At 40.9% G+C, this 120,861-nt stretch overlaps 1 protein-coding gene across 1 annotated transcript; it reads right to left on the bottom strand.

The window, feature by feature from the left end:
- Positions 1-43,313: 43,313 nt before the first annotated feature.
- On the bottom strand, positions 43,314-117,653 carry LOC136875533 (dipeptidase 1). The gene is made up of 11 exons (XM_067149080.2): positions 117,571-117,653; positions 95,588-95,704; positions 90,630-90,783; positions 89,340-89,472; positions 82,620-82,770; positions 80,502-80,568; positions 59,462-59,638; positions 56,323-56,410; positions 54,339-54,414; positions 52,013-52,163; positions 43,314-43,510 (listed from the first exon to the last, which is right to left on the bottom strand). The coding sequence occupies exons 2-11, from the start codon at positions 95,695-95,697 to the stop codon at positions 43,409-43,411; spliced, it is 1,209 nt and encodes a 402-aa protein (XP_067005181.2). The 5' UTR covers positions 95,698-95,704; positions 117,571-117,653; the 3' UTR covers positions 43,314-43,408.
- Between the last annotated feature and the right edge of the window lie 3,208 nt (positions 117,654-120,861).

Genomic DNA, 120,861 nt, shown 5'->3' with positions numbered 1-120,861 from the left:
AAATTCCACGTGCTTTACAAACCTATGCGCTTTTCTGACAGCCGTCATCCGCCATCTTTGAGAACAGTGCTGCCCTCTATGTAGCGGTAGCAAATTCCAAGTGCTTTACAAACCTATGCGCTTTTCTGACAGCTGTCATCCGCCATCTTTGAGAACAGTGCTGCCCTCTATGTAGCGGTGGCAAATTCCACGTGCTCTTGTTTGGTACACATAGCCATGTGCAGCTGTCATCCGCCATCTTTGAGCACCGTGCTACCCTCTTTAGATGTAAATTCGTCACCTGTCATCCGCAGTGCTGCCATCTTTAGCTAGATACCTTTGAAATGTGCTGGCGGATAATTTAAAAAGAAAAATTCTACAGCAGCCCTCTCTCGACGCTAATTGCATAAGATGGCGGCTATACATGACTCCTTAAGGGTGCTTACGCAAGATGGCTGCTATACACAGGTTCTTATGAGACGCCCTTGGGATGCTTGCTCAAGATGGTAGTTATACATGGCTCCTTATGAGATGCCCTAGGGATGCTTGCTCAAGATAGCGACAGCTCTTATGGGACGGCTTAAGTGTCCTTGCACAAGATGGCTTGAGACGCCCTAAGGATGCTTGCGCAAGATGGCGGACACAAGATGGCGGCTATACATAACTCCTTATGAGACGCTTTAAGGGTGCTTGCGCAAGATGGTTGCTACTCTTAGCTTAGAGGCTAACGTGTCGTGATAGTTCGATTCATTAAATTTAGGGCTTAAATGCAAAATGTTAAATATATCGAAAACGGTGCACCGTAGAGCAAAACGGACAACATTTTTCTGCCTAATACCTAGGTTCGCAGTATGAGGAACAAGAAAATCATAGTCTAATGATGGGATCAACGGTTCGGTTCCTACTTAGGCCCTTTGGCATTTGCTCTGTTTTAGATTGTATTGAAGCGAGTCTTCGTAACATGATCAGGTCTAGCTATGGTAGAGAGTATAACGTACCGTGCAGGTTCGATTCATTAAATTTGGAGGCTTAAATGCAAAATGTTAAATATCTCGAAAACGATGCATCGTAGAGCAAAACGGACACAATTTTTCCGCCTAATACGTAGCTTCGTAGTTTGCATCAGGAAGGGCAACTCAACAAATTCTTGCGATATTTCATGTAGCTATTTCTAGCTAAGTGTAGTCTAAAAAATAAATCCTAGTCTTGTTACATCAGGAATGTAACAGGCTCTAGAACGAGGAAAAATATTCTGGGATAGCATGCCCACACACACACGCGCACGCAAGCTGCATCCGGCTCGCTAGCTCCTCGCTGGAATGCGTTTACCTCAGCAGGGTACAGAGTCCACTACACGTGTACAGTTCGCATTAAAATTATTAGCAGCTTCTCGAGTTGAGCTCAAACCTCCCCCAGTTCAATCATAGTACAAGTACGTCAGCTTGTAGAATTTGTATATTTCGGTACCTCAGCGTTTCGTGTTATTGCTAGCAGGTAGGGGGTACGGTAGATGTAGACTTAGCTTAGTAAAACTCACGACAATGTCCGACCTCAGTAGGCTGAAACTTGGTTTCTTCCGAACATTACAACATAGCCTACTCCTACCGGAGAAGCCAGCTTAACGCCTCCATCTGACAAATGAATCACCCTCAACACTCTTCAATCATTCTCGCTACTTCGGAAGATAGCGGGTTCGAACTGGAAGCCGCAAATGCTAGGTGAGGGACCTGCGTGATCGTCATTGCATGATCTAGCCGGATGCCCTTCCCGACGGTATAAGTTGCCAGGATTTGAATCGCGTACCCCGACTAGAAGAAGCCTGCACATAGCTTAACGCCTCCATCCGACAAATGAATCACCCTGAACATTCTTCAATCATTCTCGCTACTTCGGTAGATAGCGGGTTCGAACTAGAAGCCGTAAATGCTAGGCGAGGGGGCCTGCGCGATCGTCATTACATGATCTAGCTTTAGCTCGATACCTACAGGTAAGGAATACCGCGTATGTACCCTCGAGAAGTCGAGGATCACATGCTAACTTTCCAAGGCTCGAACTCTTAAATTCTGACACCTCGGCATCAACAGGAGGTTCGAATATGTCAGCTTGCAGGAGTACAGGGAGGGCTCTTGTTGCATTCGTTCTGACTGTACCCGCAGTTTGTCAGCGATTTTTTCACATCCGCTCGGTGACAAGCAGAATATTTAGCCGCTGCAGTCTGCGCGAAGTGCTCACAGTTCTCTGTATGCGTTTATTACGTACGTACACACATCTCCCGTCTGCTGTGAATATTATTCTTCAGCCTTTATCTTAAGGTAAGGTAGAACTGTTAGTTACTTTTTGCAAAGCAACTTCTACGCTAGACATCTACATTCATATATGTTTATTCTTTTTTTTAGGTACCGTTCGAAAGTACGCAATTTTATTCATCCCAGTAACAGCCTGCAGCACGTGCATTTTTTTTAAAGGTATGTTTTCGAACTTTGTGTTGTAAAGATAATTAGGTTAGATGATGCACCCTACAATACATTCATATATGTTTCTTCTTTTTTTTTAGGTACGACCAGAATATTATCATTCGAGTTTCAGGCTTGAACGCACGCATTTTATACATCCGAGTAACAGTTTGCAGCGCGAAGATTTTAAGGTATGTCTGACCTCTATTCGTTGAAACTTGGTTTCTTCTAAAACATCATAACTTTAAGCAATTGATAAATAGTTGTTCTCTTTAATCCTCACGCGAGGTACGTACATAGCTATGTCCGCCCTCAACAGGCTAAAACTTGGTTTCTTCTAAAACATCGTAATTTTAAGCTATTCATAAACAGTTGTTCTCTTCAACCCGCATACTATAGACGTGGTGAGCACATAGCTATGTCTGCCCTCAACAGGCTGAAAATTGGTTTCTTCTAAAACATCGTTACTTTAGTCTATTGATAAATAGTTGTTCTCTTTAATCCTCACGCTATAGACGAGGTGTGCACATAGCTATGTCTATCCTCAACAGGCTGAAAGTTGGTTTCTTCTAAAACATCGTAACTTTAAGCTAATCATAAATAGTTGTTCTCTTTAATCCTCGCGCTATAGATGAGGTATAATTTCAAACACGCACACATAGCTATGTCTGCCCTCAACAGGTTGAAACTTGGTTTCTTCTAAAACATCATAACTTTAAGCAATTGATAAATAGTTGTTCTCTTCAACCCGCATACTATAGACGGGGGTATAATTTCAAACACGCACACATGGCTATGTCTGACCTCAACGGGCTGAAACTTGGTTTCTTCTAAAACATTATAACTTTAAGCTAATCATAAATAGTTGTTCTCTTCAACCCGCATACTATACACGTGGTATAATTTCAAACACGCGCACATAGCTATGTCTATCCTCAACGGGCTGAAACTTGGTTTCTTCCGAACATCGTAACTTTAGTCTATTGATAAATAGTTGTTCTTGCATACTATAGACGAGGTATAGCTATGTCTGCCCTCAACAGGCTGAAACTTGGTTTCTTCTGTAACTTTAGAGTATTGATAAATAGTTGTTCTCTTTAATCCTCACGCTATAGACGTGGTATAATTTCAAACACGTACACATAGCTATGTCTATCCTCAACGGGTTGAAACTTGGTTTCTTCTAAAACATGATAACTTTAGTCTATTGATAAATAGTTGTTCTCTTCAATCCTCATACTATAGACGTGGTATAACTTCAAACACGTACACATAGCTATGTCTGCCCTCAACAGGCTGAAAATTGGTTTCTTCTAAAACATTGTAACTTTAGAGTATTGATAAATAGTTGTTCTCTTTAATCCTCACGCTATAGACGGGGTATAATTTCAAACACATGCACATAGCTATGTCTGCCCTCAACGGGTTGAAACTTGGTTTCTTCTAAAACATCGTAACTTTAAGCAATTGATAAATAGTTGTTCTCTTCAATCCTCGCGCTATAGACGTGGTATAATTTCAAACACGTACACATAGCTATGTCTGTCCTCAACGGGCTGAAACTTGGTTTCTTCCGAACATCGTAACTTTAGTCGTTCTCTTCAATCCTCATGCTATAGGCCTAACTCACAGCCATGTCCAACCTCTATACGCTGAAACTTGGTTTCTTCCGTAACTTTCACCTAATCTCTATCGGTCGTTCTCTTTACAGATGTTCCCCTGCTGCGAGGAATGTAATGTAACGTTTGCAAGGCGTGATAACTTCATACGCCATATGAAATCAAAACACCCTAGCATAACATCTGATTTATGTAAAGTTTGTAGTGTGTATTTCGCTAACGTATAGCGATATGAGGATCACTTAGCAGAGGTACATCAAATATCTACTCGCCCTCAGGTAGTAGTAGGGAAAAAGCGTGCAGCTACTGATGTGGCTGTAGAAAGTACTAGTAGTAAAAAACCTAGAAAAAATCATGAACAGATGTCCCCCTGCTGCGAGGAATGTAATGTAACGTTTGCAAGGCGTGATAACTTCACGCGCCATATGAAATCAAAACACCCTAGCATAACATCTGCTTTATGTAAAGTTTGTAGTGTGTATTTCGCTAACGTAGAGCGATATGAGGATCACTTAGCAGAGGTACATCAAATATCTACTTGCCCTCAGGTAGTAGTAGGGGAAAAGCGTGCAGCTACTGATGTAGCTGTAGAAAGTACTAGTAGTAAAAAACCTAGAAAAAATCATGAACTTCAAACTATTCACTGCGAGCACTGTAACACTGATGTACCATCTTCGCATTTTCAGGGGCACTTACGGAGTAATGCGCATAAAAATAATGCGTGTAGAAGTGGTAGTAACGCAAACATCGAGGAAATTAATACAGCATTTAAAAGTAGGATTGCTAGTTACCGAATTCGCACCAGTCAAAAGTTTCAGAGCACTTCAAACTTTTTAAATTGCGTTCAACCGGATGTACAACAGCTTCTTGCTAAATCTTTGTCCAATCATAGTTTATTTAAAGTTAATTTTGAACTTTTCGCCTTGTACATTAAAAGCACGGATGAATCCGAAATAACGGACATTAAATCATTTAATACGAAGAATTTTGTCATAAGTCAGTCGACTAATTTTGGTGATGTACTTAGGGATGTCTCTAACATTATTTCAACTAAGAGCGAGGAATTTCAGGAAAAGGAATCAGGGTGGGCTTTAGTTGAGATAATGTATCTAGAAGTTAACATCAATAAGTACAATCCCATGCGAGGTTCATCGTACATCGAGCTGCCGACATGGATTCAGCGAAAAGAAGCTGTTGTAAACATCCAAAACAATGACGAAGCATGTTTTGCATGGGCGGTGATGTCAGCTTTAAATCCTGCGAAATCAGACGTAGCTAAGAGAACATCATCGTATCCACACTATTCAACGCAGCTAAATTTCGATAGTATAGAATTTCCCGTGCAGATAAAGGATATTAAGCACTTTGAGGAACTAAATAACATTAGTATTAATGTGTATGGTGTAGAGAAAAAGTCTGTAGTAGGTCCTCTGTATTATACATGTCATAAGAAGAGTACTCATGTTAATTTGCTCTATATTGAAAACAGTGAGAATAGCCACTTTTGCTGGATTAAAAATCTGAGTAGACTTGTTGGCAGTCAGTTGTCAAAAGATAAGTGTAAAAAGTGGCTATGTGATGGATGCTTGCAGTATTTTAGAACTGAAGATCAGTTAACGAAGCATTCCAAGAATGACTGCAATCATGTACGTACAGAGATACCTACTACAGGCAATAATGTTTTAAAATTTACAAATTTTCACAAGCAGATGTGGGTACCGTTCGTGATTTATGCAGACTTTGAAGCCATCCTCACGCCATGCAACACATGCTCACCTAATCCTGACAACTCTTTCACTAATACTACGCACATGCATGTCCCGTATAGCTTCGCGTATTACATCAAGTGTAGTTACGATAGTACGCTTAACAAGTTAGAGCTGTATCGAGGACATGATGCTGCTAAAGTATTTTTAGAAAGACTTGAAAGTGATGCAGTTCGTCTCGGTCGTATTCTGAATAGTAATATTCCTATGAAGCCACTCACCGACATTCAGTTAAATGATCATGAACGTGCTACAAAGTGTAGCATTTGTGATGGGGAATTTTCCGAAAATGACCCTAAAGTTTTTGATCATGATCATTTAACTGGTTTCTACAGATGTGCCGCTCATTATAGCTGTAATCTTAAGTATAGAGTTCCTAAATTCATCCCTGTAATTTTTCATAACTTATCTGGTTACGACTCTCATTTCATCATTTCACAATTTGGAGCTTCAGATGAAAAAGTAGATATAATCCCTCAGAATAAAGAGCGGTACATTGCGTTTGCAAAGTCTGTAAAAGTAGATGCTGAGCATTCTATAAAACTGAGATTCCTTGACTCGTTTCGCTTTATGGCGAGTAGCCTCGATAAACTTTCTAGTCATTTACAGCCTGAACAATTTACGGAAATTCGACGCGTTTTCCCCGAAGAAGCGCAGTTTAATTTACTTCGGCGTAAGGGTGTTTTTTGTTATGAATATCTCGACTGCTTAGACCGCCTCGAAGAACGTGCCTTACCATCGAAACAATCCTTTTACAGCTCGCTGAATTCAGCAGATATTAGTGATGATGACTATTTACATGCACAACATATCTGGGAGCAGTTCCACATTCAAACGCTGGGTGAATACTCCGATTTATATTTAAAGACAGATGTACTTTTGTTAGCTGATGTTTTTGAAAATTTTCGCTGTGTTTGCATGAACACCTACAGCCTTGACCCATGTCAATATTTTACTGCACCTGGGTTAAGTTGGGACGCGATGTTAAAATACACGCGTGTGAATTTAGAACTGCTAACCGATATCGATATAGTACACTTCGTAAAATCGTCAATTCGAGGCGGTCTGAGTCAGTGCAGCGGCCGACATTCGAGGGCTAATAATAAGTACATGCCGAGTTTCGATTCAAGTCAGGAATCTCGGTATATCGTTTACCTCGATGCTAATAATCAGTATGGGTGGGCGATGAGTCAGCATCTACCGGTGAGTGGTTTCCGCTGGCTGACGCAGTGCGAAATTGATGCTTTACAGCTACACGCCCTAGGTGATGAAGCTGATAAAGGCTATTTCCTCGAAGTTGACTTACAGTATCCTAAAGAGTTACACACTTCTCATAATGACCTACCGTTCTGCCCTGAAAATATGAAGCCCCCGTACATTGCATCAACGACGAAAATGCTCATTGCTAATTTGTGCGATAAATCTAAGTATATCATTCATTACCGAAATTTAAAACAGTGTTTGCAGCATGGTTTGAAGTTATCCAAAATTCATCGCGTACTAGAATTTAATCAGTCACCGTGGCTAAAGCCATATATCGATCTGAACAATAATTTAAGAACGAATGCGGTTAACGAGTTTGAAAAAGATTTCTACAAGCTCATGAATAACAGTGTGTTTGGTAAGACTATGGAGAATGTTGACAAACGCGTTGATGTAAAATTGATTACAAACTGGGATAATATTAAGAAAAGGTATGGTGCTAACTATTTAATAAGTAAACCAAATTTCCACAGCTGCACCATCATACATGAGAATTTAGTTATTATACAGATGAATCGTGTCAAGGTTAAGTATGACAAACCTACCTACGTCGGCTTTGCAGTACTTGAATTGGCTAAAACACTCATGTATGAATTCCATTACGATTATATGATGAAGAAGTACGCGCATAATGCGCAATTGCTCTACACAGATACCGATTCGTTTATTTATCAAATCAAAACTGATGACTATTACAATGATATAAAGCCAGACTTGGGTAGGTTTGATACAAGTAACTATCCTGCAGATAAGCAATATCATCTACCGCTAGTGAACAAAAAGGTTCTAGGTAAAATGAAAGATGAATGTGCTGGGAATATTATCGATTCATTTGTAGGTACTAAATCCAAGTCATATTGCATAAAACTCTTAAATGAATTACAAATAAAGAGATTGAAGGGGGTTAAAAAGAATGTCGTTCAGAATCAGCTAAGTTTTGAAAACTATAACAATTGCATTAAAAGTAATCCATCTGTTTTGCATAAGCAAATGTCTGTCATTAGAAGCAAGAAGCACCAGTTGTACACACATTTAATTAGTAAGGTAGCCCTTAATAGCGATGATTGTAAACGGTTTGTCATTCCAAATTCTACCAACACGCTAGCCTGGGGGCATAGTAGTATTGATAGGTACTACTTTACATAAACATTATGCTAGAGGTGTGTGTACTTACGTTACGCTGTCTTACATCACAATTCGGGAGAGGAACGCTGAGAGTGTAGTACGGCAAGTCTAAACTTGTACATTCAAGAATTGCATCGAGAAGTACGCAAAACATCACTAGGGTAAAATGATTCGAGATAAAACTTGTACATACAAGATGTAAATAAATAATGTAGAATTGGCATATTCTTTTATTTTAGGTTAGGTATTACCTTCCTCCCACTCCTTATTTGCAAGATAGAGTTTTTGTTTATTACTCATAGAAGAAGAAAGAAGGTGATGAGCAGTTTCGTAAGTATAGTATCGTCTTGTTCGGTAAGTATCTCGAGAGCAGAATTTTTTTTTGTCAAAAAAGCACATAGCTTTGTAAAGCACGTGGAATTTGCCGCCACCGGGGCAGCACTGTTCTCTCTGGATTAAAAGCTTTGTTTCCAAACAAGAGCACGTAGAATTTACCGCCGCCACATAGAGTGCAGCACTGTTCTCAAAGATGGCGGATGATGGCTGTCAGAAAAGCGCATAGGTTTGTAAAGCACTTGGAATTTGCTACCGCTACATAGAGGGCAGCACTGTTCTCAAAGATGGCGGATGACGGCTGTCAGAAAAGCGCATAGGTTTGTAAAGCACGTGGAATTTGCCACCGCTACATAGAGGGCAGCACTGTTCTCAAAGATGGCGGATGACAGCTGTCAGAAAAGCGCATAGGTTTGTAAAGCACGTGGAATTTACCACCACCACATAGAGTGCAGCACTGTTCTCTCTGGATTAAAGATGGCGGATGACAGCTGACGAAATTGCCCGCAGCACAGTGCTCAAAGATGGCGAATGACAGCTGTCAAAAAAGCACGTGGCTTTGTTTCCCAACAAGAGCACATAGATTTTTTCAAATTGCCGCCACCACATAGAGTGCAGCACTGTGCTCTGTTGATTAAAGATGGTGGATGACGGCTGTCAAAAAGGCGGGTGATAGGTGATGAAATTGCCCGCAGCACGGTGCTCAAAGATGGCGGATGACAGCTGTCAAAGAAGCACGTGGCTTTGTTTACCAAACAAGAGCACGTGGAATTTACCGCCACCACATAGAGGGCAGCACTATACTCTGTTGATTAAAGATGGCGGGTAGTAGCTGTCAAAAAAGCACGTGAGTTTGTTTCCAAACAAGAGCACGTGGAATTTGCCGCCACCACATAGAGGGCAGCACGGTGCTCTCTTGATTAAAGATGGCTGCTGTCACGTGGAATTGTCTGCCACCACAGGTATCTAGCTAAAGAGGGCAGCACTGAGGTTTGCGATGCAAGATGGCTGCTGTCAAAAAAGCATTTTTCAAATTATCCGCCACCACATTTCAAAGGTAAGTAGCTAAAGAGGGCAGCACTGTGCTCAAAGATGGCGGATGACAGCTGCACGTGGCTTTGTTTACCTCGCGCTAGTTAGGTTAAGTTGGTAGCACTAAGGTTTAGACCCGTCAAGATGGCAGCACTGCCGATGACAGGTGACGAATTTTGCAGCTACTGCGATATAGAGGGCAGCACAGTGCTTTGTAGTTTAAAGATGGCGGATGACAGCTGTCAAAGGTAAGTAGCTAAAGAGGGCAGCACTATGCTCTCTGGATTAAAGATGGCGGATGACAGCTGTCAAAAAAAAAAGCACGTGGCTTTGTTTACCTCATGCTAGTTAGGTTAAGTTGGCACTACTGAGGTTTAGGCCCGTCAAGATGGTAGTACTGAGGTTTGCGATGCGTTGTTGTCTGTCAAAAAGCACGTGGCTTTGTTTACAAATCTGTCAAAAAGCACGTGGCTGTCAAAAAGCACGTGGCTTTGTTTACCTCGCGCTAGTGAGGTTAAGTTGGCACTACTGAGGTTTAGGCCCGTCAAGATGGCAGTACTGAGGTTAGCGATGCGTTGTTGTCTGTCAAAAAGCACGTGGCTGTCAAAAAACACGTGGCTTTGTTTACCTCATGCTAGTTAGGTTAAGTTGGCACTAGTGAGGTTTAGGCCCGTCAAGATGGCAGCAGTGAGGTTAGCGTTGCGTTGTTGTCGATGACAGCTGTCAAAAAGCACGTGGCTTTGTTTACAAATTCAAATCTCCCGCCAAAATTCAAATTGCCCACCAAAATTCAAATTTCCCGCCAAAATTCAAATTTCCCGTGGGCGGCGGCGGCGGAGGCGGAGGAGGCGGCGGAGGAGGAGGCGTGCGGCGGCGGCGGCCGCCGAACCCGCTTATTATACTACTCCGGTGAGCTGAAGTTCACTCTGCGTGGGTGATCGGTCGGAATGCAGAGTTGAAGAGCTACGGTCCAGCCGAAATCAACTCTGCATCCGCCGACTCCTGACAAGGACATATAATAACTCGGGCTGACAGATTCACGAAACAGAGCCTTTGAATAAGATCCTGAAGGAAGTACGTGATTTTCAGGAAAGAATCATTAAAGAAGAAAAGTACCCCTAGGTGGGAGGAAAGAAAGGATCTATACCAGGAAAAGAATGTGGCAATACCGGACAAAAGTCAAAGCCCAATAGTTGAATGAGTGTGGCCTTAAGTAGGCCCATTTGAACGAAGAAGGAGAAGAAGGAAAAAGTAAAAGAAGAAGAAATAACTCTAGTTTACAACTTCGGCTTCGCCTACTTGGCCATTGGTTTCAACAATACCGTATTTTCTCGCGTGATTAACGCACATTTTTTGAGGAAAAGTACAGGCGAAAACTTCTGATGCGTAAATTATTCAACGAATTCAGATATTTAAAAATTATCTACAATTCATTTACATTCAAAAGATACATCCGATAATATATAAACACAATTGGTTCAAATTATTAGCGGTTATCGTCATTTGGCGTAAAATTCCGGCGTGAGATTTTTTCTGAAAAGCCAAATAAGGTACCGGTACATCAGGTAAGTTGGACGTGGGTTTGAAGTACCGGCACTGGAAAATATTCTTCCCGTTACGAGCTGACAATACGACCTAAAGTGAAATGAACTTGAACTAATAAAAGTACAATTCCTGCAAGTACCCAATAATGACATACCGAAAATAAACCTGTCCAACACGAGAAGGGCCGGGCATCGAAGGAGGGACCCTGCTAGATTTCTCCAAAGCGTTCGTATCCAATTTTCTACGAGTGGCGTGTCTAACCACCCTTTTCATTGGATACGAACGCGGAAATTTTACTTTAGGCATTGTTTTTCGTTTTAGAACAATGTAAGGTGGACGCTTTCTGCCATCAGCTGTTACAGAAAGCACTGCAGTACATCGTTATTTTTCGCTTCCATTAGTTCGTACGATATCTCTCGATGCCACTTTCTTATCAATTGTTCGATTACTTCTTGGATGAAATCATTCGGCATTTTTTGGTATATTGTTCTTCCTCGAAGAGAAACTCCATCTCTCCTCATAAAATTAATCATCCAGCCGTGGCTAACCTTCAAATCCGAGACACTGATTCCATGTGCAGCAGCTATTTCTCGTACTTTAAAATACAACATTTCGTGAGAAACGGCATATCCAACATTGCGTAACGAAATCATATATTTCAGCAGATCCTTCTCTACTTTCGGAAACTTACCGCCTTTTTGTCGATGAAATGCTTTGCGAGACTTGCTGGTCGCTTGAAGTGCACTTCTCTGTTACCACGGTAGCGCGCAAATTGCATTTGGACTCTGGATACTTGCGGCCCGCTGCCTTATGCCCGTATGTTTCGGCGCAACTGATCATTGCGAACTTATGTGACGCAGCATTACTGGAATTCTTGCTCATTGTGGGCTAACAAACAATTCTGAGATCACAGAAAACGCATGTCCCATACCCGAAACACTCGTAAAACATATTTGTACCATACTGGAATAGAACGTCACTATAGTCACTTCTGCGCTGGTTCTCTCACTGAATTAGTGCAGTGGTATTTCCTATCGACTGATAACAACACGTTGCCCAGTATTAGGAATGCCCGATTTCGCAATAGGAGGGCTGCTTCTTGAGTAATTGACATATTTATTTCGAAACGCATCCGAAGCTGCCTGTTGGATGTTCGAAGAAGTGGGTGCGTCAAATACGTGAACATTCCTTTTCCTCCACTTTGGGCCCAAAAATATTGGGACGCGTAAATTATGCAAGGGCGTTAATTATGCGAGAAAACCTGCTGGATGGAAGGGCGGACATTCAAATCCTTACTGACGTGTTAACATAATTTAAAACATGCAGCCCTAGGCACTCCAAATCTACTCTACTCTAGCAGCGTTACGAAAGCAAGGTTAATTTCAAATGCTTATATTGTAGCTCCTTTTATTTACAATCGATCCCAACAAAAGAAACGGTGCTTTAAACAGCAATAGTGTTGCAATTTTATAAAATTAACATCTTTTTGCATGTAAGTGTGACATAATCACGAATTTATGCTACGAAATGTGTTACTCTGAAACTTTGAAACTTATAAAGTTGAAAACATAGATAAACGAGTGAGGAATGAAATTAAAGGTTTTGGAATATTATTCTAATAAGATACAGTTTGAAAAAAAGTGTTTGACTCCTTGGGTGAATGGTCAGTGTTAAGGTTTTCAGTTCAGAGCGTCCCGGGTTCGATTCCTAACCGAGTCGGGGATTTTAATCGCGTGTGATTAATTCTTGTGGTTCAGGGACTGATTGCTTGAGTTTGTTTCCCCACTCTTCTCTTCATATTCACATAACACAGCACATTACCGACAACCACAGAAACACGCAATAGTGATTACATCCCTCCACATGGGGGTGAGTGTCAGCAAGGGCATCCGGCCTTAAAACAGCGTCAAATTCACATCTGTTACACAGTTCACACCCGCGGCCCCACAAGGTTTGGGAAAAGTGGAGAAGAAAATAGATTGAAAAAAGTAACGATTTCGAATTTTTTGAAAAAATAATTATAAAAATTTTCTGTTTCAGCGGAAGAAGACCACCCCTTTAAAATACCACTTTTGTGGGGTTTTTCATCTGGTCGGCTTTAAAGGGTTTCACTGTATTCTTATGCTCTAGAATTCAGGAAATGAACATTCATCAGTCATACACAGAGATGTGTCTCCCAATTCACCGCGCCTTCGAAAAAATACGATCCAAGGAGATGATCTTCTGTTACTCCCACCTAAATAACAACATGAGGTGGATTATCTTCAATTCCTTGAAATTTCTTCTCCTTGGACCAAAACTAAACCTTCGTATCTTTAGAACTTCGATAAATAGGACATCAGTCGGTAAAAATAACCTTCCTCTTGTCTTCTCTTGTTGGAAACTGGTGAAGACACAACTGGCATGCTTTTTGATGCCGTGTTAACGGTCAAATCCATCCCTGATAGTTCATTCGCTGGCAAAGGCAATTAAGGTTTGACTTTCAAATTCGTTTGACTGTGCTCGTCCTTGGTTGAAGGTGGAATATCCAATTCAGAAGCGCCGGGCTGAGGGGCTCAGACGGCTAAGGCGCTGACTTTCTGAGCCCAAGTTGGTAGGTTCGACACTGGCTCAATCCGGTAGTATTTGAAGGCGCTGAAATACGTCAGTCCCGTGTCGGTCGGTTTACTGGCACGTGAAAGAATTCCTCCGGGACAACATTCCGGCAACTAGGCGTTTCCGAAAACGGTAAAAGTAGTTAGAGGGACGTAAAAATTATTATTATTATTGTTGTTGTTGTTGTTACCGTGTTTTGGTGGATCAGCAGAGGTGAAAGAAGGTGCGGGCTGGAATGGGTCTAACTACAAGGCCGAAAGATGAATAAAATTTCAATAAAGGTTATATTTTCAAAACTTAACAATTTTTACATAGAATTCAAAAAAAAAAAAATTAAACAAGAATGATCAACAGCTATCCAATAATCAGGTACAAGGTATAATTGTACAAACGAAAACCCGAGTTTCGGGTATTAACAAGGTCTGGGCTCCGAGCCCCAAGTTTTGCAAGGTCTGAGCTCTCAGCTCACAAACGCATATTTTAGAAAAGGGCAGAAATTCCCTCAATACAATGGAGCAGTTGCTCCCAGCTATCAAATGCCACGCCTCCCAGAGGCACCTTTCAAAATACCAGAAAGAGCTGACCCGCTCTCAATCTTTCAAGCCTATTCAAGGCCATACCATACGTTACGATCGCTTGCCATCAAGGCACAACTTACAAGAATTAAACAGGGGTATCTTGTACCCAGCCTACTGGGCCTTCGTGGAAAAGGAACATATTAATAAAATGGCCCAAAATATCAAGATGAATGGAGGCGTGTACTAGCACTCCTACATGAAAGCTTGTTAAAATCTACGTGGCGCTAAGCCGATACACAGGGGCTATTCCCACACTATAGAGGTGACTCGTATAAGAAAAATTTTAACACATTAGGTAAGAGTAGAAAATAAGTTACGAAAACATAGTCACCTCAACTCAAAAATGAAGGGGAGCTCGAGAGGGTAAAGCACTCTCTATCCCCGATTTACATTTAAAGATGTATGAAGTTTTACAAGGATGGAAAAAGATTTACATGTTTTAACTTATAGGTAACATATTAAAGGTTTCGGACCTGCCCTGCGGGTTAAACTGCTGAGCTAGCAAGGAAAAAAGAAAGATTTTAAACGGCCATTACCTTGTTGAAGAGCTGCTGCCCGAAGGAAGAGGCGTTACCCGCCCCCTGCTATACTTCCATACACTAAGCTAGATGTTGTTGAAGTGGCCGGGAGACAAGAAAATCAGCAGTTTTTATACCCTCGTGGAAGATTCGAGACCTTTCATGAATAATTAAGACACACCCACAGACGTTTATTGGTCGTCTAAAAGTTACAGATCAAAAATTGAGGAAGAAGGACACGATTGGTCCAAAATTAATTAAAGAAATTCGGGATTGGCTAAGTTCAAAACTGGCGGAAAGAAAAATTAATATTGCCAACCCATAGATGAAAGAACAAAATTTAGGAAAGACCAAAACATCTGAATACAAAATTTCTTCAAAAAAAGTTCCTTCACTTCGCACCAGGGTTCAGAGTCTCTCCAGTAGAGGAGTACTTTAAGGCGGAAAATTCAAATGTGCGGCGTATAGGTGTACCAACCGGTACAATTATTATTATTATTATTATTATTATTATTATTATGCGTGAATGGTCCATTTCGGAACACACGAAGCTTTATTTATGATTTCGTTTGCGGAGGATCCAGGATGCTTTCATCTGTTGACTAAAGATCCTTTTCCTTTCTTCCGTCCACTTGGTACCTGCTCTTTTTGGTACTTCATTCTCTGGAGTAACTTCCCAATTGTCAATTTTCTTTCTATATATATTTCGATTCAAAATGTCTTCACTGAGAATTTGTGCGTTCTTCATGTCCGCTTTTGTTTGTTGTATCCAAGGAAAATTCTTTCTATATATATTTCGATTCAAAATGTCTTCACTGAGAATTTGTGCGTTCTTCATGTCCGCTTTTGTTTGTTGTATCCAAGGAAAATTCTTCAGTTTGTCAACTCTTTCAAGAACTTGGTGGGTTAGTCTAGTTTCTGGAAGCCTCTTATCATGTCCATAAAATTTTAGCCTTTTTTTCCTGAGGTCTGCCGCAATATTAGATAATTTTTCTGTGGATTTCCGGGTTTGGAAGCGGTACCCTTCTCCCGTGTGTCTTGGTCCTAAAATTTTACTCATGATTTTTCGCTCTTCGTTTAGGATATTTTCCAGTTCGCCCTTTCTATGAAGCGTTAGGGTTTCCCCTGCATATAAAGCCTCCGGTTTGATTACAGTATTGTAATGTTTAATCTTAACGTGGAGAGACATACATTTTTTGTTGTAGATTTCTCTTGTTCTCCCATAAGCTCTTCTGATTTTTTGGACACGGTTGTTTTGGGCTATTTTCTCTTGTCAGGTTGGTTCGAGGATTTCGCCCAGGTATTTGAAGTGAGGGACTCTGTTGATTTGTCCGTATTTTGTATTGAGACTATGGATGTCTAGATTTGCACAGAAAAATTCAGTTTTCTGGAAGGAGATATGAAGTCCGACCTTTCTGGCACATTCTTGGAGAATTTCAACTTGCTTTATTGCTGTGACTTCATCGCTGGACAAAAGGGCCAGGTCATCCGCGAAGGCTAAGCATGGAATTTCAAGCTTGTTTTTTCGTGTCCCGATGTTAACTGGGTTCCAGCTATTTTGTGCTTTCAGTTTGTTTTCCCATTCCCTCATCACCTTATCTAATACGAGGTTGAAGAGGAGGGGTGATAGTCCATCTCCTTGCCGGACACCAGTTTTTATCAGGAATTCGTTTGAGATTATTATTATTATTATTATTATTATTATTATTATTATTATTATTATTATTATTATTATTATTATTCCATTTCAGACGCAGGCTCATGGGTTGACTTAATTGGAGATCTATTTATTGAATCTTCAACAGCGAAACAAGTTTTCAAACACGTCGACGGTCTCTCATTTCGAGGTGCATCCTTTATGGATCCTTTCGTTTAAGTCTTCCGTTCCCATGCCAATAATGTTCTCTTCAATAGTAGCGTCTTCCGAAAATGCATCTGAAAGTTGGTAAATCCACACTGCATTCACTAACCGTTCTTCAATCGAGAAAATGCTTAAATCCGTTATATTTTAATTCACTATCGTTTGTTTTCTTATCACTTCCATGGTTAGATTGATATGCATAGAGGACTTTGATATCCACAGAAGACATTTATATTCAGTGGTAATTATTTTAAATTTAGACTACATTGAAAACAGAATTATACGGACTTTTCGCCCACCCTGTGTGTCATCATTAGTCGTTTCGGTTATTACTGAGCGTAGAGACCTCATAGCTCTATCATTTCTGCGTGTCAGCCTTGACAAGTTGCCCTCAAGCAGTGTGGTTTTCAGCTTTCCTTAACATGATCTGAAGAGATAGGTCGGTGATCTTCTTCGCCTGATCTAACATTCACTTGCTGTTCTTCCTCGTGGTCTAATACCTTCAACTTTACCTTGAAAAATGGTCTTTTCCAAGCTCTCTCCTTCTTTTCTGAAAATGTGGCCAAGGAACAGTAGGTTACACTCACTTACAGGGAAAGATAGACATTTGTTAATACTCATTTCGTTCAGAACGGCAACATTAGTTCTTTTTTCCGTTCAAGGTACATGTAGCACTCTCCGAAAAATAATTATTGCGCAGTTATTATTATATTTCAAATACAGCAATGGCCAACACCACACCTCAAAAGCCTCAATTCAATTTTTGTCTCTAGCATTCACGGTCCAGGACTCATAGCCGTACAAAAGAATGAGAACGCTAGTGATTCCACAAACGCATATTCACAGCTTTTGATATTGCCCCATTCTGGCAGATCTTAGTGAGTTTAACCATTGCAGTACGAGCCTAAAACAATACGTCTTTTGATCTCTTTTTCATTGCTTCCCGTTTCATTGATGACTGACCCAAGGTATACACATTCCTTTAATATCTGTGTGTACCTCAATGCAAATGTAAAGAAGATTGCCTTTGAGAACTGATCATTGTATTACGCAGATCTGAATATCTCCGCCGGTAGAACTCTAGCCTTCTTAGCTCAAGTCCACGGGTCCCGATGTACTGGAAGGTAGCTTCGTGTCCATAGATTTAATTATATGTAAAATAAGTCATGAAGGACAAAGTTGCGGCACCTCGTCGACGACTTCATAAACCGTAACAGTAGTTAATGGGGCGTAAAATACTATCATTTTATTAATTTTTCTCCACAAATTTGTTTTTAAGACCATCATGTATCACTGATCACTACAGATGGGAATTATAGGCACGAATAATTGGAATGCAAACGTATTTAACCAAAACGCATGTGTCATATACCCGCACAGCGGTTCTGCAGTGAGATTTGCATAAATATTAGCGATCTAAACTGTCAGAACCCCTAAAATATATGAAACTCACAGACATAACTGTAGAGCGGCTTGTATAAATATTAGCGATCTAAACTGTAGGAATCCCTAAAACGTATGCAACTCACAGACATAACTGTAGAGCGGCTTGCATAAATAGTAGCGATCTGAACTATAAGAACCCCTAAAGTAAATGCAACTCACACACATAACTGTAGAATGGCTTGCATAAATATTAGCGATCTGAACTATAAGAACCCTTAAAATGTATGCAAACTCACAGACATAGCTGTAGAGCGGCTTGCATAAATATTAGCGATCTGAACTATGAAAGCTCCTAAAACGCATGCAACTCACAGGCATTACTGTAGAGAGGCTAGATTACACTTGTGCCTTGTTGAAATTCGTTTACATTCTAACCTATTCGAGCCTATAATTCCCATCTCTACTGATCACTTAACATGTTATGTTCTCTATGTTTTCAGTGAAAATTGTTGTGAGCACATCTGAAGATATCATGTAAAACGGTTACGATATTACTGCTAATATATATTTTGTAACGAAGGCATTAAAATATTACTATCTGTTGTGACAGTCACAGCTGCGCGGACTACTTATCTTTATTGCTCATAAAGTCTACAGCAATGCAAACAGGAAATTGCTTTCGTGCACATCTCAGCTCAAAATTAGTATAGTACTAAAAAAAAGGTAGTCGTAAAGGAAATGTAAGCCCTTCAGAAGTTGTGTGTCTAATATCTCTACTCGTAAACCACCAAGAAGGAAATTATAATTGAAAGTGAGAATCCATCACTTTTATGAGTAAATATGAATTCATTACAGTACAAAATGTGTTGTTGTGTGACTGAAATGTCTACAGACTGGCTTGATGTGATTTTCCATGCCAATCCTATATTTTAATTTCAACATAACTATTGGGACCCTTTCATTATTTGTTATATTTACTTATACTTCGAAGTTTCCTCTCGAAGTTAAGGGCGTGAGTGCCGGGCTGAGTGTCTCAGACGATAGAAGCGCTGACCTTCTGATCCCAACTTGTCAGGTTCGATCCTGGCTCACTCCGGTGGTATTTGAAAGAGGTTTAATACGTCAGCCTCGTGTCGGCAGATTTACTGGCACGTAAAAAATCCTGCGGGGCAAAGTTCCGGCACCTCAGCGTCAGATGTAGTTAGCGGGACGTAAAGAAACAATAACGTTATTAAGGGCGTGAGTCATGGACGTCTCAAGGCGTGTTTTAACACCTATTTCTTTCTTGTCAATTTCCTCTAAATAGTCCTTTTCAGTATCTCTTCATCCGTGAATCAGTTTACTCAACTTTAGTTCAGTGTGTCCTACTCTGTAGCGTCTTGGCCTTCAGTCCTCGAAGTCGATTGATTTTAGTCTTAAACGGTTATTTCCTTGATTTGGCGACTGAGCATTTGTACTATCCCCAACATTCCTGCAAATCACACACCACATACAACACTATCCTCCACTACAATAACTCGCAGTATCCTATACACGACAGATACCGTCCACCCTCTTCGGAGGATCTGCCTCACAACGGCTGCACCAGGCTAGGAATAGCCATACTTTTTATTACGTCAAAGCTATATTTGCAAGGGATCTACGTACTTCCTTCTTTCTGGATCAGTTATTGACTGTTTCATTCCATTCCACAGTCTTGGACACTGCAAAATATGTAACCAAAGAAACATTTTAATATACAATACATGCTTGAAGAGAACAATCTTCTCTTTACCGTAAACTTACCATGAATACTTTCGTAGGTTGGGATAGCGTAAATTTATATTATTAAGAGCTTATTTAACGATTTAAGAAGAACTTCTCAACTTCTGTACTTCATTCAATTTCATTTAATCGAGCAAGTTGGCCATGTGGTTAGGGGCGCGCAGCTGTGAGCTTGCATTCGGGAGATTGTGGGTTAGAACCCCTGAAGATGGTTCTCCATGGTTTCCCATTTTCACACCAGGCAAATGCTACGACTGTACCTTAATGAAGGCAACGGTCGCCTCCTTCTCACTCTTCCATTTCCTATCCCATCGTCGCCATAAGACCTATCTGTGTCAGTGTGACGTAAAGGAGATTGCAAAGAAAAAGTAATTAAAAAGTAAAAGAATAATTTAATTTCCTAACATGGTATTCCTTGCACTCACATGAACTTCCTTACATTTTACTGCAAAACCAAGAGAGTGAGGCATTGGTGTCTTAATATAGGTTCTATGTTCTATCAGCCTTTCTCTATTTCTCACTTATCTTTACTGATCTTTTCAACGACTCTTTATTTATGAATCAATTACCTAATTCTTTTATTCAATATTTTGCCCTAAAACTAGGCTTTTGTATGCAAAGTTTTTCTTCCTTCTTTTCTTTCTTTCTTTCTTTCTTTCTTTCTTTCTTTCTTTCTTTTTTTCTTTCTTGGTTTCTTTCTTTGTGGACCACTTGTTACCCATTTTTAATTTCATAATAGTGTCACGCTCTATAAAATACCCAATCAGAGAAACTTTTCTAACAATTGGGTGTATGTATGGAGGAAGACATTTTTTTGTCATAAAGAAATCAATTACGGTAGTCGATTTCTTCACCAGGGGAGCAAGAGTGAATGGTACCCGTTTCTGTAACACACTGGAGCGTTTGTGGGTAGCATCCGCAGATTACGACCTGGACTTCTTTCAATAGGCTTCGTCTCGCTGCATGACAACGCCAGGCCACACGCAGCCAACAGCACGCGCGAGTTGTTACGGCGCTTCCGTTGAGAGGCACCGGACCATCCTCCCTACTGCCCTGACATGGCACCCAGTGCTTTCTATCTCTACGGACCGTAGAAGAAGCACCAACGACGGTACGGCCGTTCAGAATGTTGTCATGACGTGGCTTCAGGGACTGTACGCAGATATTTTCAAGCTGGCATCAAGACCTTGGTTACCGTTGGAACAAATGCTTTGACAAGAATGGTGACTATGATACGTATCAATGCCTTTCTGGTGTGTATTCTTATATCTGCCTGTAAAATAGCAATTATCCGTGCGGGCTTTTGTTGCTTTATTTTTTGAAGCTATCTTGAATTTTGGGTGATAAAATATACCTCAAAAACGTATTATTGTGATTTCAAATTTTAGAAATTTGCGTGAAAACCCCCGCTCTCGACTTTCCGCAGATTGCCTGGAACAGCACTCCACTGCAAATAATTCTACGGTCGTCCCATGATCAAAGAGGAATACTTCTGCAGAGTTTAATAATTCTTTTCAGTGCGATGTGCGTTTAAACACACGCAGGCAGATTCAATCGAAAACGTTTGGAAGTTTTAAGTTCCCAGCCAAATAATTATTATTGAATCTGATACTTACTCAATAGTGTTCTTAATCTCAGCACGTTTACTTCATCAGAGGCAATACAGAACTAGTGAGTTTTAGCACTGCTAACACCTTTGTTTCCTTGAAATCTCGGTCAAACATTAACAGCAACTTGTAATCCTTCTGAACGACGCACCATTGGTGCGCATAGAAGATAACGCAGATCACATAACCGTTTGAAGTAATTTGATTTTATGCTCGTCTAGAAATGTATCCCAATATACAGTACATATTCTTGAATTGTTAAATGGTTCGAGAGAAAGTATTGTTTCGATTTGGAAGGGATAGAACGTTTGTTTCTATGTTCGTAGTAAACGTTATTGCTTATGATCGGATATAAAGGAAGATTTGATATCTAAACAGCTCATCAAGTGTAAGATATTTTCCGATGTTATTGTTCTATTTCTCGTTTTAACTTATTCTTAGTCTTTAAATGGCGAGCAAGACCTATTTAAATGCTTATTCATGTTAAATCATCTCATCCGTAACTATAAACTGCACCTTGAACTGCCATAATCTAATTATAAATTAAGAACATTTTCATTCCAAGAAAGGAAGGATCTTTAAAATATATATTTCTAGCATTGTGGAGTGAGTTGATCAATGTAAATATTAAGCATTAATTTACTGAATAATAATAATAATAATAATAATAATAATAATAATAATAATAATAATAATAATAATAATAATAATAATAATAATAATAATAATAATAAGAATAAGAATAAGAATAAGAATAGAGCCTCCGTGTCTCAGGTGGCAGAGCGTCGGCCTCTCACCGCTGGATACCTTGGCTCATATCCCGGTCACTCAATGTGAGATTTGTGCTGGACAAAGCGGAGGTGGGACAGGTTTTTCTTCGGGTACTCCGGTTTTCCCTGTCATCTTTCATTCCAGCAACACTCTCCATTATCATTTCGTAGCATTTATCAGTCATTACTAAATATCTTTGGGAGTGGCGATCCCATTGTAATAATAGCCTATATAATATATATGGTTCATTCATTACATCCCTGCCACGGTCAAAGACTGGAAACAGGTTGTAGGTTTTCATTTTCAATAATAATAATAATAATAATAATAATAATAATAATAATAATAATAATAATAATAATAATAATAATACCGAGCTCGATAGCTGCAGTCGCTTAAGTGCGGCCAGTATCCAGTAGTCGGGAGATAGTGGGTTCGAGCCCCACTGTCGGCAGCCCTGAAGATGGTTTTCTGTGGTTTCCCATTTTTACACCAGGCAAATGCTGGGGCTGTACCTTAATTAAGGCCACGGCCGCTTCCTTCCACTTCCTAGGCCTCTCCTATCCCATCGTCGCCATAAGACCTATCTGTGTTAGTGCGACGTAAAGCAAATTAAAATAATAATAATAATAATAATAATAATAATAATAATAATAATACCGTTAATATAAAAGCCCCATAAGAACTATTTCTTTTTCTTATTTACCTCACAATGAAATTAATTATAACCATTATTATAACACTGTTGATAATTTTAACGAATGTGAAACATTATTTCTTACAAGTGTAGGATATAGAAACTTACGAGATGTGGTGCCGTGTGGGTTCCGGAGAGGCCCGGTGCAGATCTTTCTAGTTGACTCCCAAGGACGACCTGCGCATCTCAGTGTTTGATGGTGATCACGATGATGGTGATGATGATGAGGATGAGGATGAGGTCGGCATGGCGAGTAACAGCAAGGTGTCTGTTTAACGCTTCACGTCCCCATCCGATGGACGAATCACCATCAAAAGCGTCATAACACTTAAAATGCACACTGCGAAGAGATTTGGAAATGATCCCAGTGTTTTTCACGCAATCTAAAGATTAGAAATTGTATACCACCACTTCTCCTGCCGGCAGATTTTTTTTTCCATCAAACGGATGTGAACCGGCTACCCACGGTGTCAAAACATACATAGTTGACGCCTTATCGATCACGGCCAGCAGGGGATCTCTGTCAACTTCTGAATTCCAAGTACTTACAGTGCTTTGTCCAGCACAAATCTCACATGGAGTGACCGGGGTTTGAACCATTACTATTAAGGTCGCTGAATATTAGACTCGGAGCAGAGTGCTGTAGCCCTACTTGACGAGTTCTATCCCGGATCAGTTCGGTGGTATTTGAAGGTACTCAGATACGATAGCTTCGTGTTTCCAGATTTACCACCATGTAAATGAATTCTGATGGGACAAAATTCTGGCACCTCAGCGTCTCCGAAATCCATAAATTAAATCGAATGGTGCTGTGTCGTGGTCGTGCAGCAAGTTTAGACCACGTGATAGGTATTGTCAAAATGAAGTATCTAGTTGGGTTTGAGATTTTATTGTTGATATTTTGTTTCGTAATTCTAAACAAATGTATACATCTTCAAAGCCATGCGTTTCAAATCCTCTTGCACCAATGGGACTTCAGGAGCGTAGAACTCACCTCTCGACGCTCGATCGCCTTAACTTTCATACTCTCCCTAAACGCATTTTGACGCTCATTCATCAGTGTTCTGTTTCTCTTCCATCCGGTAGAGTAAAACGGGACGTTGTAAATGCCACGCAGGCGGCCTGACTGGCATCACATTAAACGGTCTACAACAGGCTAGCTGAGGCAAAACGATAATGATTATTATTATTATTATTATTATTATTATTATTATTATTAATTGGTTAATTTAGATGTCCATTTTTAGGTTTCCATAGGGCTCTGAACAACAGGTTATTAAATATTTCAATTATTTATTCAATGGTTAATATTTAATTTGAATTCCTTTCTCTCTATTTGGAAGGAGGAGCTCATATGTTCACATAATTTTGTACTTGTCATAAATATTTCTTCGAACCATGCTATAGTTTTATTCAGATTGGCTTGTTAATGTCTCTAACATAAAATAATAATCAGGGCAGTTTGCTAGCACCAAATTTTATGAGGCTACTGCCACTTCACGACAGCGCATTTTGATAGACTGAAGCGGATAACATGGTGGAAGCTTTTATGGTATTTACGTTAAGCTTACGGTTACGTGTGTTGTATTAAAGACTCTGTGGTAATTTTAGTACGGAATAGAATATCTGCTCTGTCATTTGAGCGCAGCGAGACAAGTAGGACTTACGTGAGAGGAGTAGATTATCAAGTCGAAGTGGCTCTTCCCAAAGCAATGCAATTTTCAGTGGCTATATCGATAGCGGTTTCTTCCGAATTAGCCTGAACCTGCACCCAGAGAATGCTAAATATTTTCAAGTTTATTCCTTATAAACTGCAGAAATGTTCAGTACTGTACATCAAAAAATTAATAATAATAATAATAATAATAATAATAATAATAATAATAATAATAATATCCAGATACATGGCTAAATGGTTAGCATGCTGGTCTTTCACCCAAAGGGTTCTTGGTTCTATTCCCTGCCAGGTCGGGTATTTTGACATTAATGGGTTAATTATTCGTCTGGCTCGAAAACTGAGTGTTTTTGATGTCTTTATCATTAGAAATCATCTTAGGTAGGGCCCCTTTCTCGCAGACATGCAGGTCGCCTATAGGCTGTTTACTCGAAGAAAAAACATGCACCAGGCCTCTCCGGAGGCAATACGCAATTATGATGATTTATTGAAATCATCAACCCATCTCGCCCAATAGAGGATGGTTGCCCAGTTGTACTTCCTCTTAAAACAATAATCACCACCACGACCACCACCATTATCATGCCCACGATTGTAAGACGCATATAGCGTATATTGATACTAGTGTTCTGTTAATTATAATTCGTCCATAGGAGCAAAATATTATTCCAATCTTTGTAAATACTTACGAGCCATATTTCTTACGGTTGAATCACTAAGAGAAGATACCACAACTGGGTTGTCTGAGTGTCATTCGTGGCACAGAAGAACCAGATCTCAGTTAAAAGATGAACTGTACCGATTTATGCTCTATACTGGTATCAATTATGTTTGAAAGCTGTAACATTCGTCACGTACGATACAGTTAGGTACTCATTAAATGAAAATGAATATTGTAACTTGATTTTTTAATAGAGTTCCGTTTGACTAATTGCAAACTAAACAGTTTCAATGGTTAGACTAATACAATGGTACCTTGGCATTTGAGGAGTAAACTGCGCATCCCCAGCCTGTTGGAAGAGGTGACTGAAAGAGACCTTTGAGACTCTCAACTTGGAAACGTGGGTTGGCGACTACGCGATCCCTAGCTGAGTATGGCATTGCTTCCACTTGTACTAGTCTAATTTAAAATTCAAGAGGACAGATTGGGGCAAATATTCATTTATAGGACGAGGAGTGAGGGACTGGAATAAATTGTGAAGGGAAATGTTCAATAAATTTCGAAGTTCGTTGAAAATATATAAGAAACAGCTTAGTAAACAATTATAAATAAATGTAAAAATAGGGTGAACAACTGATAGGGAATTAGCCACAAGGGCAACTGCCCTAAATGCAGATCATTGATTGACATTGTTTTAATCTTTATTACCAGAACTACCTTATCAACTCTTGTTCATTTCCATACCCTTCTTGGCCTTCCCGCTCTTTTGCTTCGACGCGTCCGACATTTCCCATTTTCCCTCTAATTACTAGTCTATTAAAAGAGAATGGTTGCAGTTGTATTTGTCCTTAAAATCAATCAATCAATCAATCAATCAATCAATCAATCAATCAATCAATCAATCAATCAATCAATCAATCAATCAATCAATCAATCAATCAATCAATCAATCAATCAATCAATCAATCAATCAATCAATCAATCAATCAATCAATCAATCAATCAATCAATCAATCAATCAATCAATCAATCAATCAATCAATCAATCAATCAATCAATCAATCAATCAATCAATCAATCAATCAATCAATCAATCAATCAATCAATCAATCAATCAATCAATCAATCAATCAATCAATCAATCAATCAATCAATCCTCATTGATCTGTATTTAGGACTCTGCCCTATCAGTTGTTCACCTAGCCTTTTCTTAAATGACTTCACAGCACTTGGAAATTTATCGAACTTTCGATTTGATGAACTGATCCAATCCCTAATTCAAATAAATGAATATTTGTCCCTTTTGAACTCTTGAATTCCAAATTTATCTTCATACTGTATTATTATCTTTCTTAACTTTAAAATCTCATTCCACGTCATCTCTCCACTTATTATTATTATTATTATTATTATTATTATTATTATTATTATTATTATTATTATTGTATCAGAAATATAATTTACATACTTCAGTTATACATACTGAACTGCATAACAAACTATAACACATACAAATCAAGGCACTTCACACCAATCTCGACCAGAACCTAGCAACATCACGCGCATTCCGTGTTGGATGAAAAATATCATCTTCAGTGCAGAAAGATAGAGACAATGAACACTGAAGCATATGTATGCTGCATAGTTTGTTCTTCGCCACAGTCACATTTCATGTTGCTAGCATCGATATAGCCCCATCTCTGCCCACTCCTGTCCTCAGCCTGTCCCAAGGACTTCCAGACAGACCACTCGTCATGACATCCAGGTGACAAACGTTCTCCAACTTTCATCTGTCCTGGAATGACGGGGACAGCTCGGAACATCCTGCTTAGTTGAGCAGCTCGTTTTACTCCCAAGTCTTTCTAGCCCAAAGTTTCCAATATTCCACTACTCTTTTGTCGGGAAACACCCAGAACAAATCGTACTACTTTCCTTTGGATCTTCGCCAGTTCTCGTATCAAGGGGTTTGCGTCCCATGCACTAGAACCATACTCGTCTTTTTTTTTTGTTTTTTGCTAGTGGCTTTACGTCGCACCGACACAGACAGTTCTTATGGCGATGATGGGATAGGAAAGGGTTAGGAGTGAGAAGGAAGTGGCCGTGGCCTTAATTAAGGTGTAGCCGTAGCATTTGCCTCGTGTGAAAATGAAAAACCATATTCAGGGCTGCCGACAGTGGGATTCGAACTCACTGTCTCCCGGATGCAAGCTCATAGCTGCGCGCCCCTAACCGCACGGCCAAGTCACCCGGTGAACCATACTCCAATGGAGGTCTTACCAAAGACTTATATTTTTTACAAGTTGCTTTACGTCGCACAGATAGGTCTTATGGCGACGATGGGACAGGAAAGGGCTAAGATTGGGAAGTGGTCCTGGCCTTAATTAAGGTCGAAGTTGTCCGGACATTTAACATTCCTCGGTTTTCCTGGTATGAGAATGGGAACTACGGAAAACCATCTTCAGTGCTGCCGACAGTGGGGTTCGAACCAACTGTCTCCCGGGTGCAAGCTCACAGCTGCGCGCCCCTAACCGCACGGCCAACTCGCTCGGTCCAAAGACTTATATGCCCTTTCCTTTCCATCTTTTCTCTAACCCCTAGATACCCTCACAACCATAAGAAGAGATCTGTAACCTTTATGTACAGCGCCGTTAAAGTGTTTAACTGAACGAAGATCATTCCTTATACTAACACCTAAGTACCTACAACAGTTATGCGAAAGGTAATAAGTTGGTGGCACCGCCGTACCGTGACGTCTTGAGAGTGTCCAGACCTGCATCTGGTGTGATCTGACATCTTGAGGATGAGGGTAAACACCGTATGTGCTGGTCGTGGCAAGGGAACCTGAATTATAGCCCTTGGCATGATACTGGGGGCCAGATGGTTGGAACATTCAACTGTCGAAGTTGTTCGGACATCTAACATTCCTCGGTCAACAATATCACGTGGGTATCGGCGATACGTCACGGAAGGCATTAGCACTCACAGTGAACAGTGCAGTGGCCGACTACGGATCTTAATGATCGCGATTAGCGGCGTCTGGCTAGAATTGTCCGTTGTTTTTTTTTTTTTTTTTGCTAGGGGCTTTACGTCGCACCGACACAGATAGGTCTTATGGCGACGATGGGATAGGAAAGGCCTAGGAGTTGGAAGGAAGCGGCCGTGGCCTTAATTAAGGTACAGCCCCAGCATTTGCCTGGTGTGAAAATGGGAAACCACGGAAAACCATTTTCAGGGCTGCCGATAGTGGGATTCGAACCTACTATCTCCCGGATGCAAGCTCACAGCCGCGCGCCTCTACGCGCACGGCCAACTCGCCCGGTGTTGTCCGTTGTAACAGACAAGCCGCACTGGCTCAGATCACATCCACATTCCATCCAGCAGGTCAGTGCAGCGTTCTTTAACCTCAGTGGGACATGAAAGCAGACATACTAGAGTGCTCTTCTTAACAGTAGGACACCAGGCACCGAGTCTCACCTGGGTGTGTGAAGTTGCTAATTACACCTTGGAGGACTGGCGACATATAGCTTGGTCCGTTGAGTCACTGTTGCAGTTCTTCTGAACTGATGGTATGGTTCGAATATGGCGCAGGCTCCATAAAGCCATGGAACCCAGTTGTCAACAATGCACCATACAAGCTGATGGTAGCTCCATAATGGTGGGGGTTTGTTCGCGTGGCATGGGATGGATCCATTGATCTACCTAAACAGGTCATGGACCAGTGAGTGCTACGCTGAACTGCTTGGTGACCACTTGCAGCCCTTCATGGAATTCATGTTCCCGTACAACGATGAGATATTTCAGCAGGAAAACTCACCTTGTCATCGCCCTAAGTTGTACAGAATTGCTTTTTTCTCAATTTGCTTTACAGTATGTCGCATCGACACAGATAGGTCTTATGGCGACGATAGTATAGGAAAAGGCTGGGAGTGAGAAGGAAGCGACCGTGACCTTAATTAAGGTGCTTCTCCAGCACTTGCCTAGTGTGAAAATGGGAAACCACGGAAAACCACCTTGAAGGCTGCCAATAATGGGAGTTTGAACCTACTATCTCCCGAATGCAAGCCGATAGCTACGTGACCCAAGCCGCATGGCCACTTGCTCGATAGAATTGGTTCTAGAAGCATTCTGGAGAGTTTCAATTACTGCTGTAGCCACCTCGTTTGCCTGATATGAACCCTGTGGAGCACTTACAGGACGTGGTAGCGAAGTCCATTCACATCCAAGACCTTGCATCTAAAAACAGCTGGAAGCTGTAGGTAACTGTATAAATGGTAGAATCTCTCCACAGGTGTTTCTTCCACTTAAGGATTCGGTACTATGACTAGTTGTTAGACTTGGCAGTGGTAGAGGAGGGCCTACAAGATATCAGACTTCTATCCCATGACTTTTGGCATGTCAGTGTGTAGTGATATTCGTTAGATACTTTCACCTCATCAACACAGTAATTAAAACTGAGAGGATTTATCATCTTGGTGAAACGTACAACCTAACTTTTTATCATGTAGGCATACAATGTATAACAAAATTTCAGGTATACAGGGTGTATCCGTGATGATGTTACGAACTTTCAAGGATGATGGAGGACGGCAAATGGGTCAATTTGAGATAAGGAATCGTAGTCCGGAAACGATTGAGTCAAAATTTATTAATAGTCCAAGTTGTTCAACGTCCCTCCGTTCTTAACAGACGCTGGGGTGTCGGTATTTCGTCGCACAGTAGTTCTTTAACGTTCCGGAAGCCAACGAAGTGGGGTTGTTACTTTTAAACACCCTTAAAAGCCACCGACCTCAGTCGGGTTTGAACCCGCTAACTTGGGATTAGTAGTAGGGTTGTCACCTAACCCGACATCCCGTATTTGAAGTGAAAATTTTGCGTCCCATATTATGAACTGTTGTCCCGTAAAAACGAGCGTTTGTCTTCTTTTTGTCTTTAGACATTTTAAAATCCGTATTTGATTTGAGTGCCATTGAAGTTCAAAGTAGCTCAATTATTTTTTCTCTTTGGAGCCTCAGAAGACGGATGATATCTCGCCATTTGCTGGTAAAGCTGAGCATGCAGGGTTATGTACATCGTCTTGTGTCGCGTACTTCCGTCGGTCTTCCATTCCAATTTCTAACTTGATTGTTCATGCTGTTTGAGACTAAAACTACGTAAATTGTGAAGTTATCAAAGCTCATCGAATCATCGCCCTCTACTATGGTTGCGCTAATACGCCTTCCCAATACAGCGATATGGGCCTAATTCCCATTTTAACCGCAGAGCGCTGTTTCACTGGCATACAAACACGATTGTTCATTACAGCACATGTAAAGTAATTTATATATTTTTTAAATATTTAGCCAATCACTCAGTGAACATATTTAAATCACATCTTAATAAATAATTCAGTGAAGAGCCTGTCTCTCCGCAGCAGAAAAAGCCGTAAAAAAAATAACGTCAACGGTACCACAGGAAAGATACAGACACCTGTCTGTTTGAGAGCTACATACGCAGAACCTTTCTGTTTAAGGGTTTTGAGTTCAAGTATTTCGGTCTTTCAAAGATCTCTGTTGTTAATGTGGCTATGTTATTAAAAAATACAGGAATAGCACACTCGCAAATAACTTCACTAATTAACTGTGAATGTGCGATTTCAGGACAACTGAAGTGAGGAGAATCCCGCAAAACAGGCACTAAATAGTCGCACATAGACGCACCAGGATTTTTATGCATAAACGGTTGTGCTTTTAATACAAAATCATGAATAATTTTCAAAATCCACAGCAGCAAATCAGATGGGTACTGCAGCCTGCTGTTTTCATCTCTTTTATAAATCAAGTCCATTAGCACTGATGAACACCTCGGTCTTGTCAAAAGAATCAAACAGAAGTCACACTTGATTTTTAGGAGTGCTTTTAGAACAACAAAACCTCCTTATACGACAGGCATGCTGACTTCATAGATGGGTAGCCCAGATCTGAAAGAGAAAATTTTCGGGTTTTAAATCGTGCCTCAGACGAACAATAAAGAAATAGTTATTGTACAATATAATTAAACATCAGCTACCGTAAGTATAGAAGTAACTTACCAGGGGACTTGTGCATATCCTCAAGGATACGCGTAACTTGATCTGGTAAATGCACTACATTGCGTTGACCTTGGGGCGTGTTTGGAACTCTCTCTTCCGCATTTCCGATCACAGAAGTGCCAGATTCCATCTCCACGTTACTGCTTGCAGGAATAGCTAAGATTCCCGTTTTCAAAATTCGGTTGAGACTGAAAATGACAGCTCTAGCATCCAGCATGTCATTGCTGCCTGACATTTGCCGCAGAGCGCTAAAAACCATCTCTATAGAGTCACTGTTAAATGCTCGGGTCAGTACGAAATGAAATCCTGACCGAAGAAGGTACTTGACACAATCCACTGTTGATGCTGTCGTTAACAGAATGGCCTCATACGTCTCCTTGCTGAGAAATTGCTTTCCGGCTTTCTCACTGGCGGTCTTAAGTTCCTAGAGGTACTGGGGGAAATCATTTTCCAGCCACTCCAATCTTTCGTCATCCAAGCTGAAGAAATGCATCTTGTCCGGCTGTAATGTTGCTACATGTGGACTACTGGCATCATGTATATCAAACCATTTCTTTATTGATATCATGTATTTGATAGTGGCACCTGCATTAACAAAATCGCGCGCATATTTATGATATGAATGGTCTTTTAAGTATTCTAGGGCTGTTATTACTTCAGTCGAGAAAATATCTTTTGCGCGCCGCACATTCATTTTTTCAAAGTTAGACGGCTCAATGTGCTTGCGAGTAAGGAAAGGAACTGGTTTCACAGTTTCTTTTGATTGAATCTCATGCAGTTTCTTTATAAAATCACCACTTATGTCTTGGAAACCATCAAACATAGATTTTTCAAGTAAAGAATTTCTTACGTTTTTTAGAATGTGGCATTGATCGAAGGCAAGAAAAAGAGGCCTTTCACTATTAACAGGATGACAGATCTTCGGTTTGATTTCTTTTGAAGAAGACATTCTTCTCATCATGCTGACATTCGTCTTATGATTATCACTCACAATGCGCAAAACGAAAAAGCCACAAGCTTCAACTCCCTTTATTGTTGTGAGTGTTAAAGTATGTAGCTCTGTACCTGAAAGCCTATTAGAGAAGAAGAATGCTGCTGGTAGTCTGTATTTAGTAGTCACACCAGAAATCAAAAAACAGAGAAGGTTATTGGCCAGGGTAACTGGATTTCTCTTTTCACATGCACGACAGTCATCTTGAGTGGTTTTTATTTGCTCAACATAGAATGAAGTGTCTTTCTGCCCAAAGAAGGTGTCGAGTTTCTTGTCGTATAACATCTGCTGCTTGATGGACATTTCATCGACTACCAATGAACACAATCTCTCCGCTTCATTTAGGCGCTGGCTCTCAGCTAAGAGGCGCTCCTTTATTAAGGGTGTTATTCCAGTCTCACAGTTTATATCTCCTACATAGCGCGAAAGTGTAGATTTACTCGGTATGGCAAGCATATAGTTTCTCGCAAATCTATAGCCTTCAGGAGAGACAGATTGAAAAATCACGCATTGCTTTATCATATTCTTGGACCATCTTGGTAGTTTTTTGCGAAAATTCTCCAGCATGTCTAGCAAAATGCATGCTTTGAGATCATATTTATTGGCGTCATTTTGCTGTGCTTCAATTACGGAGGTTAAAGAATCGTAATACTTATTCTGATATTGTTCTAGCTTATTATGTGCTAACTTTAGTCTGTCCTCTAACACTTTTATCTTCATGTTAGCCCGCCACAATTTCATTCGAAGGTTTGCTTTCTCTTTACCCGCCTTATACAACTTGCTCTCAAGGTCAGAATTTGTCCGTGTCCCTACTGAACAATAACTGACAGTCAGATGAATTTCATTTTCACGTAAATCCTCGCCCAGTCCGCCAGTGGATTCAGAGCCTTCATCACACTTCCTTTTCTTGCTTCTGTGAGTAATTGGTGACATGAATAATACGCCTAATCTGCTTTTCAGCAGGAAGCTTGTGTGGTGGATAGGCGGGAAAAAACGCTAGGAACAACATTGGCCGGGCTGAGTGGCTCAGACGGTTAAGGCGCTGGCCTTCTAACCCCAACTTGGCAGGTTCGATCCTGGCTCAGTCCGGTGGTATTTGAAGGTGCTCAAATACGACAGCCCCGTGTCAGTAGATTTACTGGCACGTAAAAGAACTCCTGCGGGACTAAATTCCGGCACCTCGGCGTCTCCGAAGACCTTAAAAAGTAGTTAGTGGGACGTAAAGCAAATATCATCATCGAACAACATTGGGTCTCAAACGCCTTACTTTTAAACCGGGACAAAAGTCACTTTCCAGAAAGTGTACACTACAAACTACCGATGATCTTGAAGTGAAATTCGGCGAGAAATCCTTCCTTGAAATAATATTTAACCATTCTTGACGTTGCTCCTTGAGAGGAAATTCATAAATTGAAATCCCATTTCCCGATCTGCTTTTGCTTTTACATAAAGGCACACAACTAAACCATATTATGAACATAAGCATAAGACGGTCCACGAACAAAGAAAACCACAAAGTAACATAAACACAGGCTCAAATTACTCCGGCACTCTCAGCAATGATCGCTGAAATAGTCTCGTAAAGCAGACTAATGTCAGCTTCTGAGCGCCCCAAGCGCCTGAACTGGTAACTACGCCGTGTTCGCTCGTTTACATGTATAACTGGATGAATGAGAAGGCGTATTAGTGCAGTCATAGTAGAGGGCGATGATCGAATACATCAGCGTTAAGATGTCAGGTGTTAAAAAGGTGGAAGTTAGTTTCTTTTATGAATTTCAATAATTATCTTATTCCGTTAATGAAACTAATTATAGTCCAGTCGAAATTGGTACCTAACGTTTGATTTTCTAGTATTTATGAATTGTCCCTTATATTTGTAAAAAATCCCGTATTTTTAGGTAAATGTCCCTTATTTATTATATCAGAAAGTGGCAACCCTAATTAGTAGACCAACGTCGTATCACTACACCACTCCGGCCGGTAATCAAAAGTTAAAGCAAAAATCGGTCTGATACTTCCGACTGTACCGTACACTACATGTGCTAGGAGTACGATAGCTGAGACAATTCCGACGAACAGAAGAGGCTAGGATAATACCTCAACGACTCCAATGAAGATGGTGACACCGGGAATATTCGAGCGGGTACGACAGAAATATGTGCAACGATTCCATGCCTGCATTGACGCGGGGGGACGCCATTTCGAACATTTATTTTAAATGGAGCAGCTTTGAAACTTGTCCTGATAAACGGATTTAAATGAGTAAAATTTTGCTTAACTTTTGACTCGATTGTTTCCGGAATATGGTTCCTGATCTCAAATTGATCCATTTGCTGTCCTCCATCATCGTTGAAAGTTTGTAACATCATCATGGATACATTCCGCATATGTTGGAAAAGTAGATCATAAAACTGACTGTGCCTCTTATAAGGGCTTTTGATATGTTCACCTGCATACAGCCCAGCGTCAGTGTGTAGAGTCTGACACATGCCACTCTGATGAGTCTAGTGTCAGACCTAAGACGAAACGCTGGTTAATAGAGCAAACGTCTGAAAAGCCTTACATCTGATATGTTTTTGACAATTTTGACATGCTCTATTGGTGAAAAATATCTAATTCCCTCCATGGAAATTTAGAATTTTCCATTTAAAATTGCTAGGCGGGCAATAATTCCATTGTGGGGACGTACCTCCCGTATGCAGTTATCAGACTGTGCCTCTTATAAGGGCTTCTGATATGTTCACCTGCATACAGCCCAGCGTCTGTGTGTAGGGTCTGACACATGCCACTCTGATGAGTCTAGTGTCAGACCTAAGACGAAACGCTGGTTAATAGAGCAAACGCCTGAAAAGCCTTACATCTGATATGTTTTTTGACATGCTCTATTGGTGAAAAAAATCTAATTCCCTCCATGGGAATTTAGAATTTTCCAAAGTAGATCATATCAATAACATTTTATTCAGCTTATCTCAGTTATTTCCGGGGTTGCTGGAGCCTTTGGATTTGGCCGGGGTTTTAATACCGGATGGCCTTCCTGACGTCACGTGATTCTTGAAGATATCGAGTCAGGATCGAGTGGGATTCGAATCTTAGCCATCCGGGAGTGAAGCCAGCAGATAAGCCACTGACCTAATAACGCCACTCCAAAAATGGGTCGTAACAATATGGGCCAGGAAATTGTTAATTTCTGAGTTAACAGACTGTCTAGTATGATCTTGGTGTCTGCTCTACGGTCATTGGCTGGAACTGAATCCGAGACACCGATATGTCATCCTGCTTATCTCTCTTGGCAGAACTTTTTTTTTTTTTGCTAGGGGCTTTACGTCGCACCGACATAGATAGGTCTTATGGCGACGATGGGATAGGAAAGGCCTAGGAGTTGGAAGGAAGCGGCCGTGGCCTTAATTAAGGTACAGCCCCAGCATTTGCCTGGTGTGAAAATGGGAAACCACGGAAAACCATCTTCAGGGCTGCCGATAGTGGGATTCGAACCTACTATCTCCCGGATGCAAGCTCACAGCCACGCGCCTCTACGCTTGGCAGAACTGAACGAAGCTACACGAACCCTCTAGAAGTGAATTGCGAGCCAATCAAACAATGTGAACTACTTGAGAAATGTCGGAGCTTGTTCCGAACCCGTTAAGAAACGAACAAATTCTTGTATTCAGACAGAGGGTTGACATTAGTTTTGTGAGGCCTAAAGAGTCTCATTTTCACACCCTTCCCTTTCTTGTGTCTATTTCTTCGAAATATCGGATCCCTTCCCTCTGATTAATATTAATAGAGGATGGTTACCCAGCTGTACTTCCTCTTAAAACAATAATCATCATTATCACCATTCAGATGCTCAGAGGGTGAAGAAACTAAAGCATTAATGTCGTACGTGAATTTATTAAAGAGGGGAGTATGCGACTTTTAAAGTTCACGCGTAGATAACGTTCTTTTGTTACGGCAAATGCTGTCAGTAACAGCGAGTATGTCCAGCGATTAATTATTTAATGGCACTGAAGAACAATGTGTGTGTACTAGTAGGTATTGTTAACTTGCAAATAGTTAACAGAAGGTATACATGCACTCTCAACTAGAAGAAAAATGTGCAGATCTTTGAACAATGTTATCATTATCGAGCTACTTTACTTAATTCGTATCCCCGCAAGAATAGCAGCACAACTGAAAGAAAATGTCACTTTTTAGTTATGAAATACACCATATGCAAAAATCACTCTTTCTTGTCATAAGTGTATCGCCTTTTTTTCTTTTTGAAAATATCTCAAATGCCTTTGTACCACTGCAGCATATTGCAAAATATTGACACTTCATAGTTGTGATTTATTTTATTGAAACTCTGTGAAAATGTGATGTAATAAATGCCAACATTTCTTTCTTTCTTAATCCGTTTACCCTCCAGGGTTGGCTTTTCCCTCTGACTCAGCGAGGGATCCTACCTCTACCGCCTCAAGGACAGTGTCCTGGAGCGTGAGACCTTGGGTCGGGGATACAACTGGGAAGGAGGACCAGTACCTTGCCCAGACGGCCTCACCTGCTATGCTATACAGGGACCTTGCGAGGGGATGGGAAAATTGGAAAGGGTAGGCAAGGAAGAGGGAAGTGGCCTTGGCTTTAAGTTAGGGACCATCCCGGCATTTGCCTAGAGGAGAAGTGGGAAACTACGGAAAACCACTTCGAGGATGCCTGAGGTGGGAATAGACCCCCCCCCCACAACTCAGTTGACCTCCCGAAGCTAAGTGGACCCCGTTCGAGACCTCATACCACATTTCACATTACGTGGCAGAGCCGGGAATTGAACCCGGGCCTCTGTGGTTGGTAGCTAATCACAGTAACCACTCCACCACAGAGGTTGGACTGTGCCAAATTTTATCACGAAGAAATAATCTGATGAAATATTATTCTTGATTTGATATGTTGTTTTCTTCTTCTTTATCTATTTAACCTCCAGGGTCGGTTTTTCCTTCTGACTCAGCGAGGGATCCCACCTCTACCGCCTCAAGGGCAGTGTCCTGGAGCTTCAGACTACGGGTCGGTGATACAACTGGGGAGGATGACCAGTACCTCACCCAGGCGGCCTCACCTGCTATGTGGAACAGGGGCCTTGCGCGGGTAATGGAAGATTGGAAGGGATAGACAAGGAAGAGGGAAGGAAGTGGTCGTGGACTTAGGTTCCATCCCGGCATTTGCCAGGAGGAGAAGTGGAAAACCCCGGAAAACCACTGTGAGGATGGATGAGGCGGGAATCGAACCCACCTCTACTCAGTTGACCTCCCGAGGCTGAGTGGACCCTGTTAGAGCCCTCGTACCACTTTTCAAATTTCGTGGCAGAGCGAGGAATCGAACACGGGCCTCTGTGGATGGTAGCTAAACACATTTAAACTCTGTTTTCTCGAAAACGTTTATTTTTGAGTCGTGTCACTATTTTTGCGGAGGAGCTATTTATCCATTGCTGTGATACTTCTTCCTCTTGGTCCTCTGCCACTTCATGACAAACTTAACGTTTCCAATTTCCTCAGGTGATGTTAATCAAGGTTTCGTGAAGATGATTCCATTTAGATAGGGTGGCCAAAAGAAAAGTGTCCCGGCATATATTTATAAGACTGAGGCGTAATTGACCCTTGTTAACGAACAGGAGAACTGCCCATCACAGGAAATGCTGGAAACCATGATTTGGATGCACCAATCGGTTGCTGTCACATGTCAGCGCGTGCGCATCTCCCGAGTACATCGCTGTGTCATTACGTGTGAGTGAGTGAGAAGAGCAGACGCGTTTGGTGACCAGTTGAATGCAACACGAAATGGTGTCAACGATAAAATAGCGCCTCTTAATTGTCGAGTGTTAAGCGAAGCAGGATCCGTGGAAAACCTCTGTGAGATTGTCTGCGCAAGAGTTTAAGACTGGAAGTGTTTTGGCAAAACCTCCGCAAAGTTTGCAATGCAAAACTTAGTGACGAAATGGCGTGTAACGAGCTCTGTAGCGAATAAAAATCGCAACTATCCGAATAAAAAAAATAAAAAAAACCGAAACCAGAAAACATTACTAGTGAAGGAATTCCTGGAACGTACTCCGACCAAATCTCAACGCCGCCTATCTGTGCAAATGGGAATTAAGAGACCGTCGTGTCGATTATCAAACGGACCTGCATCTGTATCCTTACAATTTTAGTGTTATGCATGCATTAAAGCCGGCCCCACGGTGTAGGGGTAGCATGCCTGTCTCTTTCCCGGAGGCCCCGGGCTCGATTCCTGGCCAGTTCAGGAATATTTACCTTGATCTGATGGCTGACTCGAGGTACACTCAGCCTACGTGATTACAATCGAGGAACAACCTGACGATGGGATGGCCGCCCCTGTCTAGGAAGCCAAAAATAACGGTCGAGAGGCTTCGTCGTGCTGATCGCATGACACCTCATAAACTGTAGGTATTCGGGCTGAGCAGCGGTCGCTTGGAAGGCCATGGACCTTCGGGGCTGTAGCGCCATGGTTGGTTGGTTGGTTGGTTGGTTGGTTGGTTGGTTGGTTGGTTGGTTGGTTGGTTGGTTGGTTGGTTGGTTGGTTGGTTGGTTGGTTGGTTGGTTGGTTGGTTGGTTGGTTGGTTGGTTGGTTGGTTGGTTGGTTGGTTGGTTGGTTGGTTGGTTGGTTGGTTGGTTGGTTGGTTGGTTGGTTGGTTGGTTGGTTGGTTGGTTGGTTGGTTGGTTGGTTGGTTGGTTGGTTGGTTGGTTGGTTGGTTGGTTGGTTGGTTGGTTGGTTGGTTGGTTGGTTGGTTGGTTGGTTGGTTGGTTGGTTGGTTGGTTGGTTGGTTGGTTGGTTGGTTGGTTGGTTGGTTGGTTGGTTGGTTGGTTGGTTGGTTGGTTGGTTGGTTGGTTGGTTGGTTGGTTGGTTGGTTGGTTGGTTGGTTGGTTGGTTGGTTGGTTGGTTGGTTGGTTGGTTGGTTGGTTGGTTGGTTGGTTGGTTGGTTGGTTGGTTGGTTGGTTGGTTGGTTGGTTGGTTGGTTGGTTGGTTGGTTGGTTGGTTGGTTGGTTGGTTGGTTGGTTGGTTGGTTGGTTGGTTGGTTGGTTGGTTGGTTGGTTGGTTGGTTGGTTGGTTGGTTGGTTGGTTGGTTGGTTGGTTGGTTGGTTGGTTGGTTGGTTGGTTGGTTGGTTGGTTGGTTGGTTGGTTGGTTGGTTGGTTGGTTGGTTGGTTGGTTGGTTGGTTGGTTGGTTGGTTGGTTGGTTGGTTGGTTGGTTGGTTGGTTGGTTGGTTGGTTGGTTGGTTGGTTGGTTGGTTGGTTGGTTGGTTGGTTGGTTGGTTGGTTGGTTGGTTGGTTGGTTGGTTGGTTGGTTGGTTGGTTGGTTGGTTGGTTGGTTGGTTGGTTGGTTGGTTGGTTGGTTGGTTGGTTGGTTGGTTGGTTGGTTGGTTGGTTGGTTGGTTGGTTGGTTGGTTGGTTGGTTGGTTGGTTGGTTGGTTGGTTGGTTGGTTGGTTGGTTGGTTGGTTGGTTGGTTGGTTGGTTGGTTGGTTGGTTGGTTGGTTGGTTGGTTGGTTGGTTGGTTGGTTGGTTGGTTGGTTGGTTGGTTGGTTGGTTGGTTGGTTGGTTGGTTGGTTGGTTGGTTGGTTGGTTGGTTGGTTGGTTGGTTGGTTGGTTGGTTGGTTGGTTGGTTGGTTGGTTGGTTGGTTGGTTGGTTGGTTGGTTGGTTGGTTGGTTGGTTGGTTGGTTGGTTGGTTGGTTGGTTGGTTGGTTGGTTGGTATGCGCTACAGTGTCCAAACGAACCTTCGCGTGTTGAGTTCTGCCGGTAGTCTGAGTGAAGTGAAGTAAGGACTTTTGGATCCTCAGTTACCCATTTCTTCCGACGAGGCCATTTCCAGCATCTTCTGTGTAGTTCATTATCAAGGGTCAATTCCGCATCAGTCCTATTGTAAATAATTTCCGGGCCGGTTTTATTTTGTGCACCCCGTATCATGCAGTATTTTCCTTGTTAAGGGAGGGCTTAATTCCTATTATATCACTTCATTCCTGTAAGGTTGTTTTCAGATAAATTAGTTTTCATCTTGAAAGTTTTTTTTTTTTTTTTTTGTGAAAGTAGTGTCTTCTGGGACAAAGTCCACTCAGCCAGTGAATTATATAAGGGATGTATTAAAAACAAGTTTGTGGTTGTAGGAATGCATAACGCCCGTTATGGCTTCATTGGTACACATGAGTAGGTCAAGAAGCAAAATGAGGTTTTAGTGGAATAGTTGTGGTAGAGTAAGGTCGATACCAGTTGAAAGTTAAAGCCCACATACACTATCAGAGAGAAATGCATACAATTTGAGGTAGGCAGACGGGTCACGTTTATGGAAAACTGACGTGAGAATCGGCGGTGATTGGTATATCGATGCCAATGATTTGTAGTAGGCAAGCAGTGCGAGCAACGTGGTGTGGACATCCAAAGAATATTTGATTAAATCTGTAATTGCATCAGCGGAAGAGAACGGATGCAGTAATAGTTGGATTTTGCTAAGGGAAACAGTCGTAATAAAATTTTATTCTTGCGGTTGTTCTGATAAATTAGCGCAAATAGCAACGCATAAGATGCAAAAGTACTTTCTATCCAGATGGATACTGGCATAGTGTTTTCCACGTTGTTGGGAGGTGCTGTACCACTCGTTGTTCCTCGAAGTAAACCGGTGTTACCCGATGCTGGAATTGTAGTGTAAGTCTGCTGGCCTTCGGAAGCAGCTTGGAACGTTCCGTCACTGAGGAGTTCATACGTATCGTTCTCATCAAAGGACTCATTTTGCAGCTTTCCTCCACCTAACCTATTCAGTTCTAGGGAGAAATAAGATACAGTTTTACTAAAATATAAATTACATATCGTAGGCATGTCAATCAGTGCCCGCAGTAAGACATCACACGTGAGGAAAACTACGAGTGGTAAGAGAAACAGTTTCGGTAGAATTGACCCGGAATGGTCGCATGAGTTTTGAGTTGTGAACATGAAGGAGAAGCTTAGTGTGTAAAAAGCATGTCGTCTGCAAAAGTTTAATGTTAGGCGTCATTACGAACTGTATCATGCACATCAGAACAGTGGTATTGCTGGTGTTGAGAGACTGAAATTAATAGCGAAGTACTTAAATGAGTGTTTTTAAAATAAGTTTGTTATGAGAACACGAAAGAGTAATGTCCAAACAACGGTAATTCCAAATGTCGGCTTTTTTAAATCTTCGGAAGTACTTACAGATGTGAACAGTTTTTTTTCAGGATGAAGATCAACAAATCTCGATTCGGATCTCGGCTAACAAACATATATCTCGATGCAGTAATACCATCGTCATCAAGCGAATTATTGTCAGCAAACCTCAACAGAGGATTGAAAATCAGTGAACACAAATGGGTCGCTTTTAGGCAACTTACTTTTTATTTTTCAGTGGAAGCGAAACCACGATGACCAGTGTGTAGACAAGTGCGGGATGTTTAAAAGTTATTAAATCACACCTGTGTTTTGTCAAGTAGAATACTCTTAATTTATTACTTTATGTATCTTGATTCTTCGTTTAATATTTGATTAATGTGTAGTATTTATGTAGTCCACAATCCTATTATTTCTGAATATATTGTATCAATAAATATACACAAGAATCAGGTGTGAGTCAGCTGTGGTAGGTGACACGGGATTTGATACAACTGCACGTGCTCTTTTGATTCAAACACAATTGGTTCATTTCGTCCGAATTAAGAAATTTCCCCTTTCTACTCACAGCAAGCGACCTGCTGAACGTTCTTTTCCTGAATAATTGTATATAGTTATAATAGTTGAGACTCCAACACGCATAGTTCTTTTAAGTCTTTTCCATGATTAGGACAATATGTTCTTAACAATGCGTTATTAATTGTGTCTATGAAACCTGTACTTTGTGTGCATTTTAATCTTGAACTTTGAAAACGGCTAAAGATGTTTTCATAAAAACAAAACATGTACCATGTTATTTTAATGTAAGAATAATCAAAGATTATTGAAATGGTGGAAAAGTGATTTTTTTTAACCTGTTGAGTTCTCTACATTCTAAAATTCCACCATCGGCCAATATGAAGTTTATAACACGTAATTAACGGATATGTCCGCCTCTGTGGTGTAGTGGTTTGTGTGATTAGCTGCCACACCCAGAGGTCCGGGTTCGATTCCCGGCTCTCCCACGAAATTTGAAAAAAGAGTGGTACGAGGGCTGGAACGGGGTCCATTCAGGCTCGGGTGGTCAACTGAGTGGAGGGGGTTCGATTCCCTCCTCTGCCATCCTGGAAGTGGTTTTCCGTGGTTTCCCACTTCTCCTCCAGGCAAATGCCGGGACGGTACCTAACTTAAGGTCACGGCCGTCTCCTTCCCTCTTCCTTGTCTATCCCGTCCAATCTTCCCATCCCCCCACAAGGCCCCTGTTCAGCATAGCAGGTGAGGCCGCCTGGGCGAGGTACTGGTCATCCTCCCCAGCTGTATCCCCCGACCCAGAGTCTGAAGCTCCAGGACACTGCCCTTGAGGCGGTAGAGGTATGATCCCTCGCTGAGTCCGTGGGAAAAACCGACCCTGGAAAAACCAAACCAAACCCCATGGCACTACAGCCCTTGAAGGGCCTTGGCCTACCAAGCGACCGCTGCTCAGCCTGAAGGCCTGCAGATTACGAGGTGTCGTGTGGTCGGCACGACGAATCCTCTCGGCCGTTATTCTTGGCTTCCTAGACCGGGGCCGCTACATCACCGTCAGCTAGCGCCTCAATTCTAATCACGTAGGCTGAGTAGACCTCAAACCAGCCCTCAGGTCCAGGTAGAAATCCCTGACCTGGCCGGGAATCGAACCCGGTGCCTCCGGGTAAGAGGCAGGCATGCTACCCCTACACCACGGGGCCGGCAACCGACCCTGGAGGGTAAACAGATTACGAACGAACGAATTAACTGATAATATCAATCGGGGGAAGTAAATTAATGTCTCCTAATGGGAATTTAATATTTCATTATGACGAAATTGCTTGGGATTGTGCTTGATCATAGGTTTCAAGGAATAAGACAGAAGTTATAAGCATGAGTTTATTTTGTCATGGAGGTAAGGTATGTTATTGATTTTGCGAAAGTGGATGATGATGTGAAGAGCTATGTCATGTTGGAGCATCACAATTCTGTTAGACACTCCTCCTCCCCTGGCTGAATGTCTTCCTTGGGCAGCCAATCTTCGACGGGTGTTGCGCCGGCAGCTGCTAGATCATCTCTTACCTGAAGAGAACAGAGAAATTACATTAGTATTTTTCTATCGAAGGAGAGAATTCTATTACAGTTCATTTTTTATTACATCAATATACCAGGGTGGATCGAAGAGCACCGCACAATTTCTTTTTATTACATAGTTAATGAGTATGAAAGACAAACTATTATATTCAGCGTGATTCAGCTGCCCCTTCCAATATCGTTTGCTGCAGCCCAACTAACGTGCACATGGTTATATGGGTGCTATTCCCGTGCAGTCGTACTGTATGGTACGAATGTTCATTGAGCACATTCTGTACACGATTCTGAAACCTCTCGAAATGTTATATCATCCGTTCGCAAAATTCGACGCCTTGAAATAACGTAGCAACGTCCTTTTACCATGTACCTATGTTAATGTGTCGTGCCTCGTGATCGGGTGTAACGAAGAGGGAAGTCAGTGCATAAAACTAGATAACAGTGCAGTATTTAATATCTTAAACACCGAACCGGATAGCGAATGAACTCTGCTGTCATCCTACCAACATGTTTCCAGCAGTGTACCGTAGCGAATGTGGTTTGGCGTTCACCTAGCAATCAACGGATTGTGCCAGCGGCGGTTAGAATCCTGCATCGTTCAAATATTTTTGCATCGGTATGTTGTTTGAATACGTAAACACAGGCCAACGTTTCCCCACATTCAAACAGTAGAATGACCCTGTTATTAATCTTGTGCCCTGCGCATACTCCGCTGGTTAGGGCCTGAATGTACTGTAATCTCTGCTGTCATTCGGCATGTTTTCCACAGAGGAATACGTTGTCATGCTCCTCATTTATGGGGAGCAAGACAAAACGCGTGCGAGGCACTACCAGAAACGGTATCCCGGCAGGTCACAGGACATTCCTCCGTGTTGAAAGACGTGATTTCCAACCAGCCACCAGTTCGCGGTAGGTCCGTTACATCGAGTGAAACAGAAGAGGCCGTTCTGAAGGCAGCTCGTACTAATCCACACATCAGTACAAGGGCGACTGCGCGACAGGTGAACACCAGCCAGCCGTCCGTCTGACGAATACTGCATGAACATAAATTTCACCCATACCATCTTGAGCTACACCAAGAACTCCATGGGCGAGATTTCGCAGCTCGAATGGAGTTCTGTCGGTGGCTATTAGTAGAGCCCTGCGCGGATATACAAAATAATATACACATCTTCTCTTCCTTCATCCGCACCCGCAAATGATTATCCGCGGATATTATAAATATTTAACTTCAGTATATTACACCTAAGATATTGAAACGGATAGATCTGTTAACATAATACAATTGATCTGACACCTCGCACCAGAACCCCTACAGTCACAGGTTTATGAGGGATTTTCTCTTGCGACAACTACCGGTCCGCCTCTGTAAAAAGAGTCCGCCTCTGTGGTGTAGTGGTTAGTGTGATTAGCTGCCACGTCCAGAGGCCCGGGTTCGATTCCCGGCTCTGCCACGAAATTTGAAAAGTGGCACGAGGGCTGGAACGGGGTCCACTCAGCCTCGGGAGGCCAACTGAGTAGAGGTGGGTTCGATTCCCACCTCAGCCATCCTGGAAGTGGTTTTCCGCGGTTTCCCATTTCTCTTTCAGGCAAATGCCGGGATGGTACCTAACTTAAGGCCACGGCCGCTTCCTTCCCTCTACCTTGTCTATCCCTTCTAATCTCCCCATCCACCACCAAGGTCCCTGTTCAGCATAACAGGTGAGGCCGCCTGGGCGATGTATTGGCCATTCTACCCAGTTGTATCCCCCGACCCAATGTCTCACACTCCAGGACAGTGCCCTTGAGGTGGTACAGGTGGGATCCCTCGCTGAGTCCGAGGGAAAAAGCAACCCTAGAGGGTAAACCGATCAAGAAAGAAAGAAAGAAAGAAAGAAAGAAAGAAAGACAACTACCGACGTATTGATCTTTGTTTCTTCCGTCCACTAATTGTGGGCAGAAGCCAGTTAGGCTTGGGTCAGATTTACGGCTTTATGGTCTAAAGGTTCTATATATTACCATTCTCTCATTCCAATGTCAAGGGTCGCCTAACCACAAGTAAAAGTAGGAGTCTACCTGAGTGAAAATCAATAAACATCATTATTTAGAAATGATCAGCAAAATTATCCGCACAGCCATACAGTTTGCATCCGCCAAGACACTAACTTTGTGGATTTCCGCATCCGTGCAGGGCTCTAGCTATAAGGCAGGCTGGTCAATGGTGCAGCATTCGTATCGCATATCTTGTTCTCCGACGAAACGCGATTCAACAATAATGGGAACGTCAATCGCTACATCATGCACTATTGCAGTCCGACCAATTCTCACTGGGTGCGACAGGCTGCTCATCAAGTACGATGGGGAGTGTATGTTTGGTGTGGAATTTTGGGGGATCGCCTGATTGGACCTTATTTCTTTGAGGACCATTGGACGGGCCCACGCTATTTGCACTTTCTGCGTCAGGAACTCCCACTGCTGCTGGAGGATGTGCCTTTGCACGTTCGTTTGACGATGTGGTTGCAACAGGGTGGAGCTCGACCAAATTAGACTTTGTCCGTTCGTAACCATCTGAACGAGGAAATGCCAGGGAAATGGACAGGACAAGGAGGCCCTGTTTCTTGGCCCGCCAGATCACCGGATTTAACGCCGTTAGACTTCTTCTTGTGGGGTCATTTGAAGAACATTTGAAGAGCGCCGGAAAACTCCGACCAGCTCCGGCAACTCATCACGGACACCTGCCGAGCAGTTACACCTGGAAGGCTTCAGCACGCAAGACGATCTATTGGAAACCGAGCCCGAATGTTCATAAACCAAAACGGTCATCACATCGAGAATTTTCCGCGATAAAACATTATCAGGGCAGTTGTGTTCTTGTTATTTCCGATCTGTGAGTGTCCGGCCTGCTAACTAATCGGCCCTTATTAAGGCCAAAAACATATTCATTCACACAGAATTTGCATGAAAACGGGTATTGAACTTACATTGCATGCATACCAATATTTCAAAAATTTATAATCTTCGCCCGGGACTCGAACCTCCCACCTGGCGTGCAAGCCTGCTCCGCCACGCCTTTACCAATTACACTACGGTTCCGTACGGCACATTACGCAGCTTATAGCAAATATTAGGTTTCCTGCGGTCACAATATCAATTTAGTGTTTCACCGGCGTGTCAGGTTCATATGATCTAGAAGGCAAACGCATGTTTTCCAGTGTTTAATACGAGTATAACATTACGGCGTCCTATCATGGTGAAGCGGAAAATACCAAGATACGCGGTTGTGTTGCCTGAGCATACCGACAGGGAAGATGTTTTCAGGACGGAATGAATATTGTGGGTTGCATAAAACTACATTGGAAGGGGCGTCTGAATTACGCTGTGCAGTAGCTTTTGACCTTGCAAGCAGCCTGCACTTATTCGACCTGGTAAGCAACAGTCGCCAATCTGAATCTCAGTCGTTAACAGGGTGAGACAGTTATCATAACAGCACCGTATTTTCGTGTGTAAACGTCCTGGTTTCGTCTTAACCGTATTTTCGTGTGTAAACGTCCTGGTTTCGTCTTAATAGTTGTGTGAACAGTCATAACTCTCGCTATTGGTGAGCAGAAAATCCTAATGGTATTTATGAAGTCCCTCATTATGATAGGAAGATTGGTGTTTGGTGTGCTGTTAGTGCAAACGAATAATTGAGTCATTTTTTCGAGACGATAGTATGAAGAAAGGTACCAAGATGAAATTTTGACGCAGTCTTCCATCAGTTAGCGGAAGAAGAAAGATCGCGTGGGTGGTTTCAACAAGATTGAGTCCCTGCACATACAGCAGAAGATTCCCTTCTTACAGTCTCAGAAGTGTTCGGAGACAAAGTGATCAGTGATGGTCTATTCTCCCCCTTGTTTTCCAGATCTAATAGTGTGTGATTTTTACTTGTGGGGTAAACTCCAAGTGAAAGTGCATCGAACAAATCCTCACACATTGGAGGAACAGAAAAACAAAAAAGCATTACGAATGAAATCAGAAACATTACAGTGGCGTCAGCCACAATGTGATTACCAGATACAATGCCTGAATAACCCAGGAAGGACTACACTTCCAGCATCATTTATAAGGTAAGATTTCATATCAGATTGTATACACGCTTAAAGCACGGCGACCGCGCGCGACATGGTCCGACTGAGGCAACTGACGTAGCGCAGAGTACAAACACCCTGCGTTCGGTCTAAGTTTATAAGAAAGATCGTGCATGTGTTATCTGTTTTCAGCGTATAAGCACTTTCTCTCGCCACATTTCTTCCATCGTGGCACAACGTCTAATACGCCTTGTTTATAGAACTCTGTTCCCTGGGAGTATAGCCACCTGGGACGGCCGATTTCACTTCATCTGAACCGAAGAGTTGACAACCTAGGTATTTCTTCAGTGGTCCGAATAGGTGTAGTCGCTCCTGCGTTGTAGCTTTCTTTCACGCAAAAATTGAGAAGTATGGTTGAGAGGACCTCAATAATTCATCTCATGGTCAGATCACTCACCGTGTGACTTTTATTCACCTCTTGGTGTCACGATGGGAGAAACTTATCGAGAGATTTGGTTCATAAACTGAAAAATGGGTGGAACGTAAGTTTCTTGTGCATTTTGTTTTCCTAGTCATTAAATATTTCGATTATTAAACACTATAATCATTTTTAAAACTCATTTAATGTATCCTTTGTTTTCCAGATATGTTATAGTGTTTTCATAAATTTATATTTTGTGATTGACAAACTAAAGAAACCTAGAGGTGATATTAACTAACTAAACGCTGAAAGAAATGGCTTCCATCCTTAAAAATTCCCATCTGTATCAGAATTGGTAACAAACTAAGAAACATCCCGTCTGACAAGATACGCTCTTTGACTGCAATTCCATCAGATGACAACATAATGTGCATGAAGCGGGCCGTGGTCTCTCTGAAGAAGGGTTCAAAAATAGTAATATCCACATTATAACTATTGGATCTAGCTCATTGCACCTCTGTGGTGTAGTGGTTAGTGTGATTAGATGCCACGAAATTTGAAAAGTGTCAAGATGACTAGAATGGAGTTCACTCATCCTCGGGAGATCATCTGAGTAGAGGCGGGTTCGACTCCCAGCTCAGCCATCCTCGAAGTGGTTTCCCAAATGCCAGGATGGTACCTAACTACAGGCCACAGTCGCATCCTTTCCCTCTTCCTTGCCTATCCCTTCCAATCTTCCCATCCCCCCACAAGACTCCTGTTCGGCATAGCAGATGAGGCAGCCTGGGCGAGGTACTGGTACTCATCTCCAGTTGTATCCGAACCCAAAGTCCTTGAGGCGGTAGAGGTGGGATCCCTCGCTGAGTCCGAGGGAAAACCAACACTGGAGGGTAAACAGTTTAAGAAAGAAAGGACCGGGCATGTTGGTCGTGCGGTTACGGGCGCGCGGCTGTGAGCTTGCATCCGGGAGATAGTGGGTTCGAAGCCCACTGTCGGAAGCCCTAAATATGGTTTTCCGTGCTTTCCAATTTTCCCACCAGGCAAATTCTGGGGCTGTACCTTAATTAAGGCCACGGCCGATTCCTTTCCACCCCTATCCCTTTCATATCCTATCGTCACCATAAGACCTATCTGTGTTGGTGCGACGTAAAACAAACTCTGAAAAAGAAAAAGAAAGAAAGAGAGAAAGAAAGAAAGAGAGAAAGAAAGAAAGAAAGAAAGAAAGAAAGAAAGTAAGTAAGTAAGAAAGAAAGAAAGAAAGAAAGAATCTAGCTCATCGTCAAGCGGGATGTAATAACTTGACTGACGTCAACATTTGGCCGTCGTGGGTCTTTCTCTGTTGATGGTCTTTTGAAACGAAAAGTCGCGTTCTTGTAGTTTGATTTGACATTGAACGAAATATTCCGTGGTAAAGCTCATTATATTAACAGTCCCGTAAGACTACGGACTTGCCCTTTGCTTGCCGTCATATTGCAGTGTCGATCCGATTACTCGATTCGCAGCCTGTGAGAGTCATACCTGTGATGTCTGACTTCCATCCATCATGTGCTGAGTTATCATTTTTCCACCCATTCTATTGACTTCTTCCCGGTACAGTGCAATTCTTCATTGCTTACAAATATAGCAAACGCACGGATTTAGTTGGCGGGTATACATTTGGCGTACGGCGCAGCAATTGGTTCTGGTTGTAAGAAATGGACCCATACTACTAATTTGACACTGAAGTGAGTGGTTTTCCTTCTCCTTCACTTGTGCTTTTTTGTATATTTAGGTCAATGTAAAATGTAAATTCGTGTACTCATCCTGAGGTGATGCAGCTCTTCTCAGTGGAGGCGGACAGGGTCAACAAATACCTGTAACATTTAGGCCTATGATTTGTTCATTCGATTTTCCTCATAGTTACATACTTCAATTCTTTTCTGCAAGATTGAAACCTTTCTTGCACTGAAACGAATGTCACAGCCTGTGGGTTCCTCTAGAAAGACGTTTGAAAGAATATTATCTTTCCGATCCCAAAACTTGTCAGTGTAATTTAGAAACATCCTGTATTTATACCATTAACGGAAAGTTTTGGCTGCGAACCACGTCATGTTTACGTTATGTCAATATCATCTTGTGTAAGGTACTCTTACAGGAAGGATGACGTCCGGGGGCCCTCTTGAAAGGGACGACAATAATAATAATAATAATAATAATAATAATAATACAGACTAGCCTTAGTTATTGTGTGTGCGCAGGAATTTTGAAGTAACGCCATCTAGGTTGTCTGCGTTTCAGTTTCGACGTTCTGTTTTACTCGAGCAGATGGCAGAGAAACGGATCACTGATGCGTCACCTATGACTGAGTATTTTAAATGGATTTTTTCGAGTAAACATCAAATGAGTAAGTAGATAATCCTTTACATGGCGAAATCGTACGACATGGAGCGTCGAATGGACTTTTCCGTCTTTCGAAAATTCCACTACCTCTGCCATGTTTGAACCCGTAATAGTATGATAGTGATAGTAGCTGCATGGTTTCGGTCATGCAGCTGTCAACTTGCATTCGGGAGACAGTGGGTTTGAACCCCACTGTCGGCAGCCCTGAAGATAGTTTTCTATGGTTTCCCATTTTCTATTTTTTGTTTACAATTGGCACAGATAGGTCTTATGGCGACGATGGGATAGGAAAGGTCTAGGAGTGAAAAGGAAGCGGCCGTGGCTTTGCTTAAGGTACAGCCGCAGCATTTGCCTGATGTCCGGCTACATGGTTAGCGTACTGGCCTTTGGTAAGAAGGGTTCCGGGTTCAATTCCCGGCCGGGTCGGAGATTTTAACCTTAAATGGTTAATTACCTTGGATCTGGGACTCGGTGTTTGTGCTGTCCCCAACATCCCTGCAACTCACACACCACACATAACACTATCCTCCACCACCATAACAGGCAGTTACATACACATGGCAGATGCCACTAACCCTCATCGGAGGGTCTGCCTTACAAGGGCTGCACTCTGCTAGAAATAGCCACATTAAATTATTATTATTTGGCTGATGTGAAAATAGGAAGAACTGTCGTGGGTACATGAAAGAGTCTGAACTGGCTGCGGTCTGGGATCGGTCGATCTAAGATCAATATGAAGAAGCGGAGTCTATCCGATGAGTCAACCCTCTGTGCCTGCAGAGAAGAACAAACCATGGTGCACCTCCTTCATTGCAACTCTTGCCCTCTCGATTGCACTATGCGAGAGTTAGCGAAGGCCACACCAAATGGTCGAGATTTCGCTGAATTTTGGCCCTATATGATATGACATAATTGTTACTTAGAATGTATCTCGAGTGTTTTTTTTTTACCAGTTATCTAATCATTGTTCTCATTCTTAACTAATAATTTATACATGACGTATTGCTTCTGATACGAATAAATACATTTATCAAACGAAATCCCATGGCGCAAAAGCTCCGAAGGGCCATGGCCTACCAAGCGACCGTTGCTCAGCCCGAAGGTCTGCAGATAATGAGGTGTCGTCTGGTCAGCACGACGAATCCTCTCGGCCATTATTGTTGGCTTTCTAGACCGGGACCTCCATCTCACCGTCAGATAGGTTTTCAATTGTAATCACGTTGGCTGAGTGGACCTCGAACCAACCCTCAGATCCAGGTAAGGAAAAGCCCTGTTCTGGCCGGGAATTGAACCTGGGGTCTCCAGGTAAAAGGTAGGCACGCTACCCCTACACCACGGAGCCGCGTACACCTATGATATACACTTCTAATTGTGTGAAAATCGTATAGTTTGTTTGCAATATTATTGAGAATGATGGTTTATTACGCATCGGAAGTCGTAGGATCTACAGTTTATCTGGAATCTGAAATACGCCTTCCGTGTTTAAGAAAACGTATGAGTTGATAGGGTTTGGGACTGTAGCATCCGAGGTGTGAAGCTAGTGACGATATCACTCCTGCTTACATTTCAGTGAGCGCTATCGTAACAGAGTAAAAAATAAAATAAAAACACATTCACTTCTGGATGTGATGGCAGCTCGGTACTTACCTTCTCCACTTCTCCGAACACTCTGATGAGGTTTAGCCCTGCCAACTTCTTCAGGTCGTCTGATGTCCATGTGGGCTCGCCTTCCTTGCTGTTAGCCAGTCGGTTGAACAAGTCTGGGTACTTCGAGACATTTTCAAGGCCTTCGGGCATCCTGACAGAGATCGAAATGTGAAATATTAATTTGTCAGACTACTAAGAGCGACATGAAAGATTCAAAAGACTACTTACATCAATGTTAACAGAATCAATCAAATGTTGTATTTCTCCCAATTCTCCACCCCAAGAGTAACTGGTAACAGCAGTTCAGATACTCAGAAATATAAGCTCTCGTATATTTTTCAAAAATAAATATAAAATTAAAAATTAAAAATTAAAAATTAAAATAAAAATTAAAATAAAAAATAAAAATAAAAAATTAAAATTAAAATTAAAATTAAAATTAAAATTAAAATTAAAATTAAAATAAAAAATAAAAAATAAAACATAAAAAATAAAAATAAAAAATAAAACATAAAAAATTAAAACATAAAAAATAAAAATAAAAAATAAAAAATAAAAACGAAAATGAAAATGAAAATAAAAATGAAAATAAAACAAATTAAAATAAAATAAATAGTCGCTGATATGAATTTAGGGCTGTCGCCCAGGTGGCAGATTCCCTATCAGCTGTTTACCTAGTCTTTTCTTACATTATTTCAAAGAAGATGGAAATTTATCGAAGATCTCCTTTGGTATGTTTTTCAATCCCTAATTCCTCTTCCTTTAAACGAATTTTTACCCCACTTTTTTCCTCCTGACTTCCAATTTTACCTTCATATTATAATATTTTCTACTTTTAAAAACTCCATTCAAACTTATTTTATGCAATAAAGATATGGAAAAGGAACACGTACCGGAAGACTATAATGAAACAAGAAAAATCAGGGAGAAGTTCATAGATGGGAAAGAAATTTGGTAAAAATCGAAAATAAACCTGAACTTTACACTCTTAATTTATTTAACAAAGAATTAAAGCCACCAGAGAGATGTGGGGAGAGAAATCTAAAAAAGAGATAAGATGCATGTGGATGTATCCTAGACTCTACGACTTAGCTGAAGTCTAGGAAGTATCTCAAATGCTAAGTTTATAAAATCATTAACTGATGATAGGTCCTAGAAGTAATTATGATATATACAGTATATTAACAAGGTATAGTTAAATAATTTTGTAACAGTTCCTCAGTTGGATTAACTTTAATACTGTGTGTTATAAAAATGCATGCATTAATTATGATTAGAACAAGTGAATATTCTTTCACCAGTTGGTGCTCATCCGTGACTGGGAGAGAAAAGTATTCTATTTGTTCATTCATTCATTCATTCATTCATTCATTCATTCATTTGTTCGTCTACTAATGTCATTCCACGCCATCTCTCCACTGAAAGCTCGAAACATAACATACTGTTTAGTCGAGCAGCTCGTCTCCTTACTGCCAAGCCTTTCCAGCCCAAAGTTTGAAACATTTTCGTAACACTTCTCGAACTGCTTTCCTCTGTATATTTTCTAGTTCTCGAATGAAATAATCCTGGTGAGGGTCCCCATACACTGAAACCTACTTTAATTGGGATCTTACCAATGACTTATTCGTCGTCTCCTTCACATACTTGCTACAACCCCTAAATACACTCGTGATGTAACCATATGAAGAGATCTGTGACCTTTAATCGGTCGGTGGATGCCGAGTGTGCTTTGGCCCACAAGTGGCCACGGCTGGTCCATGGTTCGAGGGCTCTGTATTCGGGAGAGGGGCTAGTTCCCACCGTCGGCTATCCTGAGAATGGTCTTCCGTGGTTGTCTATTCTCCTGCACTAAGGCGAATGCCGGGGCAGGTCCTAGAACAGACCACGGCCGCGAACCCCCTCGCATTCTCCGAACATCTCTCTGACCTGAGAGACGGCGTTACCGTCTAGGAGGCCCGACGTCCCCTTCAGGACCGGAATGAAAACGTTTTAGTAGCAGTAGTAGTAGAAGTAGTAGTAGTATTTACAATCTCGTTAATATGATTACCCCATTGAAAATCTTTCCTTATATTAACAACTCGGTACGTGAGGTACTTCCACTCCATCAAGACTATAATCAAAACTGAAAGGAATTTTCCTCCTGGTGAAATTTACAACCCGACTTATCATTTCGTTTATAAAGCAAATGACGAGATCAGAAGTAATCTTAGTCGTATTCAATAATACACCGCTATGCTTCATTCTAAGGGAAGAATTTAGTATATTAATGAGTAAATATGCAAAGAAATAATAGTAATAATAATAACAATGGAGTGTTGAAACTTACTCTGAAACACCGTCGTAATCAGCACCTATTCCTACGTGGTCCACTCCTGCTACTGTCCTGATATGGTTGATATGTGCTGAAACAAAGAAGATATACATCACTCAATGCTATCTATCTGTATTCGGGAGAGGGGCTAGTTCCCACCGTCGGCTATCCTGAGAATGGTTGATAGATCAGTGGAAATGGGTTCCACAGGCTCAATCCCAGACCAAGGAGTACATGTATTTTAAAGGTTCCTAAAAGTCTTCGGACATCATATCCTAGTTGTTTTTTAATAGTTTGTATATTACCGATTTTTTCTTATGATTTCCTTCTTTCATTTTCTATTTAAAGATGACACACTCATCCAGTCCCCGAACCAGTGGAAATAACCAATTAGGGTTAAAATCTCCGACCTGGCCGGGAATTATTATTATTATTATTATTATTATTATTATTATTATTATTATTATTATTATTATTATTATTATTATTATTATTACATCCAATTTACGAATCATAGTTGTACTGCAATGGTACGGTGTTCCTTTCTTTCTTAATCCATTTACCTTTCAAGCTTGGTTTCTCCCTCTGAGCCGGGCTGAGTGCCTCTGACGGTTGAAGCGCTGGGCTTCTGACCTCAACTTGACAGGTTCGATCCTGGCTCAGTCCGGTGGTAATTGAAGGTTCTCAGATATGTCAGTCTCATGTCGGTAGATTTACTGGTACGTAAAAAATCTCTTGCAAGACGGAACTCCGGCCCCTCGGCGTCCCCGAATATCAGAATAGTTAGTGGGATGTAAAGCCAATAGCGTTATTATTATTATTATTATTATTATTATTATTATTATTATTATTATTATTATTATTATTATTCCCTATGACTCAGCGAAGGATGCCACCTCTACTTCCCCAAGGGCAGTGTCTTCGAGCGTGAGACTTTGGCTCGGGGAATACAAATGGGAAAGAGGACTAGTGCCTCGCCCAGGCAGCCTCACGTGCTATGCTGAACAGGGGCCTTGTGAGGGGGACGGGGAGATTGGAAGGGATAGAAAAGGAAGAGGAAAGGGAACGGCCGTGGCCTTAAGTTAGGTACCATCCTGGCATTTGCCTGGAGAAGAATTGGGAAACCACGGAATACCACTTCAAGGATGGCTGAGGTGGTGGGAATGGAGCCCCTTCTACTCAGTTGACCTCATGAGGCTGAGTGGACCCCGTTCTAGCTCTCTTACCACTTTTCAAATTTCGTGGCAGAGCCTGGAATCGAACCCGGTCCTCCGGGGGTGGATGATAATCACACTAACCATTACACCACAGAGGCGGCTATGGTACGAGGTTACTTATCAAATATAAGTCAACCCGTGCCACAACTGCTTATTAAGAGACTTGGCTTGCCAAGATGACTGCTGCCCACCCAAATGGCCAGCAGGTATTGGAGTATCATGTGGTGAGAATGACAACGACAACATACTCAGCCTATTGCTTACTTTCACGACCGAATTCGCTGCTTCTCACATCAGGCAGCTCCTCAGCGAGACCTTTGTCAGTCCAAAACCCGGGATCACCAGCTGAGAAGCAAAAATGAATATCCACAGTCATTCTTCAGCCATTCGACCAGGTTAGGGATGGAATGAACGAAGCCCCCATCTAGTGGCAAGAATAGGAATTGTCTTTCACACTCCTCTGTGGCAATGACTAATGACTGACAAATGGAATTAAATGATATTGGAGAGTGTTGCAGGAATGAAAGATGACAGGGAAAACTGGAGTGCCCGGAGGAAAACATATCCCGTTTCCCTTCTGTTCAGCACAAATCTCACATGGAGCCACCTGAGCCACGGAGGCTCTAGAGGCAGGAGTGCTACCCATAAATCACGGAACTCAGAAGACTGTGATGTTCAGTAGTTCGATATTTGACAAAAAGACAGACACAGTTTGAGTGAGAGGACACATACACATCCACTCCACTCCTGAACCAAGAAAAGACAAATTAAGTTGTACTTACCTACTACATCTTCCAAAGTAGCCTTCCTCTCTTCACATACTACAAAGCCTGAGTAGAAATTCACCATCACTATTCCTCGATTAGCTGTCTGAAATTTAAAAAAAAGGCCATTAATAAACATGAAAGTTTTATGCATTTGACTAACATTCATTATTATTATTATTATTATTATTATTATTATTATTATTATTATTATTATTATTATTATTATTCCATTTAAAGAACAAACAGGCGGCAAGGAAACTGCAGGTAGTATAGAAATATACTCAAATAGATCACTGCCCAACACCTGAATATCTAGGTGTAACATTGGATCGTACTCTCACCTACAAACACCACTGCCTTAACAGTGATCACTACCTAGTAATAGTGAAATATAAACAAAGACTAGCCTTGAACAGACAGAATAACAGGGCAACAATTGTCAGGTCTGATGACTCACAACTACGGAATTATAAAGATACAGCCCATCTACATAAAATGAAAACGAGCTCAAATCTCCAAGACATACAGGAGTGGAAGAAGAAGAGCACTGAAGGTAAAGTAGACATCAGTAAGACTGATGAAAATTCATTGAAAAAAAAAAAAAAGCAACTACGAAGACAAATGTGGTTAAATGAAGATTTTACGTGGAAGGTTGAAGAAAGAAATGAAAGAAGAAGCTTACAGACAAAGATAAATATTACTGTAGTGTAATACAAACGGAAAAGAAGCGGATAAGGATTAAAAGAGGAAGAAGCGATATTTTTGGGAAAACGGTTTGATGAACTGAAGGAGAGCAAATATCAATCAGGAGACAAGGGCTAGAAAAAAATGGTTACTTTCTTGATCTTGTCTCAGCTGACGCCTTGATTTGGACCTATGGAAGTAACTGGAGGTATTAGTTATGCTAATAACGCAGTTCTTATTCAGCCACTGTTATATTAATAATAATAATTGTACCGGAGGTGAACTGAGCGCCTCTTTTGAAGGCCATCTGTGTTATCAGTGTGAAACTGTGTATTAGAAGAAGTTGGGCCTTTAATCTTCAGATGTCTGTACTATCAATTTGTGTGCCCCCTCTGGTGGGAGGACGGACAATTAATTTTCAAGGAAAAAATCTGTTCTACTTGAAGAGTCTGAAGAGTCTGTAGATTTTTTTTGTGTGTGCTGAAGTTGTCAGCGCTACTACGGTTTTCTTCTTCTTTAAATTATCAGCCAATCAGATTTTTTTTAGCCAATTAAAATTGGGGGGGGGGTGGGGTGGGGGTGTGAGTGGTCTTAACTACGCCAATAATCTATCTATCTATTTCAGTATCAAAGTGTTGAGATCACATGCAGGTGTTACGGACAACTAATGTTCCGGAGATAACAAATGGAAAGACGGCTATATTCGAGAGCAGTTATGCCTAGTTTACACGATGCCAGTTGATGAGACAATTATCAGAAGACAGAAGACAGTCGTGCTTAACTTGCATTATTCGTGGAAATAACATACATACATACATACACACACACATATACATACATACATATCCAACGTCGTTCCATCTTAAGCGATGGGTCGGCAAACTCCTGGAAAGAATATAAAGAAATAAAATATGACATGTCATATATGTCCCGACAATACTGAGCTCCGGGTGGTGGGGGTTGCTTCTGAGCCCTTTTGCTCATTTTAGTGATATAAGGTCATATTTGGTCAATTTTGAGCATTTTTGTTTAAATTGAGGAGCCATTCTTAATAAGGTAAGTACATGTTTTCTGCGTCGTGTTCCAAACAGTGGATTTCAAAATTATGCAGTAGATGTATTTTTCTTTCTTTTCCAGAAACAGATAGGTAGCTGGTTTACAAGATATGATTCCGAAAAAAAAGAAATTGCAGTACTTAGGTACGCTGACAGATACTAAAATGCATGCTAATATGATTTTTTGTGCTTTTTAGGAAAAACAGAGTGAGAACTGCGCCTCTAGGCTGATACTGAGTGAATGTATAAAGTTTTAACGTACCAACTGTCACTCTGTCTGTTTGCATGATTAAGTGTAACTACTGTATTTTCGCTAAACACTTCTTGGCAGGTTTAATGTTAGTGATATTTTAATACTTGCTACCTACCGCTAAAATCCTTAAGTCATATTTTACTTTTCTTGGGGTCATATTTAGCTAATTTTTAGGGCATATTCACTTGCATTTTTTTTACTTCTTTAAGCCATAAACTTCCGAACCCTAGAGATGACCTATTGTACACGAGTACTTGCAGTATTGCCAATAATAGCGACGAAGTCATGAGTCCGATGAGACAGATCGAGAACTTAAGAGAAGATATGTCTACCAAATTCTCGCTGAGTCAATGTGCTTTATTTGTTTGCCAGGACATAACGTATGATCGTCTGGCAGTCTAACTGCTGATGTTCAGTTCGGTAACGGAATTTTAATCCATGTACCTATGCAGTGGTTGGAGACTGTATGCGACTGTGGGAATGGCAGTCAGACAATCTACCACATCGCCTTTCAAGTGTCGTATGAGGTTTTACCCAGGCGAGAGACAAGATTTTTTTAAATGCGACATCCGATGTAGTTGAATGGCTCAAGAACCTGGACTGTAATTTAAAAGGGCTGCTGGGAAGTGTCCATCATGAACTTATTTTTCTTTTCTTTGTTTGTTCTTCATTGTTTTGTGCTTTATCTAAGTCATACGCGAAATAAATAATATGTAACCACCAAATTTTACAAGCAGCTTTGGAAGTTAAGATGTATCAGAATTGTGGCAGAGCTTTGTGGTTCTAGAGTTCTTTCCTTCATCCATTTTAAGAACCCATAATCGGTAGCCTTTATGCACAACAGCTAAACAGAAGACATGGCGAAGGAAAGACAAGACTGTAAGAAGAGGATAAGAAGGGCCGATCCCACGTAGGGAGAAGGAATGAGAAATAGATGTCTTCCAGCCACTTTTAGATTCTATGTCAACTTGACGTACTCCACTCCTCCCGGCCGGAAAGTGTTCTGCAAATTATAAGACAGATATCCCACGACTTGCAGCAAGCCAATGTATGAAATTTGTAGCGCAACAATTCTATGCTGATTTACATTTTTCACGGGATACACTTTACTTGTGAGCAATTGAGCAATAATATATATATATCTTGTAAACTGTGTACTTACCACCATCTTCAGAACATCGTCGGGCACGTTGCGGTGATGGTTGCAAACTGCTCGTGCGGATGAGTGGGAGAAAATGACAGGCGCTACTGACACCTCTATGGCGTCTCTCATGGTAGGCGCAGACACGTGGGACAAGTCCACCATCATTCCCAGACGGTTCATCTCCTTCACCACCAACTGTAAGAGACAAAAGGAATGTTTAGTTATCATCGACTAGGATAGAGGCTTTCATGTAATCTTGTTCTAATATTGAAAACATCCCTTAGCAGACAAAATAGGGTTCCCCATTCTATGAAAAACCTAAAATTAAGCAATTTCCTCAATTGTGCCGAAAGTTGAAGAGCTAAAGCGCCCGGAAAGGTTTCAAATTGTGAGTCCTGTATAGCTAAAGAGAAATTGAAAATAACTTCCGGCCTAAATGCAGTTCCGGAAAAACAGCTTGTTTCCTTACTCGTTTTTTCTTTGCTAGTTGCTTTACGTCGCACCGACACAGATAGGTCTCATGGCGACGATAGGAAGGAAAGGGCTAGGAGTGGGAAGGAAGCGGCCGTGGCCTCAATTAAGGTACAGCCCCAGCATTTGTCTGGTGTGAAAATGGGAAACCATGGAAAACCATTTTCAGGACTGTCAACAGTGGGGTTCGAACCTACTCTCTCCCGAATACTGGATACTGGTCGCAATTAAGCGATTGCAGCTATCGAGCTCGGTCGTTTTCTTTCTGATTCAAATCCTAGGTAAATTAATTTATTCAAATAATTATTTCTGTAATGTGTTCCTTGGTTCAATATCCTCAGGCGTTTTCTGATTTTTGAAAAATGTCTACACTGATGTAGTTATATGGGCTTAAGTGAAATTATGCATGGACTCATATTAGCGCTCGTAGTGGTAGAGAAAGGTAAACTGCTAATCTAATCGACCGAATAACGATGATTAAGAAAAGGATTGTAATTTTTAGGAATAAATCATACTTTATTATATTTTATTCACCTAAAATTCGTAGCTCATGTTTTCGACATTGAGTTGCTTGCCTGAAAGCCAAAATTATGGATTTGTGCTTCTTTGTTTACTAAAGTCATGAACGAGTGAAAAGAACTTGCAAAGAAAACTGACTGATCTGTACATTCAAGGTTTGATTAAATTTTCAAATTAATGAATGACCAACGACCGACGTATTGGCTGAATGGTCAGCGTTGAGGCCTTCGGTTCAGAGGGTCCCGCGTTCGATTCCCGGTCGGGTCGGGGATTTTAATCGCCTCTGATTAATTCTTCTGGCCCGGGACTGGGTGTTTGTGTTTGTCCCAACACTTTCTAACACTGGCGTCAGGAAGGACATCCAGCCGTAAAACAGGGCCAAATCCACATGCGCGACACATTTCGTACCCGCGACTCCACAGCTGTGGTAAAAGAATGAATAACCAACGAAGTTCACTTGAATCTTTTTCGGTAAGACGATCGACAGACGACGGTGTAGAACCTGGACTTTTGAAGCATTAACTACTGGCTCAGTTTGAGTAATGAGCGATACGTTCTTCACGCTGCTGCAATTTTCCTTGTTACTTGTTTCTTCTCTGTCCAGCGCGGTTGCCGGACATGTGTTCAAGCCCTCGAGCGAGCTCCACCCGTTGCTTCAAGATGTGCGCCAGCCAGCATGAGAACGAAATATTACAAGCACGACTTTCGTAATAGGGTATGCCTGTAATGTTTGCTGTTGTTGGGGGAGTATGGTTTTTGGTTTCTGCGTGCGGCACAGTTACAGTACTTGCATCAAGTTACAGAGTTACTCAGTAATGAGTCATCAGTAATCTTGCTTCCTTATATTAAAATATCTGGACAACATCCTTCAGCAACCTCTGAAAATTTCTTGGTAGAGTTAATTTCCAACGTGTACATCTCTATATGAGACAACAGAGACATCCATAAGGCATAGTTTACAGGATGCCAGTTGTTGGCGACAGTTGTCCTCTAATTATTGTAGGATCGCTGGCCAGTCCAGTTGAACGAGAACGCTTTTACACGAGGAAGCTATTGCCACGAAACATGGCTGAGTGCGCAGCATCTGTAGTATCCCGTGAGGAATTACATTCATTTTGTTATTATATGCCAGGAATTTAATTCTGAGACATGCAAACCTCAGTCACACGGAATCCTTGAATGTTAATTTTATCGATAATCTCAGAAAGTGCCGCTTGACCAGCATTTTTGTCTTTCTACAGGTCTTCGTGCTGGTCGCACAAAAACATCGTCGCACCCTATACAGCTCAACGCATTTTACTTTAGTGTCGTCACCCTACTTTGAAGCCACATTTGCGCGAACAGCTTACAAATAATTTATAAATTAAAGTATTTAAATTCAGGGGCGAAGCGTCAGGGGAGACAGGGTAGACAGCGTGTACCCTTAACATTTTGTGAACGAAATACTGTCTAGTTAATTCAGTTATTTTTAGGACATTAGTTATTTTCACATTCATGACATTATTATAATCTCCGCTTTACTTATTTTCGTCTCACTTCGGCAATGTTAGGGCTCGCGTCAGTTACACGAAGCACGTAGGCGAAAGTAGACGCTGTCCATTCTGTGTATGTTCCCTTTGATTTCAGATAGAGCAACACTAATGCTATCTGTAGGTGCTGACTGTGGAACTATGACTTTCCTATAGCGAGATTTCTCCGCCCAGTAGACAGACTTGCCAGCGTCTCTTCTTGTTCTCATTGGCTAGTATTTGGATTCCAGGTATAAAGGTGCTCTTATTGGCTATCATCTCAGACATGCTTTTAATGTAGTTAATTGGAATTAATTTCATTATAAGACAGTCTAAAAATAAAATAATCATATTCAAATACGAAATATAGCAAACTTACACCTAATAAATGAATGACAGCATGAAAACCCTTCATGTACATGCACTTCCTTGCCCGCCATTATTAGTTAAGGTATTATAACCACCACAACTACTGGCTTACATTCTGAATAATGAACTCCAGTGTGTGCATACGGAAACAACAAAATTGCTTAACTACATGCCGTATATTCCGTTAACGTCAGTTTCTAGTGAACGCGCTATTAATGCCTTGAAACGAATTAAAACCTATTTAAGGAATTCAGTGAAATGAAATGAAATGTCGTATGGCTTTTAGTGCCGGGATATCCCAGAACGGGTTCGGCTCGCCAGGTGCAGGTCTTTCTATTTGACGCCAGTAGGCGACCTGCGCGTCATGATGAGGATGAAATGATGATGAAGACAACACATACAGCCAGCCCCCGTGCCATTGGAATTAACCAATTAAGGTTAAAATCCCCGACCCGGCCGGGAATCGAACCCGGGACCCTCTGAACCGAAGGCCAGTACGCTGACCGTTCAGCCAACGAGTCGGACAGGAATTCAGTGACCAACCAGAGACTTGAAGACGAGGGGTAATATATATATTTGCTGAAATAAAGGACAGGCGGATTGAACTAATTTACAAGAATATTGTTTAAGGTGACTTGTACGAAAATCTATTTATTTCTTATTTCTCTTATTAAATCTACATAGCAATATATGACAACTCCCACTGCCCATTTAGTCTATATTTAAAAATAAAACGAGTGAATGTAGGATTATAGGTTGTTATAGGATTTGTCTTAGTTTCAGTCATTAATATAATATTGAATGTACATCTGTATGCGTCGAAAACAAAATTCCATATATACACTAATGTGATTAAAATAGTTTAATTTTTTTTTTTAAATCTGTCTCCCCCCTTACTTAGTTCACGCTTCGCCGCTGTTTAAATTATCAAGACCACGCAGTCGGCTGCACCTCTCGTTTGACACAAGCGAATTGGCACAAAATAAATATACAGGCACTGGCCTGTCACGTACACACGGCTCCAACTGTCTCGACAATACTGAGCTCCGGGAGGTGGAGGTTGCTGCTGGGCCCAGTTGGTTGTCCTCGGTCTACCCCTGGAGACAATCGATTGTCTGGGCATTGTGAGGGCAATTGCCTGGAAAAAAGGACCGAAGTGTTCACACGTAACCAATAATTGTAAGCCGGTCAACTGTCTTCTGACAATTGTCTCACCAACTGACATCGTGAAAACTACGCATAACTGATCTCGAACATAGTCATCTTTCTATTGTTGTAGACTGTATCTTTCCATTTGTTATCTCCCGTACAATAGTTGTCCTTAACACCTGCATGTGATCTCAAAATTTTAATTCTGAAATAGATAGATCGATAGATAGACAGATGTTTAAGTGTCTTTATTGGCGTAGTTGTCCGACTCGTTGGCTGAATGGTCAGGGTACTGGTTCAGAGGGTCCCGGGTTCGATTCCCGGCCGGGTCGGGGATTTTAACCTTAATTGGTTAATTCCAATGGCCCGGGGGCTGGGTGTTTGTGCTGTCCCCAACATCCCTGCAACTCACACACCACATATAACACTATCCTCCACCACAATAACACGCAGTTACCTACAAATGGCAGATGCCGCCCACCCTCATCGGAGGGTCTGCCTTACAAGGGCTGTACTCGGCTAGAAATAGCCACACGAAATTATTATTATTATTATTACTATTGGCGTAGTTAAGGCCATTGGGCCTTACATTAAATCAAGAATAGAATATGACCTCGAGTATACTGATAGAGAAAATTATCACTGAAAACATTGAAGATTCCTATGCGAATCAGGATAATTAAGATATCAGTCTGTCCGAATTCAGATAACACACCACACTACCAACCACCACAGAAATACGCATCCGGCCGTGGAACAGGGCCAAATCCACATGTGCGACGCAGTTCGCATCCACAACCTCACAGGTGTGGGAAAGACGGTCGTTGTAGAATAAGAATAAGATTGAGGACATATTATTTTTGCGTCAGTCTCTTAACATAAACCGAAGTAAAATGTAGCTTCCATAGAAGTCTCAGTCCTATTTATGGCTGTGACAGTATGGAAGGGGCTGCTAATAGGGCCAGCTATGCTATAATAGAATGTTCTGGCCTAGCGAGGAAAGCAATGGCAAACTACCTTACTGTTCCCTTGCCCTGTACGCTTCAATATGGCTGCACCATCGGTAGTTACGGTTTCTCTACAACAGCATAAACTTTGGTAGTGCTGTTTGAAGATCAAACCACACTACCTGATATTGGTGATAATGTATCTTCTACGATATAATCTTCTCAAAACGACCGTATTATCTAATATTCACATTTATGCAAGGGAGAAATCGAAACAAATACAGTATTTTTGTAGCCAACCTTCCTAGGAGAGTAGGTGAGTAGTTGGCCTGTTCGCGAAATAACGGGTTCGATCCTGGATAATGTTGGTAATATTTTGAGTTTTAAGTGCGGTAATTCCACGTCATTGGCTTCCGGTATGTAAAACAAAATCTTCCGTTGAACAAAACTCTGATACCTCTGCGTGTCTTAAAGTGTATATCGGAGTCTATAGATAATTTTAACACACGGGATTGCACCACTGCATACACCAGCACTGTTGCAGGAAAATCTCTCCATCCTAGTTTCTTTGAGACAGCCCTAGCAGTAAGTAATAATTCAGGTCTAAGGAAAGAAGAAAAAAGATAGAAGGAGGAAGAAAGGAAATACTGTAGGGGAAGGAAAGGAGGAAGAAAAGAAGCAAGAGGAGAAGAGAAGGAAAGGAGACAAGAAGTAAGGAAAACAAATATTATTAAATTATTAAATTATTAAATTCAATAATAAGTTCTATTATTATTATTATTATTATTATTATTACCGTGCTATTATTTTATGTGCCAGTTCTATTCTGATTTGTCACTTTAGTTTTATGCTTCTTACAAAGAAAGAATACTCTTCATCTTATCATGAAGCCTTATATACAGATAGTAACTACAAGAACTGACGTTGCTTTCTGAGGCAAGGAAGGCATACTTGGTGTATCTGGAAGGACGTGGGTATGATTCTGTTAGGTAGTCGAGAAATTTAGAAGCGAGACTTCCAGTTATAGGGAAGTATATGATCCTGAGGTTCACTCAGCCCTCGGCAGAGGTAAGTAACTAGTTAATTCCTGTGACAAAGACACCAGCTATAAACTCTTCTTCACTTAGTGTCGAACTAAGCCTGTAGACTTGCTGTACTACCCTGGTAGTATTACCGAAGTTCATTTTAATTGAATTATTCTTCCTCAAACTCTTGAGGTTGCGGAAAATGACAAAGAATGTCAAACAAGCCCTCTCCAACCACGCTCTGAATATATACAGGGTGGTCGGAAACAATGTGGACCGGGGTAGAGGTTTGGTCCTACTGATAAATAATTTGAAAATGGAATGGTTTCTCGTGCTGTTGTCATTTTATCTGCCGCTGAAGTGAACGAATCAGATCGCTTCGCGGGCGAATTCAAATGGGCTTTGCGGGTCGGTGTCGCTAAATCTTCACGTGGCAAGACCGGATTGAGGACACAAATGCAAGAAAATAGCTTCCCTAAGGAGGGATTTGAATACGAACCTCCGAGTTGACAGGATCACGCCATAGTCAGTATGCTACAGTGACACCGACTGAAACCCATGATGTGTTGTGTTTGATATTGATTTCTCGGCATGGCCGATAAAGTGCGAACGGTGCGAGATATCGAATTATTATTTTCACATTGTTTATCAGTATGTCCAACCCTCTAACGCTCATATAGCCTGTTCACGATGTTTCCGACCACCCTGTATATACTAGCTGTAGTACCCGGCTCCGGCCCGGTATTTACTTATCCCAGCCTTCCATTAGGCTGGCCCCGTGGTGTAGGGGCAGCGTGCCTGCCTATTACCTGGAGGCGCCGTGTTCGATTCCCGGCCAGGTCAGGGATTTTTATCTGGATCTGAGGGCTGGTTCGAGGTCCACTCAGCTTCCGTGATTAGAATTCAGGAGATATCTGACGGTGAGATAGCGGCCCCGGTCTAGAAAACCAAGAATAATGGCCAAGATGATTCATCGTGCTGACCACACGACACCTCGTAATCTACAAGCCGTCGGGCTGAGCAACGGTCGCTTAGTAGGCCCAAGGCCCTTCAGGGCTGTAGTGTCATGGGGTTGCGTTAGGCTTCCATTAGACAGGAAAAGGAATAACATGTGCCTATTTTTGTTGTACGATACAGGTAATTTTATTTACAGGTTTTAAAACGTGGAAGTACTCTATAAAAATATGTGATAAATGCATGAATTTTACACGTCGCACTATAGATATGACGTAAATGATTGTCATTGTCAATGTTAATGGATTCAACACTAAACAGGGTAATTTTGAACATTCTATTTTTAACCCCTTCTCACCCTTATACCGATGAGGCTGTATTTGGATTTAGACAGCATTCGGAGTGTCACAGTTCATCATCTGAGGCGCCCCGAAAACTGTCGACTCGACATTAATATCGGTCGTTTTGATTAACTTTGTCACCTCCTTCCCACCCTCATGTGTACCTAGTTTGGTTGAAATTGCTCCATGCATTCCAGAGCTATGCGGGAAAAAATCCCCCCCCACACACATTTATATACATTTGTTACAATTACAAGAAACAAGGGGAATTTTCGGACCCTTGATTCCAAAAAAGCAGACCCGATGGCGTCCCTAATTAAAAACGACTTCTTAAAAATCCAGCGTGGCTATTTCAATTTCTTCTCGAGATCTCTTTTCCACAGGATCTTCCATTCCAAGAATGTCTAATTTCAAAAGTTCAGTCACACTAGAATTGAACGTCAACACAAGCATGCTAGTGTTAGAAGAGTAATGATTACCTTCTAACTTCTCATAACAACCCAAACTAGTTTCTATAGCTACTTGTCCATAACCCAAATATTAATTCTGGAATGGTGACAAAACGGGGCTTTATAATAATAATAATAATAATAATAATAATAATAATAATAATAATAATAATAATAATCGTATGGCCTCAGCTACCGTGTGCAGACATTTCGATTTGACGCCATCTGGCTGTCTGCTCGTCAATTTCGACGTTCCGTTTTACTATAGATCCGCTAGATGGCAGACAGAGTAAACCGGATCTCTCTTGGGCGTCTATGGCTGAGATTTAATTAATTTTGTCGGGTAAATACCAAATGTATCACCAGAGAACTTTTACATGCCGACATCGTACGACATGGAGTGTCGAATGGACTTTTTTCCGCCCTTCAAAAATCCGACTACCTCTGCCGGGTAGTCATTAATGGAAGTTCCAAATTTCAAATTCATAGATGTTTGGAGATAAATAAACATGAATATTTCCATTATTTTTACAGGAATGTTTTAGTGTAATATTTAAATAGAAATTATGTGTTCGGCAGACTGAAAACCTATTAAGTTTACATTTAATTCTTCTGGCCACTGACTGCCCATATGAGTCAGCTACTAGAAGCAATTCATTTTCAGGTGTATCAGGACGACAGTCAGAGGAATAATCTTGTTTCGTTTCAGTTTCTCCATCCAGCGACCTCTTTGAAGCATGGGCATCTCGCCAAAATTTACAGCTCTACTAAGCACAGGGTTCTCACGACACCATTTCCCATTCACATTGCAGATCTTCAGCTGGTAGGTCGAATGTAACTGCGTATTTGTTTCAGTACCTCAAATCAAAGCACGAGTTAAGGTCTCCGTACCCGAGGATTTATGTACATGTGATTCAGGAGTTGTTCCACTAAATAAGATCGCTGCAATCCGCTGTCAATCAAGGTCCTGACGATGCGTTCCTGTCTTCCAGCTACTATTTTCATCGTCAGGGTTTTAAGAAAAATCCCCTGGCCATAGCTTTGATCACTTCTCGTGGCACTGTGTTCTTACATATTTGATCTTCCCTTCTCTGCTCTTTTTCACCTTATTCATCGGCAATATTGGACACACAAGAATAAGACGTCCTTTCCCACATATCTGACACTACTCATTCGCTCTACAAGTTTGAGTTGTATGACCTTGTTTCAGCACCCTCTTCGACTCTCTCCTTCTCAGACTGAATCATTCTCTGAGCCAACATTCTTTCTCATTATGGCTTATCTTACAGACGACACACTTGCTTCCCTTTAGTGTATACCCCTTGTTCCTCCAACAAACATATTACTAGCACGAGGTATTCTTTGAGGTTGAGGTAACTTACTAAACCGTGCTGTGGTGATACACGGAATCTTCTTCGGGCGAGAGTAATACTCTGCTCTCTCTCCACTTCATTCTTCAGAAAATCTGACAGCTGCGACAATTTATCACAAAGTTTTTTTGCTGTTTCGCTGATAGGCAACTAAATAATAGTTCTCCATCATACTCTTAATAGGTCTTATGGGAGTGATGATTCAACTAGAAGGAATAAAATGGCTGGATATTTATCACTTTCTCATTACTAACGACTCCAGCGACCTACGATGCGACTCTAATCGATCATAAAGGTTGCAAAGGGGTGAGTTTCTGAAATGTTGTGAAATTCTGAATAGCCAACCATAACATTTCGCGAACATAAAACTCCACCAATAGTTCTCTTCAGAACCTACTCTGCAAACATTGAATTGCTTTCTCGTAATTTTCAGCTGTGGGTGGTACATTATTTACGGCGTCTCTCACCCAGCTGCCCTCACTAGTCGCCTGAATTGGGTACTGGAACTTATCTTTCCTTTCTATGTCCGAGTCGTCATGATCCTACGGAACTGATTCCAGAAACCTAAACAATCTTTAATTTCACTACTGATTTCTTGAGTTCGATCTCAGGCAATCTGTGTTTTTTCTTACCGATACCGGAACTGTCGCTCAGTACTTGAAGGCCTTCACTTGAACAATCGCAGCATAAAAGTTATCGACCTTATAACACACCTTGTCTAATTTTTCGTTGAATTCTTGGACTTTGTTGTATTCACTTTCATAATCAGCGTCATCATTACTCTTACCAAGGATATCCAAATTTTTTATTATCATTCTCTTTCAGTTCGACAGCCAGTATTTCTAATCTCATCAAAATTAATCTTACCTTGTCAGTCGAATGTCTTCGTGAATACTGCACGTACGGGTTTTCTCAATTCTACGAGTCTCTCCAGCTTGATCTCCTTCAAGTCGATTCGAAATATTTCTTCTCACAGTCGCCATTAATATTCTAGTCGAGCCAGAAAAACTACCCGGCAGACCGACTCCCCTGAATGCAGACACTTGGTATTTATAGACACAGAAAATGCCAAATATTTTATTCAAAGTAAAATTTTTAAAACTTGAAACAACTACAGCCGACTGTGTACTGCCCATGAGAAAAGATTGCGGATTCTCTTGCCCCAAACCACACGAGCGTATGCTACGTTCTGATAGATCGCTCAAGAGGGCAGAATGTGACAGGTATTTCGTCCTCACTTCAGCCACGAGGTACTGCACGGTGCGTGTTCGCGCGTATTTCCACAAATTTGAACGTTAAAAGAAACTATCACTGATTATAGACTTCCAAGTGCTCACCGTATTCTCCTGACTTGGCTCCTTTCGATTACCACATGTTCGAGGCTTTGAAGAAACCTTCGCGCGGGCATTATTACGCTGACCACGAATAAATGCAAAGAGCTGCCCGAGACTGGGTGCCACATGCTCCGAAAAAATGATTGCAAGAGGATCTAGAAAAATTGCCACACTACTGGAGCGAGTGTGTACAGCTGAAGGGATACTACAGTGAGGAGAAAAACCGGGCGAGTTGGTCGTGCGGTTATGGTTGCGCAGCTGTGAGCTTGCATCCGGGAGATGGGGTACGAACCCCACTGTCGGCAGCCCTGAAGATGGTTTTCCTTGGTTTCCCATTTTCACACCAGGCAAATACTTGGGCTGTACCTCAATTAAGGCCGCTTCCTTCCCACTCGTAGGCCTTTCCTATCCCATCGTCGCTATAAGACCTATCTGTGTCGGTGCGACGTAAAGAAAATAAATAAATAAATAAATAAATAAATAAATAAATAAATAAATAAATAAATAAATAAATAAATAAATAAATAAATAAATAAATAAATAAATAAATAAATAAATAAATAAATAAGAAAGTGGGCGAGGTGTAGGTGTTCTGATTGGGTGATAATAAAAGGAAGTGTAAGGCTATATGGAACGCTCCTCATATAATGAAACTCAGATCATTATGTATTTCTGCTTAAACATTCGACCGAGAGAACTTGCAGAACAGAGTATAGAATGCATCCCTCACGTCAAAGGAATTCTCTCTACAAGTGTCAAGTCACCGGCTTTGAAAGAGGGACAATGCTACGGCTCTTCCCGAGTAGTGGTCACTATGCCATGTCGGATATGTGAGCGGCACCGTATCGCATCAGATCTCCAGCATGCATGGACTCACTTCCGCTGTGCCCCTGCCGGAAGTTCAGTGCTGACCTGGCCTTGTTTACATACCGGGGTGTAATTTAGGAACTACACTTGCACGAATTAAAATGATGTTGCTTCCCAACCGTCGTTAATTTGTTAGTGTTTTAGTGTTGTTTAACATTCCTTTAATTGTTACAGCTGAAGACCGCACGTTAGGTACTAAATCTGCACACCGGGCGGGGAGAAAGTATCGAAAATCTTGAAAATAAACACTATTATCTTTAAAACGAACATTAAAAATTACTTCAATATGAATTTTAGTTTAGATCGTTTCAAAATTAAACAAATTTTAGATTTTATTTTCTCATTGTATTTCCAAGTTTCCATAAAGGAATATCAACGTGGATAAACACCTTGCAGAGGATGAGTGAAACCCCTGACTAACGTTCGGATATTGCGAATGAAGAGATCAGAGTATCTTTGGGCTCTCCTGCTTTTCTTCAACGCAGAGCTGACTTATGTCTCGCGGTTTCGACATGTTGCGAAGTACGGCAATTTTCACACAGTTTACAGAATAAGACTGAACTATCCGTCGAAAAAGGATCACCACCTAATTCTTGTTCTTTGGTTTTCAATGTAACCGGTTCTTTAGGTATGATTACATGAATGCCCTGTAAATTCGTAATATCTGAAGCCCCGTCTCCTTTCAGTTTCAACTCAGTTATTTTATAATACAGTCGAACCTCGATGTCTTGGACATCCTTTACTCAAATATTAAGTATCTCGAAGTAACATCAATTTCCCGTCCGCTTGTCCAGTTCTTCACGTGTATTACTCGAATTTCTCGATTTCTCGAAGCAAACGTTTCCTCTCTTGAAGCCAAAAAAAAAAAAAAAAAACAACTCTATAACTAGAATTTTGTACAAAATTGACCGTGCAATACAGCATTTGTAGTTTGTGAGGAACAGTTAACAAGTGAAGAAAGGGTTAAAGTGATGCTGGGAGCTAATATGACAGGAGGTGAAAAACACACTTCTGGTGATCGAAAAATCGGTGAAGCCTCGTTGTTTTCCGGGTGTGAATTCATTACCGGTCACGTACGAAGTCGTGGATGACAAGGTCGATTTACGAATCTTGGCTGCGTGGTGTTGAACCTACATACAGAGTCAGTCGAATATAAATGGCAGTGTTTCCCACATCAATAAATGTTGTTGAAAAGCATATGAAAGAAAAGGTGGTTAACAGTAAAAAGCAGAAGAGATTAACGATTTTTTTCCTCAAAGGTTTTGGTGAAGGTTCGTATGTTTGTTTGCCTACTGTATGTAATAATAATAATAATAATAATAATAATAATAATAATAATAATAATAATAATAATAATAATAATAATAATAATAATCGTATGGCCTCAGCTACCGTGTGCAGACATTTCGATTTGACGCCATCTGGCTGTCTGCTCGTCAATTTCGACGTTCCGTTTTATTCTAGGCCCACTAGATGGCAGACCGAGTAAACCGGATCTCTCTTGGGCGTCTATGGCTGAGATTTAATGAATTTTGTCGGGTAAATACCAAGAGGTCCGCCTCTGTGGTGTAGTGGTTAGCGTGATTAGCTGCCACCCCCGGAGGCCCAGGTTCGATTCCCGGCTCTGCCACGAAATTTGAAAAGTGGTATGAGGGCTGGAACGGGGTCCACTCAGCCTCGGGACGTCAACCGAGTAGAGGTGGGTTCGATTCCCACCTCAGCCATCCTGGAAGTGGTTTTCCGTGGTTTCCCAATTCTCCTCCAGGCGAATGCCGGGATGGTACCTAACTTTTGGCCACGGCCGCTTCCTTCCCTCTTCCTTGTCTATCCCTTCCAATCTTCCCATCCCTCCACAAGGCCCCTGTTCAGCATAGCAGGTGAGGCCACCTGGGAGAGGTACTGGTCATACTCCCCAGTTGTATCCCCCGACCAAGAGTCTGAAGCTCCAGGACACTGCCCTTGAGGCGGTAGAGGTGGGATCCCTCGCTGTGTCCGAGGGAAAAGCCGACCCTGGAGGGTAAACAGATGATGATGAAATACGAAGAGATCTTTTACATGCCGACATCGTACGACATGGAGTATCGAATGGACATTTTTCCGCCCTTCAAAAATCCGACTACCTCTGCCGGGTTTGAACCCGCTATCTTGGGATCCGGAGGCCGACACTCTACCACGGATCCACAGAAGCAGCTACTGTATGTACTGTATTCTATCTTCTAAAACGTTGCTTTAATAAGGATCATAATTAAAGCGATGCCGTAAAATACGAGTTTTTAAATATGGTTTTAAATATTGTAAAAAATACCGTATTCAGTATACGCTCATAGATACATATGATTCAATTATGCGTTATACATGCTCAAAAACGGTATTCTCGATATTTCGAAATTTCGATAACTCGAAATAAAATTTAGCTCCCGAAGTGATTCGAGGTTCTCCAGTCTGCCGAAACTAATTTTGATGGACTATCTGAAGGAGAAAACATAATATAGTAACAGTATTATACTTGACAAAGAAACAATTTAATGGCATATTTTGTTCTTATGCTGGAATGGAGTCAAAGCAGGACTTCATTAAGCTAAGTGTCCGACTCGTTGGCTGAATGGTTAGCGTACTGGCCTTCGGTTCAGAGGATCCCGGGTTCGATTCCCTGCCGGATCGGGCATTTTAACCTTCATAGGTTAATTCCAATGGCCCGGGGGCTGGGTGTTTGTGCTGTCCCCAACATCCCTGCAACTCACACACCACACATAACACTATCCTCCACCGCAATAACACGCAGTTACCTACACATGGCAGATGCCGCCCACCCTCATCGGAGGGTCTGCTTTACAAAGGCTGCACTCGGCTAGAAATAGCCACACGAAATTATTATTATTAAGCTAAGTTCCATATTTCAAGTTCCTAAGTATTTAAGCAGATTTTTTTTATTTGTCTGTACTTCTTAAAATGACAGGCTGCCTAAATCTGGCCAAGTATACGTATCTTTAACGTCTTTAATCTTCACCGTTTTGCAAATAACACTAACTGTACCCAACTAAAGCAGTTCTTAACATCTATCTTTCTGGAGGAGTACGCAAGAGGCTGAAATCAGGCATTCTTGTGTCTCACAATCAGAAATATGTATATTTCGAAGAAAATTGTTTCTCTGCTTTAGCTTTATATTCTTTAGATCAATGTAGTCCAAAATAAAAGAAGGGTTTAATGATTTACTTTCTTACTTATTATATAATGTATGTCTTAATCTGGATTTGGTATCTGTATTTTCATTTCTTTTAAAGTTTCATGTTTAGTTTAATACTTTAATATTATAAAAATGTAGTTAGTGTGTTCATAAATCTGTATTTTATTATAAGAAGACGCTACATAAAGGGGCTTTTCAGCCTCAGTGGCATGTAAATCATGATCAATAAATTCAATTCAACAATTGAATACTGAATGCATGTGTAACCGTGAAGAGTTTTCTGGAGTTAATCCTTATCGTGTGCAGTACTACAGACGTGATTTCTAACAATTTTGGCGGAGCCTTTAATGGCCAAGACGGCTACAGCACAGTACAGATTCTTGGGAATGCTCACACTTTTGAAAAACTCAGATAATAATTTTGGTATGGTTCCTCTTGCTCTGATGAGAAGTCCTACAACCCTTATACAGAATATGCTGTACGATTCTTTGAAGTAGCTGATGGTTGGTTCATAGAAGGTTCGCTTCTCCGCGTCTACCTCTGCTGGCTGACTTGAGTCGACCTCGCATCTAATGGCGGGGTCCAGAATATATGCTAAGCCCTCTCGGTCGACTGCGATTATACATATTCTCCGGTTGCTTCCATCGTCTTCATGAACCTCGTAACCTTTCTGGGAAAATGCTGCTGCAATTCTAGATCTTGTTTTGTTGTACCTAACATTATTAAGCAAGTCCCCCCGTGAACTTGAACCAAGAACATGAGCTAGGGTTTCAGGCTCACTGCAGTGGACTCCATCCCGGCTACATTCAGGGAGGGCGCGTACAGGAACCACATTGTATTGCATTTACAGCTCTTCTTTCCACTCTGATCATATTTGAGAGTTTGATGATGTTCTTTTAAGAACGGAAGATGTAATTCTGTTTTAATTAAATTGTTTCTGTGTCAAGTATAATACTGTTTCCATGTGATGTTTTCTCTTTCAGATAGTCCGACTCGTTGGCTGAACGGTCAGCGTAATGGCCTTCGGGGTCCCAGGTTCGATTCCCGGTCGGGTCGGGGATTTTAACCCAATTTTAATTCCAATGGCACGGGGGCTGGGTGTATGTGCTGTCTTCATCATCATTTCATCCTCATCACGACGCGCAGGTCACCTACGGGTGTCGAATAGAAAGACCTGCACCTGGCGAGCCGAACTTGTCTTCGGACACTCCCGGCACTAAAAGCCGTACACCATTTCATTTTTTTTCTTTCAGATAGTTCATAAATTCCATCAAAATTAGTTTCGGCAGACTGAAGAACCTAACAGTAATTAAAAAAATGCCCTGAAGAAACCACTGAATACTATCGCACCACTTGCAGAAATACTAGCTTTCGACGCTCACCAAGAGGGCGAGACGAATTTGTGAGCCATCAAATATCCAGGTGGAGATGGACACACTCAAAGTTACGTTCAAGGGTAATGGTTGTTACAGCGATTTGCAGATTCAAAGAAGCCTGCATCCCAGAGAAACGACAAAGCAAAGCTCACAGAAGGAAGAAGTGAAGGGAACTACCTACCTGCCTTACATTCACAACACCACAGATCGAATTGATAAGGTCCCCCACAAACACACCGTCACTCAAATTGCTTACAGTGTGGGTAAAACCAAGGACAGATTGTCCCCACTTTTACATTCTGGGTTTAACAAAATTCCCTGTACTTGCGGTAAGGTATACATTGGCCAAACCTATCGGTCCATTGGTACTCGTATCAAGGAACATGAACGTAATATTCGTCTCAACCAGCGAGACAAGTCAGCGATAGCTGAGCACGTTCTATCGTCGGGTCATGATGTCATCTTCCAAGATTCTCGAGCTCTTACCGACACTAGACACTACAGGTCCAGGATTATATGGGAAGCTGTGGAAATACGTAGAAGTCCTAACAGTTTCAACAGGGACACTGGCTATCAGTTAATACCTAGTTGCCAGCCATTAAAGATTTACGTAGGTAGTTCCCTTCCCTGTCCCTTCGCTATTGTTATTTCGTTTCGGTGTTTCCCAAATTTGTACGTTCCTCGTCGCCAGATGTTTCATTCCAGGTTTGTGTCAATGTCATACCTTCATGTGCGTACAGCGGTTATGTTATGTGACCCTCTCAGACTGATTCTGAAGGTTCCGTCAGCTACCGCTTCGAACGCTAGCGCTGTACCGCGTCCGAGGAGCCATCTGGTGACGAATGAACGTATCATTTCCACTTCTAATTTATCGTCTAAATTCAAACCTCATTGTTTGAGAAGCCTTTCTCGTGGACAGTCGAGATTTACTTCTGATGACGCAGAGCAAAAGTTCTCTGCGAAACGTTAAAAATTTAACTTTATTTTCTTGACACTACCTAAGCCCAAAAGCTTATATTATGTCTATAAGCACGGGCCGTGAAAGCATTAATGGTCAAAAAGTGAACAGAAGCTGTTTGAGAGGAAAGGTTGGCTGTCTTTGCATACGTGGTGTAGGAAAAATTTCAAGAATACAGACTGTTAAAAACTTCTCCCGTTCCTTATACCAATAACGCCAATATTTACCAACGTCGGTTTATTTTGGCTTTTATTTTAGATTTTCAAAATCTGGATAATATCATTACCTCGGATAACGCTCACTTTAGTATTCACAAAGGAATTTATTATATCGGTTTACCAAAACTAAGTTTTAGTTTCGATCTGAATTTGAACCTTACATTTTTCATACTGATGCACGGAAAACAAATGAGTAAATGCTGCCGCCATTATCGAAACGTAAACAAGTTTTTAAGTAGATTCGGTGCAAGGTAGGAGATTTGGTGTTCCCAAATAGTTTGTCATAAATTATCTCCACTATTGACCAGAAACGAGAAAAGAAGCCTAATATGACGTTCTAAGAGAGTCTGGTGGCAGAAAATATTAACATAATAGAGAATAAGAATACACATTTCATATTTGTATAAGAAAACACATTGTATATTTCACTCAAAACAACAGCCCATATACCTTAGTTTGTTCATTAAAAATCATACCTAATCGTGTACCATACATAATAAAGGCCTAAGTTATAATCGGGAATTCACCCTAGGCCTATCTGTGGGTTGGGAATTCCATGTTATGTTCGATCATGGATAAGACTGACGGTGCCGAAGCTTTAGAAAACCTAAAACGTGTTTCAAAATCAGTGTCGTCGCAGTCCTCAAAGTATGTAGCGCGTTCTTTATATCTACTTAGGACGTTTTATTGAGGGCCGATGACCTTAGATGTTAAGCCCCTTTAAACAGAAGCATCATCACGTTTTATTGCAAATCTTGGTCATATTCCTCGTCAATTGATTTCCTCTTACAGTTAAATACTTCATTGGTCTACGATCTGCCATTCTGAAAGGATATTATCTAAAATTTCCTGTTTTACTGGCCAGCCTTTCCCCGGTAAAGTTTTAAACAAAGAAAATACCCTTTATCTGAGATTTAACTGTTATCTCGGTTTTCTTACCTTTAAACCAAGATAAAAGCTTTTACTCCCGTCGGTGAATACGCACCTAAGTAGGGAAAGTTAACTGCCTCTTTCTCTAAGAGGAATAATAGATCACTAACACCCAAACATCCCTTCGAATAATAACGGTGTAACCCGAACTTCAAGAACAAGATAGTCCCGTTTTTTGCAGTAAGGGTGTGTCGTGTAATATCAAAAATTTAATAGCACATTTTAGCTGCTTTCAATGCAATGCAATGTTGTTTTCATAGCTCCCTCTGAATCAGTGGTAGAATGTCGACCTCCGTATCCTAAGATGGCGGGTTCAAGACAGATAGAGGTAGTCGAATTTTTGAAGAGTGGGAAATGTCTATTCGACACTCCATGTCGTACGATGTCGGCATGTAAGGGATCTCCTGAAGAGGGATAATCTAAGACATTGCTGAATAGAAAATACCGGGTTCAATATTTTTAGGGTCATAAGACGAAGATAAAATAATGTTATTGGTTTTATGCCCAACTATATTTTTATGGATTTTGGAGATGCCGAGTTGCCAGAATTTTGTCCCAAACGAGCCTTTTTGTGCCAGTAAATATTACCGATACGAGGCTGATCTATTTGAGCACTTTCAAATACCACCGGAGTGAGTCAGATCGTACCGGTCAAGTTGGACTCAGATGGCCAACGCTCTACCGCCTGAGGTACTCAGTCCGGCGGTTATTATACGGCCAGGGACGTTGTCCTATACCAGAGGTGCTCACGCTGAGCATTTCGTCCCACGGGGGAGGGGGGGGGGGCTGGCAGGCGATGAGCGTATGCTATTCAACCACAGTGACGTTGTGGTTATGTCACAAGCCGTGGGGGTTGAGCGAAGTTCTCCCGAACACTGCGGCGACACCAGAGTTTGAAATGGATGTAGAAAATAATTAAAGAAACGGGGCATAATCATGTCATTTTTAATTTATTTTATTTATTTTAATTTAATTTATTTTGTTTATGTTCATTGCAGTTTATCTATTTTGAAAGGATACAATAAAGAGTTAGGCCTACAACCTCAAATATTTTTGTAATGTTCGTAATGATTTACAATTTTCACTATTATATTTTAAGACGTGCTTTAGAAATGTGTCTAATATAATACGAAGTTAAGGTGTGGCTTGTGGTTGCTTAGGTTTAAATTATCTGATAAACTCACCAACAATCCAATCATGCTTACCGGTAATATTACCAGGTAGTATATTTATCTGAAGGCATACTGTACATCTATTTGTTAGATACATGTACATTGTTGTTGAACTTTAATCTTGGACAGTAAATGTCTATGTCCTCACTCGTGATAAAACTCCCTCGCCATTTAGAGGCTAATTATTATCATCGGACGTCTGACAAGTTTTACATACTATTTTCAGCAGTGGCGGTGGGCTCTCAGGAGCACATGAACACGTGAACACCCAGTTGTAACGCATATTCACGCATTCATGGATACCGGCAATTCAAAATTGTTTCCTTTTTTCGACCTAATTTCATCAATCGATCGAAAGCATTCGACTTTTATCGAAGCTCCGTTACACTGACAGCTGTTCGTTTCGACTGACAATGCCAGGGAGCACACTGAAGATTTTGCTACGAACCCTAAGACTATACGCATGCGCATGCAGATGACGTCATGGTTTATGCAGATATATATCCATGAGCGAGGAGCACGATAAGGAATGTGCGCTTCCGTCTACAACCACTCTCAAACCAGAGATAGTATTACAGTTGACCACAAGGGCTCGCCACCTCCCCTGTTACTGTTGGCCACAGCTTACAGAAGTTACTATTGTATTACATCACCGGAAGATTTCGCTAGTAGCTAATTGTGAACAGGTTTTCGTTATCACGGGATCAGAGAGCCAGAACCTCAGCCAAAGCCTGAACAACTCAGCCCGGCAGTTGTAATTTTACTTTTCTTATGCACTCACAGATTAGTCTCGGGAAAATGCATCCTCGGTTATAAGGGTTCTACCATATTATGAGTAGAGAAGCAACCGTACAAGGAACTTTTAGTAAAATGATTTAAGTACGTGATTTTGTAGTTATTTGCATTCTACTTTGGTATATTTCAGACGTGAACACAACTTCTGTTGTGAACCTCCTGAAAAATTGGTCACGAGCCGCCGCTGATTTTCAGAAATTCAGTGATCGGGGAAATTCACACAACACTACAACAGTTTGCACAATCAAGCAGTATACTTGTTGAATTATGTAAATATATTAATTTTTGGTGAATGAATAATATATATTTTATCTTCTTCAAAATGGAAATACCGTCATTCCCATCCAAAGAATTGCCCATTGCGGCCGGGTTGGCCTGACATAAATGCGGGCAGCTTACGTAGCAAGCATACGTCACAGTGAAGCGAGAGAACGAACACACTTTGCAGGGAAGAGAACAATGACGTTCGATTGTGATTACAAAGCTCTCTTCACTGCTGATTGGGTACAGTATTCTCAGTATTTTGAAAAAATGCTATAATCGCAAGAAAACTGACCTTTTCAAGATATTCCGGTTTGATTTATACTGCGCTGGATATAAACAGTGAATTTTCTTTTCTTATATGCATGCATTCAACGAAAACTAACACGTTATAATTTTTCTGTTACAATTTGCAAAACTGTAATACTATCTCTGGTTTGAGAGTGGTTGTAGACGGAAGCGCACATTCCTTATCGTGCTCCTCGCTCATGGATATATATCTGCATAAACCATGACGTCATCTCCATGCGCATGCGTATAGTCTTAGGGTTCGTAGCAAAATCTCCAGTGTGCTCCCTGGCATTGTCAGGCCAGCTGAGCAGCTTTGTTATAGAGGGAAAACTATCGCGCTTATTAGGCAGCCAACGTTCAGGATCTAAAAGTCGTCATCATCATCATTATCATCATCATCATCATCATCATTTAGACGTCATTGTGGTGTCAATGTGACCCAGAGTTCTTGCTGGCTTTCCCAGATGTATTGCGTATATCTTAACTTAATTGCGAATGTCTTAACTGCAAATTGGTCTCCACCAAGTTAAGGTGCAGAGCAGAGGATGTTTCTAATTATGATTGCCCTACCTTGCCATATTCCGTGAGTCCGTCAAATTGTGGTTTCTCTTTGTCATCTTCAGGTGAGCTGTCTGCCCTAAAACAAGCAAAACATTTCTGTTAACAATAGTTCTAAACTCTAATGTCATTTTTTTTACAATTGCTCTTCACTGACACATATATGTCTCATAGGGCTAGGAGTGGGAAGGAAGCGGCCGCAGGCGTAATTAAGGTACAGCCCAGGCATTTGCATGGTGTGAAAATGGGCAAGCACATAAAACTATCCTCAGGGCTGCCGACAGTGGGATTCGAACCCACTAACGCCCGAATGCAAGCTCACAGCTGCGCGCCCCTACCCACAGGGCCAATTCACTCGGTTGAGTTTCTTTGGATAATATGCTTCTTAACTAAACAAATATAATTATCGTTCTTAATTTCTTGTTCAATTGGAGTCACTCCACACAATACCAGACCTAAAAATTGGTACTAGAGAGAAAATGTTGGAGAATCACTGCTCAAGATACCTCGACATTGTAAAACCTTTAGACTGGTAACAGTACCGCCTCCTCACAGCTAACCTGTGGTATATTAAGAGTGTGGAAGAGAATTACCGACTTGTTTTCTTCTTTCCTGGATTTGGAATTTTTCTTCTTCTTCTAGAGCTAGGTGAGTACGTCGGTGTAAAGTCGTGGAAAAGAGTTTAAGTTCATTCTATGGTGGTTCTTCTTCTTCTTCCTATCCGTTCCGGATGTTAGCAAGCATCTTGGCCGTTCTGTTCTTGTCACCTGCGGCTCGGATGTTACCAGGATATTCTTCTCCGATCAACACTTTTGTTTTCAGATATTTTCCCTTTAAGAATAGACTGCGGGAGAGGGTATCTACTCTCATTCCTCATGACATGACGAAGGTATTGAATCTTCCTTGTTTTAACGGTGGTCGGTACTTCTTTGTTTTCCTTAATTTTTTTTTTGGAGAATCTCAATATTTGTGACATGGTTTGTCCACAGCACCCTGAATATCCTTTTGTACTTACGGGATTGCCAACTCCAAAATTAAAATAGCCTAGATTTGAATTTGAAATAAATGTTATATTGGTATGAAGATGGACCAAGCAAGTGGCCGTGCGGTTAGGGTCGTGCAGCTGTGAGCTTGCATTCGGAAGACAGTGGGTTCGAACCATCTCACTCCATGTCCTTTCCTATCCCATCGTCGCCACATCGGTGCGACGTAAAGCAAATCGTTGAAAAAGAACGAAAATACAAGGAAATACATACCCTAAACCAATAACTGATATTCAATTTTTAACAAATAATTTAAGCATGAGTGCAGAGTAGAATATTATTGAAAAAACATTTTCACTGTTGGAATGTAAATATAACTTGAAATTATTCTTCGAGGAATGTCCGGATCCATGGATAAATGGTTAGCGTGCTGGCCTTAAGTCACAGGGATGCCGGGTTCGATTCCAGGCAGGCTCGGGAATTTTAACGATCATTGGCTTGCTCTCAGTCGCTGTTGTGACATTATTCGGAGTGGTACTGTGTTAGCTGTGTTAGATGTTCCTGCTTTATGTCGTGCTTGTTTTCTGGATATTATTTTCGTTGGTAGCATATTTTTCTTGTAAGTTAATCAGTGGCTAGTTGTACAGTTCTATTCTGTATTTAACACGTGCATTTGTTGAGGTTTATTGTCAGAAACTGATGAGTTTGGTGATGATGAAATCTCATATTTATCGGCAATAGCCTGTTCTATCTTAAATGCTGTAATTATTAGCACGAGCTTAGGAACGGGTCAAAGTTCGTTGAATTGCAATAGGCCTACATGCTTTATTAAACACTCAGCCTGTATGAAACGGTGATATTCCACAGGTAGAGGTAACTATGACAACGCAGCGTCGTAGTTACAGCTTTCGCCGTTGAAATGTGAGAGTCCAACTCACGTGGGCCCAACTATAGTGTTTCAGAAACGTTTTTAAATATATATTTAACTGTAAATGGGAAATTAAAAAAAAGAGATGAAAGGCCACCCGGTGTATAATGCTGCTTGAGACAGCTATCTAGGTAGCGCAGGCCTGAATCCAGCGCGGTGCTCTGTGTCTCCCGAGACCACGGCTAATTCAAGGAAGAGACAGTTTAATTATGCACTTACCAGGGAGTATTGCAGGCGTGGGTAAGAGTCATGTACCGAACTCCAAGATCATACATGAGTCTAAGAATGCCCAGACGGCTGTCAATGGAGTGACCCCCCTCCACTGCGATGAGGCTGGCGATCTTACCAGCATTGAAGGCATCCCAGATACCTGCAACAAACACAAGATTATATTAAGGCGTTTATGATTAATATGTTCTATAGGCTTTACGGGAGCGAAAGTTGGGTGGACTCAGGATATCTTATTCATAAGTTAGAAGTAACAGACATGAAAATAGCAAGAATGATTGCTGGTACAAACAGGTGGGAACAATGGCAGGATAGTACTCGGAATGAGGAGATAAAGGCTAATTTAGGAATGAACTCGATGGATGAAGCTGTACGCATAAACCGGCTTCGGTGGTGGGGTCATGTGAGGCGAATGGAGGAGGATAGGTTACCTGGGAGAATAATGGACTCTGCTATGGAGGGTGAGAGAAGTAGAGGTAGACCAAGACAACTATGGTTAGACTCGGTTTCTAACGATTTAAAGATAAGAGGTATAGAACTAAATGAGGCCACAACACTAGTTGCAAATCGAGGATTGTTCCGACGTATAGTAAATTCACAGAGGCTTGCAGACTGAACACTGAAAGGCATACCAGTCTATAATGATAATGCATGCATGTATGTATGTATGTATGTATGTATGTATGTATGTATGTATGTATGTATGTATGTATGTATTGAACACGAGTGACTTAGGCCCATAGTCAGTCATGATTTGATCGGTAAAATAATATATGGTACATTTATTGAAATACAGAAGTGTAGTTGAAAATATTTCGCTTATGTAATGTCGAAATCGGAGCGAAGGAAGGACGACAGACTGGAGCCTGACGGATTAGCTCAACACGACAACTTTTAGCTACTTCACAGCAGGGAATCTCATTAGTTGCCGAACAAGGAAATACAGAGCCCACAAATAAGTCTTAGTCAGAAAGAGAAGGGGGAGAGTCATACAAAGGAAACTCACAACATGAGTAATAACTTGGGATATTTTTGGCAGGACGGAAATTCCGGGAGCTCGTGGAAAATTACAGCGGCTGCGTGTACATTCGCTGGCCTAAGTTCGAGCAGGTGGAGAGTTAAATCACGTGACCGCTTGCCGGCCAATCGTAAAAATTTAATGGAAGGCTCAGGGATACCATCTTAAGGAATGATGGATGAGATATTTTCGTAACTACAAAAGTATTCAGTAATAAATTATTGTGAGTACACGGATGGATGTAATGAATTTATTAGATGTCACGCATGGAAAAATAATCAATAATTATTGGCAAATTAAATAAATTGGAGGCTGGATTTCTTGGAAACCAGACAGCTTGAATGTCATTGGCTGAAAGAAGACCACGTTGTAAGGGACGCTACCGAAGGCGCGAAATGTGAGGAGCTAAATCCACCCGTATCTCCTAAATCTGTGATCACCAGGAGTTCATATTTAATCCAGCAGATATGCTAGCGGAGTGGATTAATTTGATGTAAATCTTAACTTCCAATTCGGAGTGCAAGTACCGATATTAAAAATCCACCCCCTCCCTCAGGGGTATGACGTCAACGAATCCGCGGGAAAAAGGCTTCATCCATATATACGGGGCAAGGGATCCTCGCCAGCACACTTGAAGTGAATCTCGGGAGCTGAATTGACGGTCGCAGCACACTTGAAGTGAATCTCGGGAGCTGAATTGACGGTCGCGGTACACTTGAATTGAATATCGGGAGCTGAACTGTTGGTCGCCGATAACTTAGAATTCTACGGATGTACAGTCATTTAATGGCGCGAGCATCCGCCAGTGTTTGTAAAATGTGATCGCGCTCAAGCAAAATGAACTAGAAATAGTTAACGTAGGACAGTGTTTGTTATTTATGAATATCAGTGATGTAAAGTAATTACACTGCAAGAGAGTAGTATAAAGTATATCACCATAAGTACGTACATAACAGACTGTGTGACGAACAGTACTTTAAGGAAGTAGTAGCCTGTACTTTGCTATATCGAACCGATATCATGAACACGTCAAGAATGCCGTATGAATCGGGCGTATCGCGACGGGCGTAAAAGTTGACACCTCGTCGTACGTGTCCAGGTCCATTGTGCGGTAGTTGGACGAAGATTAAATAGTATAAATATTAAATTCTTGGGTCTAGGATAGTAATTTGTTGTATCCAAATTAAAGTATTCAGTGTTAACGTTGTAAATGGTGAAGGTTTGTGGTAATCAAGATATCAGTGTAAAATGGTAATGTGCCAGGAAATCTTTTGTGGAACTACGCCATCAAGAATGGAGGAGTAAAACGCAGAGAGGGGCCGGAGGAGCCTCTCATCTGCAAAGCTGTAATGGAATACCGATAACTAAGATGAGTACTAAATTGTAAATAATATTTGGGAAATGTTATCGTGATGGGAAAAATGGGAATAATTTGATTATACTTGGTTACCTTCTGTAACAAGATGAGTCGCTTAACGACCCCATCCTAAATTTGTAGCACGGACAGTAGTAAATAATAATAATGTAAATAATCGGGTCTTTTATGTATTCAGTTTGTTGGAGATGTAAATTTGTATATATAGTGTAGTACGTTAAGTCATGCATGCATTCATATTTCTTTGTAGTCAATAATTTTCTTTACGTTTGATTTTGGTTATGGTAGTTAAATAAGACCCGATATGTGTTTTCTGTTTTATCATTTTAACGAGCTATGTAATGACATGGAAGGAAAATCCAGCTTCGCCATACCAGTTGTGTTTTGTTGTAATTAATATGGTCATATTTCATAGTGAAGTTGTTAAATTTGTGAGATGCGATTAACAAAATAATATTCAAAGTAAATCATATCTGGAGTGTTTAGTGCCAGAATAAATCGAAATTGTAAAAGGGGTTATGCGTTAAACATATTAAGAGTGAACTACCGTGTAACAGGCGGAAATTATTATTTTTTTAATTAATAATAATAATAATAAATAAATAATATAACTATTGTTTGAAGAAGAAGATATTTTTTTATATAATTTGGATATAATAATAATTCATGTGATATTGGAATATTTAGTGAGCAGTGCGTAATAATAAATTTATGTGATCAGGTGTTGAGTTTATCGGGAATCATTTAATGACGGGAGGTCGTTTTTAATTCGGAATTAAAGTGCGTGGTAATTTAATTTGATCAATTAATAATATTCGAATGTAGATCGGTGCTAATAATCCGTACATGTTATGAACGTGTGGTTTAAATTACGGTCCAATATTTTTTTACGTATAAATGTCGTGTCTTAAAGTTGCGATTCATTAGCCGGAACACGTAGGACTAATATTACGAGACCATGATTGTCAAATTTTGGTAAATATAATTTCAAGATGTTACGATTATTTGTGGAGAATGAACTAAAGCGTAGATCAAAATGAGATAGAAAATGTTAAAGAATTTGCAGTCAGATAATAAAAGGTCGTACGATGTCAAAAGTGGAATAAATAAGTCAGTTGATAATTCTGTGAGGAATAAATAAATGAATCAAGGAATATTGAGATAGAGAGGATAATAAATTCCGTACGAGAGACACTTAGGATATTGATATGAGTGTAAAACGTACGGGCAGTGTCACAGAGAAAGACTGAGTTACATAGCGGGTAGAATTCGAACCCGTGACAGCATGTACGAAATAAATAGACTGCACAGCTATTCGTTGAGATACAACGGATCTAAGGATAATGAGAGTTCAGATTCCACATAAATGGTCGTATATTGTATTCATTGTAATGACGAGCGAGGACAATCATGATGTCGTGATAATAATAATAATAATAAATATTGCAGATAAAGGATTGGACCGCCTTAATTAAATGAGCGTTGATAAAGATGTTAAACGGGAATCTAAATGATAATATGCAACCGATAATAATAATAATAATGTAAGGACGATGTTAAATCATCGCGGTCAGATTAATAATAATTGTCATAATAATAATAGTAATGATGTCGTTGGTTGATCAGTGAAATATTTGTAATTGCGACCGATATCTGTATATATTTTGGCGGAAGTGACCGGTCCATTAATAATAATAACCTCTTAAGTGACGTGAATAATAATAATAATATCTTGAGTCACCTATTCATTAATAATAATAATAATATCTTGAGTCACCTATTCATTAATAATAATAATAATAATCACAAGAGGGATATAATAATAATAACAGTAATAACGATTTGTGTTTGCATCCCGCATAATAATGACGATATTAATCCAACGTGACAGTGCCACGAACCGTTGATAATAATAATAATAATAATAATAATAATAATAATAATAATAATAATAATAATAATTTCGAGGATGATAATTTCATGAATATTGTGACGACGGTGGAGTTAATTATTTGGTGACAACATCCCTCTATTCGTATGTTGAATAATGAGAATGATAATATTAGAGTCATTTGGTACCTCGTTATTGTACGGTTTCCGCATGGGACGATGTTACTGTAATACTTGGCGTGTTTGTTTACTTCGCTCGCGATGCGAGGGGGGCCATTGCCACGGTATTTCCCAACCGCTTCTCGTTATCTCATCTGTGTCAGTAGTCTGTTGAGGCTACTTTGCAACATTTCAAATCACATGTAAATAAAATATAAATGCTGATTCAGTGGTATGGCATCAGCTGGATATCGTAAGATAGGAACTGTCCGTGGAATCCATTTTTCGTAATTCATGAGAAACATTACCCAGTCCGAGCACCGGTCTCGGAAAAATGTATATAGCCGGAGTACGTCATCTTAGTTAAATCGGGAAGCCGACCGTAACATGGGTTATGCTCGGGCTCCCGATAGAAGGAAGCTATATCTTTGAACAACGGTTCGATTCAAATGGAATCGATCCGTAAATTATACCTCCAAAATGTCATTTTATTTCAGAAGCAACCCAGCAAGATATTGATACCACTTGCGGTATGGCAAGTGATTTGTGTATGTAACATGTGTGGAAATTTAAATGTCGTTGCCAAATGTATCAAAGTTTCATACGTCAGATGGCGTAATAAACCGCCCCTTCTGGCAAATTATTTCAAAGGAAACCACTCTCATAATCTTTTTATTGTAGTTAGATGATGCCCTTTTTAAAGTTAACAGTCACTTCCTTGTCCTATCATGGAGTCCTTAAATTCAAGTTACAATCGAGCCTTCCCCATTTTAATTTTAAATTGCTCCGTTCATCCCCGTGTTCTATTATGCCGTTATATATATATTTGATGACTTAAATAATGAACCGACACCCCTGAGATAAATGCTAGTCTGGGACTCGGGAGGTGGACGGGTGCAGTATGTATGTATGTATGTATGTATGATTAATATTCACTTGGTTACAACTTCCACAAGTTGCTTTACGTCGCACCGACACAGATAAGTCTTATTGCGACGATGGGACAGGAAAGAGCTAGGAGTGGGAAGGAAGCGGCCGTGGCCTTAATTAAGGTACAGCGCCAGCATTTGCCTGGTGTGAAAATGGGAAACCACGGAAAACCATCAGGGCTGCCGACAGTGGGGTTCAAACCCAGTATCTCCCGAATACTGGATACTGGCCTCACTTAAGCGACTGCAGCTACCGAGCTTGGTACTTGTTTACAACTAAGTAAAGTGTCAGTTATATTCACGTGATAATCATAACAATTTTTAAAACATTTACTTTGTAGGAGTAATGTTTATTTCAAATTTGACACAAGTATCTGTTCGTTTTAATGTTATTCTGGGAAATCCTCCGACTTGCTTCACATTTTCTTTCGCCACATCTTCTTTTTCTACCGCTTTTCCCACATCTGTGGGGTCGCAGGTGCAAACTGTGTCGCACATGTGGATTCGGCTCTGTTTCACGGCCGGATGCCCTTCCTGACGCCAACCCTACATGTAGGGATTTAAATACTATTGCGTGTTGCTATGGTGGTTGGTAGTGTAGTATGTATGAGTATGAAGATGAAAGTTTTGGGACAAGCACAAACACCCAGTTCCCGGGTCAGAAGAATTAATCAGACGCTATTAAAATCCACGACCCGGCCGGAAATCGAACCCGGGACCCTCTGAACCGAAGGCCTCAACGCTGACCATTCATCGAATGAGTCGGACAATTTTATTTCGCTAAATAGCCCACTTAAAAGATAGCGTGATGATACATAGCCTATGTGTTAACCAAAGGTATCAGTTACGGACATGCAGAGTGAAAGGGCAATCTTCCCAAATGAGGTCCTAATCAAGATTACGTAAGGAATAATGAATGATTATAAATACTGTTTCCCTTTACATATCTATCTTTCACATAAATAATCCACAAATTACACAAATTACACTTTTTATGAATAATTTAAAAAAATATTACAGCGAAAATCAAGCGAGCGGGCATGGGATATTTCACGAAATATCGCGAAAAATTGTTTAGTTTTGTGAAGTCGTACATAAATGAATACGAAAAATTCACGCCTCTATGTATGTGTTTATTTCTGTGTTTGTAGTTTTGTTTTGTATCTTGTGAACATTGTAAATGGGCGAAAGCCCGTTATGTTCATCATTAAATAAATAAATAAATAAATAAATAAATAAATAAATAAATAAATAGTAAGCAAATGTCACTGACGACTGATTTCCATACACCTAAATTGAAGTACCACCACCACTTTATTTCGGTAGAAGTAATTTCTCACCTTGTGCACTGTCTGCAAACTGTAAATCGTCAGGATAGGCTTTTATCAACCTTTTAATGACGTCAATCTGCTCAATGGTTTGCTCTACGGCGTCCTTGTATTGCGCTTTGCAGTCCACATATGCCACCCAGAACTAGAGACAGAAATAGTTATGTTAATGACACGAGGAATGGTAAATGATCTTACAATTGTATATCTCTAACTATGGAATTGAAAATGCTATTTAAATGAAGGTTTATTTTACATTGCTCTAAATTCTTAGGATTTATAACTAATAGTTATAAATTTTTCAGATTGCTTTTCATGCTGCTCTTGTCCAAATGCCATATTCTGGTGATAAGAGACAGGCATAGTCAATAGCCTCGTTCTTCTCCTTTTGAGTGAAGTCCCTGAAGCAATATGCTTTTGTGGAGTCTGTGCTCTTTCTGGTATATCTTTAATAACAATACTACTACTACTAACAATAAAAATAATTTTTCTTTTGCCAGTGGCTTTACGTCACACCGACACAGATAGGTCTTATGGCGATGACGGGATAGGAAAGGCTTGGGAGTTGGAAGGAAGCGGCCGTGGCCTTATTAAGGCACAGCCCCAGCATTTGTACGGCCAACTCCTCCGGTAACGTGTTCAGTGACCAGCTGAATGCAACGCAAAACGGTGCTCATGATAATAGAGCCTTGCACGGATGCGGATACCCGCGACGTTAGTGTCTTGGCGGATGCAAACTGTATGGCATACTTTCTAAATAATGAACTTTGATTTTTACTGAGGTAATTTTTTTATTTTTGCTTGTGGTTAGGCGACTCTTGACAGTGGTATCGGAGAATAGTTATATATAAAGAGCCTTGAGATCATAAAGCCGTAAATCTCACCTAAGCCCAACTGGCCCCTGCCCACAATTAATGCAAGGACGGAACAAAGGTCAATACGTCGGTAGCTGTAGCAAGAAAAAATCGCTCATAAACCTGTGACTGTAGGGTTTTTGGTGCCAGGTGTCAGGCCTATTGTATTATGTTAACAGATCTATCCGTTTCAATACCTTGGGTGTAATATACTGTAGTTAAATATTTAAATTATCAGCGGATAACTATTTTGCGGATGCGGATAACCATTCGCAAAATGCGAACATTTCATCGAGTTTTCGCCCGAGTCTCACAAACTCAATTTGAAAGCTGGTTCACGTCATAAATAATTAAGGAATCCCTGCTGTAGAGCAATCATCCATGATGAAGTGTTTTCGGGGTATTTGTGACACCCTCGAATTTAGCTGACCTTGTCTACAGTACGTACCTGTCCACCCACTCGACCGGCTCTCAACCTGGGAAGGTCTGTGAAGCAGCTGTTACAATTCCACTTTTCGTCTGTCGTCAGGTTCTTTGTGAAGTCAAAATTGGCTAGTTTGTTCTGTTCCAGGCTTCTCAGGTTGTACGGGAAGTCGTTATGTCTGAAACAAAAATACAATCAGTTGCCTCTTTTGAACATGGATATAGAAATTAGAGAGATGATTTTTTAAGACTTTTGTCTGCACCGTGGCGTTGTATGGAAGTGAAACATGGACGATAAGTTCAAAATGAATAGAAGCTTTTGAAATGTGGTGTTACAAAAGTATGCTGAAGGTGAGATGGGTAGATCGAATCACGAATTAAGAAATACTGAATGGAATTGGAGAGAAGAGCAAAATTTGGGCAGAAGAAGACATAGCATGCTAGGACACATCTTAAGACACCCAGGACTTGTTCAGTTGGTTTTTGAGAGAAGTGTAGGGTAGGGGTAGACTAAAGTATGAATATGACAAACAGATTAGAGCAGATGTAGTAGTTATGTAGAAATGAAAATGTTAACATGGGGTAGGGTGGCATGGAGGGCTGCATAAAACCAGTCTGATGACTCAAACAACATCTCAGAGAAAGGAGCATACTTCAGCCAGATGCCAATAGTTTGCAAAGCTCAGAGAGGTCATCGCTCACTTAAGCGCACCACTCCGAAGCGAAAGAGAATGAGGGAAGGAAATTCTGGCAGGTAGATACAAGGAAAATAGGGAGCTTCGAGATGTGGGTTTACCGACGCTCTCTCCGAATTTCTTGGACTGAACACCGAAACAATACAGTCGTGCTGGAAGAACTAGATTTCTTGAATGGATTCGCCAGGCTTACCTCCGGTACTACGGACATATCGCCAGAAAGACAGGCACGCTGAAGAAGCTTGTGGTGGAGGGAGAGGCTGATGACAAGGACCTCGAGGAAGACACTCAATGAGATGGCTCTTGCGTGATGTTTAGGCCATCTATGATACTTGATGTCTGAACTGTTAAGGATCCAACCAGCCTTCGGGCTGACTACTCAACATACACACACTTGGTTTGACATAGTCCAAATGTTCTTTGATTGCCCCTCTCTTCTGAAGATTGAAAAAAGTAATAACGATTGTTGGACGTTAAGGTACCACTAATAGGTTGAAATAACTGGCCGCATGCTCGAAATGATTCATTTTTCTGATAAACCGTTATAGTTAGGGAAAAAAAATGCATATGAACTTTTTTTGGAGAAAATTAAATTTTTAGTAGCCTACACTTGGCGAAGTCTCGGTATCGTATTCACATTTAAGTGTCCCAAACGCACATTTTTCGGATTAATCTACTTTAAAAGAATGCTCCTCTGATAAGTTAGCAAAAAATGAAATGGCGTATTGATTTTAGTGCCTAGAGTGTCCGAGGACAAGTTTGGCTCGCCAGATACAGGTCTTTTGATTTGACACCTGTAGGTGACCTGCGTTATGATGAGGATGAAATTATGATGAAGACAACACACATAAACAGCCCCGTGTCAGCGGAATTAGCCAATTGTGGTTAAAATTCCCGACCCTTTCGGGTATCGAGCCCAGGACCCCTGCGGCCAGCACGCTAACAATTTAGCTGGCATAATTATATATAGTATATGATAATCTGAAAGAAATACGCGTTCTAATGGTGAAATAATTACTGAAATCTGTTGAGTTCTCATAGACTCACAGACTCTTTCTATATAATATTGGCATAGCCTAGATTAGCAGAACGTACTCTTCATTTAAGGGCTACACTTTGTTACTGCGGTAGACTTGGCACCTGCACGTCTTAGTCGTGACGGGGCAATTCTATTAGTTTGCATTCCGGATATACTGGGTTTGAAACTAATCCTGAAGGTGGTTTTCTATGGTTTACCATTTTCACACCTCGCAAGTACTGGGGCTGTACCTTAATTAAGGCCACGGTCGATTTCTTCCCAGCCAATGTATACCAGATAATACAGTTAACGTGGAAAACCGTAATATTTCCTCAACATTGTAATATATCGAAATGCGGTTTCCCGTACAGATATTATTCGTAACACCTGTATATACGGAGATAATGAGCCAACAAATATTTATTAAATGGAAAGAAAGATTCATTTTCCTAGTGGATTTGAACGTTCTTGAAAAGAGGAATTCAGTTATATAACATTTGCAATGAAATCTGTTGCGAACACGCTGAGATAAAGTTCAAATGTGTTCGTTGGTACTGCAGCATCGGGGCAAGGGCACTAACTGGTGCTGCACAACTACGAATCGGTCGCACCTCAATGACGCACTAAGAGCATTCTCTGCAAATAGAAGTAAACATCCCATATTTCGTGGAGAACCAGAGTTACAAAGTGGCAGAGCTTATAGTTCTACAGTTGGTCTCTTAAGCCATCTAAGAACTCATAACCAGCAATGCTGATACTCTCTCGTCTGCGAGTGAATGCCTACTAGGATATGATCTTACATTAAATGTAGTAGTCGCATGTCAACACAACCCTGAAGCTTGGGCAAGTTTTGTAATACTGGAAGTGAGTGATAACAACAAATAGTACAGTATTTGGTGATAATTCATCACAAAGGGGTTCTGTCTCAACATCCTGATAAGAGTTTATCAGTATAGCTGTTGCAGTCTTTTGTAATATCTACAAGCCTCCCGACATCCGAACAGTTTCCAGAAGTTCTCAGAGAATCGTGGAATGGTCGCCCTGTCACTAATCATTCTTCTTCTTCTTCAAGTGCCATATCCGTACCCCCAGACATTGGCGATCATCTTGGAGAAAGCACCCCTTTCTTTAGGTAACTTAAAGAGTTGTTCTGTGTCGTTGATGCAAGTCCAGTCTTTGATGATTTGGAGCCATGACGTCGGTGGTCTACCAGCTGCTCACTTGCCTTCTTTCCTCGTAATATGAGGTGTAGAACATGGCCTAAATAAGCTGTTTTCCTGCCTTCATTACTGGTTATGAAATCTGTCCAGACTAGTCTAAGCATTCTCCTATATAACCACATTTCAGAGGCTTCTAATCTCTTCAGGGAGGAAGCTTTGACAGTGTAGGTCCACAAAGCAGTGTTAACCAGATTAAACATCTCAACAGCTATTCATTAATTTTTCTTTGACGTATAACACACTTAGAGCGGCTGGACGCTTTGGAAACAAGACTGCAAGGTAGAACGTTTCGGAATTCCCGGGTGCTACGTGCTACCTTTACGAAGAACGAAGTGAGAAAGACCATTGTTTACAGCTGAACTAACTTATCTGGAATATGCTTTTCTTAGAAGATTATTCTGAAGGGGTACCGAATGTTCAGAGGTTGCGCGCAGCTGTGAGCTTGCATCCGGGAGATAGTGGGTTCGATTCACACTGTCGGCAGCCCTGAAGATGGTTTTCCGTGGTTTCCCATTTTCACACCAGGCAAATGCTAGGGCTGCACCTAAGTTAAGGTCACGGCCGCTTCCTTCCAACTCCTAGCCCTTACCTATCCCATCGTCACCATAAAACATATCTGTGTAGGTGCGACGTAAAGCCACTAGCAAAAAAATAAACACACACACATACAAATTTTAACTCACAAATATTTTCTACTCATTTTCTAGCGATTCGAAACTGGCTGAGGGGAGTATTTTATTCTATTCTACATGGACGTAACATCGTAGCAAAGTTTCACGCCGTTTCTCAGTGGTTGGAGCTACGACAAATGTCTAACGAACTTCTTGGTCCGTAACGTCATTCATCTTACAGAGTCCTAGTGACCATCCAAGCATTTTTACCTCCGCGACATGGAATCTTGCACCCCCTTTGCATCTGTAATTATATCAGGTCCGCCTAATGAATTATTGCTTTACAAAGGTTGTACTTTTCTGTTAAGAGTAAATATGTCAAAAATATTCTATAGTGTTTTCATTCTTATTAATTATGAGTGCCTAATACATACTATTACATGTTTCAGAATAATAATTAAAATGCAATAATTTTACAAACAAAGTCATAAATAACACAAATAATAATACAACAAGAGAATAAAACAAATTACAGTAACTATATTACGGAGGATTCTACACTCACTGCAATTAGCATTTCGAACTACATCATTGATTTTGTAAGAACAGAATTAATGATTAATGAGTGGGCTGGCACTGTTTTTCTTCCGCAGCTGATTTGATGTTTGGTTCTAACTGTGATAGTACACACCTCAGATAACTTTCAACATCTATCCGTGCTCGGTATTTTTGATTTATTGTAAGCCAACGTAGAAAACCCATATATGTTGATGGAAAAATGCACAATACAATTTGAAAATAAAAAAAATTTAAACATTATTTTATTTCCTGTAAATTTGTCATACATTCATATTTACCAGTTGATTTATTACTTTAGTTTCATTTTTGTCATTTTCTTAGGTTTGTTATACATGTAGGAAAAGGTTTGTGTAAAAATGATAAAAAATCAATAATTTTTACAATACCAAAGCAAACCCTATGGCGCAATAGCCCCGAAGGGCCATGGCCTACCAAACGACCGTATCTCAGCCCGAAGACCTCCAGATTGAGATGTCGTGTGGGCACCACGACGATTCCTCTTGACTATATATCATGACAAAATGTTCTTGTACTTTTATAACTGTTTACAATATACAATTCATAAACCCGAATTCCTTTCCCAACGTTACTACGAAGTACGAATAATAATTTTACGAAAACGTTTTTCCTACGTGTATGATTTAGCGGTGACAAAGATAACTTTCTGTAGTAAATTTTTTCTTTGTCACAGCTTTTTTACAGTTTAGCAAATTCGCCACCCCTAGAATCCTTCAAAGCCTCCCCAGGGGGAGGTGGCACTCCCCCCCCCCCAGGTTGATAACCGTTATTTTATCTTATTCGGAGCATGTACACAAATTTCCAGAGAAATGAGAAACCTTAAGGTTTGCAACTCAACTTACCCGTCTATTAGAGGAACTTCTAACAAGACGTCTTTTCCTTGGCTTCCCAGAGGTATATTATTAGGCATCACGTGTGGCAGAGCCAGTGCAATCAGGAATAATGCCCACATGATTTTTCTGAAACAAAAATGCCGCAAATGAAGCAATTCACCACTAGAATATTACGATGAACAAATCTGTCGGTGGACACAAATTGTAGAAGTAATTAAAAAATACATTCCTGCATGTAATCCAGAAACATTTCTTTCGAAAGACAGTATTTATCTATATTTAAGATTGCAGAGTTGAATCCTGCACTGCTGGTTGGTACTCGTATTTAAGAGTTCTTAATGTGGAAGACTCTTGTCAGTAAATTTAGTAAAGTCAGGACTGTACTTTTGGGCGAAATTGCAACAATCCAGCGCGCCTTAACATTTATTAAGTGAAGGGACGTTAAGGTATAACATTTTTATCATATTAAAATAAAGTTTAAGATGAATCACAGTTGGCTTTCGAGAAGGCAGCCGTAATAGAAGCTTACGTTGTAAGTCACTGTAGTCTGATGCGGTGATCTAGTTTTATAATTTATGCTCTGAGTCCTGACCATAAATAGTCACTAACTTGCGATGAATGTTATTCAGGCTGTATCTTCTTTTAGCCAAAATCTTATAACTGCACGTAACTCCACATTGGAACAATATTCAGTAACGTCGACTGGTTTGTTAGTTTGTAAACATTACACTGTTTTAAGGGCGACAATAACAAGAACAACAACAACAACAACAACAACAACAAAAAACAACAATAACGACGTGCGTGACCATGACTCCTGCCTGCTAATAATCTATATATATAAAATAAGAGTTTTGTCTGTACATTGCTCAGAATTTGAAAATAATGGTATTTCTGTATCAGTCATGTCCATAGTAACAAGAAAATGCACTTTTTACTTTTCCGTAATTTCTGTCTGTCTGTCTGTCTGTCTGTCTGTCTGTCTGTCTGTCTGTCTGTCTGTCTGTCTGTCTGTCTGTCTGTCTGTATGTATGTATGTACATACTTGATGAGAATTTAATGAAAATCGGTATGTGAAGTCGGGGGATGAGCCTCTACCATCTAGGCTATAAATCATTTTACTCAGGCTGAGTGAAATGGTAGTTTAGGGGAAGGCCTAAAATTGAATTCTCAACTATTTATGTTATTAGTGGTCTAATGAAAATCGGTATGTGAAGTCGGGGGATGAGCCTCTACAATTTAGGCTATAAATCATTTTACTCAGGCTGAGTGAAATGGTAGTTTAGGGGAAGGCCTAAAGATGAATTCTCAACTATTTATGTTATTAGTGGACGTATTTTAAAGAAAATGGGTATGAAAATTTGGGGAATAAGTTGCTACAATATAGGCTATCAATAATTGTATTCACGCTGAGAAAAATGGTAGTTTAGGGGAAGACCTAAAATTTAATTCTCAAATATTGTTATTAGTAGTCCTATCTTGATGAAAATCGGTATGCAAAGTCAAAAAATAAGTCGCTATAGTCTAGGCTGTAAATTATTTTATTCACGCTGAGTAAAATGGTAGTTTAGGGGAAGGCCTAAAATGTAATTCTCAAATATTTCTTAGAGGTGTAATCGATGAATGCTACATAACTAAGGTTATATAGTATTAAGTATTAAATTTCCTATTATTCATGTCTTATACATTGTTACCGTGCTGGCTATGATCTCAAAGATATTCATTAATTTGTATTTTTGTTACTAAGTCCATATCAGCGCCGAGTAACGAGAAAATGGGTAAACAGTATTTAATTAAAATCGGTATGTAAAGTCGGAGAATAAGAAACTACAGTTTATGGTATAAAATATTTTACAAATCACAGAGTCGAAAGAAAACTAAATGTGAAGGCCTACAATATAGAAAGCTCATAACACTGATCAACAATAGCATTACATTGACCATTGATTGTCGTGATGTGCTTTGTGTCTTCTGTTGCCCCTCATCTCCGGTAGATAGGATTACTGCTGCGTACAGAGTATTTTTATTTGATTTACGTCGCACCGACATAGATAGGTTTTATGGCGACGATGGGATAGGAAAGGGCTAGGAGTGCCTTAGGCCTTAATTAAGGTACAGGCACAGCATTTGACTGGTGTGAAAGTGGGAAACCACGGAATACCATCTTCAGCGCTGTCGACAATGGGGTTCGAATCCACTATCTCTCGGATACAAGCTCACAGCTGCGCACCGCTAACCACACGGTCAACTCGCCCAGTCGTACAGAGTGTAACAGCCTGTCTGAATATTGATGGGAAGTAGCTGGGGAGTTAGATAACTTTCTTCTTTAGCATACCATTTCCCTGGTTTATAAATTTTCTGATACTACTGGTACGTAACACACTGGATCATCATAGCATTCGGACTATTCAATCCCTACTCTGAGGCACTGATTGGAATGAACAGTGTGCATATTTAGCGGAAGAATGGCAGATGAGTGTTCATGGCAATCTGCGGTCTGGTCATCCCAGCTCTGGAACTTTGGACTATTAGATTGGCACCGCAATCTAACCGCAGCACTGTTCGTTAAAAGTGATAAAACGTGCGGTTTTCCATTTGATCGAGTATTTTATGATAGCATTGCTTTTAATCGCTACATTAATACTTACGTTTTTTGTAATGACCTATGTTGATTTCAGTTAGGAAAACCACAAAGTCAATCTTTCTGAGAATCCCGTAGCGAAGCACGGGTACATCAGCTAGTAAATGATAAAACTTTACGCCGAGGTTGCGCAGACAAGTCATTTATAGCTAAGTTCCATAACTTTAAAAATAGATGGTGGTTCAATTTTTTTTAGGGCCGATGACCTTCGATGTTAGGCCCCTTTAAAAAACAAGCATTACCATCTATATCATCAAAAATTTTGCCCTGAAATGGAGTTCTTTAACGTTTCAATAATTCTTTTGACAAAGATCTTGTCTCATATTTCAGAATACCGTACTTACATTATATGGTCGTTACGCCTCAAAATACCACAATGACAGTGATGAGGGGAGAAATACTGACCCGCACCACATGTATCATTTAATTTTTCTTTTACAATAATTTTTGTTTTACGTCGCACCGACACAGGTAGGTCTTATGGCGACGACAGGACAGGAAAGGCCTAGGACTGGGAAGAAAGCGGCCGTGGCCTTAATTAAGGTACAGCCCCAGCATTTGCCTGGTGTGAAAATTGTAAACCATGGAAAATCATCTTCAGGGCTTCCCACTATCTCCGGAATATAAGGTCACAGACGCGCGCCCCTAACCGCACGCCCAACTCGTCCGGTATACATATCACTTAGAATAGAAATTCGTTGATATAGTTCATGCAATACTGGACCTTAGATGACAGAACCTTTCTGGTCAGTTCTAAGCTGAAATATTATTACAGAAGTTTTCCTGGGTGCAAACAACGATATGCAAATAAACTACGCTAGGATTCAGCCCCGCAAACTCAAACTCAAACATAGCAGGCCTGTTACCGATAAATTTATGAAGACATGTGATGATGATAATGATTACCATTATTATCGCCCGGCTTCTTGGCTGAATGGCTAGTACCGCAGCCTTTGGTTCAGACGGTTTGCGGCTCAATCCCCTGCTGGGTCAAGAATTTTAGGCGATCCTGGTTAATCTCGCTTGTTACTGTTTCTTGATGGATGTAGTATTTTTTCCGTCTGTCTCATGGCACAGATCAGGGCAAAACATATCTTCCACTTAAGTTCCAGTACCATTTATGGCTGTGACAATATGGGAACTCTTAAGGTATGGACGGTGCTGAGTAATGACGTTCGGAGCACAACTAGTGCGTCTGGATGCTATGAAAGGTGCTACTCATAGGGTTGGTTGTGCTGCAATAGCACATTCTGGCTCGAAAAGTAAAGCATTGGCAAACTATATCAATCGCCATCCTGTCTAGTATGCCTCAGTTTGACACCGCCATCGGTTTTTGCGGTTTCCCTACAACCCCATCACCTCCGATGGTGCTATTTGAGGATCCAATCAGCCTTCTCACCGATCACCTAACAGAAAGGTTAATTCCTCTGGCTCAGGGTCCCCCTGTGATGATGATGATGATGATGATGATGATGATGATGATGATTATTATTATTATTATTATTATTATTATTTTTAAAGGTGCCTAACAGCTAGGTCATCGGCCCTTAATGTTACGAGGTGCAAAGAAATGAAACGTTAATTAAAACTTCAACATGTATCCACTGACTAAAATCTAAAAAAATGATGATGAGAAATAACCATGAATCCAAAACAATCAGTGGATCCAATTCACAATGCCTTATTTTCTGGGATGATGCGTGTATTACAAAGCGGTCCAAAATCCAGGTCACTGGCCCCTCATGATGGTACTAATCACTGGTAAAGCAGAACCATGGTGTTGCTCCTACAGTGGTACTAGGCACAGATAACGTTGGCTCATGGTGTTCCTCGCATGGTGGTACTAATCACAGATAATGTAGACCCATGGTATGTCACGCATAATGGCACCAATCACAGATAACACAGACCCATGGTGTTCCTCACTTAGTGGGACGAATCACGGGCGCCGGCTAGATGCGTGGTGTTCCTCACATAGCGGTACTTATCGGCTACGTATACTCATGGTGTTGCTGACATAGTGGTACTATTCATAGACAATGTAGGCCCACGGTGTATCTGTGGTACCACCCACAGGCAACACAGACCCATGGTTTTCCTCACCTACTCGTAGGTAACGTAGAATCATTCTGAACACAGTCGAACCAGCCCATTTGAATGCAGCGTTCGGCACCTATTCCCGTTAGACGCTGGTCTTTGCAGCCGAGCCCTCTTCGGTGGAATGCACACGATGGTACTAATCACATGTTAACGCCCAGAGCCGTGGTGTTCCTCACATAATGGTACTGCTCCTAGGTAACGTAGACACATGGTGTTCCTCACATTATGCTACTAATCACAAGTAGTCTCATGGCTCTAACTCCACCATTCCTTGGTCGCTCCATTTAGTCACCTCTTACGACAGGCAGGGAACACCGTGGGTGTGTTCTTCATCTACTTCCCTCACCCGCAGGGGGTGTGGTCCCCCTGTGGGTGGAGGCAGTAGAATAAAACCCACAGTAGCCCATGCCTGTCGTAAGAGATGACAAGCGGGTGAGTTGGCCGTGCGGTTAGAACCGCACTGCTGTGAGCTTGCATCCCTGAAGATGTTTTTCCATGGTTTCCCATTTCCACTCCACGCAAATGCTGGGGCTGTACCTTAATTAAAGCCACGGCCGTTTACTTTCCACTCCTAGGCCTATCCCATCGTAACCATAAGACCTATCTGTGTCGGTGCGACGTTAAGCAAATAGCAAAAGAGATGACTACAAAGGGCTCCAGGAGCTCTGAATTTGGGGAGTGTGGGTAGGCAACTATGCAGCCCTTAGCGGAGTTCTGATATTGCTTCTACTTACCTGTGACAGGCTCCTCACTTTCATCTAACCTACCCGACCTCCCTTGGTCAACTCTTGATCTTTTTCGATCCCGACGGTATTACATATGGAGGCCAAGGGAATCTATCATTTTCACACTCTTCGTGGGCCTCATCTTTCTTTGGCCGATACCTTCATTATTCGAAGTGTCGGATCCTTTCCATTCTCTCTCTCTCTGATTAGTGTTACATACAGGATAATTGCCGAGTTGTGCTTCTTCTTAAAACAATAATCACCACCTGGCTCGGGGATTGGGTGTTTATCTCAATACACATCTCTTCATTAAAGCAGTTCTCACTCATGACCCTTCTGGGGTGTTTGGGAAAAAGCGACAGAGTACTACAATAGTAGCAGTACTAATATTTTAATTTTAATTTCGTGTGGCTACTTCTAGCCGGGTGTATCTCTTGTAAGGCAGACCCTCCGGTGAGGGTGGCCGGCATCTGCCATATGTAGGTAAATGCGTGTAGTTGTGGTGGAGGATAGTGTTATGTGTGATGTGTGAGGTGCAGGGATGTCGGGGACGGCACAAACACCCAGTTCCAGAGCCGTTGGAATTAACCAATGAAAGTTAAAATCTCGATCCGGCCGGGAATCGAACCTGGGACCCTCTGAAACGAAGGCCAGTACGCTGACCATTCAGCCAACGAGTCGGAAAGTACCACGATGAAAGAAATACTCCGGACATGTGGTTCTTACGTTCGGATATAGCTGAACCACAGTTTCCTTTGAACACTTATTTTGTCTAGATCCAAAACTCCTTAAAAAGGATAAGTAGTGCTTTATACTTTACGATTCACCCGAATAATACCTTTTTGCGAGGATTCTCATATTCATTTTTACTATGTAATTTCCCTTTGTCAACACTCGTTCTCTTCTATTTCGGACAGTATAGGAATTTGAAGGTCTAAAGTCGGTCCCACGGTTTAGGAGTAACGAGTCTATTTCCCGACCTGGTCATGGATTCTTACTTGGATCTTAATCTACTTGAGAACATTTGAGGAGGTATCTGACGGCAAGATAGAGCCACGGTCTGGGAAGCCAAGAAGAACGACCGAGAGGATTGTACAGGATGGCCATATCTTACCCCGTAATTTGTAGGCCTTCAGTTTGTGCAGTGGTCACTTCGTAGGTCACCTTGAAGGGTATAAAAAGTACTGCCGTGAGGTTTCGTTTGTTTGGCATTTCTTCCTTTAAGGGTAAGACTTCTTCCTTTTTCTTCCATGGTTAGAATTAATTGAGTATTATTATCTTTTATTTAGCTTTAAAACAATTACCGCTATCAGATGTTTTTCTCCTTTCATGGGTACAAGAATTTAAACTATCAGGAAAACTCTCGAGAGAACTAGGTGGTAGCATGTGTGACTTAATAACATTTCATCGTATCTGTAATCGTTCGCCTACTGTTCAATTGTACTGTTTACAGTGCACTATGTCTTCTGGTATGAGCTAGAATAAATTTGTTACTTTCATTGACCTGTTTCAATCTTATCCTTGACTTTGACAATATGAAAGTGGCTGAGGTATGAGTGATGCTTGTAATGCCATTCCTTATGCAGCCAGTCCCTGTTATGAATGGTGTGAAAATGTCGCTCATTGGGTCGGTTGGTGCACGCATTTCAGTGGGCTTGGCAGACTGATGTGCAACAGCAACTTCTGGCTCGGTGAGGAAAGCAACGGGAAACTACTTCACTCCTCATTTCCCTAGTACGCCTCTTCAGTGACACCTAGGCCATCTATGACAGCTAATGGTGGACCTGTTGAGGATCCCACCAGCCTTCGGGCTGAATACCCAACATACACATACGTACTATCCCATTGTAGTTCCATAAAGACTTACTGCATTTGAACTATGAAAGGTAGTGATCCAGAAAATCAGTTAAAGTTCTGTTGCAAATACTTTGTCCTCGGACACTCCCGGCACTAAAAGCCACACGCCATTTCATTTCTTTCTACGGAAGAGATCATTTGGTTCTAAGTTTGTGATAGGTACACTAGGATTTGAAGTAAGATACGATCTTTCATTTTCCCTGGAAAAGTTATTTTCTGAGATTTATCCAGTCCAAACCTAATAGCCTATTATTAAGAACAACTACACATAAATAGCGCAAATAAATAATAATAGTAATAATGAAATTGAAAAAGAAGAAGAATAAATATACACTGAGTGGCCAAAAGTCACGGGAAGACACTGAACGTGATATTAATAACGAGTTGCTCCTCCATGAGCCCTCAAAACGGCAGCAGTACGGCGAGTCATCGACTTTTACAAGATGTTGGAATCGTTCTAGAGGGATCTGGACCCACGCATCTTGCACTGCTACCCACATTTGGTCCTGTGTAGTTGGTGCGGGGTACGTGGAGCGTACACCAGCATCATAAACTTCCCCTAGATGCTCGATTGGATTAAGATCGGGAGATCTGGAGGGCCCATCCATGGTCGTAACTTCACTGGAATGCTCCTCCAATCACGTGCGTGCCACCACAGAGCGGTGACATAACGCATTAACCTGTTGAAACATGGCATCAAAACTCTAGGGCCAGAAAGAGATGAAAATGGTCTGGAAGAATGTCCACATAACGTGCACCTGTCAGAACTCTCTACATCCGGACAATGGGGCCTAATTGCGACCATGAGAACGCCGTCCAGACCTGAACTGTGGCATCTCCCGCCTGGACACATCCTTGTTGACACGCAGGATCCATTGCTTCATGGGTCATACGCTACACTCCCACGCGCCCATCAGCTCGATACAACTGGAACCGGGTTTCATCGGGACCATACCACAAGCGACACTGTTCCATGGTCCATTGCCGAGATGTTCGCGGGCCCATGGACGTCGCTGAGCTCTGTGTCGAGGTGCCAGCAAAGGGACACGTGTTGGTCCTCGGCTGGTGAAGCCTATGCGGTGCAGTTGCCTGCGTACAGTCCTGGTAGAAGTGGGTTCCTGACTTCCAACAATCAACTGAACGTTGATCTGACTCATAGTAGACGGTTGAGCGCCCGGTATGGTTCTGCGGAGGCGACGTGATGTCCGTTTGTTAAACACCTGTGGTCTTCCCGTACGGCAGTTTACGCCGATGGTAACATTCTCCTGTGACATTGAAGATCCACTCTCCACACTGTTAACCTCAGAAACCTTATTCTCGTGTAATCTCCGCAATGCTATGACCCACGCGCCGTGCGTCGATGATTATCCCACGTTCAAAGTCGGTTAACTCGCGACGTATTGCCATATTCACGACACTGCTGTCTGTGAAAGAGCGCTCAGCTACGCCGCAGCTAGACGCAACGCTCTGGGGTCATATACGGCATATTTTCTAATGGGACACTCCTTCCCCTCACTTTTGGCCACTCAGTGTAATAGAAGTAATCATGTTAATAAAATAATATGACCTAGAAATTTTAAAATAAAATCGTATCATATATACCAAACATACACAGCATTTTATTTAAATCACAATATAAATGGTAGCAATGAATGTATAGTCCCCCTGTGTGGGTCAATAGTAGAGCGCCGGCCTCTGGATCCCATGACTACGGTCTAAAAGCCAGCAGAAATAGTTGTATTTTTGAAGGTTGGAAATACGTCCATTCGTTACTCAGTGTAGCATGATGTCGGCATGTAAAATATATCTGACGACACATTTGTTGTTTATCCGACAAAAGTAACAGAAACTCAGTCACAGATCACCCGAGGTAGACCATAGTTGCTCAGCTGGGCGTCCGTTGAGGCTAGCCCAGTGCGGCAGGGCTCGCTCGTCTGAAATGCGGGCAGCTTGCGTGCGTCGCAGTCAGGCGAGAGAGCGAACGCACTCGGCATAGGACAAGAGCAGTGACGTTCAATTATTGTTACGAAGTTTTCCTCGCACCATTCAACGGAATGTTGATTTGAGTTGGGATCTTTCCAGAGGCTTATGTGCTCTCTACTTTACATCCTTGCTACAAACCCTAAATACCCTCATAACATGTGCAGAGATCTGTATCCTTTATTTACAATCCCATTTATGTGATTACCCCAATGAAGATATTTCATTATATTAACATCTAGGTACTTACGAGTGATCCCCATAAGGAACTATTACCCCATCAACGTAGTAATTAAAACTCAGAGGACTTTTCGTATTAGTGAAACTCACAACCTGACTTTAACCCCGTTTATCTTCATGCCTGATTTTGCACTGTATTGTAATGCGATGTGACTTTCCCTGTTCATTCACTTTCTGAAAATAGTATTTAAAACTTATCACATTACCTTATGAAGATTACGTTGGTATTCAAGAGGACAAATTGGGGCAAATATTTATTTATTTATTTATGTATTTATTTATTTATTTATTTATTTATTTATTTATTTATTTATTTATTTATTTATTTATTTATTTATTTATTTATTTATTTATTTATTTATTTATTTATTTATTTATTCATGAAGCACAAGATACAGCTACACTGAGCAAATTTCACTTGCACTGTCAACAGACTACTTAACAAACGTAAACTTTCATAATAAAATATAAGAAACATAACAAAATATAACAAGATCAGGTACACAGCCTACTAATAACAACTGTCCAAATCGAAAACCATGAGTATGTCCATGTTCACAGCCAAGTCGTCGTGGGTCAAGATGGCGTTATAATCCCTTCACATCAACTTATCTTTAAGATACTCTTTACACACCTCTCGAATACACTTTTATTTGATGCTATATCAAGCTCTTGTCTCCTATTAATATTGTTAAAGAGTGTTGGGAGGCGGATTAGGAAAGATCGTTGAAGTATTGAGTGCTGAGTGGGGGGAATGTGGAGAAGGTCTTTGGTTCTGGCGGAGCGGGAAGGAACGCGGAGAGAGAAGAGTGAGACAAGATGTTCCGAGCGGTAATGTCCATTTAAGATCTCGTGGAGGAAACTCAGGTCAGCTACCTGTCGCCTGATGTGCAGCGGTGACACATGCATTGCCATTAATACCTGCTGCGTAGACAGATTTCTGAGCTTGGGGTTTCTGTTCCTTACAATTGCAGCAAAGAAGGACACTGCTCTGTCTAACTGCTTAGTATTGGAGGGGGCGGCTGTTGTCCAAATCGGAGAGTAGTAGTTTAAGAGAGGTTGAACGATCGTGAGGAAGAAGTGACGAAGAGCAATGGGGTCAGAAATTTCTGTGAAGCGATAGAGAATGCCTAGTAATTTCATAGCCTTGGTTGTATATGTTTCTATATGGGTCTTAAATTATAATTTTGTATCGAATATTACACCTAGGTCACGCTGTTGCGTAACCACGGTGATGGGCTTGTCGAGTAGGTAATATGATGTCGGTAGAGGAGATTTACGTAGTGTTATGGTCATGTGGCTGCATTTTTGTGGATTGGGGATAAGTTTCCAAGTACGGCACCAGTTCGAGAGGGCATTAAGTGAGGACTGTAGCAGAGCTGCATCTGCTGGATTCCTGATCTCCCTAAATATCTTGCAATCGTCAGCAAAGAGTAGGGTATTCGCTGTTTCGTTGAGTTCGGACGGCAGATCGTCCATAAACAAAGCAAACAGCAAGGGGCCAAGAGTACTGCCTTGTGGGACACCGGAGGTGACTGGTAACCATGAGGATGAAGTGCCTGTATTACCACTCTCTGCCAACGGTTATGTAGGAAGCCAGCGAGAAGGGTCAGAAAACTGCCATGTATATTAAATCGTTCGGAGAGTTTATGGAGCAACAGAGTATGGTCTACAGAATCGAAAGCTTTCGAAATGTCTACGTAGCAGATATCCAGCTGTGATTTAGCTGCAATGGCGTGTGATGCAAAGCTATGCAGAGTGGCCAGGTTTGTTAGACAAGAGCCACCTGGTAGAAAACCATGCTGCTTGGTTGAGATATACGGCAAAGTGAATGCGAGGAGACGCTGGTGTATAATTTTTTCAAAGATAAAGGATAGTGTGGGGAGAATAGAGATTGGTCGGTAAGATGAAACATTAAATTTGTTGCCTGATTTGAGAAGTGGAACAATATTTGCCTGTTTCCAGGTAATAGGAAGATAGCCCGCGGCAAAACATCTGTTAAATAATTTAGAGAGAGGGATGCAAAGAGCGCTGGCAGTATTTTGTAGGAAAAGAGGACCTATAGTGTCGGCACCGGTAGCTTTGTTGGTACGAAGAGTTTGAAGAAGGTTATGAACTTCACTTGGTGTGGTAGTTATGCTTGATAGGGTTATGTTTGAAGCTGTACCAACGGGAGGGAGCTGTTGGTTTTGTAAGGGAGGGGAGAAGTTGAAGAAGAAATACCTGTTGAACAGTTCATTGCGATCGGCGCCATCTGCTGTTGCATCGTTGTGGTTCACGCTGACAGGAATCCGCTCCGTCCTTCTTCGTGTGTTGATGAGACTCCAGTAGCGCTTGGGATTGCTGCGGACGTTTTCAGTGACAGTGTCAGGGGAGCTAGGGATTGGAATAATTTACCAAGGGATATGTTCAATAAATTTCCAAATTCTTTGCAATTATTTATAAAAAGTGACTAGGAAAACAAAGGTAGGGAATAAGCCACCTGGGTGACTGCCCTAAATGCAAACCAGTGGTGACTGATAGATGACTGGTTGTACTGAAACAGACACTACAATTGCAAGAAAAGTAGTCCTTTAAAAATATTCGGGTTTGATTTCTACTGCGTTCGTATTAAAGTATCTTCTTTTCTTAATCCGTTTACCTTCTAGAGTTGGTTTTTTCCTCGGACTCAGCGAGGGATCCCACCTCCAACCACGTCAAGGGCAGTGTCCTGGGGCGTGAGACTTTGTGTCGGGTATACAATTGGGAAGGAGGGCCTGTGCCTCTCCCAGGCGGCCTCACGAGCTATACTGAACAGAGGCCTTGCGTGGGGGGGGGGGATGAGAAAATCGGAAGGGATAGACAAGAAAGAGGGAAGGAAGCGACCGTGACCTTAAGTTAGGTACCATCCCGGAATTTGTCTGAAGAAGTGGGAAACCACGGAAAACCACTTCGAGGCTGGATAAGGTGGGAATCGAACCCCCTCTACTGAGCTGACCTCCAGAGACTCAGTGGACCTCTTTCCAACCTTCATAAAAATGTTCAAATATCGTGGTAGGGCCAGGAATCGAACACGGGCCTCCGGGGATGGCAGCTAATCGAACTAACCACTACACCAAAGAGGCGGACTCTCTTAAAATATAATAGTAACAATGTAGTTTATTGCGTAGAATATAAAAATATTTCGAGGTACCGGTAAACTCTTCATTGTATCTGGTCAATGTACGTAAACAGAACAGATTTTTACAACGTTATGTTGAAAATTACTTGGGTATCTGTCCACTGGAAATATAAAATAACACTGTTCCCTTAATATTCAAATGAACATTGTGCCCGTTGCATTTTCGGACGTGTTCCAAAATGGCGTGTAAGATAGGTATAGACCACTCAAGCTTAAGAGAATACACAACGAAATCTTAATATTGGGATATAATAGGAAGCCATGTCTAACTTGGAACGACAGCATTCCAAAGGCAGTGCAGAACAGTGCAAGGTCAAGCAGATTGTTTAGAAAAAAGACAACAACAAGTAAAATAGAATGGATTATTATAGAAATGGACTTGAAAAATTGAAATCGTCAAGACAAGAAGTGAATTGCGGTTGCTCCATAAAAATACGAAGATTGTCAAGATTAAGGCGGAAATTCTTAGGAAAAACTAGTTTAAACTAGAAGGAAACGATAAAACATCCCTTAAAAACACTGTAGAGAATATAAAATACGTCGAGATAAACGGCAATTTACGCATATTGGTAAACCCAAGGCGCAAGTCAAGCGATACTGCGGGAAACGTAATTTGGAAGCTGCGAGAAGAGAAGAGAGATAAGAAGAAATCATTCCATTAGAGGAAAAATTGAAGAAGAAGAAGTATTCGTGAAAAATAAATAATCAAAATTTGAAGATTTTCACTGAGCAAGATAAAATATCTTACACGAAGTTAGAGAGTTAGCCGATTACGACGCATAAGAAAGCTAAAGAATAATTGGAGAGAGATATTATTCTGACAAGAACTTAAAATGAATATTTACTTCTCAGAAATGTTTGTTTTCATTGGCAGCTATTTGAAGATGATGATGGTCTGCTAAGCATCCAGATGGACCGACCTGGAGGGAGGTATCATCCGAACAGATGAGCTTACCAGAAATGAGAGAAGGATATCGCCTACCTAAACCAACTTGAGATGAGAGGAAGAGTCCAGACCAACATCAGATCGAGGCCGTAGAACCAGCCATGTGACGGGCCGAATGAGAGCAACTGACGTCTGATGTGGCGAAAGACGAGCTAAGTTTTTTACAATTAGTAACATAATTCTTAATTTAGTTTTGGCATATGCAGTAGAATTGAATATTTTAAAATGAAATGCTGAAGTGTGCAAGTGAAACCGTGCAGTGAAGTGTATTACATTTAAGATGCTAGTGCTACATTAAGATAGTGTTGAATTATATATATATATCTCGCGTCGGATGACTATGTTTGAACAAATGAGTCAATGAAGTAGTTGAGAATACGATTCGGAAAGAAAATAATGTAACAGCTGATTGCTAAAATTGTCATAGGGTAAAGAGTATCGATAAATCTCGCTAAGTTATTCATCTAAAGATTACGTCACAGATGGACCGCGCGTGAGAAGAGATTAATTAAAATCGAGTATTCCTTGTAAAGCAACATTATTAACTGCACAATTAAGGTATTTAAGGTTATGCATCGTAAATATTGGAAAGGAATTGAGTAATGAAAAGAAGTGTTTTGCGCATTAAAGAGTGATATATCTCAGTAATTGCGAGTTATATGAAGAAATTTATGAGAGTTGAGAATAGTTAATATGGAAGTTGAATTGAATTATTTGATGGTTATAAGAAGTTATATGAAATGATTTAAGGTATTATAATGTGCATCGTGGTAATTTCGAGATATACACGAGGTAGATTAGCGTAAAATATGAATGATATTGGTTCAATTTGACGATGTGATTAATAAGAAGGAAATACACCATGGCGCTGACTGGATATAAAGTATGGATTATGAATATTCATTTATAGATGAGATTTAGAAGGTAATATGATAGTAAAAACAGCTGTTAATGTAGAGACATGTATGTTGTGTGATATATTCTCAATACATGTGAAATGTGAAATAGGTGAGATGTTTTATATAGTGGAGTTGACGTGAAACATAGCACCGAAGTATTATACTGGAGATACTTGGTAAATGACTTGCACAGTAGGAATTTGAACTTGGCTAATGAATGCATATTGAGCCAAAATATTATAAATTAAGAATTATGTGAAAAGTGTAGGACGATAGATTATTTTATATATTGAGTATCATTTTGTATTTTGTGAAAAGTTACTAGATAAGGAAATAGTAGATTAGGAGCCGAATTTAAGAGGCAATAGGGTCGTAAAACCTTAGCACGTCAGTCGTCCCAGTTTAATTTTCTAAAATGATATTCTATATCAACGGACTCAGATTTCAATTACATAAAGAAGATGTAATTATGAAATGGAACTCTAAATTTTCTTAATGTTATTATAATTGCGGCATAATAAGTATACGAGTGATTAATTTAATTTCTCAAGAGTAATTTGCACAATTTATTACCATTTGATTTCATTTCAGAAGAGTTGGATTCATGTTATGTTATTTTTGGTAATAAGCCAGCGCTGACTTAATTGTAGGATTTCATGAATTTTTTATTCCAAATAGCGATTAGGGAAGTTTATAATGAAGACAGTTCTCATTTATTTTCAAATTTTCTTAATTTAATATTTTTTCATTATTTTTATAATTCTATGAGTAATAATGTATAGTAATAGTTAGTACATACACTTAGTTTATAAGGTGAATTTCTTGCGGATTGCGTATACGACACTGCGGTCGGTGGTGAATTTTACGCTTATGCGATAGGATGGAGATGTTCATTCGGAAATTATCGCGTATTGTCGAGTCATTTTCTCTCGGAACCCACGTAAAACGAAACCTGCAGAAAAATTAAATATTTTTCTTATTCAATGGCATATCCTGGGATTACATTCTGACTGTCGGGAATTAATTGTGTCCTGCTTGGACACGAGTGGGTGTAACGTTCACCGTCCATTGACCTTCACGGCGTATGACGTAACCACAACGTTGCTGTCTTTGAAGCGCACAAATTGATCGCTCGCCCACCCTCTTGTATGTTGTTTTGCCCGCGTGACGAAAATCCCAGCAATTCTATGGTACAACACTCTGTTTAAGACACAACTTCTGAAATGGTAAGCGCGGTCTGATGCAAATGTTCATAGAAGGCAAGATAGAGTGGAAACGTGGATATGGGTAGAGGAGAATTTTCTACTTGTTTACGTCGCACCGACACAGATAGGTCTTATGGCGACGAATGGATAGGAAAGGCCTAGGAATGGGAAGGAAGCGGTCGTGGCCTTAATTAAGGTACAGCCCCAGCATTTTCCTGGTGCGAAAATGGAAAACCACGTAAAACCATCTTCAGGGCTGGCGACAGTGGGGTTCGAACCCACTATCTCCCGGATGCAAGCTCACAGCTGCGCGGTCCTAACCGCAGGGCCAACTCGCCCGGTATAGATGAGATTATCATAGGCGTTGAACCTCCGATAGTAGTCGACATCCACTGTACAACTCTGACACGGAAAACAGAAAATAGGAAGAAAAAACTCCATGACGGTCGCCAACCTTCTCTGAGGAGACAGCACCAGATGAATAATAATAAGCAGATGAAGAAGTAGTAGTAGAAGAAGAAGAAGAAGAAGAAGAAGAAGAAGAAGATCTCTTGATACATTTTATAAAGGTACTGCCGAAATTAAGAATTTTTCGCATGTTTTTTTTGTTAATAAAACTTTATATTTGCATCTTAATGAAATTAAAACAAAGGTAAATGTGTCAAATTTCCCATGGGGAAAGTAAAATAATCATATACATGTCTTTCATTAAATAAAACTCAAATCGATAACGATTAATTTACTTGTATCTAACGAACTGTTTTTGAGAGACATCTGTAAGGAATTGAGTGCACCGAAAGGGGGAAACTAACTCAGGCCCTACGAACCATGAATGTATCGCTAATTTCAGGTGACCCCCATCCATAAGACATATTTATGTCAAAATATCACTATTCCCTTAATACTCAAATGACCGGGAGAGTTGGCCGTGCGGTTAGAGGCGCTGATATACTGTGTGCCCGCGGGACTTAAATCCCAGCATCTCTGTGGTAGGGTAAAACCGAACATCGATAATGACATACAGGCAGCCTAGATAGTTTCCAATTAAAATGGCTGCACACGGTAGCCGATGCCACACAAATTAATAATAATAATAATAATAATAATAATAATAATAATAATAATAATAATAATAATAATAATAATAATAATAATAATAATATTAATAATAATATAACTTTACCAGAAGTAAATTTACTAGCTGAAAGGACATAGTAAAATAAAAAGATACGAATTTCAACTAGATGCCGAATTATTGCCTTTCACATAGAGGTAAAGAGGTCTGGTTTCTTGGTTGAATGGCCAGCGTCGTAGCCTTCGATTGAGATGGCCCTGTGTTCTATTCCACGGCGAGCCAGGGATTTTAACTGCATAAGTATAGTTGAGCATAAAAATACACGCAATGTTGAATGCATTCCTGCATATAACGTTGGCATTAGAAAGGGCACGAGTCCGTAAACTGGAACAATCCACGCCTAGTGCCGACTCCGGGAATTTGGGAAAACAAGAAACTATGGCTTGGGAAGACTTAGGAGTAAGGAGACGTGCTGCTCGATTAAGTCGTATGTTCCGACCTATTCGTGGAGAGGTGGCGTGGAATGACAACTGTAAACAAAAAGAAATTTGAATAAAGTGTTCAAAGTAGGAAATATAATATGATGATAAATTTGAAATGCAGGAGGACAAATTGAGGCAAATATTTGTTTTTATGAAAACGAATTAGGGATTGAAATAATTTACCAAGCGGGATGTTCGGTAAATTTCCAACTTCTTTGAAATCATTTACGAAAAGCCTAGGAAAGCAACTGATAGGGAATCTGACGCCTGGGCACCAGTCCTAAATGCAGATTAGTGGTGAATTGTGGAATGAAAGTTCTTCTAACTGTGACTAGATGAGAGAAGTTGAGAGAAACTAGAAGACGATTGTTAGGCTCGGTATTTGAAGATCTCGTACTAGAGACCTATATTATGAAGACTACTGTAGCTGAAAATAATGGGAAGAGTGGGCGCTTTAGACTGTTTGCAGATATGGTGGTAGTTGTGGTTGTGATTACTGTCTTAGGAGGAAACAAATGAGGACATCATCTCTTAACACTAATCAGAAGGGGACTGGGAAGAGCTCCATCCCTTCGAAAAATGAAGGTATTGGCAAAAGAAAGAAGGAATGAAAGAAAGGCTATGAAGGGCGTAAAAATGAAACACTCCCTAGGTCTCGAAAACCGAATACCATCGGGGTCAGAAGAGAACATAGTTGACCAAGGGAGATCGGATAGAAAAGACGAGAATGAAGTCTGATTCAAGTAGACGCAGCTAAAGGCCCCGTGGTCACCATCCCATGCTCCTAAATTCAGAGGCTCAAGGGCTCCTTTCATTCGTATCTTACGACAGGTAGGGAACACCGTGGGTGTATTATACCACACCTCACCCACAGGGGGAACTGTTTGCAGACACAACGCTAATTAATGATTATATTATGCAAATAGCATTCTTTCCTTTCCTTACAGATTAAAACATTCTTTCACCCCCGATATTGTATAACGTATATATTCACACAAAAGTGTGTGTGAATTATTCGAAATTACAGTAGGGTATGTGTAAAATCAGTAAAAACCAAACAGAATAACTGAGTAGGCAATTCAAAAAAACCTCTAACTGTATAATACTTCAGAAAAAACAGTGTTCATATTGAAGTATGGTATGAATTCTGATGTTGAGTACTCCGTTCATGTGAGTTATACAGTAGTTAGTAAATTTCTGAGAATTTTCATGAGAGTAAATGCAAACCCCAGAGCAAGCTTGTAATTTCACGTGATTGTTGGTATCGTGATCATAGCCAGGGGACCTCCAGTTTTATGTAGAGTCCAAAACTTACGGACGTGACTTCTCAGATTTCTCACATCCATTGTTCGGGATCGGAACTCCTATCTCCCGAATGCAAGCTAGTAGCTACGTAACCCAAAACGCATAGCCACTTGCTCGGGTTCTTCTTATTTATAATATCAATATTCATAATTATACTGAGAGATCATAATCCCGTTCGTTGCATTTATCTAATCTAGACGAAGTGAAAATTTCCTACAAAATTTCTCAGGGGAAAAGTAGCTGGCAACATGATAGGAACTGTTTCGCTGTTACGTTGTGTACACGCCTTAGGGTACTCACAATGATTGGTTTTTAATGTGTTCTCATGAGACTCCTACTACAACGTTTGCAACTCACGTGGAATGGGCGAGGATCATTTGAACATTAGCACTGAAGGTAATACTTCAAAATAATTTATAAATGGCACAGGGATACTGGCCTTTTGTTATCAAAATTGCAGGGTCGACTCTGGATGAAGTCATCGGAAATAAATAAATAAATAAATAAATAAATAAATAAATAAATAAATAAATAAATAAATAAATAAATAAATAAATAAATAAATAAATAAATAAATAAATAAATAAATAAATAAATAAATCGTTCACCTCTGTGGTGAAGGTGTTAGTGTGATTAGCTGCAACCCCCGGAGGTCCGGGTACGATTCCCGGCTCTGCCACGAAAATTTAAAAGTGGTACGAGTAGAGGGGGTTCGATTACCACCTCAGCTATCCTCGAAGTGGTTTTCCGTGGATTCCCACTTCTCCTCCAGCCAAATGCCGGGATGGTACCTAACTTAAGGCCACGACCGCTTCCTTCCCTCTTCCTTGTCTATCCGTTCCAATCTTCCCATCCCCTCACAAGGCCCCTGTTCAGCATAGCATAGCATAGCATAGCATAGCATAGCATAGCATAGCCTAGCCTAGCCTAGCCTAGCCTAGCCTGGGCGACGTACTGGTCCTCCTTCCAAGTAGTATCCCCCGACCCAAAGTCTCAAGCTCCAGGACACTGCCCTTGAGACGGCAGACGTGGGATCTCTCGCTGAGTCTGAGGGAAAAACCAACCCTGGAGGTTAAACGGATTAAGAGAGAAAGAAAGAAAGAAAGAAAGAAAATAAATAGTCAATCTAGTGGCTGTAGATTCATTTTAATATATTTTGGTATATTTTAATTAAATATCATCTACTAATACTACCGATTTTTCCCACACCTTATGGGGTCACGGGTACGAACTATGTCGAATGAATAATAATAATAATAATAATAATAATAATAATAATAATAATAATAATAATAATAATAATAATTTTAGTTCTATGCTGAAGTTAAGAGATAGGCCTATAATTCGGCTTGAAACAGCAATGAAAGTATTTTATGTGTTAGGTCACACACAGTTTGTTCTCACAATCAGAAATCCGTAAAGCTGCTGCATTTCAGTTTAGTCTTGATTGTGAATGCCCAAGGCTGGGATGTCACTTTCCGATCTCCATTATACAGTGCTTAGTTTCCTGATACGGGGTCGGGAATGAGGTGAGATGAAATACGGCATGATTTTAAGGCCGGTTGCCGTTTCGGACATCAATCTCAGTTAAAGAGCTTAAAAAGATAAAATGAATCATTGAGAATGAAATTGGGGAAGATTAAGGAAGGAATCAGCAGTGGCCTATGAATAGGAACTGCCTTAGCATTTGCCTGGAAGTGAAAATGGGAAAGCACGGGAAACCATTCCGAGGTCAGGTGACGGTGGGGTTCGAACCCACTTGTCTCCCGAATGCAGAGATTGGCTCCGCAGCCGTAGTGTGTGTTAACGCCATTCCGCTCGGTATTTTCCGATCAACTACATTCTTTTAGTTATATTCCAGCGTTCTTGAAAGAATAATCACGCCAGTCAAATTTCGATTATCTACGCAATTTCTCATGAATATAAAGTCTAATAAAAATTATCTGCCTGGAACTGAAATATGTGCCAGGCGAAATTGCAAAGACCGTAGTATAAAAATGTAACTGTGTACTACAAAATATCCGGGTTATCGCACATAATATTGCCAATATCCTGTCTGGTAACTCTGAGAGCAATTGTCTCTGGAAGAAACAGCGAATTTTAAATATGGTCCAGTAGCATCTCTTGTAGCTGGACGTTATTTTTCTCAGTACAAATTAACTTTTAGAAGTAAGAGAGAATGTTTTCTTTTCAACCCTAAAATTGATTACTGTTATACAATCCTAATGGGGCCTTCGGCAGCAATTCAATTCCATTAACACTGCATTTTACAACATTTTACTGTTACAGTAGACAGTAAGTTAACATACAGTTTCAACAAGAAATACATTTTTTAAAAGATTAAAATGAATACTTCTGATCGTGAACAGAACCACGATATTTACGGAAGGCTAGTCCTTGATTGTGAATTAATTCTTTATGAAATAATAAAATAAAAATTAAAAAAATAATAAAGCTTGTGACTGGTAACTGATTTTATTACATAAAACACAATTCTGACTTATTCATTATTTCATAATTTTCGTGAGATTTTAGATAGTATATATTTTATGGATTGTTAACGTATATATCCCCATTCATATCGCATAAATACTCTATATTTTGCTCTTATTAATTCATAACTACCCGAGCCCTCGGGATGATACACATATTCTCGAATATAAAATGAAGTTTACTCCTGTCGAATAACACCAAACGGTCTGCTAAAGGCCAGTGCACTTTTGTACAGTAAAATTGTCTGCATTCATAAGTAAAATACATGAAGTTTATTCAAAGCTCAAGTGGTTTTCACGTTCGTTGATTACCCAACATAAATAAATGAAAATTAATACATAATAAGAAGAAGACAGAGTTATCTTAACATTAACAATGTTAATGAACTGATGATAATTTCAAATTAAGAGGCAAGATTAAAAAACCGGCATTAAAATAAAAATTGCACTCGATGACGACAAATTGACATTATAAATTTTTGTAGTCTTGTGGCCATGTTCAGGGTAATTTCACAATTTATGTGATACACCAGTTAAACAATGGCGTGTAACGAAATCAGGGCTCTAGTTAATAACAACGAGTTGTCTAATTCCAATTTAAATAATTTTATAATGTTCTGATTTCATACGAACAATTGGCCCAAGAATCCAAACGTTAGCTAGCCCATTTAACCTATGGTTGTAAAATTAAGACGGACAACCTCGCCTCGCACTCCGTAAGATCATAGCTATGGTCACAGTGTTATTCATAATTGGATAACTACAATGTTACAAAGTTACTTTTATTTAAAGTTCGGCGCATCATAAACTATAATTGTGATAGAATAATTTTCGGGTAATATAGTACAGTCAGCCGGAGGAAACAAACTTGGATCGTTTACTTACATGTTTCGTGTCCTGTGTCCTTCTGCAGTCGAAGAGACGATCAACGAGAGAATGGGCTATGCAGCTCATATATACTGGCACAGTCGCACCTTGAATGAGTCGTATCTTATCTTGAGAAGTGGTTGGGTATCACTACCTACGTCTCATTATCATGGCGTGTTTATCTTGTTTCACTATTGGAGAACCGTAATAATAATAATAATAATAATAATAATAATAATAATAATAATAATAATAATAATAATAATAATAATAATAATAATAATAATAATAATAATACCGGTAATTTTCTTTGTACACGTTGCTTTACGTCGCACCGTCACAGATAGGTCTTATGGCGACAATGGGACAGGAAAGGCTAGGAGGGGGAAGGAAGTGACCGCCGCCTCAATTAAGGTATAACCCCAGCATTTGCTTGGTGTGAAAATGGAAACAACAAAAAATCATTTTCAGCGTTGCCGCTAGTGGGGCTCGAACCCACTATCTCCCGAATGCAGTCTCACAGCTGCGCGCCCCTAAACGTACGGCCAACTCGCTCGGTAATAATAATAATAATAATAATAATAATAATAATAATAATAATAATAATAATAATAATAATAAAATGAAATGGCGTATGGCTTTTAGTGCCGGGATGTGTCCTAGGACTTCGGCTCGCCAGGCGCAGGTCTTTTGATTGGACTCCCGTAGGCGACCTGCGGGTCGTGATGAGGATGAGATGATGATGAAGACGACACATACCCTCAGTCCCCGTGCAATAGGAATCAACCAATTATGGTAAAAATTCCCGACCCTGCCGGGAATTGAACCCGGGACTTCTGTGACCAAAGGCCAACACGCTAACCATTTAGCCATGGAGCCGGACATAATAATAATAATAATAATAATAATAATAATAATAATAATAATAATAATAATAATAATAATAATAATAATAATAATAATATTAATAATAATAATATTAATAATAATAATAATAATAATATTAATAATAATAATAATAATAATAATAATAATAATAATAATGTATGGCCTCCGGAGAGACCTGGTGCAGGTCTTTCTACTTGATGACCTTTAGGCTGAGTGACTCAGACGGTTGAGGTGTTGGCCTTCTGACCCCAACTTGGCAGGTTCGATAGTGGCTCAGTCCGCTGCTATCTGAAGGTGCTCATATACGTCAGCCTCGTGTTGGTAGATTTACTGGCATGTATAAAACTTCAGCGGAACTAAATTCGGGCACCTAGGCGTCTCCGAAAACCGTAAAAGTAGTTAGTGGGACGTAAAACTATTATTATTATTATTATTATTATTATTATTATTATTATTATTATTATTATTATTATTATTATTTTACAATTTGCTTTACGTCGCATCTACACAAATAGGTCTTATGATGACGATGGGATAGGAAAGGGCTAAGAGCTGGAAGGAAATGGTTGTGGCCTTAGTTAAGGTACAGCCACAGCATTTGTCTAGTATGAGAAAGAGAAATCACGGAAAATCATCCCCTGTACTACCGACAGTGGGGTTCGAACTCACTATATGCCGAATGCAAATTAACAGCTACGTGACTCAAACCACACAGCCACTCGCTCAATAATAATAATAATAATAATAATAATAATAATAATAATAATAATAATAATAATAATAATAATAATAATAATAATAATAATAACTCGTCGGAGTGACTGGCTCAGAGATTACAAGCAATGGTATTTCTTATGAGACTAAGTTGGTGGTTCGATACCGAGTTAGTATGGTGATAGCCTAATTGAAAGTGTTTAAATTCGCCAGCTTTGTGTCGGTAGATCTACTCGCATGTAAAATAACTTCACTGGGACGACATTCTGGCACGCTGATGTCTCCGAAAATTGTAAAAGTATTTAGATAAATAATGGTGTTATTGGCTTTACGTCCCACGAACTACTTTTACGGTTTTCGGAGACGCCGAGGTGCCGGAATTTAGTTCCGCAGGAGTTCTTTTACGCGCCAGTAAATCAACCGACATGAGGCTGACATATTTGAGCACCTTCAAATACTATCGGACTGAGCCAGGATCGAACCTGCCACGACGGGGTTAGAAGGCCAGCGCCTCAACCGTCTGAGGCACTCAGCCCGCAAAGTAGTTAGCGGGACGTAAAATTAATAACATTATTTTGTAAAAGAAAATATCTGAGTGAGTTGGCTACGTGGTATCAGCTCATTGGCTGATTGGTCAGCGTAGTGACCTTCGGTTCAGTGGGCCCCGGGTTTGATTCCCAGCCAGGTTGGGTGGATTTTAACCACGTTTGTTAATTCCTCTAGCCCGTGGGTTGGGATATATGTTTGCCTTAATACACACCTTCATTTACACACAATTCATCACAGAAACACGCAATGGGGCGAATGCATCCTTCCATTTAGTGTTGGCTTCGGTAACGGCGTTTGACTGTAAAATATGGCTTAATACAAATATCGTGCTGGCTGCAAGTATTTGGGAAAAGGCCAGGGATAATATTCTATACCTGCCTGTTGTCATTTCTAGATGGATGCAGTACTTTTGCATCCATCTCTTGGCATAGGCCAGAGCGAAGTGTAGCTTCTATCGATGTCCCAGTCTCATCCGTGGCGGTGACAATATGGAAGCTGCTAGGGCAGGGCCTCTCAAACGCCCAAAATCTCACGCGTGCAAATCGAGGCGCAAGAGCTCCGTGCACTGTGCATCGGTTCCACTAGGCTCGGCTCGGACCAACGCTTCGTCTCTGGGCTACTCGGCTAAGCTCGGCTCAACTCGGCTCGGATTTGGAGCGCTACGGAGCAAGTCTGGAAGAGGGAGACAGGGGGAGCGAGCGAGACAGACGTGGGGAAAGAGAGAGACAGTGCTAATTCTCCAAATCAAGGAGTGGGGGGGTCTGCACTCTGGGCAACCAAGCGAAGTCGTCTTTTGCACCGTGCACGGTGCATGCACCCTGAGAGGCCCTGTGCTAGGGTATGGATGATGCTGAGTAATTACGTTCGGAGCACGACCAGTGAAATGAAATGGCGTATGGCTTTTAGTGCCGGGTGTGTCCGAGGACAAGTTCGGCTCGCCAGATGCAGTCTTTTGATTTGACACCCGTAGGCGACCTGCGCGTCGTGATGAGGATGAAGTGATGATGAAGACGACACATACACCCAGTCCCCGTGCCAGCGAAATTAACCAATTATAGTTAAAATTCCCGACCCTGCCGAGAATCGAAGCTGGGACCCTTGTGACCAAAGGCCAGTATGCTAACCATTTAGTCATGGAGCCGGACACGACCAGTGTGT

This window comes from Anabrus simplex, chromosome 6 (genome assembly GCF_040414725.1).
Source record: "Anabrus simplex isolate iqAnaSimp1 chromosome 6, ASM4041472v1, whole genome shotgun sequence".
Classification (NCBI taxonomy): domain Eukaryota; kingdom Metazoa; phylum Arthropoda; class Insecta; order Orthoptera; family Tettigoniidae; genus Anabrus; species Anabrus simplex.
This window is presented reverse-complemented; position numbering and strand designations above follow the sequence as displayed.

Bases quoted from the DNA above. Each gene is read 5' to 3' on its own strand.
- LOC136875533 (XM_067149080.2), bottom strand. From the start codon at position 95,697: ATGTGGGCATTATTCCTGATTGCACTGGCTCTGCCACACGTGATGCCT. The intron at 80,569-82,619 runs GTAAGTGCATAA...TGCTTGTTTTAG, and splicing joins CACGCCTGCAATACTCCCTG to GGCAGACAGCTCACCTGAAG. The intron at 52,164-54,338 runs GTAAGTTTCAAC...GATCTCTGTCAG, and splicing joins GATTACGACGGTGTTTCAGA to GATGCCCGAAGGCCTTGAAA.